The 126,853-nt window shown below is 47.7% G+C and overlaps 4 protein-coding genes, 1 long non-coding RNA gene, 1 other non-coding gene and 1 pseudogene across 26 annotated transcripts; 4 read left to right on the top strand and 3 right to left on the bottom strand.

Annotated features, from left to right (window-relative positions):
- Nucleotides 1–30,224: 30,224 nt before the first annotated feature.
- Phospho1 (phosphoethanolamine/phosphocholine phosphatase 1) lies at nt 30,225–38,074 on the top strand. Of its 10 annotated transcripts, none has more exons than XM_074045972.1 (4): nt 30,225–30,458; nt 31,760–31,814; nt 34,643–34,754; nt 36,435–38,074. In XM_074045972.1, exons 3-4 carry the CDS (start codon nt 34,710–34,712, stop codon nt 37,191–37,193), a joined length of 804 nt encoding a protein of 267 aa, XP_073902073.1. In that variant the 5' UTR covers nt 30,225–30,458; nt 31,760–31,814; nt 34,643–34,709; the 3' UTR covers nt 37,194–38,074. The 10 variants fall into 10 exon arrangements, 9 of the variants coding, with proteins under 9 accessions (XP_073902073.1, XP_073902067.1, XP_073902071.1 ...); XM_074045966.1 differs by having other exon boundaries at nt 30,320–30,458; nt 31,720–31,814; XM_074045973.1 differs by having other exon boundaries at nt 30,416–30,567.
- A 587-nt stretch (nt 38,075–38,661) lies between these two features.
- On the bottom strand, nt 38,662–47,616 carry Abi3 (ABI family member 3). 2 transcript variants are annotated; one of them, XM_020171352.2, is made up of 8 exons: nt 47,481–47,616; nt 42,902–43,069; nt 41,705–41,881; nt 40,237–40,322; nt 39,926–40,021; nt 39,585–39,721; nt 39,085–39,240; nt 38,662–38,825 (listed from the first exon to the last, which is right to left on the bottom strand). In XM_020171352.2, the coding sequence occupies exons 1-8, from the start codon at nt 47,595–47,597 to the stop codon at nt 38,662–38,664; spliced, it is 1,101 nt and encodes a 366-aa protein (XP_020026941.2). In that variant the 5' UTR covers nt 47,598–47,616. The 2 variants fall into 2 exon arrangements, with proteins under 2 accessions (XP_020026941.2, XP_073902065.1); XM_074045964.1 differs by having other exon boundaries at nt 39,585–39,718.
- A 136-nt stretch (nt 47,617–47,752) lies between these two features.
- Nucleotides 47,753–50,855, top strand: Gngt2 (G protein subunit gamma transducin 2). 9 transcript variants are annotated; one of them, XM_074045975.1, is made up of 5 exons: nt 47,789–47,926; nt 48,584–48,688; nt 49,274–49,383; nt 50,086–50,185; nt 50,626–50,855. In XM_074045975.1, exons 3-5 carry the CDS (start codon nt 49,367–49,369, stop codon nt 50,749–50,751), a joined length of 243 nt encoding a protein of 80 aa, XP_073902076.1. In that variant the 5' UTR covers nt 47,789–47,926; nt 48,584–48,688; nt 49,274–49,366; the 3' UTR covers nt 50,752–50,855. The 9 variants fall into 9 exon arrangements, with proteins under 9 accessions (XP_020026950.1, XP_073902078.1, XP_073902076.1 ...); XM_020171356.2 differs by having other exon boundaries at nt 49,172–49,379; XM_074045974.1 differs by having other exon boundaries at nt 49,172–49,383.
- Nucleotides 50,856–60,673: 9,818 nt separating this feature from the next.
- Nucleotides 60,674–60,745, bottom strand: Trnaq-uug (transfer RNA glutamine (anticodon UUG)). Its single transcript has one exon. It is a non-coding gene; the product is annotated as a tRNA-Gln (tRNA).
- A 7,832-nt stretch (nt 60,746–68,577) lies between these two features.
- Nucleotides 68,578–101,123, bottom strand: B4galnt2 (beta-1,4-N-acetyl-galactosaminyltransferase 2 (SID blood group)). Of its 3 annotated transcripts, none has more exons than XM_074045963.1 (11): nt 100,945–101,123; nt 91,205–91,405; nt 90,309–90,446; nt 85,473–85,579; nt 77,806–77,843; nt 76,701–76,881; nt 75,185–75,271; nt 73,300–73,487; nt 72,377–72,517; nt 70,136–70,301; nt 68,578–69,575 (listed from the first exon to the last, which is right to left on the bottom strand). In XM_074045963.1, exons 1-11 carry the CDS (start codon nt 100,956–100,958, stop codon nt 69,370–69,372), a joined length of 1,467 nt encoding a protein of 488 aa, XP_073902064.1. In that variant the 5' UTR covers nt 100,959–101,123; the 3' UTR covers nt 68,578–69,369. The 3 variants fall into 3 exon arrangements, with proteins under 3 accessions (XP_073902064.1, XP_073902062.1, XP_073902063.1); XM_074045961.1 differs by having other exon boundaries at nt 70,136–70,355; nt 100,945–101,120; XM_074045962.1 differs by lacking the exon at nt 100,945–101,123 and adding an exon at nt 100,754–100,881 and having other exon boundaries at nt 70,136–70,355.
- Nucleotides 82,670–83,553, top strand: LOC141414004 (ribosome biogenesis protein WDR12 pseudogene; annotated as a pseudogene).
- On the top strand, nt 100,583–121,330 carry LOC141413751 (uncharacterized). The gene is made up of 4 exons (XR_012438623.1): nt 100,583–101,284; nt 108,845–108,917; nt 112,433–112,553; nt 114,530–121,330. It is a non-coding gene; the product is annotated as an uncharacterized lncRNA (long non-coding RNA).
- Nucleotides 121,331–126,853: the final 5,523 nt, after the last annotated feature.

Here is a 126,853-nt window from a genome sequence, read left to right as displayed (position 1 = left end):
AGCACAATGAGCCTACAAAATATAGTCGGGGAGTGGCAATGATTGTAAAATGTGGTGCTTCAGATGAGGCCCCTCTTCCTACCCCATCCCTACCCTATTTACTCCTTCATTCAGTTATTCCACGTGTGTTTACTGAATGTATAATTCTGATCAAGTGACAAGGGAATTCAGCAATGAACAACTCAAACCCCTGCTCTCATAGAGCAAGATTTCCACTACAGGAAAGCCAGCCAGAAACAAGTAATTATCTAATACAATGTCAGGTGCCATGGTCCCTCGTAATATGAAGCTTGGCCTCTGAGATATACCTGTGCAAATGGGAAGATAAACTTCTTTCTTTCTTAAACCTTTCCAGCTTGCGTCCACCAGGATCCCAGTTAGGGAGTTTAGTGTATAGGAAGGAAGCTTTTATTGTTCAACCTTCCCTTTGTTTGAAAACTCTTACAATGGAACAAAGCTGATCAAATCATAGAATTACCATTTTTATTCTCTATTATCTTGTATCTCTGACTAGAGACAGATGTTAACAGAGTGTTTCTTCATCAGTACAAGCAGATACCCGCTCCTATCCCAGTATACACTAAATCCATGGCTTTCAAACTTTGACCATGTCTGTAGCAAGAAATATATTCACTAATACTTTTCTATCCAATACACATATACATGAGTTGACTTATATAAGTGAATAAAAAGTTTAAGAAAGAGATCTGTTTATGCTACACTTTGATTTTTTTTTTTGTGGGACTATGATTTGAACTAAGGGCTTCAACACTTGCAAAGCAGCTGCTCTTCCTTTTGAGCCACACCTCCAGCCCTCTCTCCCTCCCTCCCTCTTTCTGTCTTAAATGCTGATCGTGAACCACTAAATTAACTTTAAAACTCACTCATGAAGCCTCCTGGAGTTTGAAAAATCCTATTCTAAAGCAATATGTACGTGCATTATTTTGTTCACTCCCTTGGCAGCAGCAGCCTGAATTCAGTTTCATATAGAGTCAGATGGTTTTAACTGGCTTTTCCAAGTCTTAAATCTCACCTGTTTATATTTCTGACTGTGTCCAAATTCTGAGTCCCTGCACAGCCATTGCTCACTCCAGTGTCCTGGGATAGAGACCCCTCAAATTCCCCTTCTAGCCCACTGCTAGTACCACAGAAGGTAGCTACAACTACTTTTCTACAATTCAAACATGATGTATCTTTTCAAGGTCTCGTGCTAAGTTGTTATAAAGTTTATGATGAAATACTTCCTTGTGTTCACATCCTTTTGTAATGTGTCCTTGTCCCTTCCTTCACAAGGCTGGTCTTAGGACTCCTTTGACTGATAGAAGTTACAAAAATGAGGCACAAGTTCTTGAACTTGTGTGTCAAGACACTGGTGGCTTTTGCCTTTGTTCCCCTGGAACATGGCCACCAAGAAGATAAGCTCAGGCTAGACCAGCAAAGGATGGGAGGTGCATGGAGAGAGTTCCCAACTGTCCCTGCCAAGTGCCACCTATGGGGGAGGACATCTCAGACCCTCCAGCTTTGCTGACCAGACAGTTCATTGCACACTTAGGAGCCCAGGTGAGACTAGCTAGCTAAGCTGAGCTCAGATTCATGGCCAACAGAAACTACTAATTGATCATGAGAAATTAATTAGTATTTTAAGCCACTAAGATTTGGGACTGTTTGGGCTGGCAGAGTGGCTCAAGTGGTAGAGCACTTGCCTAGCAAACATGAGGCCTTGAGTTCAAACCCTGGTACTGCCAAAAATATATAAATAAATAAAATTCCCCAGTGATTCCCACCTCTCAGTACTTACACCCTTGACTTGGGCTAAACTCAGTGACTAGCTTCTGACAAATACAATATGGCAGAAGTAATGGGATGTCGCTTGCAAGATTCAGTTACAAAAATATTGGGCTAAGCATTGTGGTAAAATACCTGTAACCCTAGCTCTTGAAAGGCCAGACAGGATGATCAAGAGTTTGAGGCCAGCCTGGGCAGAATGGCAAGACCCTGTCTCTAAGTAAAATAAATAAAATTTCTTGGATGTGGTCTTTTGCTCTCCCATCACCAACTGCCATGTCATGAGGACATTTAGGCAACCTATGGAGGACATGCTGTGGAAATAAAGCCTTCCAGCAAGCTTGTGAATGAACTTGGAAGTGGATCTACTAAGGCCTGCCAACAGTCACATGAGCAAGCTTGAAAGTGGGCTTCCCAGCCGCTGCAGAGCCTGGAGATGATTCTGGGTCAGGAGCTTGATGAGAGCCCTGGAGCCAGACAGCCAGCTAAACTGAGCTCAGATTCATGCCAACAGAAGCTTACAAGGTAATGTTTGTTGCTTTAATTAAGCCACGAAGATTTAGGGGTCATTCGTTGTGCAGAAGTAGACAATAAAAAGTATAAATAAGTATCAGGTGATGAGGAAACAAGCATGCTAGTGATGCTTTGGTGTGTGCCAGGTTCTCTCCCGTGGGAGGAAGTCACCCAGCCCAGCAGCTCCAGAGTGCTGGCACCAGCAGCTGTCTGCCTTGTCCCATCTAGAAATTGCTCTCAGCAGAAGAGAGCCTCTTCTCCTCCCCAGGGACAATGCATATCTGATGACTGGTATAAAGACCAGACCTGTTGCCTTGGGTGGGAAGATTTTAAAGAGACCTCTCTCCTGAACTCCTATGAGATCACCTGTGGCCTTTGTTGTGACTATGTCACAATTCAGCCCTATGTCCCCTGCCCAGTCCTATTTCCCTTGCTCCCCAGGTTCTGGTTCTCAGTGCTGGAAAGCAGATGGGTTGCCAAAAGTGGCTGAGAAAAGCCAACCTTAAAGTAAAATTCTAGACCTGGATCATTTACTGGCCAGCTGGTAATGAAGACTCCTTCACTAGTGGTAGGTGGAAGTGATGGCACAGGAGCTCGAGTTGGAGCGAGTGTGAGACCATCACTACAGGGAACATGCAAGAGGGAGTGCCCTGGAGGTACAATGCCACAGGCTTTGGGAGCTGGGGAAGTACTAATTCTGAAGACAGTAGAATCTGAAGGCTCTTGGTGATTATTCCTGGTGCATTAGAGGAAGATAATAAAAGTCAGTGGGTATTTCGCCACAAACTAAAGGCAAATATGAAAATCGCAGGGACTTGACTTGTTTAATACCACTACATTTGGGGTGTCTGTTCTGCAGCAATAGAAAACCAAAACACATGTGGGTGTGTAGAAGTGGGCACCATAACATAGCTAAAAACGTGGGAATGGCTTCGGAATTGGGCGGGTGGGTGGAGGCTAGAAGAATGTTAAGAAGCTTGATAGGGAAAAAAGCCTAAGATTGCCTTGAACAGACCTTTAGTGAAAATACGGACACCAGGGGCTAGGGCTGGTGGGGCTGTAGCTCAATGGTTGAGCACTTGCCTGGCATGCAGAAGGCCCTGGGTTTGATTCCCAGCACTATGCAAAAAGAGAAAGGAAAAATGGACAGTAAAGATGCTGCTGGTCAGAAGAAAGTGAGACTTATAACTTCCATAAAATTTATAGAAATCCTAAATTGTCTTACAGGAAAGCCTCAACTGGGGAATGCACTTGGAACGTGAAGGAAAGGAGGCCCTTGTCATGTGGAGGGAACAAGCTGAGCGGAATTGTCCAAGCTGCTCTGTGGAAAACAGAAGTTTCCAAGAGATGAATTTCCATATTTAGTCAAGGAGATTTCCTGGGAAAAGGCTGGTTTCTTTCCACTGGTCATAGTAAAATGTAAGAGGAGAGAAATAAATTGAGGAAAGGACTGTTAAACAAAAGCAGCCAGGACTTGGTGATCTAGAAATTCTCGGCCCCCCCACTTTGCAGAAATGGCTGCCCCAAACTGCACATGGGAATTCTGAGTGTGGGGCTGTACAAAGTTGCTGAGATCTCCGAAAGAACAAAATGTCAATCACCAGAGATGAAAGGCTGCGTTCATTTCCTAGGGCTACTATAATGAAGTACCACTGACTGGGAGACTTCAACAGCAAAAATGTGTTGTCTCAGGCTGGTAGAGTGGCTCAAGTGGTAGAGTGCCTACCTAGTAAACATGAGGCTCTGACTTCAAACCCCAATGCTACCAAAACAAAAAACAAAAAAAACCCCAAGCTTTCTCATAGTTCTGGAGGCTACAGATACAAGACCAAGATGTCACAGTTGCTTGTTTGGAGCCTGAGAATCTGCTGCATGCTACTCCCCTCAGTTTGTTTGCTGGCAGTCTTTGGTGCTGCTTGGCATGTAGAAACATGACCCTGACCTTCTCCATATGGCATCCTCCCTCCTGTGCATGTCTGTGTCCAAATTGCCCCTCCCTTTTTTTGGCAGCACTGAGGTATGAACTCAAGGCCTCACACTTGCTTGGCAGGCACTCTACTGCTGGAGCCACTCCGCCAGCCCCAACTTGCCCCTTTTTAGAAGGATCCCAGTAAAGGCTGGTGGTGCAGCTCAGCGGTAGTGCACTTACCTAGTATGCCTAAAGCCCTGGGTTTGGTCCCCAGCACTGCAATGAAAACGACATGCTTCTTCTCTGACACATAAGGACCTCCAGTCATATTGCACCAAGGGCCCACTCTATTTCAGGTTACATCATCTTAACTGAGCACCTTTGCAATGACCCTGTTTTCAGTCTCGGTCTGAGGCAGGGGAGTGTGTGTGTGTGTACTTCCACATATGAATTGGGGGGCACACAATTCAACGTATTAAGGGTATTCTTAGATCATCTCAAACCATGGGGCTTCTAGAAAACTTATGAGGTATTATCCTTTACCAGAAGCCAAATATAAAGGGATTATTTTGGAAGGCTCTGTGGAAGAACCTTTTGTTTAATGGAATAAATCCCTGCAAAACCTATAGAAACTAGGTGCAGTGGTTCACATCTGTAATCCTAGCTAATTGCGAGGCGAGATTGGGAGGATCGAGGTTTGAGGTCAGCCCAGGCAAATAATTCACAACACCCCATCTCCAAAATAACCAAAGCAAAATGGACTGTGGCTAAAGCGGTAGAGCACCTGCTTTGCAACTGTGAAACCCTGAGTTCAAACCCCAATCCCATCAAAAAAAAAAAAAAAAAAAACCTAGGTAGAGCCCACAATGTTCTTGAAAAGTTTATACCAGCAGAAACACTGAACTGACAGGAATGGATTACAAAATGAAAGAATGGCCCAAATTTTTACCAGAAGGAAGCAAGTTAGTAAAACTGAGTTGCAAGGGCAGGAGGCGTGACTCAAGCGCCTGCCTAGCAAGTGTGAGGCCCTGAGTTCAAACTCCAGTTCTGCCAAAACAAATAATAAAAATAAAACTCAGTGGCAAACATATTGCTGGAGGCATGGCTCAAGTGGCTTGCCTGTCTAGTAAGCATGAAGTCCTGAGTTCAAACCCCAGTACCACCACTAAAAAAAAGGAAGGGTGAGTCAGCAGATGACTTCGAGAGCCAGGTGCAGAGTCAACAGCCATAAAAGACTACTGCCTCCCAGACCTTGGAACCTAGTGGGGTTTGTGGAACTGGGTTGGAAAACTATTTTGGAGGACTAGGGGAGTGGTTCAAGTGGTAGAGTGCTCACCTAGCAAGTGTAAGGCCCTGAGTTCAATCCCCAGTACTGCAGATCACAAAAGGAAGGAAGGGAGGAAGGGAAAGCAAGAAAGAGAAAGGAGGGAATGGAAGGGAAGAGGGAAGGAGGAAGGAGGAAGGAAGAAGGGAAGGAGGGAGGAAGGAAGGGAGGAAGACTCTTTTGGACTGGTGATATTTCCCTCTTGTTGAATTGAATATAACTCATGCCTGCCCTACCATTTGTATATGGGAACTCTTAGGGGCATAAATTATTCCTTTAATCCCATGGGTTCATAAATGGAGAGGAACTCGGGACTCTCTGTACCTGGTTTAGATGACAAAATATTGACCTTTTGCTCCTTTTTCTTTGCCTTTTTGTTACAAGCAAGTGTGGTGTTTTAAAACACGGTCTCGCTATGTATAACCCAGGCTAGCCTCAAACTTGTGATCTTCCTGTCTCAGCCTGGGTTTACAGTGCTGGGATTTCTGGCCTGAGTTACCATGTCCAGCTGAATTTTGGACTTTTGAGTTGATAATGTTTAATGAGGTTGGGGCTTTGCTTTGATGTTGTAATTGGATGAGGCGATGCCCAGTAGGCTGTACAGGTTCTGGAGGCATCTTTCCATACAGAACAATGTCCTTCAGCTCACAACTGTAGTACCAAAGGCTGCTGATTTAAGAGGAGTCCCAGATAGGAGGGCAGGTCCAGGCCATGGTGCAAGCACTGTCTCCTGGAAGACATGGTATTAGAGCTATGGTATCAGAGATGTCTTTGAAGAAACTCTGTGTAGTTTATAGAAAGCCCCAGTGGAATTGCACAGACAAATAGGGCTCTGGAACAGGTTCCTGTCACCCATGTAAGATCATTACAAGCCTTTTGTAGATCAGCGTCAGAAATCCTACTGGTCCCTAGTAAAAAATGGGACACCTGACCTTGATCATCAATGTTCTTGTGGCCAGAACTGCCCATCAGGAGTTTGATTTTGTCAGACCCACTAATTCAAAAGTCAGGTGGGTCCAGCAATGCTCTAAGATGAAAGGAGTGCATCCAGGTTAAACTTGAGCAAAAACAGAGGACATGAGTGAGAGGTACAAGTAAACTTCATACGGCCCAGACCCCATGTCACCCACCACCACCACACTGGTATCTTTCCTTCAGCTTATATGTATGGTGCCCACACAGGGAGGTAGCAAATCTGTGTGATGATCTCAAAGAAGAAGTAGATCTTGGTTCACAGATGGGTTGGCTCAGTGTGTGCAAGCTGGGAATAGACTACTGCCACAAGATGCCACTCTTAAAATGGCCTGAAAAACAGCAGTAAGGGGCAGTCTTCCCAGTGGGCAAAGCTTTGGCAGGGCACCTGGACATCTACTACATATAGGAAGAGAAAGAAGGCAAGGTAAGAATATCCCAGAGTCATGCACAGTGGCAAATGGCCTGACTGATTGGTCATGGGCATGAGAGAGAGATGGGAGTATCAGAGGTAAAGAGGCATGGTAGAGGGACGTGGATGGACCTATGGAGAGAGCATGAAGCATGAAGATCTTTGTATTGCATATTAATGACCATCAGAATGCTTCTGCCATGTAAGATGCACTGCATAACCAAGTAGACGCAATAACTGGGTCAGCTGACAGGGCCAGCCTCTGTCATCGTTTAACTTAGTGCTTATATACGGGCACATGCCCTGGGGTTTTTTTTGTTGTTGATTTGTTTTAAGACAGGGTCTCAGGGGCTGGCAGAGTGGTTCAAGTGGTACAGCACCTTCCTAGCACCAAAAAAAAAAAAAAAAAAAAAAAAGACAAGGGTCTCTGGGTATCCCAGACTGGTCTTGAAATTGCTTTGTAGCCCAAGGCTAGCCTCAAATGCACTAGCGTCCTGCCTCCACCTCATGCTATGTTTTGAATATGGTTTGAATAAATGTTGGCATTTATTCACCATATGAGATATTAAGAAGGTAGGCATTTAATCTGAAAATGGTAGTTAGAGGGAAGGCCTTTAGGATTAGATATGCTCATCAGGATAGAGCCCCATGATGAATGCTGGGGCTATACAAGAAGAGACCAGAGGACACACACATACACGTCTCTTGACATGTGATACCCTGTACTGCCTTGGGACTCTGCCAACAAGAAGCCCTCACCAGTTGCAGCCCCTTGACATTGGCTCTTCAGAATTGTGAGCCAAAACAAACCTCTTTTCTTTAGAACTTACCCAGCCTGTGGTATTGTGTTATTAGCAACAGAAAGTGCACTAAGAGAGTGCATGGATGGAGACCCTCAATGGTAGGGAAGAAGAGCTGTGACTGGGCCCAGCAGCATCTCGTTACTGCCAACAGCCTGCCAATAACAGAGACCAAGGCCACACCCCTGGTAATGCACTGTCTTCCTGAAAGAAATCAAGGCCTGAACTGAAGTTCCTTAAGAAACTGCATCAAAGATCCTACAGACTGCTTGGCTGAATAGACCAACCCAATTGTGGAGATGGAATGTTGGGGGTTGAGAGCCAAAATTTTATCTTGGGCTATCTTTTACTATTCACCTCTATCTGACCTGACATCTTTTTGATTTTTAGATAAAACACTTGGAATGTATGCTAAATTTGACACACCTGACCTTCACCAACCCTAAAGCCAAGAATGTGATGATAACATCTAAATCCTACAGATTTCCTTGCCTTGCTGTAGCCCACCTACCTGACGACCCTACCCATGTACTATAAACACATTGACTTGTGGCTTTCTTCTCGACAACTCTGAAAGTTCACGTAACCTTTTCCATGGTGGAATATATTATTCAGAGTAACCTGAATCCTGGGTCATGATCATTCATATTTGACTAGAATAAACTATTTCCTTAATTTCCTTAAATCAGACTTGGTATTTTGAGATCCACAAAGGTGATTACATTAAATCCCTTCTATTCTGGATGAGGCAACAATTCACTTTAACTGAAATTGACACCCATTCTTGGTATGGGTGTGACTTTCTAGACTGGCAATGGTTAGTTTTTTTTATGTCAGCTTGGCTAGGCTATAGTGCCCTTATTCAATCAAATGATAATTTAGGAGTGACTGTGATATTCTGTACATGTGATTAACATCTATAATCGGCTAACTTTAGGCTAGGAACATGGGTCAAGTGGTAGAGCACCTACCTAGCAGGTGTGAGGCCCTGAGTTCAAATCCAGTACTGCAAAAAAAAAAGATGTAATTCTTATAATCAGTAAGAGTAAAGAGATTATTATCAATAATTTGAATATCTCTTATCCATTCAGTTGAAAGGTCCCCTGTCCACTCCCAGGGATGCTCAAGAAAAAAAAAAAAAAATCGAGCCGGGCACTGGTAGCTCATGCTTGTAATCCTAGCTACTCAGGAAGCAGAGATTAGGAAAATCACAGTTCGAAGCCAGCCCAGGCAAATAGTCCACGAGACTCTATCTCAAAAAAACTCATCACAAAAAAGGACTGATGGAGTGGCTCAAGGTACAGGCTCTGAGTTCAAGCCTTGGAACCGCAAAAAAAAAAAAAAAGAAAAAGAAAAAAGAAAAAACTTCAAGCCAGGCTCTGGTGGCTAACACCTGTAATCCTAGTTACTTGGGAGACTGCGAGCAGGAGGATCACAGCTCGAGGCCAACCCAGGCAAATAGTTGGAGAGACCCCATATCCAGGCTCCCATATCCAGAGCAAAATGGATTAGAGGTGCGGATCAAGTGGTAGAGTACCTGCTTTGCAAACATGAAGTCCTGAGTTCAAACCCTAGTCTCTTGAAGAAGGAGAAGAAGAATTTCTGCTTACAGACAGTAGCATCAGCTCCTGCCCGGGAGTTCCAGCATGCTGGCTTCCTTTAGGGATTTGGGCCTTGCCTAGCCAGTCTCACAATTGCACAAACCAATTCCTTGCAATAACATTTCTTTATATTTATATATCCTACTGACTCTGTTTCTCTGGTAAGCCCTGACTGCATCAGATAGCATCACCATCTACCATGGTTTGAATGTATGTGTTCCGCTAAAGTTCCTAGGTTGGGGAACTGGAGGTGGAACTTAAGTTATAGAGCATCTGCTTTGCAAGTGCAAAGCAACCCCAGTCCCAGAGGTGACAGAGTGGCTTACGTAGTAAAGCACCTGCCTAGCAAGCATGAGGCCCTGAGTTAAAACCCCAGTACCACCAGAAAAAGAAAGAAAAGAAATCAAACCCCAGTCCCACCTAATAAATAAATAAAAGAGAGTCCTGTTCCCAGGTTGGGACTTAAAACCTGAGGTGATGGTTTGAAAAAGGTGGAGGGCCCTTGAGGGAGCAATTGAATCAGGAGAGCCTCACCCTCACCAGTGGATTCTTATGTGAGGGGCTGTAGAGAATGTTCTAGTGCCTTTTGACTCCCTTCCCTTTCCCATGTGAGAACACATGGCACATTCACATCAGAGGATGAAACAGCAAAGCTCCATCTTAGACGCAGACAGCAGGCTCACCAGCACCAAGTCTGCTGGTGCCTTGATCTTGGAGTTCTTAGCCTCCAGAATTGTGAGGAAATAGATGTTCTTTATAAATCACACCCCCTCACACACACCAAGATACTTCGTCACAGGATCCCCAGCTGACTAAGGCATATCTGAGGGCCTGTGTAAAGGAAGAGTATCAACAGACAGCAAACCAACCCCTCAAAATCACCTGTACCTTGGGACCTGACCACAGTACCAGAGGCCTGTGATGTGGTATTCATTTATCTTGACTGTATTTGGGGTCAGAACTCTCTGGGCTGGTAAACACTGCTGGCCACCAATGCCCAGAAAGTGTTGTTAATTGCCACAGATGGTAGCAAGTCACATTTTGTAATGTCGCCAATTGATGACAGAAATGGTAACCACAGAGTGTAGCATCTGGGGAGGGGTGAGGAAGAACAGATGAATCCAAAGATAGTCCCTGAATAGTCTCCCCAATGAGTAAACAGACAGGTGATGTTAGGACAAAGCCCCTGAAAGATGAATACAGAAACACTGTCCCACATGTGTGAAGGGAGCAGGCAAGCCCTGAAATCAGGTGTCAGAAGCCAAGGAATGTTAGGTGAGCCAGAGTAATGAGGGGTGCTTCCCTGGAGTCAAGAATATTGAACTGAGAATCGTGAACCGTCGGTATTTAGCATGTGGAAATTACTCCTCTACCTTGTTGGTTGTGAGTTTGTGAAAGTCAGTTTAGGAAGCCACAGAGCTGCTTTGACTAATTTGCTGATTTCACAGCTAGGGTTTTGCTTCCTCTCCTGCTGGGCCCAGGTGAGACGGTATTCATTAGAACCTGCCAGCAAGGCAAGGATGAGAACCCAGCAGAGTCCTTGGGAGAATGCCAGCCTGATGCAGGCCTGGAGCCATGGGACTTTTCCAAAGCAGGACTGTAAGCAGGCTGGGGTGAGTTATGTGGCTTGGGTTAGCAAATAACATCCCAGACAATCTCAGACCACAAAATAGTGCTCACTCTGGAAAGCTACAAAATTAGAACTTCAAACACCAGCTAGTTACAAATTAGTACTCTTTTATTTACCCTCACTGTCTTTCTGCCCAGGTCGCCAAAGCAAGGAGAATGAACAGAATTATGCATGTGAAATGTTTGATTTGGGTCTATGACAAGCCACACCCACCGTCTTGAGTGAAAAAACAGGAGCCTTTTCAATGGAGATGGCTTTTTCTGCCTCTTTGTGATCCAAGTTTCCCCGACCCCAGCAAAGGTCAAGGGAAGAACTGAGGACTTGAGCCCAGGAGACCAATTGCTGAGAGTCTGACACTCCACATCCTGGGGAGCCTTCTCCAGTGGGCTAAACTGAACCTCCGAAGAGCGACAGCAGAACTGTCTCAGCACCTTCCACCTCCTCTGCCTGACCCAGACTAGCCTTACTCTGGCCCTGAGCTCATTCAGCCCAAGCGCCTCCCACGTACTCAGCCAGCCCTGGGCCCTTACTTTTGTGTTCTAGACTGATAATTGGTGAACAGGCAGGCTTTAGGACATGGAACCCTAAGTTAAAACTCCATGCTATACACACCTTGGCATCTCACCCCTCCTTTCCCATCCCTGGAAAGAAATGAGCACCCTTGTCCACACTGCAAGTTCATGGCAGAGCTGAGGCTGCACCCCTCAGGAATTCATGCCTGGCTCATCCTTTCTCCTGCATGTGGATAGCTCTCTGGCTCCACTCCTTCAAAGGCGAAGGATTCTCATTTATTCTTATGTTCAGAAACTAAGCAATAACCCAAAAGAGCAATGGCTTCCAAGGTCCTTTTATGGGTGAGTCACTCTGTAATTGCACGTTGAATGCAGCCAGCATGACCTCCCAAGTTGCGTTTGTCTTGTGCTTCCTCTGAGCACTTCATGCCAAATGGCAGGGGATCAGGGAGTCTGGGAAGTCCTTTCTTCACCAGTGGGTGAGCCACACCCACAGTCAAGAAGCAAGTGTTCAGATTCACCAGGCTCTACTTCTGGTGCCTACGAATGGAGAGAGAAACAGAAACTGCCTCTCTTCTCCTTGCCTAGGAGAAATGGAACAACCAGCCCATTGAGCCCCTGGTTTCCATCAGGCTATGCCAAGACTGCAGGGATTCAAATCTTCCTTCTGTTTACCATAGTCTGTTGGCATGGGAGGTTGTCTCTTATTTCCTCCTGCTACCCACCCCCAGGTAAATCTGGTCCTGCTGATGACTGCCAGAACAAGGCCGGATAAAATGGCCTTTCCCATGCTGCTGAGCAGGTGCCCATGGAATCCCCCTCCCCAACCTTCAGGCAGCTGGGAATTTAGGACACAGCTTCCCAGTAGATCCTCTCAAGGTGATACAAAGTGACCCTATATAGAAAGAGCACCACCTTAGGAAAGGGTGCTCTTATCTTGTATCTCAACCTACCTTTCGTCCTTCAACACCCAGCTCCATCCTCAGTGATGCCCCCTCCTCTGTCACTCCTGCACTCTGCACAGAACTGTCACATCATTTATGAGTGGCAGATACCTTTGTCTCTCAGTCCATCAAGGTCCTTAAGGGAATAGAATTGTCACCATCATCTCCTCTGTCTACCCATTGCACATGGCATTCAATGTGCAAATAACAGCTACAGGATCTCCCCAGAAGAAGGAGGGCTGGGTGATTGGGAAGACTACTTCTTTAGTTAAGAGTCTGTGCTGACTCCAATCTCACTTCTAAGATTGGACCCTAATAGCAGAGAGGCACAGACACATGAAAGACCTAGAATTCCTGAGCCCTCAAATCAAGCATGCTTAACCCAAGTCCCCTGACCTAGTTGCTCTCCAGGACATAAAGAAATTATGTATGGGGGTGGGGATAATGGGACATGGCACAAGTGGTATAGCACTTGCTTAGCAGCTGCAAGGCCCTGAGTTCAAGCCCCAATACTGCAAAAAAAAAAAAAAAGAAAGAAAGAAAGAAAGAAAAGAAATTATGTATGTGCACACAGTTGTGTGAATGACTACTGTCCGATAGAAAGGATTTGGGGATAAAATGTACCTCTCTGCCTTCTGTGAGTACAGATTGTCACCTGAAGATGATCTGTGACAGTGAGCTGGGGTTTCTCTGGTAGGTAAGAAGATTGAGGGAGGCAAAGAGGATTTGTGATTGACTTGCTCAGTCACACACATGGGGAGGAGTGGAGGAACTGGAGTTCCTCCACTGGGATTCTACTTCCTCTCTGGTCACCCATCTGGCTAGGGGTTCCAATCTGCTTGCCACAGCTGGGACAACTGGCCGTTCCCCACTGGCACTGTTTGAGGCAGAGAAAGGATATAGGAAGAGCTACTTTTGATGTGGGACTTTGAAGCAAAGGATCCTCCTTGGTGTGGTTTGAAATAATGCCATAGTGTGTTTGGATAATGGCTAAATTAGCCCTCCATAAAGACTGGAAATGAAATGATGTTTAAATATAACCTTGGGGCGCACGCTCAGTGGAGATAGGAGCAAGACGGCCATTCCAGGCAGGCAGAATGGGCTTATTTTGCCAAAGAAAACACAGCAGTCACACCCAGCTTTACAAAAATCATCTGCGTTTGGAAACGATTCTAACGAGGAGGAAAGAGTGTTGCAGTCTGTGCCTTCAGCCTACACCATACACAACGGACATGTAGAATAGCAAAAAATAAAGCTTTATGTTGTAAGAAATAATCAATAAACCTGTGGAAGAGAGTTTAAGACATGTCTGTGGGTAGACTAAAAGAACTCCATCTAGAGGTACAAGCCAGTGGAAAAAAATCAAATCTGCCTCTCATCCCCACCTAAAAGCTCTTGGCACTTTTTTTTTTTTTAAGTAGATAAAAAACACAGGCTCCAAGTCGAGTGGTATTCTTGTTGACTGTGGTAGAGAGGTGTTTTTTGTGTATATGGTAGGGGGAGGGTATTTTTGTTGTTGGTCTGTTTTGGTTGTTTGAGACAGAGCCACACTTTGTAGCCCAGGCTGGCCTTGAATTCTTCGCCTCCAGCTCTCGAGTGCTGGGCCTAGAGATGTGTTTTAGGCCTAGGTAACTCACCTTTTAAAAAGAAGTTAGTGGGTCAGGCACCGGTGGTTCAGCCTGTAACCCCAGCTACTCAGGAGGCAGAAATCAGGAGGATTGCAGTTTGAAACCAGCCCTGGGGAAATAATTGGTGAGACCCTATCTTGAAAAAAACCCTTCACAAAAAAGGACTGGAGGAGTGGCTCGGTGCTCAGAGAACCTGCCTAGCAAGTATGAGGCTCTGAGTTCAAATCCCAGTGCTGCAAAAATAAATAAATAAAATAAAAATAGTACTTGCGGGAGCCAGAGGCTAGATACAGCCCACTCATTCTCCGCATCCTCTAGCATCCGCAAGGAGAGCCTTGTGATTTGACCAGGAGTACAGAGCCACCTGAAAGACACTCACAAATGTAGCCCTGATGGGTGGCTCTTAGGACTGGGTCCCCTTGAAGACACTAAATCTAATTATAGGAGATCATGAAAGTCTTCAATCACCAGCAGGGACCGAATTCTGGAGACAGGAATAAAGAAGGGTCCAAGAGAAGTGGGTCAAACCAGGTCTCTGGGCATTTCTGTCCCTTCCAGATGCCAAAGAAAGTGGCACTGTGTATGTAGTGGGTGGCACCAGGATCTGGGGCTGCCAGTCTGCAAATGGTCAAGCAAGGTTGTGAAGGTGAGCGATCCTAATACTCTGGGCCTGTGGTGACAGTTTTTATTGGAAACCTTTCATTTTTCTGGCATTTCCCTAATTTAGCCAAACCACTCTTCGCAAAAGAGCTGGATGTCCTTAGCCTCGAGGTAGATTTAATTTGAGGTGGGCAGTGGAGTGTGGGAGAAAGGGCACAGGGCTGGACAACAAAAACCATAGCCCACTGGCCATAACTTAGAGTGGGGTCTTCAAGAAGCCAGTCCCCCTGTCAGGGCCTCGGTTTCCCAACCAGAGAAACATGAAGGGTTGGTTGATCTCTAGGCAGCACCTACGGATCCACGATTGGCCCTGAAGGGGCGACAGTGTGGGAGAGGTGGCGAGATTAGCAAGCGTTTAGGATTAGCAAACTCTAGTCCTGATCGTAGGGGGACCCAGCCGAAGTCGCAGTCCCTTACCCCGCTGACTTTTGGGTCCCCAAATCACGAGTTCTCAGTAGAGCAAGTGCCTGGAGCTGATAACGGAGGTGAGGGGGGGGGGAGGTGGGGAGAGGAGAGGGGAGGGGGGAGAGAGAGAGAGAGGGAGAGAGGGGGGGGGGTCTGCGGGGACGCGGACCTCCAGGGACTCCGGGGACTCCAGGCTCCCGGCCCCGCCCCGCCACACGCGGCCCGCGCCCTGGGATCGCGTCCTGCCGGGAGGACGTCGCGCCTGGCGGGTGTGGTCCGGGATGTGGCGCCTGCCAAGGCGTGGCCGGGGCAGGGAGGGGGCCACTGCCCGCGGGACGCCTAGTCCCCGCCACCGATCAACTAACTGGCCCTTCCCGGACGTACCCGGCTTGGGAGATCGCTGGCCCACTGACAAGGAAGCTGGGGGACGCCCTCGGCGACGGGGCCCCGCGTGGGCGCAGCGCGCGGGGAGGGCGCCCATGGCAACCGCAGGCAGCGCGTGCGGTGTCGCTCGGCACGCGCGCGGCCCGGCCCCCGCCTCGCCCCCGCGTCTGAATGGCGCGGCTGTCTGGCGGATCCCCGCGTCGGCTGCCGATTGTTCCGCTCCGAGACTGGCTGGCTCTGCCGAATTCCCAGACGCCTCTGTGGTCCTGGGGGAGGTGGGGAGGAATCCGTTTTCAGGAAAAGCCAAGCACAATAACCTTACCTTGGCTCTCTCTTGATCCTCTTACGGCGTGCTGGCCTGCGGGTGTGGCGGGGGCGATGCCCCATTTTACAGATGGCAAAGCTGAGTGGAGAGAAAAAACCCAGCGGAAACGTAGGAATTCCCACCCGACCGCGGTCACGCCCTGGGACGCCCTCTCTTGTTGGGCTCAGACATCAACAGACGGGTCTCCCTCCTTTGCTGGATGCAGACCCAGGTGAGGGGCTTCTGGAACAGGAAGGACCGAAGTCCTGGATCCAATACTGGGCTCCCAGGCTTTCTTTTGCCCAGTGACTTCCCCCTTCTGGCTTCGCATTACACACTTCAGGGCACAGCGCTGGATGACAAAAACCATAGGCTCCAGTCCCTGAGGGGCCATAGCTTAAAGTCGAACCTGAGCCAGTTCCCTGCTTCGCATGCAGAACTGGAGGCTAAGAACCAATACTTCTCTTTTCTCAATAAGCCCAATTAAGAGGCACTTGAGGGCTGGAGGAATGGCTCAAGTGGTAGAGCACCTGCCTAGCAAGTATAAGGCCCTGAGTTCAAATCCCAGCACCACAAAAGTCACTTAAGGGCTGGGCATGGTATCACAAACATACCTGTAAACCCAGCTACTCAGGAGAAGGATGTAGGAAAATTGGGGTTCAGGTCAGCCTGGGTAGAGGCATGAGACCCTCAGGGCTCAAGTGGTAAGTGCCAGACCCTGAACTCAATCCCCAGTACTGCAATCAATCGAGTGTTCTAGTGTGTGGAACTTGAACAAGCCCTTTCTCCATTCTGGGCCTCAGTTTCCCCATCTATTTAAGGACCAAATTAACCCCTAAAGTGTCTGCCAGGATTCTCACAGTCATACTTTCTCTGCAGGTTCTCTGCAGGCAACAGCCTAAAATAAGGAGTTGGGCTTTATCTTTTTGCTGTATCGTAACTGTACTTGCCTCCCTAGCACCTGTGCACTTAAGTAAGCAATAAAAGGTCACTAATTTAGACTAATTTAGACTCAATATAAGGTCAGTAATGAGCCGGGCACTGGTGGCTCACGCCTGTAATCCTAGCTACTCAGGAGGCAGAGATCAGGAGGATCGAGATCCCAGTCAGCCCCAGCAAATAGTTCTCAAAACCCTATCTTGAAGAAACCTTTCACAAAAAAAAGGGCTAGTGGAGTGGCTTAAGGTGTAGGCCCTGAGTTCACCTCCCCGCCAAAAAAGCTACTAATGAAGTATAGAGCTACCTTTGCCTGAGTCTTCTCTGCCAACAAATTCTTAATGATGATCAAAAGCAAGAAGAGAAAAATAGGACTGGCAGCGTGGCTTAAGTGGTAGAGGGCCTGCTAACAAAGTACCTCTGTGTCGTGGTTGGGGAGGGGGGGTCATGGGGAAGGAGGAGTTGACTCTCACTTCCTGAAGCTAGCCAGGCAGCAGAAATATCTCAATCCAGAAGCTAGGTTTAAATTTTCTCTTGGGCTGGTTTCAAACCACAGTCCTCCTGATCTCTGTCTCCTGTGTAGCTAGGATTACAGGATTGAGCCACCAGCACCTGGCTTAGAGATTTTTTTAAAGTAATGTTTATCAAAAAGTGGTCCATCATTATCTGAGTCAAGTCACCCAGATCACAAATATTAAAGTTGAAGAAACTGCTTGGAGGAATTTGCCACTTACCCCTCTGAAGCGGGAAAATATTTCCAGACATCCCTATTTCTACATGGTTGAATTCATGCCAGGTCTAGAACCAGAGTTTCCAACACTTTGGGCTACACCAATGTTGTACAGACCTTCCTGTGTGCACATGTGCACACAGGCAGGTCCTTAACAGCAAACTCTTCCCAAATGGAACGAGACCTGTGTGTTTTATACACATGTAAAACAAATAAAGGCAGAACTTTTCCCATTGCAGTGGATCTGTTGGGAGAGGGTCTCACTGAGCCCCCATCCCACAACACACACACCTTCTTACAGCTGCTGTGCTGTGGCATCTCCTTGGAAGGCCAAGGGTAGAAAGGCCACAGTCTTATCTTAGGTAACATCTTTTTTTTTTTTTTTTTTTTTGCTGCAGTGCTTGGGTTTGAACTCAGGGCCTTCACCTTGAGCCACTCCACCAGCCCTATTTTTGTGATGGGTTTTTTTGAAATAGGATCTCGAAAACTATCCTCCTGATCTCTGTCTCCTGAGTTGCTAGGATTACAGGTGAGGACCACCGGCTTTTGGCTTTAGGTGACATCTTGGTGATAGGAATTTGGTATTTGAAAGTCAAATCCAAAACCAGAAAAGAGGAATGGGAAGTTGGGGCTGAACCTTCTCAATGTGAGCCCTGTCCCACTCTTCACCTCCAAGCCCTGGAAAGGCTGTTGTAGGGAGAAGGCTGCTCACTACTATGAGTCCTGAGGGAGAGAGGTGGCCTCTGGTTTGTTTTGTTTTATTTTTTGCAGTACTTGGGTTTTAACTCAGGGCCTCACACTTGCTGGGAAGGTGCTCTAGAACTTGAGCCATGCTGCCAGCTGATAGGTGGCCTCTGGTGAGCATTTGTTCCTGACCAACTTAAGCGTATTGCATACCTGTGGTGACCTCAGTGTGCCCTGCTCAGTTAACTCCCTAGAAGTTTAAAACCAGTCTCTGCCCTCCAGATGCTCTGTTCAGTTGTACAAGAGAACTGAAAGGAAGTGATGATGACATCAGGCTGCTGTGTGCCCACAGCCCATGAAGGGTAAAGGGAGGCGGGTGGGCAGGTAAGTGGTCTCCAGATGCACCTGCAAGAAAGTGGGAGAGGCTGTAGGAGGGGAGCAGAGTAGAGCAGAAAGGGTTGACACTGCCACTCTCCTTTGAGCACAAAGCAACAGATTGGGGTCTGAACTCGCATTCCAGCTAATGACACTGACTGGCTTGAGGCATGAGGGTTGGAGTTTAGGTTGATTTTCACAGTAAAAACTTCCATCAAACTTGCTTCTTCCTAACAAACAACTCCATCTTTCCAGTAGCTCTGGGGCTCACTCTGCTCTAAGCACACTCTGGGTCCTGACTGCTCTTGGAATACACCAATATGGCTCCCACCTCAGTCCTTGCTGTTTCTGCAGCCTGAGGCCTCTTCCCCCAGGTGTCTGCAGGGCAGACTTCCTCACTTCTTTCCCTTAGTACACTCAACACCTGATCCATGAGGCCTTCTCCGTTGCCCCTTAGTAGGTAACACCCAACGCCCTTGCAGACTTCATTTTCTCTATCTGTGCACTTCCTGTTTGCTGACTGGCCTCTCCCACTTTGGTGAGCTGAACAGCACCAGATCAAGGTGGTTCACACTAAGCATTCCTGGAATGAATGAGGAGTCAAATGACTCTTCATAGATTCCTCCCTGGGATGGAGGGCCTCTCAGGTTGGTTGTGAGCTTGGTCTCATGGACAGCGGAGATCCTGGTGCCATTCTACCTTGCTGCAAGCAGTTGTAATAGTACAATTACAAATCTCACCCAAAGGCACCAGGTGCCAGATTGAAATAGTTCCTCAGGGTGGCTGATGGGATCCTGGTAGGAGAGGAAGGCCTGGGCTTTGAAAGGGAGCATCATTAGGACTTGGGAAGTGCAGGTGGAAGGTGTGGTCCCCTGCTCTGTGCTTAGTCACTGCAGACACAGAAAGAGGGAGGGGAGGAGAGGGGAAGGTAGAAGGAGAAGGAAGAAAAGGAGGAGGAGGAGAAAAGAGAGGGGAGGGGAGAGGAAGGGAGGAGAGATCAGAGGAGAGGAAAAGTCAGAGAAGAGCAGAGGAGAGGGGAGGGGAGGAGAGGGGAGAAAGAGAAGGAAGAAGAAGAAGAGGAAGAGGAGGAGGAGAGAAGAAGAAGAAGAAGAAGAAGAAGAAGAAGAAGAAGAAGAAGAAGAAGAAGAAGAAGAAGAAGAAGAAGAAGAGAAGGAGAGAGAGAGAAGAAAGAGAGGGAAGGGGAGAGGAAGGAGAGGAGAGATCAGAGATGAGGAGAAGTCAGAGGAGAGGAGAGGAGAGGAGCAAGACCGTCTAGCAGGACCCAGTATCAGTGAAGCCCATGCCAGCTTGGTGCCCTTAACCTGTCCTTGGCTCCCCAGATGAATCAGCAAGTCCCAGTCCCACTGCAGCGTGTCTCATGGGGCAGATTAGAGGATCAAGCATGACATTAAGTAAAATATCTGGGCGGGCGGGAGGCTTGGAAACCAGTAGCAGCCTAGGGTAGGGGTCATCCCACACAGAGACCATGTCTGTGCAGAGCCCCCAGCCCAGGAGGGAGAATGGATGCTGAGAATTTAGGGGGAGTGGTTCCCCATCCTTACTGAAAATAAGCAGCAGTTGCAAAAAAAAAAAAAGACAGTTTTAAGGCAGAAATCTGCAAAGACATGAAAGCAAGGGTGCCTTGCTTGAAGCTACCCCTTGTAGGAAAATGAAACTTTCCCAAGAGGAAGCAAAGAGGGGCAACTCCCCATTTTAGAGGATGCTTTTTGGGGACACCTTAACTCCCTAGTGAACTGGAAATCACTTCATATATATATATGCAGCCTCCACTTTCTGGTGGATAAACCACCTCCGAACATATGAATCCTTGCGCATATGCAGGGTCTTGTCAGACTCTAAGGACGCCAAGAGGATCCACAATGATCTCCACTTTATCCATGAGGCAATGGGCTTGGCATGGGTAAGTCACCCAGGTTGGCCAGGCCTTCAGACTTGACACTCTTCCCCACATATCCCACTGTTGCCATGTGATTGGGACAACAACTCTGGAAAGCCAGTATGGGACAAGAGACTTTCATCTCCTGTAACACACAGGAACCTGAGACTCAGGGAGATGAAGAGCTCCAAACAGAGCCCAGACGCTGCAGTCCAACAAACCTGGCTCATGTGCTTGGTGACCCCTCCGTAGCTCTACTGGGCATGCTTTTTGCATGCTTAGTGACCTTCGGGGCAATAATTTTTATGTCCTAGGAGCTGTGCGGGTGAACAGAAGTGACTTGTGTTACACTTACAGCAGCCTGACACATGGCTGCTATTAGTCTGCCTGTCATTCCTGTTATTTTTAGAGCATCTCACACTCTTTATATGAAATATCCCCCGGGGATGAGATGGAGAGTTTCCTTTGGGGGAAGGCAAGATGTCATGTTGCCCTCATCCTAGTCCTTCTCTCTCTTACCACCCTCACCCCTTCTAGACCAGGCTGGTTTCTCCCCACACCCAGGAGCCTCCCTGCCACCTCATGGCCCCACCTTGAAGCTGCCTGGCTGCCCAGTTGCCTGGGCAGAGGGTGAATGGCATCGCCCACACCTGCCTACCATGTGGTCACCCTACTTCTGCCTGCGGCAGGGCCTGGAGCCTGGATGTAGCTGGCAGGCTGCCAGGGGCTTCCTTGGTAGGATGCCCTGCCACTCCCTGCAGGCCCCTCTATTTTGGGAGCTGTAATTTAGACAGCCGTCCCCACCCCCGTTGCTATCTGTACCAGCAGTCACCACTCCTGAGGGCCTTGCTTCCCCTAACTGTGGCCTTTCATAAACAGCTCCCAGACTGCCCTGTTATCTTGGGCACCATGGCTCTGGGAGGAGCCCCTGCCACCCTGGAGATACAAATGGCCTCTGCATCCCTGGGAGAAGCCTGCCCAGTGTGGCCAGGGGTGGGATGAAGCCTTTGCCCACAAGAACTCTGTATAGCAGCCTCAAACCTTGGCCCTGAGGTCTGCTGGACTGGATGGGTTGCAGAGAAGACAAGAGCCTGTCATTACCCCACAGCACCCTGGGGACTGGGTCAGCCTGGCTGTGTTTTCTTTAGAGGTCTGGTGTGCTTAGCCACAGGGCCATGAAGTGTGTGTGTGTGTGTGTGTGTGTGTGTGTGTGTGTGTGTGTGTTAGAATATTTCTAAAATGCAAATGTGATTGTGTCACTCACTGACTCCAAACCACTTGGTTCCCCATGATCTTTAGGGATGAAGCTCAACAGACCCTCCACTGCCTTCACCACCTTTCTCACCTCAGGACCTTTGCACAAGCTCTCCCTCCCCTCAACATTGTTCTCTTCACCTAACTCCTATTTATTATGTCTGTCTCAGCTAAAAAGCCATTTCTCATGGAACCTCCTCACATCACAGCACACACACACACACACACACACACACACACACACACACACACACCCCTCCCTGGAGACTGGGCTGGGTGTTGCTCTTGAGTTCACCAGAGGTACCATGGCCCTGCCTGTGTCCTTGTCTAACTCCCTAGCCAACTAAGAGTACTCCCGGGATGTGTGGCTCTCTTGGATAGGGGGATCCTTAGTCACTTCATGCCCTCCTTTTTCCAGGAAAGCCCAGGCTGTAGTATCTTTGTCCTCTATAAACAACTACAGTATGACCACACTGTTCGACCCTCCTAACTTGGAAAATGGAGTTGCTGTGGCCATGGCCCTGCAGGGGGAGCCCCAGGGGCTCTGAGAACGTGCTATGGAACAGACAGGCGTCCTTGGGTTGAGAAGGAGGAGGGTGGAACGGGAGCCCTAGGCTGGGAGTCACTGACATGCAGCAAACCTGCTACTGAAAGGCCACAGGCAGGATTTTATTTTGCCCTTTTCTGCCTTGATACAGAGACACACTTTGTATATTGCTTACCTCAGAGAGGGAAATGGCAAAGAAGAATGACTCCAGCCACAAGGCTTTCATCAGATTATTCTACCTGTTGTCCCCATAAATTGGAGGACCATTGAAATTTCTGTATCCAAAGTGCATCTCCTCCATTATTTCTCTCACTCTATAATGTCACTGGAATTTGTCCCAGACCTTCTGCATTTGGGGGCCGGGAAATATGGCCACTGTAGCTGCTTTCACCTCTGGAGAACATGAAAACCACCCTTGGGAATGGAGCCATGAAGCCATGAAGCCAAGGTCTAGAACCCAGGCCTTTCAAAGAGAGAACACAGGAGCAGGGACCGAGGTGGGAGAATCTCAAGTTCCAGGCCAGCCTGAGCTACATAGAAAGGCCCTGTCTCAAAACAACAAACAAGCCGGGAGCCGGTGGTTCACACGTGTAATCCTAGCTACTCAGGAGACAGCGATCAGGAGGATCATGGTTCAAAGCCAGCCCCAGGCAAATAGTTCGAGAGACCCTATCTAGAAAAAACCCATCACAAAAAAGGGCTGCCTGAGTGGCTTAAGTGGTAAGAGTGCCTGCCTAGCAAGTGTGAGACCCTGAGTTCAAATCCCAGTGCCGCCAAAAACAAACAAACAAAAAGAATAATGGAGGTTCAGCACCTCACCTTCCCATTCCTGGAGCCAGCATAATAAGGCAGCCAAAGCTGAGCCTGATGAGGACAATAAATCTGGTGACAAAATACACAAGGTGCAAACAGTCACAAGGTGCAGTCACATGATACAGCCTTGTTTCCATCTCAGGGCCTTTGTACTTGCTGTTTCCTCTGCCTTCATGGCGTGCCTTCCCTCCCCTCCCTTCCCTGTCCCTTCATTGTCCTCCCTTTTTCATTTCTTTTTACAGGGTCCATGGGCTGGGAGCATGGCTCAAATGGTAGAGCACCTGCCTTGGAAGCATGAAGCCCTGAGTTCAAAACCCAGTACCGCAAAAAAAAAAAGAAAAGAAAAAAAAAGAGAGAGATCCTCCTGCCTCAGCTTCCCATGTAGCTAGGACTGCAGGCATGAGCTGCCTCCGATTGCTGTATAGCTCCCTCCTCTCCTTCAGGTCTTTGCTCAAATGGCCCCCTCCCCACACTCCTGTCAGTCTTTCCCTGATCGCCCCCATTTAAATGGAACCTCCCTCCTTCCCTCCCTTCCATCCCATGTCCCCACTTTATTTTTCATAGTGTTCACTGCCAGCTGACTCATGAGGTTTGCCTATTTGTTCTGTTTATTGTGTACCTCCTTGCAATCCCCTGTAAGAGCCCGTCAATTTGGTTTTCTGATGAAACCCTGATTGGTTTTCTATTACTGTGTGATAAATGGGCCCCCAACTTAGCAGCTTACAGCAAGGATGTGTCACTTCCCATGGTTTGGTGTGTGCAAGCAGGAGTCCTCACCCGGTTGCAGTCACCTGAAGGCCTAACCGCAGCTGGGGTCTGCGTGAAGTTCACTCATGTGGAGGTCAGCAAGGCCCTAGTTTCTCCCTGGCCAGAAGCTCCATTCCTTCCCTTAGGGGCTGATCACACATGCCAGATACTTCCCCCAGAGCAGAGATCAAACCAGAGGGAAAGACAGCATCCAAGCCGGAACCATAGTCTTATAACTGAATGCTGGAAGGGAGATGTACCTTTGCTTCCTGGTCTGGGGGCGGGGGATTGGAGGTGGGGGAGGGAAGGAAGGGAGCAAGGGGGACTACCCAAGGATGTGGACGCCAGGAGGGGGCCTGAGGGCCTCCGGGAGGCCAGCTACCCCCATCACCAGCAGATATCTGGCACATCACAGATGCACAAGAAGTAGTTGTAGAACCTGGTACTGGTGGGTCATCCTGTTATCCTAGTTACTCAGGAGGCAGAGATCAGGAAGATCATGGTTTGAGACCAGCCCAGGCAACAAAAGCTAAACCCTATCTCAAAAATACTCAACACAAAAAAGGGCTGGTGGAGTGGCTCAAGTGATAGACCACCTGCCTACCAAGTGTGAGGCCCTGAGTTTAAAACCCAGTACCACTAAAAAAGGAAAAAAAGAAATAGTTGTAGAGAAATGAAAACAGGAATGATCTTAGCATAATGTGTAGTTTGGTCTTCAGTTCTCACGGGGATTTAACAGCCTTGACCATGGCCCCATCCCTGAAGGATCTGAAACAATCCTTTCTTCCAGCCACCCCCACCCTAACCCCCTGCGTCCTCTTATCATTCCCCCTACCTCTTTCCAGCTGTGTGACTGCAGGCAGGTTCTGAAACACCCAGGCCTACATGGGGGTAAAAAGGTATGCAGGGTGAGCATCATGGGGTTTGACACAGACAGGCCTCCTACAAAGCCACAATGCTCAGCGTTGTGTTCCTAACCCTGGAGGGGACAACCACAGTGTCTCTCTGGAGTCAAAGGTGCTTGTAGAACAGGGGTACTGAGTGCATGGGAGTGGGTGTGGATGTGCTTCTAGAGTTGCTAGCGTTTGCTCTTTCCAGAGGAGAAGGGCGGCAGTGCCTTGGACAGGTCATATGGCCCAGATACCCAGGTTTATCATGTAGGCCAGAGATGGTCACATGCTAACTCTTGGGCCTTAGTCACCCTACCAGGCAGGGGACTGATGAGCACGTGAGTTTGCCTGTTTTGTACTGCATAGCATGTGTTCCATTGGTGGCTTTTAATCTTTTTTTTTTTTTGATGGGACTGGGGTTTGAACTCAGGGCTTTGAGCTTGCAAAGCAGGTACTCTACTGCTTGAGCCACACCTTTGGTCCATTTTTTTCTGGTTATTTTTGGAGATGGGGGATGCCCAGGCTGACCTTGAACCTCGATCCTTCTGATCTCAGCCTCAAAAGTAGTGAGGGTTACAGGTGTGAGCCACTGGAGCCTGGCTCCAAAGTTTTTAATGTTTTTGTAGTGAAGAAAGTTTCTAAGAAAAATGCACATAGGTACACAGACTCTCAGAAGGACACATAGCAGGACTGGGTGTGTAGCTCAGTGACAGAGCTCAGGCTTAGCATGCACAAAGCCCCAGACTGGATCCCCAGCACCAAATGAAAACAAGATATATTGAATAAGCCCAGGCTGTTCCCAGATCCTAGATTCAAAATGCCAGGATAAGCTGGGTGTCGGTGGTTCATGCCTGTAATCCTAGCTACTCGGTAGGCTGAGATCGGAAGGATTGTAGTTTGAGGCCAGCCCAGGCAAGTAGTTCAAGAGACCCTATTTCAAAAATATCCAACACAAAAAAAGGCTGGTAGAGTGGCTCCTGGAAGGCAATGGCTGGAATAGCTGTCTGCTGAATGAATAAATGAACGAATACAAAGAACAAAAGAAGCAAACAACTTCTAAAAGGCAGAGTTTTAGAACTTTGCTGGTTGAGCAAGGTTGTATGTTTGGCTCCAGGAAATTAGTTGACTTCAAAAGACCTGCATTTTGGGGAAGCTATCGGATCTGTAGAAGGGAAGCAAGTTAGCCAGAACCACATAGTTTGTGAGTGGGCACTAGAGCCTGGAGGGCGAATTCACAGTCCGGGTTTGAAAAATGAAAATATAGAGCCTTCCCCCATGGGGAAGGGGGAGGGGGCAGACATAAGGAATGCACCAAGTGCAAGGCTTGTGTGTGTTTGAGTGAACCTGGGGACTCAGGCCAGAATACTTTGTAAATGTTTATTGTAATCCCCTCCTGGGACTTCGACCTAGCGGCTGGGCAAGTTGATGCCTAGGGAGCAGAGAAGTTTCTGCCCAACTCCTCCTGTGCCCATCCTTGCGGACCTCTACACTGGTGCTCTGGCTTGAAAATAAAGGATCTTGGGGGCTGCCTGGCCCCTGGGCAATTGGAAGAGGAGCCTCCAAGCCTCTCTCTGCTCTCTCTCTTTTCTTTTTCTTCAGTATTGGGGTTGAGCTCAAAGCCTCATATTTGCTAGGCAGGTAAGCACCTGAGCCATGGCCCCAACTCTTCTGGTCTCCATTAAGTAACAGATGCTCCTCGGTGAGATCTTGATGATCTTCTGCCCACATAGGCAAATGAGGTCCAAAGGGGAGCTGCTAGCCCGAAGGCATGCAAATTCAAAAGCAAGAATCCTGATCTCTAATCAGGCTGTTCTAGAAGCCGGAGCTCAAGGGACACTCAACCTTCTAAGTCAACAGACAGCACTGATAGGCCCAAAAGTGTGATCGGTGAAAAACTCATGCTTTTCCCCATGGCTGCACTTTTCTTTGTGCTGCTGGAGGGAACACTTCATTTTGAGCAGGCCACACTTTCTGGCATTTTGGTTAAGAATGCAGCTTTGGCCAGATGCCAGTAGCTCACACCTGTAATCCTAGCTACTCAGGAGCCAGAGACTAGGAGGAGCAATCACACTTTGCAGCCAGCCAGGGAAAATAATTCTAGAGACCCAATCTCAAAAAACACCATATCTCACACACACACGCACACACACACACACACACACACACACACACACACACGCTGGCAGAGTGGCTCAAGTGGTAAGAGCATCTGACTAGCAAGCATGAGGCCCTGAGTTCAAACCCCAGTACTGCCCAAAACCAAAAAATCCCATGCAGTTTTGGCTGGGAGTGGTAGCCACGTCTGTAATCCGAGCACCAGGAGGTACAGGGAGGATCTTAAAAAAAAAAAAAAGCCAAGTCCTGGTGGCTCATGCCTATAATCCCAGCCACTCGGGAGGCAGAGATTAGGGGTATTGCAGTTCGAAGCCAGTCCAAGCAAATAGTTGGTCAGACCCTATCTCGAAAAAACCCATCATAAAAAAAAGGCTGGTGGAGTGGCTCAAGGTGTGGCCTTGAATTCAAACCACAAAAATAAATGAACAAATAAATAAAAAATTTAAAAATACAGTTTTGCAACCAACTGCCTGGGTTCAAGTCTGGCTTCTACTACCTTTTTTTGGGGGGGGGAGGGGTGTAAGTCGGGTTTTAACTCAGGGCTTCACCCTTGCAAATCAGACACTCTACTGCTTGAGCCATGCCTCTAGTCCATTTTGCTTTGGTTATTTTGGAGATGGTGGGGTGGGGGTGGGGTCCTTGCAAACTATTTGCCTGAGCTGGCAGTAGCTAGGATCACCAGCATGAGCCCCGGGAGCCTGATTCCAGAATGCTTTCTCAACATCCCTGTATTTCTGCTTTTTCACTTGTAAAAATGGAACTACTCCACCTAGTGTCAGGGTGGTTGTGAAGAGTGTGTACCCCCACCCAGTGGTTCCCAGCAGCACTAGCACCTCCTCTGCAAGTGGAGCATGTACCCCTCCCTCTCACCCTTGCTCCTCCCACAATGACCCCACCTGGCGAACATTCTTGGATTCCTGGCCCCTTTGGCTCTAACACTGAAATCTTGGGTAAGTGACTCACTCTCTTGGTGGAGACCAGTTAGAGAGCTCATTGTCCCTGGCCACCTGAATCAGGGTTCAGCAGGGATTTGAGCAAACCATGACACCTCAGATGACTCCCACAAAGCTCTCTGCCAGTCCTAAAGTGTACCATACACGCAAGGCAAGGTCTGCAGCCTGCGTTGAGCAGAGGCCTCCACTCTCTAAGGGCTGGCTTTCGCATTCCATTTCTGTCCTGATCTTTGGGAACATGGCTGATCCTCTAACTTATTTGCTAACAATAGAGGGGAAAGTAAAAAAAGTTGGGAGGACTGTGCACTGAAATTGTTAGTACAGAATTTCTACACTTATTTCACAAAGGCTCTTTGCAGGTGACATCTGTGAGCTTTATCACCCTCACCCTCACCTTCTGGACTAGAAGGCAGAACTGGGCAGTAAAAACCCGATGCCACCAGTGGCAACAGGAAGTCATCTGCCTGTCCCTCCCCTCAACCCATCAGTGAATTTAGAAACTGGGTTGAAATTGCAGCAGAGACTCAGGATTTAAATGAAGTGCCTCCCAGCATTTGTGTGATCCTGGGCAAGTAGCTTCTTCTCTTTGCAACACAATGTCCTTATGGCAAAATGGGAATAATACCAGGACAAACCTGTTATTGTGAAGCTTATGTTTGGGAACACCAATGGAGTGACACTGTAGAGTTGGAACACAGCAGGGGACTTGTTTCATTCAACAACAAACATCTAAGGTTTACTGTGTGCCCCACACCCAGGTGGATGTACTAGGGGCTGGAGGCCACACTGATAAATAAGACAAATGTGGTTTTTGCTCCCATGTTACTTACAGGAGAGCAGGGGTAACAGACCCTGACTGAAAGTTGTGGGGTAATGGTTAAAGGCTACCAGGCTGAAATCCCAGCCCTATCATTTACCAACTTGGTGGCCCTGAACAAGTTCAGCCTGCCATGCCTTGATTTCCCCAAAATTCTCACTTATAGGATGGTGAAGATCACACGCAAAATCTATTTCCAGCACCTACTGAGTGTTCGGGCACTACACGTGGGAGCAGTGTGAAGAAAGGGGCTGCAGGCTGTGTAGCAGGCAGAGAACACAAAGAGGATGAGGAGGCCAGAGGCTGAGTGTGCTCACTGAGAGGGATGGGCATGGGGACCAAGCTGCTCCTGAAGGAGGGAGGCCCCAGGAGAGGAAGAGCAGATGCGCTGGGAACTAGGAATGGGCAAGGAGTGAAGGCAGGTGTGAGCACATGAAGGGGACACAATCATGTTTAAAGGAGCTGGGCAGATGTCCCAGTCAAGGGCTTGAAGGACAGACTGCAACAGCTCCATCAGGTTTGCAGCTAGTGTCCACTCCCCCTCTGCACACGTGGAAATATGGAAGGAGTCTTCTTTTTGTTGTTGTTGTTGTTGATGATGTTTTTTGTTGGTACAGGGGTTTTGAACTCAGGGCCTCTCCATTGCTAGGCAAGTTCTCTACCGCTTGACCCACACCCCCAGCTCAAACAGATCTCATTCAGTAATGGGCCCCCAGCCTGAGTACAGAGTGTAGAGTGACTCCTTGCTGACTCTCTTTTTCTAACACGCATCCCACCAGTCTCTATGGCCTGGCTCTCTTCCAGGAGTAGAACATGGGGCAGATTTAGAAGAACTGAAGTTAGACTAGACCTGGGGACACCTACCTTCTCCTCACCCACACACCCACTTTGTGACTCAGTGAGTCAGGTGTGTCTGGGTTTGAACGCTTGGGCAATCATGTCTCCGGAGTGTAGTGAACATTCAATCATAAATGCGGCGATCTAGCCTAGTGCTTGGTTCACAGTATGTTCTCAGAAAATAAACGTCACCTCTTTTCTAGAATCATAGTGATGTTGCACCCTTCTGCATCCTGGAGGCTCCCCCAAAAGGGGGGAAAGCAGAGGAGGAAGTGGAGTTTTTATTTACAACATCAACTGCAAAGGGGAAAACTGTTCGGTCCCCCAACTCAGGGCTTAACGGGGTGGGGAAGTGGGACAGCCCGTCCCGCGGCAATCCTGTGTCCCGTACCCTATCATCGAGGGAGAGGGTTCCGCGGTCAGGGCCGCGCGCCGTGACTCCGCCTGGAGGGCAGAGGGCACCGAGTTCGGCGCACGTGGAAGAGGAGCTGCTTTCCCAGGCTGGGTCAGCCGGCGTCTCCCACTCGACTTACGGACCAGAGCGGACCGCGCAGGCGGTGGAGGTGAGTTCTGCAGCTCGCAGGGAGCACAGCCCTGGCACTGGCCGGTGCGTGGGCAGGACTCACGTAGCTGCCCACGGCCGCGCGGAGGAGCGCGCCCTCCTCCCACGCTCCTCGAACGGGACGCCCCGCCTCCACCTCTCCCGGGTCCCCAGCGCCCAGTCCCACCTTCGCCAGCGCTCGTGGAGCCTCCGGGGCAGCCGGGAGGCGTGGCCCGCGGGCGGCCCGCCCCTTTGATGTGCGCCGGCACTACTGTGATTGGTCGGTCGCTTGTGACGTGCGGGGACTGCGGTGGGCCCCGGTGCTGCAGCAGCCGCAGCGCCAGCCGCGGCTCCGGCTCCGGCTCCGGCTCCCGGGCATTTAAAGGGGACGCGGCGGCGGCCCGGGGAGGAGGATGGAGGGCAGGTGGAAGGGACGGCCCACACGCACGTCATCCACGGTCCCTCGGGACTGGAGGGACTAGTGAGCCGGAGCCCAGAAATCCGGGGGTGGACAAGACATCGCGTCCCCCCTAATTCCCGTAAGCACCCCTTCCTCCAACCTGCGCCCAAATACCTTAGCCAGCTCCTCTCCCCACTCCTTACACTCCAAACTCAGCCAGGACAGACCTTTGCCGCTACCGCTCCCACGTGAGTCCTGGGCTTCGGGAGGTGGGGAGGACTGGGGTCCCAGTGTTGGGGTGGGGGCTCTGTGGAGTTTGAGGGCGCGCCTTCACGCGCCTGGTGTTGGGGTAGTTCCTGGAGCAGAGGAATGAGTCCCCTTCTCATTCCTATTCCAGGAACGTGGTGCCTGGGTGTCCCTCGATCCCTGACCCTGGTGATGCCAGGAAATCTGTGTCCCCTTGCTCCCCGTCACCACAAGTCCTCTCCTCTCTCGGAGCTGCTCATCTCCCCCCCCACCCCGCCGCCCGCATTAGAGCGAAGCGCCCGCCAGCTGGGGGTGTGCCAGAGTGCCTGCTTTCCAGTCACCTCTAAAAATATCTCTACCCCTACCCCACTGGCAGCTGCCACCTTCCTGCCCCTATTCAGTGAGGATCTCTGTTCAGCTTGTCCACACAGGCAGGGAAAAAGCCCAGAGGTGACTCCTAGTCCCAAGATTCCTCACTGGCACCAGGGCACAGATCATTAAGCGTGTCTCTCCCCCACCCCCAGCTAGTCAGGACAGGAGCTCACGGCCTAAGGGAGCCTCCAAGGCAAGAGAGGAAACTAGCTTGTTTTACCAAGAAGCACCAGAGACCCTTGAGCTCTAATCCTCATTCTGATGCTGTGTGACCCCCGTGATGTTAGCTTGACCTCTCTGAGTTTCTATTTCCCTGTTGTAATAGGGGGTTGGTGAACAAGGAAGGTAGTGAAGTTGGAGTTGTTGTCTGGGAGAGGAAGCAAATCCTGCTTAATTGTTGGATCTGATTTCTAATGAATGAATGATATGAGGAGACTTGTTCTTTGGCAGAGAGGGCTTGTCACTGTGACATTTCTTAACCCTTTATCCCCCATTTTCATCCTGCATGTGTCCTGTGGAAAACTCTCCCAAAACTTTCCTGGGGCCTCCACCCACTCAGTAAGAGGATTGTCAAGCTTATTGCCTATGCCAGTGAGGGACCTGTTTCCCTCCACCTCCCACAGAACTCTTCCACGCCCTTCTCACAGATTTAATTTAAAAGCATTTGTGTCAGTCAGGATGGACAGGCAGGAATCTGTGATCCCAGGTGAGACCAGGGAGGGAGGCACTAATTTTAGCTGGGACTAGAGAGAGACTCCCTGCCACCCCTCTCCCTGTTCCAGACTGCAGGAGAAGCTGAGAGATCCTGTTTCCTTCTCTCAGAGGGACTTTTGGTGTCCACAACAGGATTTGATCACTCAAGACAAAGCTCCTGGAGGTGAGTGACTTTTTAGAACAAACATTACAGGAGCTAGAGTCCAGCTGGGGACAGGTCCCTGGACTGCTGTGGCGTAGGGGTGGGGTGTTCCAGTATGGCCTTCTCAGTTTGGGATGCCTTGCTTTTGGCTCTGGAGATGAAAAGAAACAAGGGCAACCACCAAACAATAAGTGTTGAACTAATTTCCCTAAATACTATTATTAGATGAAAATTTAACTGTCTTTTATGATGAGAAATCAGAAGGTTTTTTTTTTTTTTTTTTTGTGGTACTGCATCAGCCACTGGCTTGTTGAGTATGTTTGAGACAGGGTCTCAAGAACTACTTGATCAGGGCTGGCTTCAAACTGGGATCCTCTTGAGCTCTGCCTACTGAGTAGTTATGATTACAGGCACAAGCAATCCTCACCTAGTCACCTAGTCCTTTTTTTTTTTTTTTTTTTATCTTTTGGTGGTACTGGGATTTGGACTCAGGACCTACACCTTGAACCACTGCACCAGCCCTTTTTGTGTGTGATTGGGTTTTTAGAGATAGGGTCTCATGAACTGTTTGCCCGGGTTGTCTTGGAACCCTGATCCTCCTGCTCTCTGCTTCCTGAGTAGCTAGGATTACAGGTGCGAGCCACCAGTGCCCGGCTCCTGGTCCTTTCCTATGGGATAATAATTGTTCTCAAGCTGGGCAGTGGTCCGTACCTATAATCCCATCACTTGGAAAGCAGAGGCAGGAGGATCATGAGTTTAAGGCCAGCTCAGACTACATAGTGACACCCTCCTCCAAAAAACAAACACAAGTGTGGCACCAGTGGCTTACCCCTGTAATCCTAGATACTCAGGAGGCAGAGATCAGATGTATCTAGGTTCTAAGCCAGCCTGGGGGAAACAGTTCTCAAGACCCATGGCAGAGGGGCTCAAGTAGTAGGAGCACCTGCCTAGAAAGAGCACACGAGGCCCTGAGTTCAAAGCCCAGTGGCACCAAGAAAAAAAGAAGAAAGGAAGGGAGGAAGAAACTTAGTCTCTGTGCAGCTGCTGGTGATCCCTTTATTATCTGCCCCTTCCTTCTCTGCATGCCTGACACGTGCCCGATACTTGTCTGTCTGCATTTGCTTTTCCAATAGGAGTGGCATCTCCAGACCTTTCTCCTTGACTTGCCTGGCCCTGGGGCAACAGGCTATCAGCCTGGATTTTGACTGGGATCAGCCTTCCCACCCCCACCAGCACATACCATTCTCTCGCCCCTATACCTCCCTCTTCTCTCCCACTCTCCCCTCAACTGTGTCTCTTCTCCCAACCTCTTCCCATCCTTTGCTCCCTGCCCCATTGAGCATTCCCTCGCCCCCCGCCCCCGCTCCCAGTTCCTTGATTATTTTTTTACCCCCACCCTGATCAATTTTTTCTTGGCAAAAAAACTAACCCATATCCCATCCCTATGGAAAGCATTTGATGTGTGTCAATCAGGGAGTGAGGAGGCAGGGGGCTTGTTTAGACGGACCTTGAGTCCTGCTCCTGAGATGCCCCAGATTCTGCCCTGGGGACAGTTGCTTCTCCCTGCTGCTCTTGGATGGGCAGGGGAGGGTGTCACCTTGACAAAGTCAGAGGGGGCTTACAGTATCACCCACTGTTACCAGCAGAGGGCAGCAGCCAGCCAGCCCTTGGCTCCTGTCTCCTCAGTAGCTTACCAATTTTATCCCAGTTACCAGGTCTCAACCCAGGGATGGAGGGGACCCCGGGAAGGGGAGTAGGGAGACACTGGAAGCTGTAGGTGGTGTCCTTTGTAATTGCATTAATAGGACCCAAGAGGTCAAACCTGGTCCCCAAACCCACACAGCAAAGTCTAGCAGATTTCAACCTGATTCTCCTGTCCCGTTGGCAGGACCCCTGAAAACACTAGAGAATCCCAGATCAGGACCCAAGGGTCCCAGTTCCCCAGCTGTGGCCAGGTGTTCATGAACCAGGGTGTGCTTTGTGTAAACTTGCGTCAGGCAAGTGATTTAATCTCTCTAGGCCATTCTACAGATGTTATGGGACTGATGAGCTGTGAGAATACCAGTAAAGGTAACTGATAAACTATGATATAGCCTACAGGTGTAGGGGCAATGACTAACTGGAGAAAAAAAAGCCCTGACCTTGGCCTCTGGGATCTGGTTTGAGATGTCTCTACCACTCAGTGAGTGACTTTGGACAAGTCTGGGTCTCCAGTAGTGCCATCTGAAACCTCTGTGACATGCTAGGGGGCTGTACAAGGGTACTAGCAAGGTACTTTGTGGTCTGTAAATATTGGGTCAATTTAAACACTTTTTTTTTTTTTTACAGTACTGAGGTTTGAACTCAGGGCCTACAGTCCTTTTTTGTGATGAGTTTTTTTCACGATAGGGTCTTGCAAACTATTTGCCTGGGCTGGCGTCGAACCTCAATCCTCCTGATGTCTACCTCCTGAGTAGCTATGATTACAGGGCTGAGTCACCCTTCTGGTTTTTGCTGAAACTCTGGGGTTGGCTCCTAGAGTTCAGCAGAAGAGATAGGACCAGATAGGCCTGAATGGTGGAAGCACAGCTTGCAGACTTGACACACTTTTTTTTTTTTTTTTGTGGCAGCACTCTGGTTTGAACTCAGGGCCTCCCACTTGATAGGCAGGCACTCTACTACTTGAGCCACTCCACCAGCCCCCCACCCTTTTTTTTTTTATAGTGATTTTTTTTTCGAGAGAGAGTCTCAAGAACTATTTGCCTTGGCTGGCTTCGAACCTAATCTCTGCCCCCTAAGTAGCTAGGATTACAGGCATGAGTCACCAGCGCCCGACTGGACACTCTTAAATGGACTTTTGTGGTTGTCAGGAGCTCTGGACGACTGCTGGAGGCCAACAGAGTCCCTAGAGGTGGAGCTCAGGGTGATAAACTGACAATGAGCGGGTGTTTTCCAGTTACTGGCCTCCGATGCCTGTCTAGGGTAAGTGGCTGCCTCCAGGATGAGGCCTCAGCCCCCACTTTTTCCGCTATGGGGTGGGAAGAGCCTTATCCAAACCCTTTCAGGTTTGCCCTTCCTTCCACTGGGGCTCCACTAATCCCTGGAAGCTTCCATCCAAATGCAGGGTTCTTAATACCAGGAATTCTGGGCCCCTGAGACCAGAGGATGACTCTAGGGACGATGTAGAAGGGATAGTTCTGTTAGGAAGGCAAGTAGCCAGGTTCAAATCTCAGCTCTAAAGTGAGGAGGCCATCACCATCCCAAGAATATTAGAGAGGAGTAAGGAGGAACTCAGTTTCCATTTCATGAATTGGAGTGAAAGGCTGGGGTAGGAGTGTGGGGGGAGAAAGGCAGCTGTACAAGACGTGTCAGTTTGCCCCCTTATGCACCACAGCTGGCAAGCAAAGGTGATAGGAACATGCAGCGGGGGCTCCTGCTGTCTCCATTTGCTTGCTTTTTTTTTTTTTTCTTTTGTGCCCTGATACTTCCCCATTGTCCCCATCCTCTCCCATCTTGCCAACCCCCTCAATATGACTCTGACCCAAGGTCTCACTTCCTGGATTCCCCTCCCCTCTCTGTCTTCTTGCCCAGCAGTCTGTCTCCACATTCCCCTAGCATGACTTCCTCCTAGCCCCCTCATGTCCCCACTCCCTCTGCCTTTTCAGCCACTGCTGTGCTCTTTCCTCTCCCCTACCTGTCTCCCAGGTATGCCGTGGCCTGGTGTGGGCTCCCACCTCCCCAAGCCACACTTCTTCTCCTGCTGCCTGCTTGCTTCGGACTCTGGCAGAAACCCCACCCGCTGACAAGTTCCTCCTGGGGAATTGGCAAGTGATTAGTGGTGATGAGATGTCAGCACAGGGCCCTGAAAATTCCTGAAGAAGCTGTGTGCATTCATGGCCTCCTGCCCAGTGCCACCTGGCTGGATGTAGCTCCTAAAAGAACCTCCCTGGTCTCGTGTGGTCACTGCACCTACTTGGCCATTCCAAGGGCTAAAATCTAGTTCTCTGGCCAGTGCAGAGGCCCAGGAACCTAACTCTCCAGGCCTGGCACAGAGCTTCCATCCAGGCCTGAGGACCCAGCATTCACTGTCCACATGTTTGCGTGGTGCCTTCACTGGAGCCTGGCTCCTTGTTATCTATCCACCACAGTCACACCTGCTATTGTTCCCACAAGTACCAAAAGGAGAATAAGGAGGCTGCACCAGCTGGGTGAACGGGTGGTTCCCCCTGACTCTGCTTGTTTTAGGGAGGAAGGAGGGAGTGGAGTGTTCCTGACACCCTCTTTCTGTGCACACCAACCACATGGGCAGTGTTCCAAATCAGGAACCATCCAGAGGGGTGACCCCTACAAGGCCGCTCCTCCCTCTTAAATGGACCCTAGTTAAGCCCCAGGGTCTGGGATGAGGGCAGCAGACACAGGAGCCAAGGAAGCTCTCTGGGTTTAAGAGAGCTGGGTTTAAGGTGGCAGGGGCAGGAAGGGAAGACAAGGGTAGGGTTGGCGCATCGGTTACTCCTCCTGCTTAACCAGCCTTGGGTCCTCCTCAGGTCTTGGACGTGCCAGCGCTCCTGGCCGTGGCCCGCTAACCAGCCTCTCCCTGGCCGGCTCCCGCCGCGCCTCTCGCTTGCTCCCTCCTCCTCCTGCTCCTCTCCCCCCTGCTCCCAGGACGGTGTGATGGCTGCGCAGGGGACGCCACGTTTCCTCCTGACTTTCGACTTCGATGAGACCATTGTGGACGAAAACAGCGACGATTCGATCGTGCGCGCCGCGCCCGGCCAGAGGCTGCCCGAGAGCCTGCGTGCCACCTACCGCGAGGGCTACTACAACGAGTACATGCAGCGCGTCTTCAAGTACCTGGGTGAGCAGGGCGTGCGGCCCCGGGACCTGCGCGCCGTCTACGAGGCTATCCCCCTGTCGCCGGGCATGGGCGATCTGCTGCAGTTTGTGGCCAAGCAGGGCTCCTGCTTCGAGGTTATTCTCATTTCGGATGCCAACACCTTCGGCGTGGAGAGCGTCCTGCGCGCCGCCGGCCACCACGGTCTGTTCCGTCGCATCCTCAGCAACCCGTCGGGGCCCGATGCGAGGGGACTGCTGACGCTGCGGCCGTTCCACACGCACAGCTGCGCGCGCTGCCCGGCCAACATGTGCAAGCACAAGGTACTCAGTGACTACCTGCGAGAGCGGGCCCGCGACGGTGTGCACTTCGAGCGCCTCTTCTATGTGGGCGACGGCGCCAACGACTTCTGTCCCATGGGGCTGCTGGCGGGCGGCGACGTGGCCTTCCCGCGCCGAGGGTATCCCATGCACCGTCTCATCCAGGAGGCGCAGAAGGCTGAGCCCAGCTCGTTCCGCGCCACTGTGGTGCCCTGGGAAACGGCCGCGGATGTGCGCCTCCATCTGCAACAGGTGCTGAAGTCGTGCTGAGGACCGCCGCCTGCAGGGGGCGCCCGGGGCGAACGGGCGGAGAAGGGGGCATGGGGGGGGGGATGGGAAAGACAAACCTAGTTTTACTACTCCCTATACCCTTTCGCTTTGCTATGTCCCTCCGGAGATTTCTGGAATTTCGTTCATTTGGGGCTGGGAGCAGGTTCCGAGCCGTCCCCTATCTATGCCTATCTATGCAGTTGACCCGGCTCGGATACCTCCCCATTTCCACTACAGTCAATTCTGGAGTCTGGCCCAACCGGGAGTGGCGCGCATACCTTGGAAAGCAGCAGTGTTTAAAATACCCTGTCCTCAGAATGGAGAGGAAGAGGTTCCCGGCAGATAAGAGAAGGAACATCTTCTACTGCTCTAACTGCTGCCTTGGGCTGTGTAACCTCCCCTCTCCTAGTCTTCTCTCGAAGGATCCCCAAATTTGCTTGACCGCACCCGACTCCCCGTGGAGACAGATGACGTTCTCCGCTTATAGACCCAGGTCTCCTCGAGCTTGCTTCAGCCACGGGAACTCCACCCTATTGCTGTGCTTGCTACACCTTAACTCCTTGCTCCACTCCAACCCACCAGCATCCCCAAGGGGGAAAAAAGCCAGGGAACAGTCGCGTCCTGGTGGTGGAACGAGATAACACACTGACCGCCCTCGGAATAAGACCAACCAGGGACCTCCAAGGTGTGTAATGATGTATCCTGACACCCCAGCCTCGTCTATGCAGCAAGAGACCAGGGACTTCACCAAAGTCGTCCTCCGTGTCCTCCTCCTCCCATATGGAACAGAAAGCCATGATGTTTTTAAGCAGAGCCAGGGAAACCCATGCCCCTCCTCCCTCTGGTGGTTTAGACCTATAAAGGAGGTGAAGAGGGACAAAGTGACTGAGCTCTCTTGCGCCATAGTCTGAGGGATGAGTGAGGTCTTTGCTCTCAGAGCCCCATTTAAGTGGGGGAGGTCGCCCCCACAACTTGAGGTTCCAAGACTAAACACAAGCAAGGGCTAGAGTAAGGTACAGTCAATGACTGCCTGGGACATCTGGAGTCAAGTGAATGGAAGGCTAATGAAGGCTGGGGAGGTGGAGAGAACCTGCCGCTGGTAGCATGAGGCTTAGAACGGGGAGCCTTGCCGTCCTCCCTCCCTCTCTGGCCCTCTAATCCTGCAGGGCAGTCATTGGGAGGTCATCTGGGTTTTATTCAAAGTTGGCACTTGCAGCTAGGGACCCTGCCCTACATGGAGTGGGGTCATCTGTGGACAAGGTCACCAAATTCTTTGGTCTCCAGTTCTTTCCCATCTGCAGCAGGCCTTTGGGTACCTCCTCTCTCAACCTGAGAAAGGGACAAGACAGCTCACAGCCCAAGAGGTGGACAGGCCTACTCCAGCCTTGACTGTGGAGCTGACTTTGGTCTGAGGCTCAAGAGGCCCTCTGGGCAGTGCCTGGGTCCACGCAGGGAAAGCCCTGGGCTGTCAGCAACTGGGCTCCACATAGTTTCCCGGGAAGAATCCAGACCCTTCTGAGCTGACTCCTTCGCACCAGCCGTCAGAGTAGCGGCGGGTGACGCAGATGATGGTGCCCTCAGAGAAGGAGAGCTCGTTGTCCTTCTGGCGAGTGTATGGGTACAGTGTCACCACTGCAGGGTGGGAGGAGAGGGTGCCCATGAGGTGTGCCTCCTTCTCCTCACCCCCCGCCCGGGATGCAGGGACCCAAATACTGGACTCTGGGAGTCCAATGCGGGAGAAGGCTGAAGGGGGGGAGCTTTTTCCAAGCCTTAGGGACCTTCTCCAGCTTGATTCGGAAAATGAGGGGCTGGGGGAATCGGGGAGAGAATGCCTCTGGGGTAGAGAATGGAAGTCAGGACAACAGGGCAGAAACCCTGGCAGTGGAGGTACCTTTCTCCAGGTACGCAGCAGGGGCCCAGCTGGGCTCGTCGGGTCCAAACCCTGGCGGGGGTGGGGGCAGCAGCTCCAGTTCATCTGCCTCCAGGGCCGGAGGAGGGGGCAGGTCCAGAGGAGGGGGCAGGTCCAGGGGCGGGGCCAGTTCTGCAGCTGTAAGGAAAACAGGCTGCATGTGTGGCGGAGGCTACTAGCCTCAGGACGCTGCGCTGCTTTGAGAGCAGGTCTCACGATCTAGCCATTTCATGTGACCCTCCTCCAGCGTCCACCCATCCTCAGGGTTAGGGTTAAGTGAGAAGCTTCCAGCACAGGGCCTGGTGTAACGTGGGCGCCAGGTTCTCTTAATTCACTCGCTCCGCCTCCTTTCCCACCAGTTCCGCGCACCTTGGACTGCGCGCTCCCCCGAAGCAGGCGGGGCTAGAGCCACGCCAGTGGGGGAGGGGGCTGGGGGGACGGGGGGGGCATCTGCCACGGGGAGCCTAGGAGGAGCACTTTACCCGGAGGAGGCGGGGACAGCTCCTCCAGCGGGGGAGGCGGCAGGAAGACCTCGGCGGCGGCAGCGGGCGGGAGAGGCAGGGCTGGGGGTGCTGCCTGCCCTTCTGGCTGGGGGGCTCCTCCAACAACTTCGGCGCTGCTGAAGACCAAAGCAAGCGGAATTGGGGGACATCCTCTATATTAGTCTCCCCAAATAGCACCGCCCTTCCAATCCGAAACTCTGTCCCTTAACTACCCCCAATGATCCCAAGTCTTCCCAATCCCAGTGGTCACCATAAAGGCTGGCAGGAGACCCCTCTTAAAATCCACCGCCCACCCATCCACTTGGCCTTGTAAGGCTCACCCGGCCGAGGCCAGAGAAGAGGCGGATGAGGCTGCCGAGAGTTTGCCATCAGGCACCACCGGGAGCTGCACAGGTTCGGGGATCCGAGGTGGTCTCCTGGGGAGTGTGTGGAAGAGAATAGCATGAGGAAGAGGATGGCTTCTGGCAGACCAGGCACGGGGATAAGGAGGAGGGGGGAGCAGGCAGAGGAGGAAGTTTGGCGCCGGGCGTCCAGCATGGCTTCAGGAGCAACCAGGCAGCAAGTGCTGTGGGGGAGGGAGGGAGCAGTTTCAGGATCGTGTGGGGCGGATTAGGTGAGCACGAGATCTCACCCCAGTGTGGTGGAGGTGGGTGTGGCAGGCGCCTTGATGCTCTTTCGAGACAGGGTCCCGGTTCGTGACAGCTGCGTGCTCAGGTCCTAGAGGGAGGGTGGTAGGGTTGACATCGAGGGTAGGGGGCAATCCCCACCCTCATCCCAGAGAGGAAATGGAGAAGGGGTGGACGAGAACTGGAGTGAGGGCAAGGGCACAGTAAGTTCCCATTTCTACTTTCCAGACCCCCTTCCTCTCTACCCTTGTCTCACCAGCCCGTGTCATTCATCATCACCAGGACAGTGGGGCCTCAAGTCTGCAGCAGGCCAACCCACAAATTGAAAGAAACTCGAGCACAGACGTGTCTGAGGGCCACTTCCTCTGCCACAGAAACTGAGTGGGCCCCTCGGCCTCACCCCTCCCCCAAGCCTCAGACCTGGGGGCTGGGACGCTTGGTGGTCCCTAACTTTGATCAGACCTCAACTGTAGTGTGAACTGAGGAGGTGGGTAGGGAGAGAAGATCTATCACTCTCAGAAGTCCACCTGTCATTTTTATAGACCTCTGGGAACTCATTTGCCCCAGTTAAGGGCAGAGAGGGGCAGGACCCAGGACACTTAAAGAGGGGAGTATACAAATGATAGGGGATGTCCCCAAGTAGAAGAGAGCACCCCTGTAACAGATGAGTTTCCCCCAAGAGTGGGCACATAGGGAGTGGTGTTCTACTTCACTGGAGACAAAACAAAGAGGACTTCTTGAACTAGAGCATAAAGAGTAAATGGGGGGGCATGTAGCAAAGCTGTAGACCCTGAGTTTAGTGTATGCAAGGCCCTGGGTTCCATCCACAAGTCCACCACAAACGTGTTGGACAACAGGAAGAGGTAACTGAGGGAGGCAGTGGTGGGACTGGTATTTTAAGATATCAAGGGGGGAGGGTCATTTAGGCACAGGACAGCTTTTCGACTAATCTGTGATATCCAAGCGTTGAGAAGGGAGTTGACAAAATGGGTTGGAGAGTACCTGCCTCCAAGGAGACAAGCTGAAAAGAAAGTGCCAGAGTCATGCTCTCCTCTCTCCGATGTCACTCCACAATGCGTCTGCATCCTGCCTCTGCCCACCAGCAGCAGCCCTGGGGTGACTGCTCAGTGCGCTGACCTCAAACCCCCAGACAGAGGAAGTTGCTGTTCTCAAATGGCTGGGAGCCATATTCTCATGCACGCCCTGACATCTTCCCTTTCCCCTCTTCCCCTCCACACCCAGCACCCACTGGTGGGGAGGAGGGTGGGGTGCTTAGAATCTCACTTAGCAGATCATCAGGAGTACAGGGTAAAGGGCGCCATGGAAGGGTTAGGAACTCTGGGAAGGAGGAGGGGCTCAGGTCGGTGGCAGGGTAGGAGAAGAACATGGAAGAGAACTGATGAGAGAGCCCTGGAGGGAACAGAGCCTGGAGGCAGGAGAGAGGGGGTAGTGGGGAAGAGGAGCACCCCCTACCTTGATCCCATGGCCGATGTCATCCAGGCAGCCAAAGTTGAGGGGTCTTCTGTAGTATGGTGTGAGGGAGGGTAGGCTCTCAGGAGCAATGACCTTCTGTCCAGGGGGCAGCCGCTGGACAGTGGCTAAGGTGCCAATCTCCTTTCTGGCCACCTTCTCCATATGCATGTTCACCATCTGCATGACAAGATTTGAGGGGACAGTGGGGGCAGTCTGTGTCCAATGCAGAGAACGAAGACTTTGGTGGTGAGGATGGAACCATGGGAGGCAGTGAGTTTCAGAGAAAGAGTGACTTTTGTCCCCTTGGCCACACAGCCATTGGGAAAGAGAAGCAGGGAGGATAGAACCACTTTGGAGCAACTTCCTGGTGGCAAAGAACAAGGGTTATTATTAGCTGAGCAGGATCCGGAGGAAAAGAGAAAACACAAGGTCTCTCGGGATGCTGGGAAGCCACTGAAGGGCCAGACAGGCTCAGTGGCAGAGGGGGATAACATGGAGGTGGCAGAGAATCATGGCTGGATCAGCTCTCCCCTTTGGGGGACAAATAAGTGAATGAACTTCCTCTTGGAATGTCCAGTGGAGAAGCCTACAGTGCTCAGAGGGTGGAACTCCAGTCTCCGGGGTGACAGGAAAAGACACACCCCATGCACTGACCACGTGGGTGATGCACAGCCAGACCGAATGGGTAACATGACCTGTGTGTGCTTCATGGGGCAATTCCTCAGTCAGATCCAGGAAGGAAGACGGAGGGTGTGTATGCTAGCAGGGCGGGGGCTGTGCATGGTGGTGGTGGGGCCTCCACGGCTGAAGATGGCCTTGCCAAGCAAGCACCCTGGGTGAAGGACATTTGTTAAGTCATTGCCTGTATTTCCATTCAAACAGGATCTCTTTGTTTTTCTCCTGTACTATGTAGGCGCCATGATTGGCTAACACGACTTTCAGATGTCCAGGATAGTATTCAGAGAAAGAAAAAGCACTGCTTGCAAGAACTCTCAGCATGATGGGGTAGCAAGACCCCACACACACTGAGACAAAGTGCCCAGAGACAGGGAGTCCCCAAAAGCTCAGGAGGGGCCAATGTTCTGCCCTGGATGAACAGATGAATATGGTGAAAGACAACAAGGGACTTCTGCAGAAAATATCTGGATGGGATCAAAGAGTTGGGGGCTGCTACAGGATGCCTCCCTGTCCCCTTACCTGGCCCAGTGTGCTTACACGGGCTTCCACCTGCCGCAGGGCGGCCCCCTGCAGGTCCAGCATGTGCAGAGTATGCCCAGCCAGGTTGCCCACTTGGTAGGCCACGCTGGCCAGTGCCTGGGTGGTGAAGGCCATGGTCTCCTCCAGTGCCTTCCGCTTGTCTGCGGCCTGAAATACACACAGCTTTGGTCTGAAGCTAGTACATTCCACTGGGTCCTTGGCTGTAGAAGTAGAGGGAATTGCAGGGTGGAGTGGGAGGGGATCTAGGGGGAAGGTGCCAATCCTTGTGTGTGACAGTGACCTCCAGAAGAGTGATGTTGTGGCAAGAGGGGCTCAGAGGACATTAGGAAAGCAAGGTGCAGCCTTGGGCTATTGGTGCAGTGGTATCCCTCTTCTAATAGTCAAGCTAGAGCCTTCCTGAGGACTTCAGCAATATGCCCCTTTGGCGTTTGGGGGATAAATAGTAGAAAGGAAAAAAGAAGGTAATACTGACTGAAGGAGAGATTCTTGAATCTAAAACCAAACCAGGCCTGCACCCCAGACCTTCAAATTGGAGTCGCCTAGGACTGAGGCCAGGAATCTGCCTTAATGGTTCTCCAGGTGACACTGTGCTGCTTGTTCAGCCCCAGTGACTGCAGTTTGGCATTAAGAAACTCAGATAAGAAAACCAAGGCTGAGAATGGAGTGACTTCATTCACTCATTCCCTCGAATAGCGTCTCAATATGCTGAGAATACAATCCAAACTTCTGACCACCCTCAGACAGGCCCTACCATTCTCTTCACCCTCATCCCCTACCTATGCCCCTCTTCCGTGCTCCTCTGCAGTCACATTGGCCACTGGAGTTCTGTTTCTGAACAAGCTAGATTGTTTCTACCTCTGGACCTTTGCTCTTGTGGTACTTCTTAGAATCCTTTTCATGAGTAGATTTCAGCTTCTCAGAAACACCTTCCTTCACCAACCTAAGTTTTTCCTCAACCCACCTTTCCAGTGACTTGCTATCATAGTCACCATGTGCTCTTTTTCTTTGTGGCCTATCAAACACTTACTTCTTTATTGTTAATTCTTCCCCACCTCCAAAAATAAATGTAAGTGCCATGAGAGTAGGGAGTGTGTCTGTTTTATCCTGCATCCTATCCTGGAACAGTGCCTGACACACCGAGTATACTTAATAAATCTGCATTTGTGGATTTATCGAATGGGAACCCACATACTTGCTGGGCACCTTCCTACTGCATGCCAGACACTGGCCAGGGTCACACTGCTAGTCAGTAGAGGAGAGTAGGCAGGGAGCAGATGAAGACTAAAGAGGACTTTTGTCAGCTGCTGATCAGAACATGAGGACTGGGGCAAGACTTCTCTGGTCCTTTTGTTCCCCAGGCAGCTTCCTCCTCCCAAGGGAGGTCATGAGCCTGCTGCACTGTAGGCTGTACCTTTTTTGGGGGGTGCGGGGCAAGGCCAGTGCACTTGATAGGCAAGGCTGCACCCTGGGACCTTTTGTTTGGGTCCTGGTGCCTCTCAGGACCTGTCAGTGGAGAGTAGGTCTAGAAACTCAGAACTGCATCCCGAGAGAGACCTGGAGGTCTCTGATGTAGCCTGAGCCAGAACCTTCTGGGAGGCCCACACTTGGTCCTCCCTTCTCTGCCTTTCTGTTCCAACAGCAGGAAAGTGATGTTCATTTGCATGCTGATTTACATCTCATCTGCGTGTGTAACTAAATTTGCATCTCATCAGCGTATGTCACCAAAAGCCTTGAATAGGCAAAAAAATTTGAATATATGTATCTCAACTCAGGAGGTTAAAGCAGAAAGGACAGTAGGTCTTGTTCTAGTTCAAGATCTTTCTTTAGTAAGAGAGGAAACAGGCCTCTCTTCTGGACAATTCGCTCCCCAGTGTGGCATGTGGAATTGTCAGGAAAAGTGTCTGCTTGGGCTCATCTCTGGGTGCCTCACCTTCTGAACCCTGGCTTTGGTCTTGGCCCAAAGTCATATGGAGGAACAAGGGTCTGGGATCCTTCATTGCTACGGACTTCTTGTTCTTCATGCAAATACTCTGTCTGCAAACTTGACCAAGCCTGACTGAGAACTCAGCAGCTGACCCCATTTGCCTCCTGTGCTTCCTGACACAGGCTGGGGCAGGGAGAAGAGGTGGGAACCAGGCCTTATGTAAGAACAGTTCTGAGACAAAACCCTCAGAGAGACCAGGACAGGTTGTGTGGTCTGGCTGTTAGTATTCTGTATGAAAGAAGCTGGAGTCCAGAGATTCTGACCTGGATAGGCTCAGTTTTGTCACCCTTGTGTGCCTCTCATCCTTCTGATGAATGACAACAATGGCTGCCAGTAATGATAATAGCTGCCTTCTTAAGGGACAGGTGTTGGGCTAAATGCTTGAATACATCATTCCATTTAATTCTTGTCCATTTAACTTCCTATCCAAGGAGAACCTTGCTTGCCACAGTCTTGTAGCTGGTAGGTAGCAGAGCTGGAAGTTGACTCAGGGCTTTTTTTTTTTTTTTTTGGTGGCTCTAGGTCTTGAACTCATGCTTGCTATGCAGGTGCTCTACTGCTTGAGCCACCCCACCAGCCCTTTTTAGTGATGGGTTTTTTTGAGATAGGGTCTTGAGAACTATTTGCCCAGGCTGGCTTCGAACTGTGATCCTCCTGCCTCTTGAGTAGCTAGGATTATAGGTGTGAGTCACTAGTGCCCAGCTGGACTCAGGTCTTTGTGACCTCAAATCCTGTGTGCACAGTGCATGTGCAAATGAGAAAGGATCCATCCAGAAGCACTTTGAGATGTGCAGAAGTTATAGAAAGAATGGAAGGGACTTCTTTTATCCTTGTCAATGGGAGCAGGCCTCTCAGGAGAATGGAACTGATTTGCAAACCACGTGTTAGCTCATCTCCAGGCTGGCCACTTGGCATCTGTACAGACCCAAATTATACCCAGGCTAGCATTTCCAGCTACAGGTTTAGGGAGTGGGCTCTGGAGTCAGAGTTCTGGATTTGAATCCCAGCTCTGCCACTAGCTTGGAGACCTCCGGGAAGATCACTCCCTCTTTCCAAACAACAGCTTCGAGTTGTGAAGTAGAATGATACTCACCTCACATGGGATTGGGATGGAGATAAAGTCCACAAGCGTACAGAGTACTTTGTTATCATCATTGACTCTCTGCTCTGCCATTTCCCACAGGCACTTGTTCCTTTTTATCCCCTAATCTTACTTTGCTAAAAGGTCCCAGTGCCAATTCTCACAGTTTTGTTAGTACCTATTAGAAGAATGAAGTTTTAGGAGCTGGATGTGGCGGTATATGGCTGTAATCCCAGCTACTTGAGAGACAGACACAGGAGAATCACAACCTTGAAGCCAGCCTGGACAAAGTTAGCAAGACTCTATCTCAAATAAATACGTAAATAAAAATAAGAATAAAAACAATGCTGGGGGCATAGCTTAAGTGGTAGAGTGCTTGCCCGGTAAGTGTGAGGCCCTGGTTCGATCCCTAGTACTGTAAAAAACCAAACCAAAGCAAAACATTTTGCCCAGGAGGTAACAGGTTTAGTTTCTCTCTCTCTCTCTCTCTCTCTCTCTCTCTCTCTCTCTCTCTCTCTGCCCAGTTTGAAACCCTCCATCCTCCTGCCTCTGTCTTCCAAATGCTGGGATTACAGATATACAGCACCATGCCCAGAAATAGCCTGTCATTCTTAGTGGCAAAAAAGTGAGTATAAAGTGTCTTTAAGTCACATGACCTGTCAGGGAGGCAGAAGGACGGAGAGGGAGGCTAGGGCTGATGCTTGGTTCTGCCATTTCAGAGCGGGATGACCTTGGACAAATCACTTTACCTCCTGAGCTTCTGTCTTCATATCCATAAAACAGGAAATACTAAACTTGTCTCACAAGGTAATTGTGAGATTAATGAAAGAACAGGAGTGTAGGGTCATTCAGTGCCCTACCTGTCTTTGCTTGATCCAGGAATCTATGTTCTCAGTCCAGGAACAACCACACAATTTAAACACTCTTCTACAATGCCACCCTCCTCATCTTTTACCAGCCCCCTGTCCGACCAGGGGAGCTGTAAATCTACTGCCTCTTCGCCAGATCCTTCTCTTTAGCCCAGCCTGCTTTGACTTCTCTCTGCTCTCCCTCAAATATCAATAAACCAACTCCTTTCCATTGCAGGTCCCAAATTCACTACAATACTTCAGGGTTCTTCTGAAGTCTCCCAGAGCCAGCTTGAAAATGGAGTAATGCGCCTACACTTTGGTGAAGGCAGGCCCTTTGGGTCTGTGAAGCGTGGACTCTGTGAGAGCTGAGCCTGGGGTGAGGATGAGATCAGGATGGATAGAGGGTACTGCCTGGCCAGTATTACTGAAGCTTTGATGGAGAAGGGGCTCTGCCGGCACTAGGGTAACAGGGGATCAGGGCTAAATTTGGGGGACTGGGATGAAGCCAAGCCTGGACTGGGAGAATTTCTCAGCCAAGTCCCAGAATAAGCACCTGTCACATGGCTCCCACGGCCCTGCTTGGGATTGGGCTGTACAGACCCCAAGAGCCAGGGTGTCCCTCCTGGTGCCTGCTCCACCTACCTGCACATAGTTGTTCTCGCAGTAGTCAGCCACACGCAGCAGGGCGCTGTGGTTGCCCCGCAGAGCCTCCCTGCCGGTAGGGATCTCAAACTCCTGTAGCTGCTGCAGCTCCGCCATGGCCCCCAGCCTCACCGGGCTCCCCTGGGAGCCCGCTGGTTTTGAGCCTCACCCCGCCCTTGATTGGTTGCTCTACCTTCCCTCCCTCTTACTGCTTTTGGTTTCCTCTTCTCGAGAGACCCAAACCTGCTTGCAAAGGGCAGGCATGCTCATTCCGGGATAAGAGGAAGTCAGTCCCTGCTCCCTGGGCCTGCGCTTCTCTGTCCCGTGGCCAGAGGAAGGGGGAAGCCAGGGGCCTGTTTGGGGGCCCAGCCCCCTAGGTCCCACCCTGCAGAGGAAGCCAAGGTCTGGGCGGCTGTGATTGCTCCCTGATCCTGGAAAGGAAACTGGTTGGTGGGGGGGATGGGGTGGGAGACTGAGGAGGAAGGGGCTGGCCTGTTATGGTGGGGGGTGTATTTTCCACTCATGGAAGAGGGGAGGAAAGGGCAGAGGGTGGGGGCTTCCTTGGGAAGCTTGGGGATGAGTCACAGAGAGATGGAGGAGTGGAGAGTGGATAGGCTATGGAGATCAGTGGTACAGAGGGGACTGGAGGCTGGCATTACAACAACAATGAAAAGCAGCCCCTACAGCAGCAAAAGAAATCAGAGTTAGACAGCCAGAGAAGTACTATCTGTGACAGATCAAGCACGCACGATGAAGGTCGGCTGCGTGTACTCCCTGCCAGCTGGAGGCAGGACAAAGCGAAATTGACCAATTTAATGTAAGGAACTCAGATTAGACAACAGGAAGGGCTTGAAGTTGAGACAATACCAGGGTCAAATTCCAGATTAACTGGCCGGTTTTAGGCCACGGTAGTGGACAGAACACTGAGGCCAGCTCAGGAGGCCTGGGCTGCAGTTAACACAGTAGCAGGAGGGGGCTTCGGGGATCCTGTCCTGATCTCAAATCTTTAGAGCTCACAGCTGCAAGTGGGACTTGATCCTGAAGTAAGGGATGGATTATGGGTCTCTCCTGCCCCTCTCACAGCCCAGTCTGTCATCCTACAGGTAGAGAATAAGAGGGGCCCTCACTGGCCATGTTAGACCCTTAGTGCCTGCTCCTTGAGAGGATCTCTTGTGATTGAACAGGTGTCAGCTGGAGCAGGAGCTCAGGTATTGCAAAATTGTACAGTCCTTGGGTGCTTCTGGCAAGAGCAAGAGAAAGACCAGGATGTGTAGCCTGTACTGGGAACTATAGATAAAGGAGACCCACACTCCAGGCTCAGAGGAAGCCTTAGAGGCTAAGAAGCAAGTATGTAGGCATTAGGGTGGACATGGCGCCCAGTTCTAATTGGCACAGCATAAGTGAGGGTACATTTTTGTGGAATGAGTAAGGAGCCCCTTGTAAGGTGAAATTGTTGGGATGCGATGGGGAGACACAAAGGCTTCAGGCTGAGGACGTGAGGAGCTGATCTGGGACTTGTCCCCTGGGAAAGAACAGCCTGGGGGCAGGCTCAGAGGTGGGGGAAAGTCAGGCAAGGGGAGTGTAGGGACTAGAAGAGAAATAGAAATCTGGGGGGGAGGGTCACTAAAGGAGGGGATAGGGTGTGGGAAGGTGACCTGATTCCTGCTTTTTGCTTATGGGTGGAATGTCAGCATCTCTGTGCTGGTGGCAGCGAGAGCTTGGAGGCTCAGGCAGTCACTGGGCTTAGAACTGTGAGCCTGTGATCAGCTTAGCTCAGAGATTTGGGTTTCCAGCCCATCTGCTTCATCTGAAGATTTTCGGTTGATGAGGAGCCAGGAGGCTCAAACACCGTCTTTTCTGGGTCCTGTACAAGTGACTTGGAGTGCATGCTCCTCCCTGGTAGGTGAGAGGGCTGAGGGTGCCCCGGGTGGGGACCTAGTCTTAGTATTACTTAGGTTAGGCCTTAGGCAGACCTTCCTGATAAACCTGCAGGGATCACAATAGCAATATTATTCTCAGCAATAATAAGAAATGTGTTGTATTCATCATGTGTAAGGCAATTCTGTTTTTAAAAAAATAGCTCATATGCATTACTTTCTTAGTTCTCACAGCAATGAGGGGAGATAGATACTATTGTTATACCCACGTTGCAGATGGGGAAACTAAGACAAGGAGGGTAAGTGCCTTGCCTAAGCCTACATAGCAAGGAAGCAGCAGAGGTAGAGTCTGGCCAGTGGCAGAGCCCCTGCTCTTAACACTTGGCTGTATTCTCTCCAGGCAGGCAACAAAGAAAATGTCTACCTGAGTCATTATGCAGAATAATTCCCAAAATTGTCCTCAATGAAAGAAACTCCTTTTTTCCTTCCTTCCCTGTTTCTTCCTGAGAAAGGCCCTTATCCAAGGGCAAAGATTGTGCTTGCCCTGTTCAGACACTGGGAGCTTCTCCTGAGCCTACACTTGTGATGGGGCAGGGGATGGAGGGATGGAGTGAAGATATATTGAACGAAGGGGGGCCTGAACTGAGGGACGTGCAGGGAAACAGACAGAAGTTGAGGTGTGGAGGGAACAGGAAGAACTGATGGCTGCTGAATCCTTCGGGGCCCAGGTCTCTCCAGAGCAGGATGGCCCAGGATCTTAGTGAGAAGGAGCTACTGAGGATGGAGGTGGAACAGCTGAAGAAGGAAGTGAAGAACCCGCGAGCTCCGGTGAGCAGTGCTTTCCTTCCCTCCTCTCTTCTTCTCCATCCCTTCTGTCCTGGAAAGAGGAAGCAATGGAAAGGGGAGGAGGATTAGGCCTTTCCAGGGCTGCAAAGGAGCAAAAAGTGACTCTGGGCTGGGGTGGAATGTAGAGGGAAGGTGGGGTTCCCTCTGCTTCTCTGGACACAGGAAAGAACCTTGGAGCCATGAGGAGTTCAATGTGTCCAGCTCTGTCTCCAGGCTGGGTTGGTCAAGCATTCCACAAAGGTTGGAGTCAGTGTTTGAGGGTCAGGTCAAAGACCTCTGCCCTCTTGACTGCCTGTCCCCTTTATCTCCCTTCTCTTTGACCTCCATCCTCACCCTGCCCAGAAGTCCATTTTCCTGGGACTGGTCAAGTCACAGATCCTGAGTAAAAACAAGGGCCTTGAGCAGATTTTGTGTTGTTGCAGATTTCCAAAACAGGAAAAGAAATCAAGGATTATGTGGAGGCACAAGCAGGGGCAGACCCTCTTCTCAAAGGCATCCCTGAGGACAAGAATCCGTTTAAGGAGAAAGGCACCTGTGTCATAAGCTGAGGGCCTGGCGTCAGGAGCCCTGAGCCAAAGTGTCCTGGGACACCTGGGAAGCAGTGAATACTCCCCTCCTCTTACAGCAGAAAGAGTAAAGATATGGAATGAAAGCCTTGTGAGTCTGTTCCCAGTCTTATGTTCCACTCTTTCCCTCCAGTTGGCTTCTCCACCTGCTGGGTCATGGCCAACCCCACCTAGGAACACCCCCAAGGGGCGCTTTGCTGCCTGAGCAGGTGGCACATGGGTGGCAGGGCAGGCAGAGCCTGTAATACTTGAAGCCCTAGAGGGCAGTGCTCGGAAGCATTCACTCCTCCTAGAACCTGTCTCCATTCTTCCCCAACCTCCTCTTCCCAGGTAAAAAGCATTGGGTTGGGGACTGGTATTGGAGGGCAGGTCCTTTCTCCCATCCCATGTCCTGTCCTGAGATCTCCTTCCTAGTCATCTAGATCACTCCAGATGGCCTGATGACAAAAAACAATTTGCAAAGTCAGGATTTCAGGATTGATTTAACATTGCTGAGTGTCCATTATGTACAAGGAAGAGAAGAGTCCCAAGACTAACATGGCTCCTATTTTCATGGAATTTGGCAGAGGAGACATGAAACAATTCACAACTAAGTCAATAAACACTACAACAGGGAGAGTCAAGGGCATTGTAGGAGCACATAGCAGACATTCTGGGCAATGAGCAAAGTCAAGGTGAATCCTAATAGAGGGGCATACAATGGGAAGGGGTAAAACATGAAACAGGAGAGGAAGATCTGGGTCATCTTTTTTTTTTTTTTGGTGGTATTGGGGTTTGAATGCAGAATTTTGTGCTTGCAAAACTGGTACTCTACCATTTGAGCCACACCTCCAGTCCATTTTGCTGTGGTTATTTTGGAGAAGGGGTCTCATGAACTATTTTCCTACTTGGCCTCAAGTCTCAATCCTCCTGATCTCAGCCTCCCAAGTGGCTAGGATTAGAGCCACGAACCACTGGCATTCAGCTTTGGGCCAAGTCTTGAAAGACCTTTCTGTAAGCTCAGTTAAGAACTTCCTTCATCCTAAGGACAACCAGAAGCAGAGGAAGGTATTCAAGTAACAAAAGGACAAGGTTTGTTAGTAGAAGGTTGGCTGGATCCCACTGAGGGCTGGAGATTCAATGGTAGATGAGACATCGAGACCTTGTCAGCCTGGAGTTACTGTCTGAAGAAACCACAAACAGTCATGGTGCAACATGTTCTATGCAATATTGGAGAGGTGTGTGTGGCGGGGGGGGGGGGTGTATGATGAGATCCCCAGAAGAGCTTTCTAATCCAGCTGAATGGAGGATAGGAAAGACCTCCAGAAGGAGGTGATATCTGGGGGAGCTGAGTTCTAAAGGCTTAAGCAATAAACAAAAAGAAAAATGGGAACCCTAATCAGGTTGGAGTTGAAATGTCAAGAGAAAGAGTAGGTCCTTAGGATGGATGTGCCCCTGGAGAGGTGGAGTTGGAGATGTTCAGAGCAGTCTTGCTTGCTGACCTAAGCAGCCTTTTCTGTGGGGAGTGACTTAGTGGTGTTAGAAGGAAATCCATCAACAAGATTGAAAGGGGAAAGAGCGGGGGAGACAGAGAGGCAGTTAAGAAAGTGAATGTTCCATCAGGTGAGAGGTGAGAAGGCCTGAATTAGAAAGCAGTAGCCATGGGGCTAGCAGTGTGGCTTAAGTGGTAGAGTGCCTGCTTAGCAAGTGCAAGGCCCTGAGTTCAAACCACAGTACCACACACACACACATACAAAGTGGTGGCCATAAGTTGGAGGTGGGATGATGGAGGAAGAGGTGGGTTGAAAGAGTTCTTTTGGAAATACAGTTTTCAGATCTTGACACCTCATTGAGGGCATTTTCAAAGATTATTTCCAAGATTTTATTTCAAAGATTAAATCCAAGGGGATTTACTAGATAGAACTGAAAGCAAATCTCTGAAAACCCTAACATAAATCCTGATTCTACCTATATACAGCTACAAACTCAGCCTCTCTTCCCCAGCAGGCCACAGCCCAGAGGTAAACTAAGGATAAGATCAAATGAGGTCATTGGTCAGAATCCAGGATCTCTGATTCCCACGTCACCATTCTGCAACCTGGAATAAATTCACAAATATACTCTGCTCAAGAAAAGGAAAAGAACGTGGAGGAAGAAAACATTTAATACAGTAATTCTTATTTCTAAATATGGGAGATGGTAAATATTCCACATAACTCCATCAGTAAGAAAGGAAAAAAAAGCCAGCCACTGGTAACTCATTCCTGTAATGCCAGCTACTCAGGAGGCAGAGATCAGGAGGATCGCAGTTCAAAGACAACCTGGGCAGACAGTTCATGGGACCCTATTTCAAAAAAAACATTACATAAAAGGGCTGGTGGAGTGACTCAATGTGTAGGCCCTGAGTTCAAGTCCCAGTACCGTTAAAAAAAAGGAAAAATGGGTCAGTCATGTGGCCATAGGCCATGTAGCTGTGCTACCTTCTTCTTGTTTTTTTTCCTTTTTTTGTTTGCCACCTTCTTCTGCCTACCTGGTCTGCCCAGGTTCTCCTGCCTGAGGCAGAAGCTCACTGGTTGGGGTTTTTTTTCTTTCTTTCTTTCTTTTTTTTTTTTTTGTGGTACTGGGGTTTAAAGCTGAGAAATTAATATTGGTACAATGCTACTAACTAAACTCCAGACTTAATTTGGATTTCCCCAGCCTTTTCACTGCTGCCATTTTTCTGTTCCAGAACCCGCATCACTTCTAGTGCCTTCCTTTTTTGCTGGGAAGAGCCTTTTAGTTAAAGACAGAATGCTCTAAGATACCATGGCCGTCTAGAGGCATTCCACGTGTCCATAGATGTTAGTGTTAGCAGGGACAGGACAGAGAATGCAAACCCAATTCCTGATCAGTGCCTATTCCACTGAGGACAATTCTCTGTCCCCTCCATTGACCTGCTGCCATAGCAACGTAGGAGGGATTTAGGGTTGTTGCTGTGGCTAGCTTATTGGGCAGTGCTGGCCATGAAGAAGGGAGGACTGCTCTATGGCATTCATGCTGAACTCTGTTTCTACTTCTCTGGCTGCTCAGTTTCATGAGAGCTGATCAGCCCTGTGGTCATCTGACTAAGAGTTATGTCAAGCCTCTTCTACAATGGGGCCTCTGGGAAACATTTGTGGCACAAACTCTCCTCCCCACTTTTTTTTTTTTTTTTGTGGTACTGGGGTTTGAACTTGGGGCCCCATGCTTGGTAGGCAGGGGTTCTACTACTTGAGTCATTCTGCCAGCCATTTTTTGTGTCAAGTATTTTCCAGATAGGGTTTCTTGAACTGTTTTCTGGGCTGGCTTCAAACCTCAATCCTGATTTCTGCCTCCTGAGTAGCTAGAAGTATAAGCGTGAGCCACTAGCACCTGGCTCATGGTGCAAATTTTTGTCTCTGGGCTCATCCCCAAAAAGTCCAGGCTGAACAGCTCTCCCAGAAACCCTGTTTTTAGTCCATTATTTTCCAAGTCCTTCACCATCTGGCCAGAAAATTAATGGCATCCCAGGAATCAGAGAGGAGGGAATATATTTTCTCTGCTGACTTTCAGGGCCACATGAAGAACAGCGGTTCCCAGAGAAAGGGAAAGCACTACGAATTCAGTCATGATTAGGAGCTGGACTACTAGGGAGGTAGAATGAGAATGGAGAGGAGGTAAACTGGGGATCTCCTTAGGCAGGAAAATTTCCAGGACCTAGAGACTGAATGCTGAACACAGAGGAAATTACCAAGGATGCTCCATCAGAGTTATCAAGATCCTTACTTGGATGACTAGGTGGATGGTGGGGTCACCAGGTGGGAAGTCCCCCTCCCTGTGATTCTATATGACTCTTCAGGTCATATAGAATCCCCTGCTCCTTGGTGCCACATTGAGAAGTGGTAGCTGATATTACAAAAGTGGCCAGGAGTGCTCAAGAACACTGTGTAATTGAGAGAAAGTTGCCAAGAATAGGACTTGGAGGTATACCTGCGGCTCAGGCTGGGATGAAGGAAAAAGCACTATGAAGAGGACCAAGTGCAGTGGTCACAGACTCCCAGGATGGAATCTTTAGGACTCAGAAGGACAGGAGGGGACAGTTGACTGGTTAATGTGGCCCTCAGGTCCTGCAGGCAGCAGCTCAAAATATTTCCTAGTGGCTAGGCATCCCACTCCCTTCTACCTCTTGTGCCTTCTGATGTCACCACAAGCCTGAGGAGAGGGTTGGGTTCAAGGCCTTGTCTGGGCACTTTGGTGCTTTGGGCAGAGGGTGACTTAACCCACCTCTTGTCCCACCTCTTTAGTTTCCTACCTGAGCTCGAAGCCTGGGACAGGATCATGACATTCCACACACTGGTGTGCAGAGGGGCTCCCACTGGGTTTAATGTTCCCCTGTCACCATCTCAAAATTAATAATTTTTGAATGAAGGCCCACCTATTATGTGGCTGGTCCTGTGTAGAGAGGCAGATGTCCAGCCCGATAGAGGAGAAGGATGGTTATTCAGGGGCAGGGTTCAAATTAGCCCCAAAACGGTACTGCTCCTGCTCCCCCTCCAGCACTTCTGACCGTTACAGCTGAGGTAGGGAGGAGCAGGAGAGCATGTCCCCTCGCTCCTCTGACTTCTTAGTCTCCACCAGACCAGGGAAATGGGATGAGTGGATGACTCATCGCCTGCAGCATCTGGGCCAATGCTGAGGAAACAGAAACCAGGAAGGCCAAAGGAACAAAAAGACTAATAAGAGAGCCCCTCTGAGACTTGTTTTCTGCCTTCCACCCCACCCCAAACTTCTCCCCACCTCTACTTATGCTAATTCCTAATCAGGCTGCTAATTCCCCACATTCTAAACCTCTCACAGCTCAGTTAGCGCCTTACTCCCTCTGCTAGGCCCTTGTTCAGACCCGTCAGCTTTCCCCACCCATGTGTCCACAGCCTCCTGGGAGCTTCCTCCTGCCCAAACCCTCTCCATCTGTTGCCAAGGTGTTCTCTGTGGCTCCCTTGCTTAAAATCCTTCTTAACTCTGCACTCCCTAGGAGACCAAGGCAAGAGCCCTGGGCACCTAAGGCACCAAGGACATCCAAGGTCATGCCTATGGGAGTCCTGCTCATCCTATCCGCAACCCCACGGACATTAACATGGAGCTTCTTTTAATTTCGTGCTGGGCTTGAAATACCCTTCTGTGCTCCATCTCTTCCTTTTTTTTTTTAAAAGACAGTGTCTTGCTATTTGCTATGTAGCCCAGGCTGGGTTCAGCTTCCCAATAGTTGGGATTACAGGCATGTGCTCTCATAACAGGCTCTGTTGTCTTTTCTTCGTCTAGCTATTCTGTATAGTAAGTCACCACTGAATTAAGCTTCACTGTACGCTTCCTCTGGCTTCTGGAGTCCTTGAGACTTTGTGACAGAATAAGAACTGAAAAATTAGGTGGCCCAAATTCAAGAGGGGCAAAAGGGGATGGAGTGAAAAACCCCTTCCTCCTTTTTCTCCCTCTTCATCTCTGGAGAAATCAATGTTTCAGGTTTCTACTGTAACCACCCTGGGAAAGTTTATGCAAACACAAGCCAATACGTGTATGGTTACGTGTACTGTTCTACCTTTCCCCACAAATGGTCCACTTCCATGTTATTCTGCGCTTTTGTCGGGATTTCTTTTTTCATCTTAGCTAGTTGAATTTAACTTACATTTTTTATCCACATATGCTCTGGAACCTCTGCTTTTCATTTTACACTATATTTGGGCTTTGATTTTTGGTCAAGATTTCAAGTTCTCTGAGGACTTCAATCAAGGCTTGCTTTTATTTTGTATTTCCAGCACCTCGACCAAGGTGGGTCCTGGGCCAACAGGTGTGAAAGAGACTGTGTGTGTTGTGTAACTCATAGGTTTACAGGGTGCTAGGCACTGTGGAGAGTGTTGAACACACTTTATCCCATGTACAAATGAAAAATCAAGGTGATGAATGGACAGCTTTGGGAAGGTAAGGCACAGACCCTGCTTTGCTGGTGCCAGCGTGCTGCCCTCTGCTGGTGACTATGATCAGGAACAGCATGCTACAGAAGGTGGAATTCTGGCCTACCTTTCTGAAAATGCCCCCTCCCCACTTCATGGGAATCAAAGCGTTGGAAGGGGCTCCTCAGACTGTTGTGAAGAGAGAGAGGTTTTTCCTAAAGCTACTGGGAATGGAAAGAGAAGATGAGAAGGTCAGAGAAGCTAGGAGGACAAGGATGAAAGGGTAGTAGGGAGCGCCTATGTGTTTTACCAACTGTGGGTTATGAAATCAAGTTGGTAAGTTGGGACCAGTTTTAAAAAAATAATACACATGGAAAATACCAGAGTGTCCTTTTAAATATATAAAGGTAAACATTGTTCTTAGGCTTTTTTTTAATTATTATTATTTTTGGGGGGGAGCACTCGGGCTTGAACTCAGGGCTTCATACTTGCTAGGCAAACCACTCTTACCACTTGAGTTACTCTGCCAGCCCTTTGGCTTGAACTGAGGGCCTACACCTTGATCCACACCACTAGCACTTTTTTGTGATGGGTTTCTTTTAGATAGGGTCTTGGGCTGGCTTTAAACAGCAATCCCCCTGATCTCTGCCTCCTGAGTAGCTAGGATTGTAGATATGAGCCACAGGCACTTGGCTGTGATGGATGTTTTTGAGATAGGGTCTCAAGAAGTATTTGCCTGGAGCTGGCTTCAAACTGAGATCTTCCTGATCTCTGCCTCGAGTTGCTAGGATTACAGGGGTGAGCCCCAGCTTGTTTCTGTTTTGTCTGTGTATGTGGATACTGGCTTGTGAGGTAAAATAGATTATCTTACTGAGGGTCTTGGTACCGATGAACAAAGAAGAAAATGGAGCAAACCATGGGAGAAATGATGGAAAAGCTCACGTTGAGTAAAGCCCTGAGGTGCGAGTGAGGAGTCACAGCAGAATCAAACCTGAGAAGAGAGGAGGGTACCATTCCCACCTGAGCTCAGAGATCTTCCTGCATCCACTGCTGATAGAGTTTTGAGCCTCCCTGAAGACTGCGAGGTACCAGAAGCTCAGTATTTCTCAAAGCGTGGGCTGCTGAGGACAGCTCAAATTGTTAGAAAGTTCTTCCTATTTACTGTTGAACTTCCACCCAGGAGTTCTCAGAATTCTGCCTCTTTTGCAACACAGACGAGAAACAAGTAAGCAAAAGTTAAGATGGCTACCTTGTGCCCCTTAAGTTTTGTTTCCTCCTCAAATTAGTATTTCGTCTTTTCTCCAGTATCTGAGCTTCATGATCCTGGTTGCCTTTCTAAAGGCAACCTGTCAGAAAATGCCCCCTCCCTCCTCCTTCCTCCCCTCCCCACTTCATGGGAATCATATATAAGGACTTTTTGTTTCTATTTTGCTAATTCTCACAACACCGTTATACAAAAGGCATTGTTGTTATTTTTCTAGAGATGAGGTGCAGATCATTTAAATCGCTTACCAAATGCATCCAACCAGTTAGTGTGAGGATGAAATTTATCAGTGTCCTCGTTTGACACTTAGAATTAAACCACGTCCTGTGCCTGCAAGTTTTGCTGGTTTCAAATAGATGATCTTCACTCTAAATCCCTTTTTTTTTTTTGGTGGTGGTTCTGGGGTTTGCACTCAGGGCCTCAAGCTTGCTAGGCAGGTGCTCTACCTCCTGCTCCTAAATCCCTCTTTGTTGGGCATGAATCAAGTAGTACAGCACTCGCCTAAATCCTTCTTTGTGAACAGTTTTTTCATCTCCCCCACGTTCCTCACGTGTGACTAGAGCAGAACCATGTATCTGGATAGGTAATTTTTTTTTTTAAAAGACAGGAATAGGGTCTCACCATGTAGCCCAAGCTGGCCTGGAACTCCCCATCCTCCTGTCTTTTCCTCCTGAGTGCTGGGATTACAAGTGTGTACCATCCCACCAGGCTCCTTTTTACTTTCTTATTGTGATCTTTTAATAAGTAGAACATAGACTATCACACTAACATGATGATGTATATTAAACTTGCAGAAACTTTTGTGTCTTTTTCTAAGACTTTCCTTCCTCTGAGGTCATGAGTTGTTGTCTTCCAACACTTTTATTGCTTTTCCTTCACCTTTAGGTCTATAATTCACATGGAATTTATCTTGGTTTTCTGTTTCATTAGTATGTTTGTCTATCCTTGCATTAATACTGCACTATCTTAATTCCTACAGTGTACAGTTTTGGTTTTTTTTTTTTTTTTTTTCACTACTGGGGTGTGAACTCAGGGCCTACACCTTGAACCACTCTACCAGCCCTTTTTTGAGATAGGGTCTCAAGAACTATTTGCCCAGGCTGGTTTCAAACTTCCATCCTCCTGACCTCTGCATTCTGAGTAGCTAGGATTACAGGTATGAGTCACTAGTGCCTGGTGAGAGGACTTAAAAGACCCTATTAGGATCAAAATAGCCCACCAAGGTCATGGAATGTCAGAAGATGTTTTTGAGTCACCCACCCTAATTTGGGTCAACATCAGTTTCTGAAACAATAGATCTTTTACTTAACAAAGGCCCAGGCCTGTAAACCATATCCTAGGAGTCAGGTGGACCCAATAATAGTTGATATATTGTAAATATATATTGTAAATGTATATATATTGTAAACCTAACCTATCTTCCTGAGCTAAAGGGACTTAACCTCCAAGCCCCTTCCACCTCAATAAAAATTCGTCCCAGGGTAAAAGTAATTGTTCTCATTCTCAGTCTAGAGACCACCGCTTTCAGTCTGTTGTAAGTGTATTCCTTTTCTACTAAACTTTACTGGCCTGAATTCTCTCTCCAGAGGCAATGACAGAGGTAGATAGCTCTCTGACATTATGGTAACATTTTTTGTTGACTCAACTCTCCCACCTCTCAGGGCTAGAAATATTTTTGAGGCTGGGATGGCCCACAGGCGCAGATCCATTTAAATGTTTAGGACTGTATGGGTTGGGTGGGGAGAAGGGTACTCAGGGCAGGGATGGGGAGGGAGGAGCCAAGATCCTGTTTCCATGGTATCCTCCCAAGGGGTGGGAACATGTAACCACAGTGCCAGTCACCCTGGAGGAGGATAGTAAGTGCGTCATTCGGCTCCCTCGTCACTTATCCCACAGGGATGAATGGACATTTCTCAAAAACCAGACCCTGATGCAAAGTCAGCACTCCCCGCACATAGTTTCCACCCCAATCCAGAGATACGCCCTTTTCCGTAACATGTGAAACTCGGGTTCTGGGCTGCTTAGCCCAGAGAGACGAGCTCCTGAGGGGAAGACCCTTAGAAATTCCTGGCTTCCGCTCGCGAGAAACACCCCACGGATGGTGAGAGTGGCCAGCAGAGGTACCTTGAGGGACTGGAGAGGCAATACCTTAACTAAGGAACTGTTTTCTAACTGAAAGACCATCAGTCAATACAAAATACACTGGGGTCTCTAACACGCAGACACACTCTTCTGGAACGCCAGCCGGTTAATGGCTGGTGACCAATCGGAGGCCCACGAGCGCCGTTTTCCACGCCCCTTGGCTCGGCCCGGCCACTTGCTTCGCGGCTTACAGAGCAATCACGTAGCATACTCGGCACAGTAGCCAATAGGAGAAGGAGCCCGGCAGCCATCGGGAGGAGTGGGTGGGCCTACTAGACGAGTTTACAGCAGGTGTGCCTCGCCCGGAGCACCAGCCTCGGGATTCTTCGGGTTCTTTCGGCTGCTTCCCTCCAGGGTAAAATCAGGTTCAATCTAGAATCAACACATTTATTTTTCCTCCGACTCCAGCGCGTGCGCACTGAGACTCACAGAATGTGCCTGAAATGTAAGCGTATTGAGAGAGGGAGGGACCCGTAAGCGAGGTCCCGCATGTCAAGCGGGATCCGGGTACAGCCCGAGGTGATTGCTGCCAGCGGAAGTTCCCAAAACAGGGATTATAAAACCAAAAGGTTTAGTGAGGTCCCACCGAGATTTGAACTCGGATCGCTGGATTCAAAGTCCAGAGTGCTAACCATTACACCATGGGACCTGCTGGCGGTTTTAGGCGACCGGGAGCCTTCTCAAGCCACGTGGCACTCTGGGCAGCCTTTCGAAAACTCCGATGCATGCTCGGTTGGCCCTTTTGGGCCTGGACCCTGGGCTTAGAGGCCACCAGGGTGCGCGGGAAGCAGAGCAGCAAGGGCTTCCGTATCCCTCGCGTTGCAGACATACCTGGCCCCCCGACTGTCATCTCCTTCCCGCTGCTCTTCCCGCGCTTTTGTAGGGGTCCAGGCCGGTGCCCAAGAAGTCCGGAGGACGGTACGCTAGGAGTTACGGCGATGCTGGGTCTGGCTGTGTCTGGAGAAAGCTCGTTCTAGCCCCGGACCTGGGGCACGAGGCTCGGCACGCGCAGCTTGGCTTTGCCCTTGTTTTGTTTATTTATTTACATTGGCGTCCCCTATGCAGGGGACGCTTGCCCAAGCAGGGAGGGAAGCGGACTGGCACGTGCTGGGCCAGCGGTTCAGACCCCAGACGCACCAGGGATGCGCAAAGCCAGACTGGAGAGCGCCGCACCTGGCTGCATCCGCTGACGTTCCACGTGGCTAAAGTTACCTCCTCCGGGTGCGTTTGCGTTTCCAAAGCTACTTGATGGGGTCTGCTGAAACTTGTTGGCACCCCCAAAATGTTCACGTGATGGGGCGCTCCCTTGATGAATGACTGAATGACTGCCTTTAATCGCTTAGGTTACAATCAGATCAATTTACAAAGACAGCCCGCGGCTCTGGGCTGTCTGACATTTTACTGAGCGGGTAAAACTTTTCTTCAGATGAGTCTGGCAACAGTTTGCGTGCCGTTTTTCTTGGCAGTCTCACCTTTGGGACTTTTTCTTGTTGGAATACTAAGTACCAAGATGCGTGTTCAAGGGTGTTCTCAGCTGGGTTGTTTATTATAATATACTGAAAATTGGTAAAATAAATAACGGCACTATATTATGAATGCAGTGCAAGAATTTGGGGGAATAACATACTGTGTTGTCATAAAAAGCATGCCAGCCAGAACAAACAAACCAAAAATATACTTACCAATTAGTATGTGTAATAAGATCCCGCATCTGTACAAAGAGAAAAGCTATCCACTTGTGTAACGAACACTTGCCATTTATTTGCTGTGTGACATCAGACTCACTTTCTTGAGGAACCTAACATTTGAGTGGGTCCGGGCATAGCAGGGCTGTCCCACTCTCAAGTAGATCCCACTCACTCTCCCAGTTTGGGTAGCCAGAGTGGAAGTACAGTCCTTACCTTTGTCATTTGGACCAGACTGTGGCCAGAAGCAGAGGCATTTTAAAACTTGTTCCCATGCTGGTGATGGCTGTGACACCCAATGTCCCACAGGAAAGTGGGCCAGCCATGCCATGTCTACTGAAGCACAGGTGGTGTTCTAACCAGACTGCCCATGATTCTGACCTTGGATGGATTCCTGGCTGCCTGGGTTCCTGGGTTCTTGACTATTTACATGAGTTTGTTCTTTCAGCTTCTGTCTAGTGCTATGAGCTATCTGATATCTTTCTAATAAGTCTCTTTTTTGCATAATATACAATTCTTTTTTATTGTCTCATGCAGTCAAGAACGCTGTTTGCTTAAATCTGAAAAGCTGTGTTGGTGACAGTTGTATCTGGGGAGTAGATTTATGAGGGCCTTTCTGTTTCTGTATTGCTTGAAAAGAATTTTTATAACTCTTGCATATTGTCAGTCAGAAGAAACATTAAAGATTTCACATTTTCAGAAATAAACCAATCCCCCCTTGGGCTCCTACAGTAAGTTAAGTGTGCTAGTAAGACTGGATTTGAAGGCCTGGCATCTCTGGACCTTAGCTTTCCTGCTTGCTTATTTCTTTCTTACAAGGGCTCTGTGGGTACCAACATAACTTCTCAAAAGCCACTGTAGAAATCCTGAAGGGTCAGGATTGCATCCTTTGACAGTGTATAAGACATAGTTCCTTCTATGTAGATGGTGACTCCATTGTCCTACCCCCACTTCTCCCAGCTCCCAAGCCTCCCAAATTCTTCCTTTGTACTCCTGCTACCTTCTCTCAGCTTGAAAAAATCTTTTCAGCCAAATGACACCCTCACTAAAATCCCCTCTCATCAGGTGGCTTTTGTGAGCTGGAGTTACAGTTGATTGTGTGACCAACAGGGCTCAGCTCCTCCCATCTGTCTTCCCACTCCACTTTGCTGGGCTGTGAATTCTTAGGGGGAGGCTCTAAGGCTTGCTGGTGGTCAAGTGAGGCTAGTGCCTTACCAAACCTGTCCAATGAACCACTCCTTAGGGCCTCAGGGAAACCCACAGAAAGAAACATTGCCCAGCTTAGACCTTTAATGTTACATTCAAGGGCTAGAGGCCTGGTTCAAGTGGTAGAGCCCTGAGGCCCTGAGTTCAAACTCCTGTATTGCACCCCCCCAAAAAAAAAACCCCAAAGTCACATTTATTAAATTTTTTGTGGGACTAAGATTTGAACTCAGGGCTTCCCTCTTACAAAGCAGGCACTCCATTGCTTGAGCAACACCTCCAGTCCATCCATATTTATTAATTTTTTCATAACAGAGAAGAGGAAGACAAGATGTAATCTTCCTTCCCCAGTATGACTAGCTTAACATAACATGTGTGCAAGGCATCCTAAAGAGGGCATCTCATGATAGAGAAGTCTCAGGATTAGGGAATTTAAAATATCCTCTCAAATTTCTTATAAGCCTGTAAATGGTCAGTGGATGGAATAACAGGTACAATGATGCTTTGAGTAGTTAAAATAGAAAGGGTTCGTATTCAACATCACGGCCATGTTCAGTTGGTTTCCTTGTCCAGTCTCAAGCCTCTCACAGTTGGCTCCGTGTTTGACGCACGCCGAAAATCCCTTACTTTGCCTTGGAGCATTGGTTGAGCCAGACAAGCTAACAGTGTGCCCTTGTGCTGATAAGAGGGGACACCCTGACTCCAGGCTCACCCCACCCAACCCCTACTGCCCAGCCCCCTGTTCTGGGGCTGGCACTCCATGGTACTGATGGAAAAATGTGTCCACTTTTGTTGTTGTACTGGGGTTTGAATCTTGCTAGGCAAGTGCTCTATTGCTTGAGCCATGTCTCCAGCCCTTTTCACGCTGGTTACTTTTAAGATAGGGTCTCACACTTATGCCCAGCTTGCCTGGACAACAGTCTTCCTATTTAGGCTCCCCACAGTAGCTGCAATGCTGGTCGCACACCACGGTGTCCAGTCATTGGTTGAGATGGGCTCTCACAACCTTTTGGCCCTGGCTGGCCTCAATCTTAAATCCTCTTCGTCTCTGCCTCTCAAGTAGCTAGGATTACACTTCAGTCACTAACCCTGGTGTGGCCACTTATTATTTTGTGGACAAAGTGAGAATCCACATTTTATTCTTTTCTTGAATATTCTCATTTTCTTCTTAGAAATTGTTATTTTTTTAAATTGTGAAGGTAAAACATTTCTTATAAATGTCAAAACTTCAGGGAAGGACTTTGACATGCTTTGCAGGTGAGAGCTGGAATCTTTACACATCAAGAGATAGGAGGAGCACATATACAATTATACGGATTACTCAATTATATCATGAAATTCTTTGACACTCTCCTGGTAAAATTTAAAGATAAGGGAATTAGAGTTTGTATGAGAGACTTGCTTGAAGCTGGAGCGAGAAGACTGAAGGACATACAAGAGGCTGGAACATCCAGGCAAAGGATTAAGAATGAAAAAGAGCTGGATGTGCACTTGAACCTTCTGTGAAGGCCGTTACAGATGCAGGGCTAAGTGGACGAGGTAGAGTGGAAGGCAGGGATTTCTTGGGAAATGAATGATCTTGAAACCATTGCAGGTGTCTGGACTATTACAATGTGCTTGTCCAGACTGTAGCATTATGGGAAATGATAGAAAACCCCCAGAATGTTGGCATATGTCAGGAATTTTGCACAGTCTTTAGGATGGTTCTATGAGAGACAGCTTTTAGGCCTGCACACCCTGTTTTGAGCTTTTAGTTCTGCTAACAGTGCCTCTCAAGACAAGCTTACAGGCAGCCCTATAACCTGGAGCCTTGCAGGGCTGGAAAACGTGCCTCCTTCCTCCAAGAAAAAGTTAGTGCCCGCAGAAACGGGAGGCTTCAAGGAGAATAATGTGAGCAAGAAAACACCAGCGTGCAGAATTGCAGCTTGTAGACAAGTATTGCAATGTATTAAACATTTTCTGCCCACAAAGAGGAAAAATTGGGGAAAGAACAGATTGTCAATGGTCCCTCTGTACATTGCAGAACTATTTTGGATAGCCTCAAGGCAGAAGCCATTTAGCTGAGTACAGGCCGCCCCTCTGGTTTCAAGAATGGATTTCCCAGTCTCAAAGGCTACGTCTAGACAAGGTGTCTGGAACTGAATGGAAATAGGAAACATGCAGGTTTTAAGGAACTGCCAAGGCCAGCTCATTGGAAATTCAGTTTCCTTAAAACCCTGGCTGATAGCAGCGAGTGGTCACTCCCACGGTGGCCACCTCCAGTCCCTTGAGCACCACTAACAAGAAGTGAGCAGTTAGAGCTGTATAGACTTCAGAAAGGTCAGCCTGCCGATGCCACCTGATGTGGATGTGGAAGTTGAAGGGCAAGGGAGGGGAGCGCCTCCTAGCGGGAACCTGGAGCTTCCAGCTAGGCTAACCAAGCCACCGCTCACTGCCAAGACCTGGGATTCCTACAGTTTGGATCCAGTTTCTGCTACTTGCAGGCAAAAGCATTCTCAAAGACATGCTTCTTGTGGTACCGTTATATATTTTTGGTTTGTTGAAAAACAGACATGGGCTGGTGTAGTGGCTCAAGTCTTAGAGATCTTGTCTAGCAAGTGCAAGGTCCTGAGTTCAAACCTTAGTACCACCCCTCCACCCCCCCCAAAAAAAATCAAACAAGCCTAGCATGCTTCTGTGCTGCTGTAGTCCAAGCTATTTGGGAGGCTAAGGCAGGAGGGTCTCTTGAGCCCAGGAATTTGAGGCTTTCTTGGGTAACATAGTGAGAACTTGTCTCAAAAAAAAAAAGGGCAGGAGGAGTGGCTCAAACAGTAGAGTACCTGCCTAACAAGCATGAGGCCCTGAGTTCAAACCCTACTGCCAAAAAAAAAAAAAACCTGTCTAAAACATGAAAAATATATATGTTGCAGGGCGCTGGTGGCTCACACCTGTAATCTTACTCAGGAGCAGAGATCAGGAGGATCGCAGTTCAAAGCCAGCCTGGGCAAATAGTTCTTGAGAACTGTCTCAAAAAAACCCTTCACAAAAAGGACTGGTGGAGTGACTCAAGGCGTAGGTCCTAAGTTCAAACCCCAGTGCCGCGTGCACACACACACACACACACACACACACACAACCAAGACCCTAGCCAGTCGCCAGTAAGCTTCCCCTTGTCCCTTGTGAAAGTGAGGTAGCAGTTTTCCTCTCCTGGGGGCCTGGGGAATGGAGAGAGAAGAAGCAGGGAGGCAGGTCTGAGCTCCCTCTGGAGAGCCACACAATTATTGGGATATTTATGCCCAACTTGTCCTGGAATTCAGACTTTAGCAGAAGGTACCGGGACATTCATAGTCCTAAAAGGATACTTTTCTCATGAGTATGCCCTAAGCTATTGGTTGGGTTTGAAATTCAAGGTCTGTGTGGCCATTAATATCCATGACCTGATTTTTTGCTTCCAAACACTACAGGAGAAAATCTTTTATTTATGCCTCTCTGTTTTGAAAACAGGCAGACATCGAGAATGGCTGTGTTATTTAGGACACTTTGGTTATAAGTAACAGGAACCACGAGAAATGAGAGTAAGCAAAGGAAGATTTAAAAGGGTAGAGTGTCTCACCCAGCCCCAGCAGGCTCCAGCCAGCCCAGAGAAAGGAGCACAAGCCACTGGAGTCCACATCTCAGCCGCCCCTGCTGCACACGCCGGCTTCTCATGCTGCAGAATGACCTGTGCTCCTCGGCCCATATGGTGTCCAGCGGCAGCCTGGCAGCTCCTGGGATGACATCTCAAGTCAGCCACCCACAGAGCTGGATGTGACATTTCCTAGGCTCAACTCCAATTCCAAGAAGAGACAATCTGATTGGCCACTAGGTGATCAGGAGTGCACCTCTTGTCCTAAGCATTTGAACCAGGGAGGGAAGGCATACTGTCCAATGTAGCTAACCGGTTCCTGGGAAGAGGAGTTACTGCACACCAGAGCTCCAATCTGATCATTCCTCCCTGCTGGAGCGGAGGGTTCCAGATTTGAAATAGAGGGGACACTGCCCGAATGTGCTGATGATGTGAACTACAGCCCTCATGATGGCAGTGACCAGGAGGAATTTGATTCAAGGACAGTCCCAGCAAAAAAGGTAGCAAGACCCCATCTCAACCAATAAGCCAAGCTTGGTACTGCACATTGCTAGAGAACTCCAGCTTTTACAGTTTTAAAGGTTTGTATTTTAAAAAGAATGCTATGTGGCCAGGTGCCAGTGGCTCACACCTGTAAACCTAGCTACTCAGCAGGCAGAGATCAGGAGATCTAGGTTCAAGGCCAGCCTGGATCAATAGTTCAAGAGACCCTATCTCAAAAATGCTCAACACTCAAAAGGGCTGATGGGTAGTTCAGTGATAGAATGACTACTTGCAAGCATGAGGCCCTGAGTTCAAACCCCAGTGCTATCAAAAAAAAAAAAAAAGAATGGTCTGTGATAGGAACTTTATGTGGTACAAAAAGCCTAAAATATTTATTATCTGGTCCTTTACAAAAAGTTTATGACCCTAAGAAAGCAATGCTACTCAAAGGGCCATGAATGGTAAAGTCTGTGAGCGCTGACGTGAACATGTCCCCAAGGGACATATCCCAAGACCTCCAGTGGCCTGAAAGCATGGGTAGTACCAAATCCTATTGATCCTTTTGTTGCTGTTACTGCCTTTGAGACAGGATTTTGCTACATAGCCCAAGCTGGTCTCCTGCCTCATCCTCTTAGTGCTGGGATTACAGGCATGCACCACCACACCCCACATGGAAGACTTTTATTGATTATTTATTTATTTATTTATTTTGTGGTGCTGGGGCTTGAACTCATGGCCTGTCTACACCTTGAGCCACTCCACCAGTCCTTTTTTGTGATGGGTCTCTTCGAAATAGGATCTCATGAACTATTTGCTGGGGCTGGCCTCAAACTGTGATCCTCCTGATCTCCGCCTCCTGAGTATCGAGCATTACAGGCATGAGCCACTGGCGCTGGGCTGGAAGACCTTCTTTATGAAGGAAGTTGTGTTTTCATTAACATTCTGACACATGCCCCTTGTCTCCATGGACCAGTGCTGAGCAGAAATTATGTAAAGAATTAAAAAGTAAGGTTGAACTTACTTTTTACTTTAGGGTAAATTGGAACAAATGTAAGAAATATAAAAATTAGTTTTCTCATGTTTTTTAGAAATTATTTTTCTTCTATAATATTCAGAGTTATCTATTGAAAATAAGAGACAGGCCGGGCACTGGTGGGTCATGCCTATAATCCTAGCTACTTGAGAGGCTGAGATCGGGAGGATCATGGTTTGAGGCCAGCCTGGACAAATAGTTTGTGAGACCCTATCTCGAAAATAACCAGAGCTCAAGTGGTAGAGTGTCTGCTTTGTAAGCAAGAAGTCCTGAGTTCAAATATCAATTCCAGCCCCCCCAAAAAATTGAGATAAAAATTATAATAAAATATCATTCAAGTCAAAACTTTAACACATAAAATTCAAAATTATTTGAGTAACATTACTTTAAATTTACCTTAAAAAATTAAGTACGTAAAGGCTTTATAAGAGAAAAGTGATTATAATTATAGCATTATAAAGAAAAACCTGAGGTACAATAGAAATTTAACAAGTTTATTTGAGTAGAGCACATTCCCGCAATCTGTCAGCTGGCTACTTGCAGGTAGCTGAGGTGGTTTGGTTTCTAACATAAAAATTTACCAGCAACGAACCAAGTTATGTCTCGCTTATGTCTGCAGGGGAAGCGAGATTCTGGCTGTGTTTAAGGCTCTGTTGGCTTTATTTGCTGAGGAAGTTTTCAGGCTCAGTATTGATTTTAATTGTGCTTCAATCACATTCAATACCTGGCCAATTTCATGGTCACTGCCACATGTGCTCATCGCCCTTGCCCACCAGGTGCTTTGCCCAAGCCAACAGCACCTCTGCAGTCTGAACCACTCTGCCACTCCAAGAGGCAAGGACCACAGTTATTTGTGGTTCTGAGTCCACAAGATAGAACTAAATAAAAACGTGGATACTGGTGATGGCGGAAATGTTTCTGATTATAGAATTTCCACCAAATCATCTTCAAGGACCTGGCAGCCATACTCTTGAGTGAGGACACCACCAGCATACTCATTTATGTGAGATCAGGGGAGCAAATGCTTCACAAACGAGAAGGAATCACACACATATCATTGTATTTTTTTATCAGTGATTTGATCAACTTCTAAAGCCCCTTAACCTTTGATTGGCACTTCCAGTAATTCAGCAGTATCCAGTGTCCCAGCTGGTTTGATCAACATTCATTTTGTGAGGAGTCTGCTCTGGGGAGCCCAAATCTCCAGTTCCACTGTCCAGGAGGCCCACAGCCCATCAGCCTCTCTCCTTTCCTGTGCCCAGTGTCTATGTGCTGCACTGGAGCCGGTTCTTGAAGTAGTGGAGAGCCAGCTTGTACTGGATCTCATCTTTGGTGTTGGTCCGGTATTTTCTGTAGCTCTTCTCCAGGGCAGCCAGCTCTGGGTCCCTCTCAGAAGAATGGGACTGGTGGCCTATGATCACCTGTGGGCATGAGCCCACCAGCAGGCTTCCCAGTCCATCAATAAAGAACTCTGCAAAAGACAGAGAACAGGTGAGGTGGGAGCCTCACCAGAGAGCAGGGCCCCTCCTCCAGCTCTGGGACAACAGTCATGGAGACAGGACAGTTCTACAGCCCTAACTCCAGAAACCCATCGGGGCCCATGCTGATGGGGTTTGAGGAAAGAAACAAGTTCATTTTGCAAGCAAAGGTGTGGTCAGAAGGGGTGAGTTCAGGTTTCCTCTAATCAGAACTGCAGGCTCCCTATGAAAGAACTCAGAGGAGTCAGGGAAAAGGCAGGTGCCTGTGTGGTGGTATAGGAAAGGACTTTCTGGAAAATGAGAATATTAGTCAGGGTGGCAAGAGGGAGGGAACAGAGTAGTAGGGAAAGGAAGGGAAAGAGTGTCTCAGTAGGGACAGCCCCAGGGAGTCTCAGAGCTGGAAGAGAGGTGAGGAGGGAGGCAGGAGGGACCGTGAGCTCCCTACCTAGCCTGGGGGGAAAGTGGAAGGAGACCCTCTGGGTCAGCCCTTGGGAAGGACAGGTTTCCAAGGTGACCCCAGCCTGCTCCTTTCCTCAGCCTTCCAGCATCCCACCTGTGTGAGCCACTCGTTGTAAGCGTGGATCAAAGCCCACTCTTTGGAGGCGCTCTGTGTGGGCCAGGAAAAAGTTGACAACGCCACTGGTCACCATGCAGCTGGGGAAGCCTTCCAGGTGCTGATATGCTCCTGACCTCCGGTGAATACAGTCCCCATTCTCACCCTGTTCCAGCAACAGCTTGAACTGGAACAGCTTTCCCAACACACTGCCGCCCACCTAGCCAGCAAGCACAGCATCGGTTTTCTTTTTCCTTTCTCTTTATGGTTCCCATGTGCACACAAGGCTTGGTCGTTTCTCCCCCGCCCCCACCCCCTACCACCCACTCCGCCCCTCCCGCTCCCCCCACCCCTCCCTTACCACCCACTCCGCCCCTCCCGCTCCCCCCCACCCCTCCCTTACCACCCACTCCGCCCCTCCCGCTCCCCCCACCCCCTACCACCCACTCCGCCCCTCCCGCTCCCCCCACCCCTCCCTTACCACCCACTCCGCCCCTCCCGCTCCCCCCACCCCTCCCTTACCACCCACTCCGCCCCTCCCGCTCCCCCCACCCCCTCCCTTACCACCCACTCCGCCCCTCCCGCTCCCCCCCACCCCCTCCCTTACCACCCACTCCGCCCCTCCCGCTCCCCCCCACCCCCTCCCTTACCACCCACTCCGCCCCTCCCGCTCCCCCCCACCCCCTCCCTTACCACCCACTCCGCCCCTCCCGCTCCCCCCCCAATACCCAGCAGCAACTATTTTGCCCTTATCTCTAATTTTGTTGTAGAGAGAGTATAAGCAATAATAGGAAGGAACAAGGGGTTTTGCTGGTTGAGATAAGGATAGCTATACAGGGCATTGACTCACATTGATTTCCTGTGCGTGGGTGTTACCTTCTAGGTTAATTCTTTTTGATCTAACCTTTTCTCTAGTTCCTGGTCCCCTTTTCCTATTGGCCTCAGTTGCTTTAAGGTATCTGCTTTAGTTTCTCTGCGTTAAGGGCAACAAATGCTAGCTAGTTTTTTAGGTGTCTTACCTATCCTCACACCTCCCTTGTGTGCTCTCGCTTTTATCATGTGCTCAAAGTCCAATCCCCTTGTTGTGTTTGCCCTTGATCTAGTGTCCACATATGAGGGAGAACATACGATTTTTGGTCTTTTGAGCCAGGCTAACCTCACTCAGAAGGATGTTCTCCAATTCCATCCATTTACCAGCGAATGATAACATACAGAAATGGTTTTCAACAGCACAGACTCACTATCCATCCTGCCTCTTCCAGGAAGTGTCACTGGACTGCACCTCACTGACAAGAAGAATTGTACTGTGGCAGGTTCAGTGGCTCATGTCTGTAATCCCATCTACTTCAGAGGTGGAGATCAGAAGTATCTGGGTTCGAGGCCAGCACAGGCAAAGGTTAGTGACACCCCCATCTCAATCAAGAAGTCAGACATGATGGTGCATGCTTGTGGCCCCAACTACATGGAGACTGTAGGTAGGTGGATCTCAGTCTAAGGCCAGCCGCAGGGAAAATTTCAAGACCCTGCCTGAATAATAACTAAAGTGAAAAGGGGCTGCAGTATGGCTCAAGTGCCTACCCAGTGTGAGGTCTTGAGTTCAAACCACAGTGTCACCAAAAAAAAAAGTTACACCCTTTCTGGATCTACCCTTCAAATGACCCCACCTGTATTTACATTAAAAAAATTATTGCTGGGCACTGGTGGCTCACACCTGTAATCCTAGCTACTCAGGAAGCAGAGATCAGGAGGATTGCAGTTCAAGGACATCCCCAGCAAATAGTTCAAGAGACCCTATCTCAAAAACAACCAATGCACACACACAAAGGACTGGTGGTGTGGCTCAAGTGGTAGAGTGCCTGTTTAGCAGGCATGAGGTCCTGAGTTCAAACCCTCTCCACCACCAAAAAAAAAAAAAATTGTTGACAAAGCCAGAGACAGCTCTGTTTAATCTCACATCAGTGCAGGGAGGGAACACATCATTTTAAAGGTATGACAATTGGGAATTTTTGGTGAGGTGTGATTTACTCAAAGAAAAATAAGCATAGAGGCAAAAGTCGAATTCTTGCATCTTCTGATTCCCTGTGCCATTCTCTGGACTCTGGAGCTGTGCTGAGTACTCACCTGCATCAGCCCCTCTAGCTTCCCTCTCCTTCCCTCCCTCTGCTGTTCCCTCAGACTCTCTCATCTCTTTCTCTTCTGCCACCCTTCCCCTATCACAGCAGACTGGCAATTGTCCCTTACCATGTCCAGTTCAGTTTTCTCCAGGACATCTACCAGCACCTCAATCTTGGTCTTGTTGTTGAAGAGAAAGTCATCATCCACCCAGAGAACGTACTTGGTGGTGACCTGAGAGATGGCCAGGTTCCTACCAGCAAACCAACCCTGTAAATGGCATGAGGTCAGAGCAGAGGTTGTCACTCTGGATACAAAGTAGAATCACCTGGAGAGCTTTCTCAATTCCTGTGGCCAGACTGCTCCCCAGATGAATTAAGTCAGTATGGGGGGGCGGGGATTCCAATGGACAGCCAAAGCTGAAAACTAACGGGATGAAATGGAGTCGGTGTGCAGAGAAACACGGAAAGAGACAACCACTTTCTGGATCAAACACTGAGACAAAGGCTAGAAAGCCCTGGCTCTGTGGCCTCTGTGAATTGAATGAAGTCCTTTTTCACCTGACAGAGTTTTCTGTGGTCCTCTTCTATCTCCTAGGACATGTCAAGATTGGGGGACATCTGATGTATATAATATCTATTTCCTCCTCTGTCCTTGCAGGAAAGTGGGGGAGGGCAGGCAGGAGGGAAAGAGACAGACAAATAGACAGATAGACCCTGACTTGGGCAGAATCATGAGGATAAGAAATTTCTCTGTTGTTGGATCTACACATCAAGAATCCTTGGGATGTCAGACACCTCAAGTCACTTAAAAGGAACCCTATCAATTTCCCTACCAAATATGAAGAAAGATGGAATAACCACTCCATTAATTTGGAAAAATGAGAGCAACCCAATTTCTTTCTGAAACTGGAATTAGCAAAGGGACTCAGAGAAGAGGCCCAACCCTCCCAATTCAGGACCTGCTTCCTCAGGAAGACCATGGAAACAGCCCCATCCAGGGTGGAGTCTGACAATGGGGATCCAGGTGTCCCCCAGTTGAGAGGGCCATACCTTCCCAAAGGGCATGATATAATACTCCACATATTTGTCATTAATTTCCATGGGTTTCTTGCTGTCATCAGCCACGATCACAGTCAAGTCTGGGTAAAACTCTCGAATACTCCGGAGCAGGACCATAAGCTTGTGGGGGCGGAGGAATGTCTTGGTAGCAATGGTCACCAGGTTTCTGAGCTTCCTGTCTGGACAAAAAAAAAAAAGGGTTGATGCTAGAGTTCTGTCTTACAGAGGTCTTACTGCCTTGACTTGCTTCGCTCTGGTGGGATTTTTTTTTTTTTTTGCTTGTTTGTTGTTTGCTTGTTCTGTTGCGTCTGTTGTTTTTTCTTTTTGTAGTGCTGGGATGGAACCCAGGGCCTCATGCATGCTAAGCAAGTGTTCTAGCACAAAGCTACATCCCCAGCCCTGATAGCTTCTCTAAACCACAACCTGTCAGTGTTTGTGGTCCTCCGTGCCTCTTGTACATAAGGGATGCTTAGTAAAAGTTTGTCAGCTAGACTGACAATTTTTGGACATTTTATGTTTTTTCCTTTCCTGGGGTTATTGGCTCCACTCTGCTATTTTCCTACTGTCTGAAGGCTTCATTTTTCACTTGCCTGCTAGCCCTTCCCTTGAGGTCTGCTTCTATCTCAATACTAGAAGTTGAGATGCACAAAACCTTGTCACTCAAGGGGTATAGAATGGAGGGTCACAGAGCCAAGAAGAGGAGAAAAAGTCTAGAGGACTTCCCACCCACTCTTACTGTCAGCTCCAAGTCCTTCGTGGTCTTATCCTCTGGAAATCTTCATTGGAAATAGGCCTACTTGGAGGTGAAGGCCTGAGCCAGATTGTCCCTCTTAAGGTATGTGACTTACATAAAAGATTGGAGAAAAGACAGCAGTTCCAGGAAAAAGATCCCACAATGAAAGCTGCAGCTGTTGGTCTGTGTTTGAGATTCAGCTATCATAGGTAAAGCCTAGCAGCTGACTGAGCTCATGCAGTGTGGGGTGGAGAGGATGGTTGGAATAAATGCATGCTGAAAGCCTCTGCTCATGGATGCATGCTCCGTAACCCCATAGAGAGCTACTTTGTCAGCCTGAAAGAAAAATAAGTCATTCCACAATCCCTAAAGTGCATGTTACCCCATTACTGCAGTTCCCTCGGAGTCTGATGGAGTTAGAGGAAGAGACCCTTGTGCTCAAGACCAAGCCAAATGAATCCTCCCAGGGGATGGAATCCAGGGTCTCCTGAATGCTATACAAGCACTGTACCAGAGGTGCAACCTCAGCCCCACCTGAGTCATTCTATAGGAACATTTCTAAAATAACTCAGTGTACATAAGGAGCCCAAAACCATTAAAGAACTGATATTTGGAATTGACATTTAAAAAATTTCTCCCCTTTCTTTCACTCCCACTCCTAACCTCTAAACCCATTCCCAACTTGAACCAAAAAGGAAAGTACACAAGGACCAGATAAGTTTTTAACAAATTTAAGGGACATACAATTCCTATATCATTAAAATCTACTTCAGAAAAACAGTGAAAAAAAGGAAAGCAAGTAGGTGATCTATGAGACTTGTATAATATTGACGAGGACGTAATAGGAAAATATAGTCTCAGTTTTAAATATAAATGCAAGAAGCCTTAATAAAACAGTGCCAAATTTAACTTGGCATTTCATTAAATAATGCATTTCAATCAAGATGAAAAACTGGCCAATATACACACAGTAAGTTAAATCTAACTAATAACATTAGGGAAATACATCTTAGAATGTTCTTCTTCCAAACAAAACTTGTGGTCAGGAGTTATTCTGACCAACTCTCCTCCATCTCAGAGGTGATCCCTTCTGAATTTCACCAATAGGGGGTCATTGTGGTGCCCCAAGGTCAAGAGCCTTACCTGGTCCAGGGTCATATAATTTGGGTATGACAGGATAACGGATGGTCACTGGAAACTTGGCCACTGATGACCTGGACTCCAAGCTCACTGGAGGGAGAAGAGAGAGGTCAGAGCCCAGGCAAAATCCTATCTAGATCAGATTCCACACTGCCCCCAGAAGCCTACATGATGGGGGAACACAGGTAGTAGGGGGAATCCTCCTAGGATGAGCTGAGGACCCCCAGGCCTAAGGCATCTGCTGGGCTCCTGGCTTGCTGTGCATCCCTGGGATGACCTTCTGCTTCCCTCCTGCCCCTCTCATTTCCTGCTTGTGAGAACACGCTGGGTAGAGTGTACTTGGGATCTGAGAGCCTGGATTAAGTTTGACTTGTCATGTGCTGTCTGAAACACCTTTGGTAAATCACTTCACCTTCTCCATCTACAATACCGGCCCCATTTTCCCTCACAGGGTCATTTTCTGAAGGGAAATGTTTTAGAATCAGAAGCTGGGGAGAACTATCTTTTTAGCTAGTGGTCATGACTCCTGCATCCCATGTTGCATTTCTTTTCTGTTGCTGTCCTGGGACTGCATCCTATGTAGCTGCTCAGAAGGATGTTTCTGATCCAGAAAGAGTGGCAGCAATTGTTCTCCCAGGAATTTCCAGGGTGAGGGGGCAAGGGGAGGAGAAAAGGTCATGCCCTTGGAGCTGGGAATCCTCCCCTTCCTTCTTTCCATTAGTGTCCAGGACAAGATATTGATGCACAAACTGGCTCCCTCCTCTCACAGCAGGAGACTTCAGCTTTGTGAGCTGCAGAGATGACTAACGGAATTGCTGGTGCTATGGTTTGGATGTGTCCCCAAAGGATTATGTAGTAAAGACCTGGAGTCTTCAGGAGGTGGGGCCCAGTGGGAGGTTTCAGGCCATTGCGGGTGTACCCTTGAAAGGGAATGTGGGACCCAGCTCCTTCCTTCTCTTTTGCTTCTGGGTCACGAGGTGAGGGTTTCGTTCCACCACATGCTCTCCACCAAGATGTGCTGCCTCGCTACAGGCCCAAAAGCAACGAGTCCAACCCAGCCTTGGCTGAAACCTCCAAAACTGTGGGCAAAAATAAAGCTTTCCTCTTTGTAAGCTGATTATCTCAGGTATTTGGTACAGTTGATGGGACACTGACTAACACAGACAAGAAGTTATTTTTTGTCTTCCTGCAGTGCTGGGGATCGAACCCAGGGCCTTGCACATGACAGGCAAATGTTCCATTACTGAGCTGCATCCCCAGCCCTGACAAACACAGGTGGTTTTCTCAGTGAGCACCCATCAAGAGCAGCATGATGGACTGTTCTCCTCCAGTACCTCCATGGGGTTGATGGCAACATGGGGATAGTACTAGGTGCAGTAACTGGGGTGTCTGGGGTTAGAAACAGGTGCAAGGGGAGAGCCTCAAAAGCAGGTAGGCTTCCCAGAGGAGGAAGACTCTGAAAGGCACCATGGTGTTCTCTACCTTCCTAGCATTTCATAGTTCAAAGACAGGCTCTCACCCATGTCCACCCTGTGGTGCTGGTACCCTGTGCTGGTGTACGTCACGTGCTGGAGGATGAACTTCAAAAGCTTCTGATCACTGGTCGAAATGGTCAGCTGTTTCTTCCCTCTGCCCTGCACCACGTTGTCTGGGGTGTCAGCGAGGGTGTTCAGGGTCCCCAGAGAGGCTGTCAGGGTGAGCTAGGGTGGCATTAAGTATAGTCACATTATTGTGCAAGTATCAACAACCACCACCTATCTCTAGAACTTCTTTATAATGCCCAAGTGAAACTTAAACATTTAATGATAACTCCCCAGTCCCCTGTCCCTGGTAGGAAAATGCTAAATGCAGGAAATGAAAAATATGTTCTCAGGAAACGCATGTACCCAAGATAGCCAGCAGGGGGCAAAGCACACAAGCATAAAGCATATGAGAAGCATCAGGGATGTCCCTCACAATCGTGGGTCTGCAGAAAGTTCCTCATGTAGCTGTGACACGCTCCCCATGGTTTTAACAGCCATGTCCCTACAAACATTCCTTTCTCTTGGCTTGGCTGACAGGGTATCACTTCTCAGACACTCAAGATCAAGAGATCCTCCAGCCTCAGCCTCCCAAGCCACCACCCCCGGCTCCACTGCTGCTTTTGACTTCTTTGCCAGCCTCCTCAGTCTGACTCCCAAAGGGAGTTTTTCAGGAGTTGGTTCTGCACTTTTTCTTTCTTACTGTAGCTCACCTTCCTGCTAGAGGATTCAATCTGTTCTTATGGCTTGAAATGCCATCTATTTGTGGTGATTTTTAAATGGGGAAGGAAAACGGGGCACTCAGCACCCGTGTGCTGTGGGCCTGACTCAATCAGAGTGACACAGCTAGGAGCCTGTGAATGTGTAGCAACTTCCCCCCGGCCCAGAAACAGCCACCACCACAGTGGCTGGGTGCTTTGTGTGGGCTTTGAAGTCCTTCCCTCCAGCCACTCCCATGGCTGCAAAACACAGGCACAGCCTCCCTTCTCACCTCTCCTTGGGCTCTCATGACATATCATCTAGATAGGGCTAGATGCTTGGTCAAAGCTGAGAGCAGCCACAGTTGGAGGAATGAAGTCAGGGTGCCAGGAAGGGGACTCTTACCTCATAGACTGGGGCATCTGGCCCTTCATACTGGAGACCTGGAGGACACAGGAAAAAGACAAAAAAAATGCCATCTGAGAGGACACCAAGGCTCCTTAACACTTCCCTACCTCTCTGACTCCTACACATCCTTCAAAGTCCCTCCAAGTGTCTGTCACCTCCTATCCAAAGTGTTGGCCAGCCCCCTTGCCACCGCCCAGGGCTGTCAGATGGTTCCATGGTCTTTCTCAGCCCCAACTAGTTCTAAGGCCTATGGTGCCCTTCCGCAGCCCTGGGTGCTGTGAACTCACTCAGCCCTCCCAGGTGTCTCTGCTATCAAAGGCAAGGCAGCAGTGAACCATTCTTACATGTGACACCTGGAGAAGTCACGCTCATAGAGACCGAGGGAGGTGATGGCGCTTGCAGGGGCTGGGAAAGGGGGTTACTGTTAAGTGAGTACAAAATTTTAATGGTGGGGCTGGAGTTGTAGCTCAGTAGTAGGGCACCTGCCCACCATGTTCAAGATCTGATTCCCAGCACTGGGAAGGAAGGGAGGAAGGAGGGAGGGAGGAAAAGCAAAGTTAAGTTTCAGTTAGGGATGGGTAGAGATGGATGCTGGTGACTGATGCTTGCACAATAATGTGAAGATACTTAATGCCAGTTAAAAATAGTCAAAATGGAGGCTGGGCACTGGTGCCTCACGCCTGTAATCCTAGCAACTCAGGAGGCAGAGAAGCCAGCCAGGACAAATAGTTTGTGAGATCCTATCTTGAAAAAAACCCATCACAAAAAAGGGCTGGTGGAGTGGCTCAAACCCCTGAGTTCAAACCCCAATACCACCAAAATAAATTAATAAAAAGTCTGGTGGAGTGGCTCAAGTGGTGGAATGCATGTCTAGTAAGTGCAAGACCTTGAGTTCAAACCCCATTACCACCAAAACAGCAAACAAGAAAACTCCCCTCTTCAGTGAGGTTTTACACATCCCTCTAGTTCAGCATCATATCCTTCTCAAAGCCAACGGCAACATTACCAGAAGAGACCAGAGGCATGGGCCTGTGAGTACACACGTCTCCCCCATGCAGAGCTAGTGGGATGCACTCTGGGCCATCCAGTGAACTCCTCTTGTGCTGTGGGCTCTTGGGATCTAGAGGTAAACAGTCCCCAACGGTGAGCCCCACAAAAAAGCTGCAAGTATGAACTGGGTGGCAATGATACTTGAAGTCCAGCATGTCTCCTAGAGCCAGCTGACCCCCTCCAGCTGCAACACCAAATTACCCAGACTCACACAGCAAACAGGAGGTGCCAGAGCTGTGGCTGAGCCCTCCCAGGTGGGATAAAGTGGAGGGGAAGTGGGGCCAGGCCTCAGCCCCTGCACCTGCTTAATCTGCTTACCTCCTTTCTGTGCTTGCCATCCTTCTTCTTTTTTTTTTTTTCATTTTTCTTTTATTATTCATATGTGCATACAAGGATTGGTTCATTTCTCCCCACTGCCCCCACCCCCTCCCTTACCACCCACTCCGCCCCCTCCCTCTCCCCCCCCCAATACCCAGCAGAAACTATTTTGCCCTTATTTCTAATTTTGTTGTAGAGAGAGTATAAGCAATAATAGGAAGGAACAAGAGTTTTTGCTGGTTGAGATAAGGATAGCTATACAGGGCATTGACTCACATTGATTTCCTGTGCATGTGTGTTACCTTCTAGGTTAATTCTTTTTGATCTAACCTTTTCTCTAGTTCCTGGTCCCCTTTTCCTATTGGCCTCAGTTGCTTTAAGGTATCTGCTTTAGTTTCTCTGCATTAAGGGCAACAAATGCTAGCTAGTTTTTTAGGTGTCTTACCTATCCTCACCCCTCCCTTGTGTGCTCTCGCTTTTATCATGTGCTCATAGTCCAATCCCCTTGCTGTGTTTGCCCTTGATCTAATGTCCACATATGAGGGAGAACATACGATTTTTGGTCTTTTGAGCCAGGCTAACCTCACTCAGAATGATGTTCTCCAATTCCATCCATTTACCAGCGAATGATAACATTTCGTTCTTCTTCATGGCTGCATAAAATTCCATTGTGTATAGATACCACATTTTCTTAATCCATTCGTCAGTGCTGGGGCATCTTGGCTGTTTCCATAACTTGGCTATTGTGAATAGTGCCGCAATAAACATGGATGTGCAGGTGCCTCTGGAGTAACAGTCTTTTGGGTATATCCCCAAGAGTGGTATTGCTGGATCAAATGGTAGATCGATGTCCAGCTTTTTAAGTAGCCTCCAAATTTTTTTCCAGAGTGGTTGCACTAGTCTACATTCCCACCAACAGTGTAAGAGGGTTCTTTTTTCCCCGCATCCTCGCCAACACCTGTTGTTGGTGGTGTTGCTGATGATGGCTATTCTAACAGGGGTGAGGTGGAATCTTAGCATGGTTTTAATTTGCATTTCCTTTATTGCTAGAGATGGTGAGCAATTTTTCATGTGTTTTCTGGCCATTTGAATTTCTTCTTTTGAGAAAGTTCTGTTTAGTTCACATGCCCATTTCTTTATTGGTTCATTAGTTTTGGGAGAATTTAGTTTTTTAAGTTCCCTGTATATTCTGGTTATCAGTCCTTTGTCTGATGTATAATTGGCAAATATTTTCTCCCACTCTGTGGGTGTTCTCTTCAGTTTAGAGACCATTTCTTTTGATGAACAGAAGCTTTTTAGTTTTATGAGGTCCCATTTATCTATGCTATCTCTTAGTTGCTGTGCTGCTGGGGTTTCATTGAGAAAGTTCTTACCTATACCTACTAACTCCAGAGTATTTCCTACTCTTTCTTGTATCAACTTAAGAGTTTGGGGTCTGATATTAAGATCCTTGATCCATTTTGAGTTAATCTGGTATAGGGTGATATACATGGATCTAGTTTCAGTTTTTTGCAGACTGCTAACCAGTTTTCCCAGCAGTTTTTGTTGAAGAGGCTGCTATTTCTCCATCGTATATTTTTAGCTCCTTTGTCAAAGATAAGTTGCTTATAGTTGTGTGGCTTCATATCTGGATCTTCTATTCTGTTCCACTGGTCTTCATGTCTGTTTTTGTGCCAGTACCATGCTGTTTTTATTGTTATTGCTTTGTAATATAGTTTGAAGTCAGGTATTGTGATACCTCCTGCATTGTTCTTTTGACTGAGTATTGCCTTGGCTATTCGTGGCCTCTTGTGTTTCCATATAAATTTCACAGTAGATTTTTCAATCTCTTTAATGAATGTCATTGGAATTTTGATGGGAATTGCATTAAACATGTAGATTACTTTTGGGAGTATCGACATTTTTACTATGTTGATTCTACCAATCCATGAGCATGGGAGATCTCTCCACTTTCTATAGTCTTCCTCAATCTCTTTCTTCAGAAGTGTATAGTTTTCCTTGTAGAGGTCTTTCACATCTTTTGTTAGGTTTACACCTAGGTATTTGATTTTTTTTGAGGCTATTGTAAATGGAATTGTTTTCATACATTCTTTTTCTGTTTGCTCATTGTTTGTGTATAGAAATGCTAATGATTTTTCTATGTTGATTTTATATCCTGCTACCTTGCTATAACTATTGATGATGTCTAGAAGCTTCTGAGTAGAGTTTTTTGGGTCTTTAAGGTATAGGATCATGTCGTCTGCAAATAGGGATATTTTGACAGTTTCTTTACCTATTTGTATTCCTTTTATTCCTTCTTCTTGCCTAATTGCTCTGGCTAGGAGTTCCAGTACTATGTGGAATAGGAGTGGAGATAGGGCATCCTTGTCTGGTTCCTGATTTTGGAGGGGATGGTTTCAGTTGTTCTCCGTTAAGTACAATGCTGGCTGTAGGGTTGTCATATATAGCGTTTACAATGTTGCCATCCTTCTTTTTAAGCTGACTTCACACTTACAACCTTCCTGTGAGGTAACTATATATATATATATATATTTTTTTTTTGGAGATTGAACCTAGGGCTTTGCACATGCAAGGCAAGTGCTCTACCACTCAACTGTACCCTAAAACTTGATAATGTTTTCATTAAAAAAAATATTTTCCATGGTCAGGTGTCATGGTGCACATCTGTAATCCCGGCTTCTTGGGACACAATAGGCAGGAGAATTGTGGTCCAAGGCTGGCCCTGGACAAAAAAAATAACTAAAGCAAAAAAGGCTGGGGCATGTCTCAAGTGCCTGCCTAGCCAGTGTGAGGCCTTGAGTTCAAACCCCAATACCACAAAAAAAAAATTTTTTTTTTTGTTTCCATTTGGGGCAGTTAATTTTTTTCTACTGTGGTAAAATAAACATAAAATTTACCATTTTGGTCATTTATTTATTTATTTTGGCAGTAATGAGGTTTGAACTCAGGGCTTTGCACTCATGGTCAGTCTCAGACAGTGATCCTCCTACCTCTGCCTCCTGAGTAGCTGGGTTCACAAGTGTGTACCACCTCACCTGGCTCATACTTTGAGATAGGGTCTCAATAATTTTTTGCCAGGGCTGTCCTTGAACCACCATCCTTTAATCTCTGCCTACCAAGTAGCTAGGTTTACAAGCCTGAAATATTGCATCTGGCTCATTTTGACTAATTTTTTTGGGTAGTACTGGGGTTTGAACAGATGGTCTACCACTTGAGCCACTCCACCAGCACTTCTTTGTGTTGGGTATTTTCAAGATAGGGTCTCATGAACAATTTGCCAGGGTCTGGCTTCAAACCACATCCTCCTATTGTCTACCTCCTGAGTAGCTAGGATTATAGGCATGAGCCCCTGTACCCAGCTACGCAGTGTAACTTTGAATTACCTCTTTTTGTAGTCTTAAGAAACAAGAAAAAGCTCCCGTTCTCTGACTACTAACCCATACGTTTTTGTGGACGAGTCTTGTGTGTGCTCCCCACCCTGGTGCACCTGCAGATGGGCTTCCTACAAACAAGAAACACGCAGTACGTGAACACTCCTTTCTCAGTCCCTGCACTCTATGTCACTGACCTTAGTAACATCAGTAAATTTCTGGAGGCTAAAAAGGAGTTCCACAAATATGTGGAGTTTGATTTCCTAACCAAGGGCCAGTTTCTGTGACTGCCCTTGGTCAAACTCAGTGAACTGGAGGTTGTGCGCTGAGAATACATGGAGCAGCACCCCGTGCCTGGCCAAGGCAAAGCGTGCTCCACAATGACTGGCTCAGTCCAATGAAAGGGGGCAGAGGAATGGACTTGACTCATGCTTATGATAAGACTGCTCAGATCTGGTCTTTGGAAGGAAAGCCAGTGACAATCAGAGGACATACAGACATTGGAAAAGATGTGACTTGGGTGAAAAAAGACCAAGTTGTCTGTGCTTCTGTGGGTTGGGAGAGCAGCAAAGCCAAAGTCCTACCATGGGCAGAGGTCATGCTGGAGGCGTGGATAGCTCAGGAGCTACATGTTGTAGTGGCTCCTGGGATAGGATGCTAAAGATGTGGTCTATGGGTGAAAATGATGAACTAGAGGAACCCACCAATGGTCCAAGAAAGAAACAGAAAACTCAGCAGTTGAGCCTAACAAGGACTTGCAGGGTGACCCTCTCTAGCACGCGGAAGCCATTCTTTCAGCACTGCGTGTGTCTTGGGACTGCACAATGGGAACAGGTGGTCTTAAGTCAACTTTGATGAGAAATAAAATGTTATTGTATTTCTTATTCTCCACTTGGCAAACAGTTGGCATCTGGAAGCAATCAGACTGTGGGATACTCCAACTGAAGATGGTTCTTTGGACTCACTGTTCCTTAACTTCACATATGTCACATCAGGAAAGGGATAGCTGGGCTGGAGCTGTGTCTCAAATGGTAGAGTGCCTGTATCACAAGTGTGAGGCCATGAGTTCAAACTCCAGTACCACCAAAACCAAAATCAAAAGGAAAAGGGGTGCCCTATCTGTGAACAGCAGCTGATTTTAGGTTCTTTAGAGAACACTGTCAAGTTTGGGACACCAGAAGTTGTAAAGTTCCTCTCTGATCTGGTGGCTCCTGAAGACAAGGTTCTAAGTGTAGACCAGACAGACAGGACTTCTCCTGAGTGAGGGGCACACAATACATTGTACTCCTGGGTGGCTGTTGGTGGCACATGTCGGGGCTCCCAAACTATCAAGAAGAGGAGGAGGAGGAAGGAGGATTACAATCTGAAGCTGGCCCCAGGCAAAAGTGGGAGACACTATCTGAAAAATAAATCAAAGCAAAAAGGGCTGGAGGAGTGGTTCAATTGAAAGACAGCAAGTGTGAGATCCTGAGTTCAAACCTCAGTACCACCAAACAAATTAAAAAATAGAATTGATGGAGTGGCTAAAGTGGTAAAGTACCTGCTTAGCAAGTGTGAAGTCTTGAGTTCAAACCCCAGTACCATCAAAAAATAAAATAAGCCGGGCACTGATGGCTCATGTCTGTAATCCTAGCTACTCAGGAGGCAGAGATCAGGATTGCAGTTCAAAGCCAGCCCCAGGCATATCTCAAAAAACCCTTCACAAAAAAGGGCTGGTGGAGTGGCTCAAGGTTAGACCCTGAGTTCAAACCCCAGCACTGTCAAAAATAATAAGTAAATAAATAAGTAATTATAAAAATAGCTGGGCACCTGTGGCTTATGCCTGTAATCCTAGCTATTTAGGAGGCTGAGATCAGGAGGATCACGTTTTTGTTTTGTTGGTACTGGGGTTTGAACTCACATTCTCACACTTGTTAGTTTGAGCTAGGCAGGCACTGTACCTCTTGAGCCTCTCCATCAGCACTAATTATTATTATTATTATTATTATTATTATTATTGTTATTTTTGGTGGGACTGGGATCTGAACTCAGGGCTTCACACTTGCAAACTTGCCTGCTTGAGAGCACTGAATTGCTTGAGAGTCACACCTCCAGCCCTGAAAAATTATTCCTATATATAGTTTTTTTTTTTTTTGGTGAGACTGAGGTTTGAACTCAGGGCTTCATGCTTGCAAAGCAGGCACTCTACCACTTGAGCCATACCTCCAACCCATGGTTTGAGGTCAGCCTGGGCAAACCATTCACAAGACCCCAATCTCCAAAACAGTCAGAGCAAAATGGACTGGAGGTGTGGCTCAAGTGGTAGAGAGCCTGTTTTGTAAGCACAAAGTCCTAAGTTCAAACCCCGATGCAACTGAAAAATAAAACAAAAAATAAATTGTATTCCTACAAATATCCACCTATCACTTCTCATGTGGGGACATGAAAGTAAATAATAATTTGATCTTAAAGACTCTTTCTTTCTTTCTTTCTTTCTTGGCAGGATTGAACCCAGGGCCTGCTTGAGAGACAGGCACTCTACCACTTGAGCCACACCACCAGCCTTGGACTGTGATCCTCTCATTTATCCACATGTTCTGCATAGCTGAGATGATGACAGGCATGCACCAGCACACCCAGCTTTTATTGGTTAAAGATAGCCTCGCTTTCCATGTGCCCAGGATGCTGGAGGACCTCAAAAAGCCAACTACGCCATAAAATTCTTAGAGACACACAGATTTCTGTCCTCTTCTGTGTTACCTCGGAGCCCCAGGGAGGGCTCATCTTCTAACGGAGATTTCCAGCTGTGGAGACAGGGGACTGACATTCCCTAAAATCCCACCAACCCTCTCACATTGTGCTAAGTACACAGCAGGTACCCAATGAATGTCTGTTTCCTTCGCTTCCTCTGTTGTCTGCAGCCTCTGAGGACACAGATGTACCTACCTGGGATGAGGATTGTGTGATAGGGCATCACCTCTACTCCATGGACTGGGTACCCGAAGGGGAGGTTGGGCTGAGCCAGCAGGGGTGGTGGGTGGGGCAGTCCTTCTCTGCAAGAGATGGCAAAGTGAGCCTCTGCCCTGAGTGCACAGACCCTTCCCCTGCCCATGTTGAGAAGTCAAAGTCACTGTCAGCAAGAAACGATAAAAGGTCAGGCACTGGCTCACGCCTCCTAGCTACTTGGGAGGCTGAGATTGGGAAGACTGCAGTTTGAGGCCAGCCCGAGCAAATAGTTCAAGAGACCCCCATCTCCAAAATAACCAGAGCAAGATGAACTGAAGGTGTGGCTAAAGTGGTAGAGCACCTGCCTTGCAAGTATGAAGCCCTGAGTTCAAACCCCAGTCCCACCAGGGGGATAAAAAAGGAGGGGCTGGTGGATGGTGGAGTGACTCATAGTTCAAGTGGTAAGAATGCCCGCCTAGCAAGCATGAGGTCCTGAGTTCAAATCCCAAAGTCACCAAAAAAAAAAAAAGAATAAATGAAATGGTCAGACAATAAAGGCCAGCTGACCAAAGTCACAACTGAACTTCCTGGTAGCCAAGGTATAAAGCCATTGTTATTCAATACACTGTCACCCACAGGAAGAAAAACTGGTCCATTCCTGAAGGGCCTAATACTAAACTAAAAAAGAAACTATATCACAAGAAACTTTGTAGGGAGAAGGTTCATGCATCAATATTTGTAGAGCAAACCCAGTCTTTATTTTGTTGTCGTTAACCTTTAATCAAGGGCAATCCAGGGAGATGGATTCTTTAAGGAAGTAAGGTAACATAGTTGAACTGGAGCTCTAGTGATCCAGACACACCACTTAAATTACCTTGGAAAATGATCGGACAACCATAGCAAATATTTGTGGGAATATGAGAAAAGTCAAAAATTTTAAATGAAGCCAGGCACCGGTGGATTACACCTGTAATCCTAGTTACTCAGGAGGCAGAGATCAGGAGGCTAATGATTTAAGGCCAGACCAGGCAAATAGTTCTTGAGACCCTATCTTGCAAATGGGCTGGTGGAGTGGTTCAAGTGGTAAGACTGCCTTCCTTGCAAGCATGAGGCCCTGAGTTCAAACTCCAGTACTGCCAAAAGAAAGGTTTTTTTAAAATGGAAAAGATGACAAACAGGCAATGAACAGAAAAAGCAATACAAATAGCAATAAACATGCTTGGCTTTGATATCAAATTAGGGAAATGTGAATTTAAAAATAATGAGGAAAAAAAAAGAAAAAGAAAAAAAAAATAACGAGACCTGGGGATGTAGCTCAGTGGTACAGCATGCTGGGGCTTGGGATTTGACCCCCAGCACTGCAAATAAGTAAGTAAATAAATAAATAATTTTCTCATTAAAGTTTTTCTCATTTGTTTTGCTTGTGGCACTAGGGATTGAACCCAGGACCTCATGCATGCTAGGTAAGCACTCCACCCCTAAGTACTATATTTCCAGCCCTCATTAAATGTTTTAAATTTGGTGGTAAGGCTGGTGGAGTGGCTTAAGTGGTAGAGCAACAGCCTAGCAAGTGTGAGGCCCTGAGTTCAAACCCAAGTACCACCAAAAAAACAAAACAAAACAAAAAAGGCAAAAAAAAAATAGCTAAAGTGATAATAAAATTTGATGATGAAAGTGCAGGCTAGGTAGGGGGCATAAGGTTCTATGCTTACTAACGCTATGTGCAAGTGTGAATTAATACAAGCACTCTAGAGGACAATCTGGAGTAGCCATTAAAAGTAAAAAAAAAAAATCAGGATTTTAAAGAGGAAAAGAAGTCATAAGGTGTGAGCTAGCAGGTCAGATGCTAAGTACAAGGAGAAATGCTTGCATGTGTAAAGGATAAAATAAAGGTGTTTATTTTGATGTATGTCTTTTTTTTTTTTTGGTGATTCTGAAGTTTGAACTCAGGACCTCATGCTTGCTAGGCAAGCATTCTGTCACTTAAGCCATGCTTCTAGCCCCAACAGCACCATTTGTCTTAATGAAAAAACAAAAGAATATAAATATAACCGTATAGTAATATAAGTAATGTAAGTGTAAGGAAGCTTTTTGGAGGGGAGGGTGTAGGACTGGGGTTTGAACTCAGGTCTTTTTGCTTACAAAGTCACACCTCCAGTCCATTTTTCTCTATTTATTTTTGGAGATGGAAATCTCTCAAACTATCTGAACAGATCTTGAATCTCAATCCTCCCAGTCTCAGCCTTCCAAGAACCTAGGATTACAGGCATGAGACACTGGCACCCAGCATAATGAAATTTTTTATACAATCTAAATACCATCAATAGGAAAGTGGCTTAATAAAATGTATATGTTAATATTCATAGCTATACAGCACTTACAAGGAATGAGTAAGATGTATACTTAATTGTTTACTTTTCCTTTGGTGGTACTGAGGGTTAAACTAAGGGCCTGTGCTTGCTTAGGTAGGCATTCTACCACTTGAGCCCTAGTTCCAGCCCTTCCTAACTCTTTAAAACATGCCACTGGGGTGGGGATGCAGCTCAGTGGCAGAGCACTTGCTTAGCATGCATGAGGCCCCGAGTTTGATCCCTAGCACCACAATCAGTCAATAAATTATGTCCTCCTAAGATTATGTATCTTGTAACGAGAACATGGTAGTAGCACTCAAAGCTCATCACCTCTTGAACACTTCACAATAATCCCTGTTTCTGAGGTGATTTCCATCTACTCTTGCTGACGGTAGAGATGTCATATAATGGTGACCTACTAGGTGTCTCTTCCTAACTCCATGTTCGGTGACATCCTGGTGGTCACTTGAGATCAGCTATGGTGAAAACTGGCAGACATCACAAACCACAGTGCCCCTGCCTCCAGGCACAACACTCACACAACATCCACTCAACGCATCCTCACTGGTGGGAGGTCCAGTACACAGGTCATTATTACTGGGCTCTGTTGGCTTTTGTTCATACCTTTCTTGCCTGGTATAACCCAAGAGCAAGGAACATTTCCCAGAGGAAGGAGGGGCAGGTGAAGATGTGGCCAGAAACTTGGAATCCATTCCTTCTGGTAACTTCTGCCTACAGTCACTGCTTCTGTCCTCTGACCCCTCCCCATCTTTTACTCCCTCCAACTCTGCAAACCTATTTCCCTGACCACCTCCTCCTACTATGTGCCTCCTGAAATTTGCATATCATGCCTGATTTCTTTCTCCATCAGTCCCCACAGTACCCAGGGCAGAGACAAAAGCCATCTTCTTCCATAAACATGTCCTCTGTGCCTCCCCTCACACCATTCATTTGTTTGACACACATTTCTGGAGCCTTTCTTTGTGTCAGTCACTGTGCCGGGTGCTTTGAGTGTCTGGTTACAGAAAACTCTCTGAACGGTGACAGAGAGTAACCAGGACAGCAGATGGTCCTGACAGAGGGCAGCATGAGAAGCCAGGTTCTGCTTGGGCTGGGAGCTTATTGCAATGATTTCTGGTCACCTATATACTTTTCTTATCTCCTCGACTGTCCTGCAATCTCACTGAGCATGGGATGATCACAATGAAGGTGATGATACATATTTGTCAGGACAACTACAAAGCTGACACAGTTTTAAGCCCTTTCCATCTAGCAAGTCATTATCATTTCACATAGGAGGTGAAGTAGCTTGCCCAAGTCATCTAGCAGAAGGTGGAGGCTGCAGGACCTGGATTCAGGACTTGCCTCTCAAACAGCCAGGTGTGCCAGGTTCAAATCCATGGCAGAGTCACCTGCACATTCCACTGGTGTGAGGCTTTCAACACTCCCTTCCTATTGGCACCCACATCTCTCTCCCATGGAGACCTCCATCTGTACATACCTTTGAGAGTCATGGCTCACTCCACAGTGCAAACCCAAGGGATCTGACTCACTGTTTCCCTTACTTTTCACTCATGACTCAGGCTCAAGCAGTGGAGTACTGAGGCAGTGACTTCGGGACAGTGTATGCAGATGACATGGGTACCAGATGGCTCTGGGCCTGTCCGAAACTTCAGAGCCCCCTTGGTTCTTGTCCAGTTTCCCAGCCTGGCCAACCTACTACCTGTGGATTCAGTGAAGCTCCAGGGTCCTTCCAACATATTCGCTTTTGATAATGGCAAACCAGCGTAAGGCCACACCACCCTGAACGCGCCAGATCTCCTCTGATAGAAGCGAACCAGAATCCATTTCCTCCTTCAACTAATAATCTTGGCTGAAACACCCTGAGTGTTTACACCCCTTGTAACTAAAAAGGAACAGTTCCAGTCATTGTGATGCACTCTGGTAAGGATGGAGCAGGGAGGATCACAAATTCAAGGTCAGTCTGGGCTACACTTAAACAAAGTGATATACTTCTTGCACCTGGCAGCTGGATAGTATGTCCTCAACATACAAATGAAAAAATAGCGGAACTTAATGAACAGTGCAAAGTCACCTCCCGTCATGGCCTGTCACGCATGGAGGCTATGCCACCAATATCACACTAACTAGTTTCTAGTTTCAACTATCATCTTTTTTTTTTGGCCATACTGAGGTTTGAACTCGGCCTCAAGCTTGCTAGGCAGATGTTCTACCACTTGAGCCAAGTCCCAGTCCTTCTTTTTTTGTTGCTATGAAACATTTTATGCATGCAAAGTTCTATAACTTCATTTGAGGACTATAATCTCAATTGCCTGTCCTGGTTTATCCCCAGTAATTCCTCCCCAAAGCCTCTGAAGAGGAGGAGGTCCTGCCTTTTTTCTTAGGACACCTCACTTCCTCAGGACATAGAGAGAGGGCGTTTGCTCTCCCTGGGGACCCGAGAACCCCCATGGGCCTGCAGTACCTCCTTTGAAAGTGTTCAAACTCAGCCTGTCTTCTCGCGTTCACCGCTGGGAGGTCACTCTTGGGGTAAGCACTCTGAAAGTCATATCTTCCTTGCTGTTGGGTGGCGTCACACGTGCACTGATTTTTAGGGAAGAGCCTGAAACAAGCAAAAGAACTGTAAACATGGATTGGGAGTGTGGACTGCTGGGCAAGGCTAATCCAGTGTGTCATTCACCCTGAAAATGTCCTTTCCCATACACTCAGGTGTCCTAATTGGGTTGAGACTCTGGAATCCCCCTGCCATTGCCCCTCACAGAGACATAGGGAGGGAGGGGGAGAAAAAGAGGAGAAGGGCTAAATATTCCCTCTCACTCTTTCTCTCTCTCTCTCTCTTTTTTTTTTTTTTTTTTTTTGGTGGGGCTGGGGAATAAACTCAGGGCTTCGTGCTTGCAAAGTAGGCACTCTGCCACTTGAGCCATACCTCCAGTCCATTTTGGTCTTGTTATTTCATAGATAGGGTCTCTTGAACTATTTGGCCAGGCTGGCCTTGAACCATGATCCTCCCAATCTCAGCCTCCCAAGTAGCTAGGATTATAGGTGTGAGCCATCAGTGCTGACTTCCCCCTCTTGACAGTCCACTGGAATGTCAGTGGAATCCTGGCCCCGCTAAAAAAGAAGGGCAGAAGACAGGAAGTCAGCATCTTCCCTGAGGTCTTGATCACAAGGGATTTTGCAGGGTACTATAGAGAACAGAGACCGTGCCCATTGGCCAGACCCCTTTCTGTTTCTTCACCTGGGTGGGAATCTGTACAGCTTTAGGAAGGCAGAGAACTTTCTGCAAAAGGGCACGGGTGGGGCCTAGGTCACCACAGGACGAGCAAGGACTGTGGTGAGAGCGAGCGCTCTGTGTCTCACCAGATCCCGCTGTAGCTAAAGAGGTCCCTGAGATGCTCCTCTGGGAGAAGTTTCAGCATCGGGGCATTCCCAGCTGGCTGAGGAAGCTCTGGCTTGAAGGTGCTGAACTCTGCTTGGATGGACACACTTCTGAACATAAATAAAATAATGGCAAGTGCTAAGATCAAGACAGCCATCTTGAGAAGCCACAGGAATGTGAACCTGGCAAAGACACAAACAAACAAAGGCTGTTAAAATCTTTTTTCTTGATTCCAAAATAAGTGGCTTGGTTATGAGGTGTGTATGACAATAGTGCAGTAAGTACCGTGGGGGTTGAGGAGAATGTAAGTTAAACCTGTATCTTATCCCAATCACCAGAATTAATTTCTGATAAAGAGAGAAGAAAAGATTTAAGTTGCAGCTAAGGTACTATGAAAACCACAAATGAAAGGATGGGCAAACACTTCCCCAAAAAATTATTTTAAGAAAATGTCAGTTTAGTTGAATTTTAGGGGAAAAAGCATTAAACTGGGCTGGAGGTGTGGCTCAAGGGGTAGAGCACCTGCCTAGCAAGCGAGAGTGAGGCCTTGAGTTCAAACCCCAGAGCCGCCAAAAAAAGAAAAAAAAGCATTAAACTGAATTTTAAAGAAACTATTTCTAATGATCACACACATGACTTACCAGATATAGCAATCATGAACTGTAAATGAAAAAATAGTGGAACTTACTACACATGGGGGAGGGGAGAGAAGTACTCAGTGTTGCCTTTTACTAATGATCCATTGAACCATCGCAAAGGGGCAGAGTGAAAACACTTTTGGGTGAAGTGGCAGCATGTGTTGTTTTGCTTCAACCAGTAGGGAGATAAGGTGTCAGGGATTAAAGAAAAAATTTCTGGCTGGCGGAATGGATCAAGTGGTAGAGTGCCTGTTTCAGAAGCATAAGGCCCTGAGTTCAAACCCTAGACTGACAAAAAAAAAGAAAAAAAACTGCCCTGAGTTCAAATTCCTGCCACATGTGGAAACACGTCTTTAATGTCTCCAGACCAAAAAGGCTTACAGCTAATGCTTACGTTTTGGTGTGTAACTTAATAGGGAGAGCCTGAGAAAGAAAGGGAGGGCTCAGTTAAATAATTTTAGTAAACTATAGCTGCCTCATGCAGAACACGTAGAATATGCCCTTTATATAGTAAATATTTTTAAAGATAGTGATACTTTGTTACTATAGCTAAAACAAATTTAAACCATAAAATTTCTAAACTTTTTTTTTGTACCTGGGTTTGAACTCAGGGCCTCACACTTGCTAGGCAGGTGCTCTACCACTTGAGTCACTCTGCCAGCCCTGTTTTGAGTATTTTCGAGATAGGGTCTCTTGAACTTTTTACCCAGACTGGCTTTAATCCTAGATCCTCCTGATCTCTGCCTCCTGAGTAGCTGGGATGATAGGTGTGAGGCACTGTCACTGGGCTTGTTTTTTTTTTTTTTTTTTGTGACTGGTCTTATTATGTAGCCCAGGCTGGACTTGAACTCATGATCCTCTTGCCTCAGCCTCCCAAGTGCTGGAATAACAGGTGTGCACTTCTCCACACAGGGCCACCCTATAATTTTAAAAATACCCATTGGAAGTTGTCTACCACCATCGTTTATTTTGTTTGATGGGTAAATTCCTTCCTTTTCCTTTCAACCCTCTTTTTTTTTTGCAGTGACGGGGATTGAACTCAGGACCCCATGCTTACCAGGCAAGTGCTCTACCACTGAGCCACATCTCCAACTCTTACTGGGGATTGAATTTAAGGCCTGGGCAAGCACTCCACCACCTGAGTCACACTCCAGTTTTTTCCACCCTCTCCTGGAGGAAAAGAAGCCCCAACTTTCTAGTAATGAACTGAGTAGCTACTCTAAGACATTGTATGTCTTGTGATCTGTACTCCTTAATATTCAGACACGTGATCATCTGAGCAGTTAAAGGATCACCACAGGTGGATAGAAGGCAAATAAACTCCTGGACTCGTGGCCTGTTACCCTTAGACTAGAGGCATGGTATGTGATTTTTTTTCCTACTCCCACCCCATGCATGGTCTTGCAGGGGCTGCTTAAGTACTTGTAATCCTTTGAGCTCAACACTTAGCCTGTCCCAGCAAACCAATAAAAGCTCGTCTCTGTCTCTGTTCCTAGAGCAGCCTGTCTCCTCTGGGGATGGTGCAGACTCCTTCCTGCTCCAGAGCTGAGTCCCCAGTGACAACCTTGTAAGGACTGGGGGCATCAAGTGTAGAGGACTGGGGGACTCAAGTGTAGAGAACCTACCCAGAAAGTGCAAGGCCACAGTCCAAATCCCAGTACTGCCAAAAAAAAAGTCTTGCCCAAGGTCCCACACATTTGGGTGGGTCATATCTTCTCAGTGCCAAGGGCCCAGCCTGTGGTGATGTTTTGTTTTACTATGTAATTAACAAAAGTGTGAGGTGCTTTGGTACTAGTTCGATCATATTTTTATACTGTCTGGGATGGTGTGGCTATAGTTCCTCCTAAGAAATTTTATTGGGTTATTATACCATTACCCATGTACATTTAAAGAAGAATATAGTCATACCAGAAATTAAATACCTCAAGTTGTTAATTGCAGTCAACACTAAGGATTAGGAAAATGAAAAGGAATTTTTCAATCAATATATTCCTATACTCTCTCTTTTCCTTTTTTTTTTTTCAGTGATCAAACATTAATTCTGTCATTTAACAAATGACAAAGTTTAACTCATCACAAAAAAGGGCTGGTAGAGTAGCTGAAGTGGTAGAGCACCTGCCCAGCAAGTGTGACGCCCTGAGTTCAACCCCAGTACCACAAAAAAAAAAAAAAGAAGAAAATTCAGATGTATTAGAAATATATAACAAAGATAGTGAAAATTGTCCATAAAATTTCTATGTATACTCAAGTATTTCTTGGCTTTGGTTTGTTCCATGTACTTATTTGTTTATTCTTTAATCAATACCATGCTTTTTATCACTGTATCTTTTAAGTAATTTTGTTCTTTAATAGCAGTACAACCTAAGACAGGCACCAGTGGCTCATGTCTATAATCCCAGCTACTTGAGAGGCTAAGATTGGGAGGATCAAGGTTTGAGGTCAACCTGGACAGACTGTTGTTGAGATCCCATCTCCAAAATAACCAGAGCAAAATGGACCGGAGGTGTGGCTCAAGTGGTAGAACATTAAGTCAAGTGTGAAGTCCTGAGTTCAAACCTTAGTCCCATGAAAAAACAACAACAACAAAAACAAATAGCAGCACAGCCTGAAAGTCCAGCCATCCATCCCTCTCATTGGTAATATTTTCCTGGTTATTCTCATGTGTTACTATCAGAGTTATTTCACAAATGACAAAATCCTGTTGGAGTTTCATCCATGTAGTTAGTATTTTGAATGTATAGACTAATATAGGGTAAATTTGCATCTCTATATTTTGAACCTCGATCCTCTGATCTCTGCCTCTTGAGTAGCTAGGATTACAGGCATTAAGTCACTGGCACCTGGCTGAATTTTTCTAAAATGGTACTTAGTACAAATAGGTATGTTTAAACTAATCAAGAAGAAGAAGAAACCAAGATCTTTAGTTCATTAGTCAAATTCTTGGACTTCTGATTTACCAAATCTGGTTCCAGCAGGGACAGCACTTTCTGATAGTCATCAACAGGAACTGTTGTGATTGATTACTAATAAATATCCAATTTTTATCAGATTTTTATAAATGTTCTACATTGTTAGAACTGCACTGCTATGTGCTTCAGTCAGGATTGGCTAAAGTAATTAAAATTGCATGTGTCCATCACTCTGGTGACCAATGGCTCACACCTGTAAACCTAGTTACTTGGGAGGCTGAGATACGGAGGATTGAGGTTAAAGTTCAGCCCAGGCAAATAGTTCGAAAGACCTCATTTCCAAAGTAACCAAAGCAAAATGGATAGGAAGTGTGGCTCAAGAGGTAGAGCTCCTGCTTTGTGAGCGCAAAGCCCTGTGTTCAAACCTCAGATCCACAAAAAAGAAAAAAAGAAACAAAAGAAAGATTACAGGCTAGTGGCTCATACCTGTAATCCTAGCTACTCAGGAGGCAGAGATCAGGAGGATTGCAGTTCCAAGCCAGCCCAAGCAAATAGTTCATGAGACCCTATAAAATCCCATCACAAAAATAGGGCTGGTGGAGTGACTCAAGGTATAGGCCCTGAGTTCAAACTTCAGCACCATAAAAAGAAAAAAAAATTCCACAAGAAGAATAAGAAGTTAGAAGAAGGTCCACAATGAATCATAAAGCCAATATCAAAATAAGGAAATGAAACAGCCATCCATGTCCTCCATTGGCATTGTGTGTCCCTTCAGGCCAGATGAGGTAGGGCTGCTTAACTTCAAGCAGTCCTGCCCCATGGACTGAGTTTGTCCTGGGACTGAGCAGACACTGGAAGGCAGCTGGAGCCTGACTATGTGGACAGTGCTTCCTTTTGTTCCTGCCCAGGACAGTCATATTAATGTCATCCTGTCTCTGTGCACACAACACAAACCAGTTAGCCAATATTTTCCTTCTGCTTCAGTAAGTATTCATTTCTGAGTACTTGATATTTATTTTGACAGCACAGAAACACCTGTAATGGGAGAGACTGAAATATAACTATGCATCAAAACTTTTTTTTTTTTGTGGCACTGGGCTTTGAACTCAGGACCTCATGCTTGCTAGGCAGGTGTTCTTACTGCTTACACCACCTTGCCAGCCCTTTTTTGTGATGAGTATTTTCAAGATAGGGTCTCACAAACTATGTGCCCAGTGCTGGTTTTGAACCATGATCATCCTGATCTCTGTCTCCTGAGTAGCTAGGATTATAGACATGAGCCACCGGTGTCCTGCAAAACTTAAAAAAAAAAAATTTACATAGTAAAAAGCAATTCTGAGCCAGATGTGGTGGTACACACCCATAATCCCAGCTATTTACACCTGCAATTCCAGCTACTTAGGAGGTAGAGACAGGAAGATCAAAATTTGAGGTCAGACCAGGCAAAAGGTTAAGCAAGACGCTATCTCAAAAACAAACTGATACAGTAAAAAGACTGGGGCAAATGGTCGACCACTTGCTGGAGTACCTTAGTTTGATCCGAGTACTGTAAAAAAAAAAACAAAAAACTGAAGTAAAAGTGGTAATATTGGATGATTGAAATTATTCCTAAGGAATGTGAGAGTAGAGCTGAGATGTAGCTCAGTGGTAGAGCACTTGCCTAGCATGTGCAAGGGCCTGGGCTTGATCCCTAGCACGAGAGAGAGAGAGAGAGAGAGAGAGAGAGAGAGAGAGAGAGAGAGAAAGGAAGGAAGAAAGGAAGGAAGGGAGGGAGGGAGGGAACATTTAACCATCCTAATTTACTAATGAAAAAAACTAATGATAAAATCGAGATATTAACCAATAAATGAGCATGAACTATGGAGAAATGATTGAACCAAGAGTAAGTATAAATAGTAGCTGAACACACAGAAAAACATTTGTCTTCAACTTGTAAGTTTGAAATATTTAAATTAAAAATAACTTTGAAGTAGCATTTATGCTTATTAAATTAATAACCACAAAGGTTTGGTGAGATAGTGGGCAAAAATGTTCCAAATACACGGCGTTTGGATATTTTAGTCAGGAATTTTTGGCTGAAAGTAACAAAAGCCCATTCAAATCATACATATTTTTAATATCATTATCTAATAATTATTGTTTCACCATACTAGGCGCACAAATAATGTCACCTTTATTTTCAACTAAATTAAAATTGACCATCACTTTTTTGCTAGAAAGTCCAATAATTGTCTCTTGGAACTTCCGACACCAACAAAAACGACCATCTAGCACCCATCACAGCAACGTAGGCAATGAGGATGGATCTACCCACCGATGGCAGCCAGACCAGCTGGAGCACAGGCCAAACCAAACACGGGACACACACACACACACACATCTGTTTGAAGGTGTGTCAGAGGGTTACCAAGATAGTGTGGGGGGGGAGAAGATGCAAAAGTCCTACATTAGCCAGTTCCCAAGGTGGCTCCCAAAGGTCTCTGCACCCAGATGGTCACGCCTTTGTGGAACCCTTTCCACACTGTCTTTGGTGATCAACACGTACTTAACGTATCATTTCTGATACTAGCGAATAAAAGACATTATCTTGGTGGCATTCTTAGATGATTTGCTCAGGGGATGGCAGCTGTGCTGCCAGTTGCTGTGGAGACCCAGCAGAGGAGGAAGTACAGTCTCCAGCAAAAAAAAGAAAGAAAAGAAACAAAGGCTCTTTCAAGTCTTTAATAATTTCTACGTGCAAAGCGTGCAAAGCGTTTTTTGTTTTTGCTGTACTGGGTTTTGAACTCGGGGCCTACACCTTGAGCCGCTCTGCCAGCCCTTTTTGTGGTTAGCATTTTGGAGATAGGGTCTCTCGAACTATTTGCCTGGGCTGGTTTCCAACCAATACTTCTGATCTCTGCCTCCTGAGTAGCTAGGATTACAGATGTGAGTCACTGGCGCAGGACTGCAAAGGGTCTTGAGTCCAAAAATGATTGGGAAATGCTGATTTAAGTTCCAATTGCTTTCTGTTAAGTTTTAACAATATACATGAGCTCCAAATGAGCACATCTTATGATTTATCCTTTAATAAAAATTCCACTCGACAAAGAAGTTAATCTGAAGAACTCATGGTCAGGCAGCTGGGTCCCAAGCACCCATATGGCTCTTAGCTACATGGTTTCCTTCTTAAAATAAGCTTGAAACTCCAGTAACATGCAGGAGTTATAACATGCAGGACTATTCAAGTTGCTGTAGAGCACAGTTTCTTGTTTTGTGTTGTGGTTTGGTTTGGTCTCACTATTTAGTGCAAATTGACCTCAAACTCATTCCCAACTGTCGGGATTACAATAACGCACTAACATGTGGGACTAGAGCGGAGTTTTCCTCTCTAATCCTTGTGGTTACTTCTCTGTGGAAGCAAATGCAAAACAAGCATTAGCAGCACAATGCTTTTAAAGACAAAGAATCCAAGCTTTGATTACAACAATTCTGTCATCCAATGAGTTTTTAATTAGTGCTTAACATTTAAAATAACATGAGACAGGAGGATTGCAAGGTTGAGAGCAGCCTGAGCTCCATAGAGAGTATGAGACCCCAGACTAGGCTACATAGCAAGACCCTGTCTCAAGTAAAAAAAAAAAAATCAAACAAACAAAAATTAAGATAGCAAAATAGAGCCAACTGTCAGGTGTGATGTTTTTGTTTTGGGGGGCTGGGATGGTAGCTCAGTAGATGAGCACACAAGACCCTTGGGTCCATCCGTAGCACCATGAAAATAAAAACTTGCTTGGAAAGTGTCATATTTTCTTTGTTAACTATGAATTAATCATTTTACTTCACTAACCTTTCCTTTTGTGTTTGTTTGCTAGTCTGGGGCACGAACCCAGGGTCTCATGCAGACTAGGCAAGCTAACCTCAGCCTTCATTAATCATTTTAATTCATACATAAAATATTTCACCCAATCTGAAAATCTTTTAAAAAGTGTGATTTTTCTGAAATTATCTAGTTGCAAAAAAAAAGTGTGATTTATTTTTAGTTGTTAATTGTCTTAAAACGAAAAAAGGACAGGAGAAAATAGTAATCACTACTGCTTATTTCATTACTATTACAAACACAATTCTGTCCCAGAGAGGAGAGGGGTGTGAAAACTACAGGTAAAGCAGTACTCAGAGAGAAGTGTATGGCTACCTTGAAGTTAATCTGAGGAGCTCATTAAGGAATGTGGGGCGGGGTGGGTAGGGGAGGACATGGCTGGAATGAAAGTTAGTCAGGAAGAACTGAGGTCATCCATACTGAGTCACTGCTGGCCAAGACGCCAAGGGCAGATGTATTCCCAGTACTTAGAACAGAGCCCGACACATAGTAGGATCATCCAGCATTTGTTAAGTATCACTAGTAAAGTGTCCCAAACAATCAAAAACCATAGCCTCAATTAGCTGAACTCCAACCGGCTCCTTCCTCTTTGATCCTTGGACAACCTCCTTCCTCCTTCAGTCCCCCCCCTCAGATTCCCCACCCCCACTGTGAAGTGGAGATAACAGCTGTATTTTGTTCAAACGGTGCTGCTAGGAACAGGGCTGGAACAATCCAGAACCCAGCCCTACACCATAAATAAATGCTCCACAGGGGAATGAGATGAGATGAATTTCACAATCAATTAAAACGTACTGAGTTTAGCCACGGTATTAGGACCATCTCCTAGGTTGAGACACTCTTACAGGTACAAAGTGAGAAACCCAAAGAAATGTTGACTCCCCAAAAATCACACAAGCCAGCAGCCAGTAGTGGAAATAAATATAAGAAGATCAAATGATATGGATTAAAACCACAAATCTTGACGTTCACAGGTTCAGCTGTTCATAGGCAAAGGAAAAATCATTTGCCAAGAATCTGCCATCTTTAAATTCACTGGTCTCATTTAGATTGAGTCTTGTAACCTGAGCCCCACTTCCTCCTTCTTACTCATTAAGGGCGGAGCATGGTGAATGTTGGGGGGAAGGGAACGTCGGAAGGAACCCCTGAGCCCGGGACAAGAATAGAAATGAGGTCTGCCTTCCCTCCTTCCCTCATCTTCTGGTCAAGGCACGCATCTTTTCAATGCTTGTAAAATGTCATCCGAGGCATATGCTTTTGTAATTTCACAACATGACTTCTTGATTGTCCTAGAGGTTTTTTTGTTTGCTTGCTTATTATTTGCGGGGATTGAACCCAAGACCTACCATATGCTAGACACGCACTCTACTTTCCATCCGCCTCCACCCCTCTCCCTCTCCTCCTCCTCTTCCTCCTCCTCCTGGGGATTGAACTCAGCGCCTTGCTTTTACTGTTTTAGCCAGAGCTGGCCTCAAACGGTGACGATCCTCCTGCATTATCCTCCCAACCTCCGACCCCCTTTAAAAAAAAATATTCTTCAGACACGGTCTTGCTAATTTGCCTTCAAGTCTCCCCTTGAAGTCCCCATTTTCCTGCCTCAGCCTCCCTGGTAGCTGGCATTACAGCTGCGCGCCACCACACCTAGCTTTTACAGTTTTGAAAATTGCCAAGAAAATAAACTTTGGGGATTAAAAAAAAAAAAGCACAGAACGCATTTCTGATCTCTCTTCGTAGTTTGTAAAAATTAATTTTACATTTCCAAATCTATTTTTCTCCGTCGATTATTATAACAGAGGCGCGCCGGACTCCGGGGCAGACAGATGCTCTCTGCCTTGTCGCTGGGTCCCTGCTCTTGAAAAACAACTTTCTGAAATCCCAGGTCCAGAGCTGGATGCTTTGGAAAGGTGTGGAAGGGACTAGGGCGCAGCCCCGCCCGGGCCCGAGCATGCAGGGACCGCATCCCGCTGGTGGCTGCCGAGTCCCCAGCACAGGAAGGCGGCCCCACCCCAGGCCAGCGCCTCTGGATTCCAAGCCCCGCGCCCTGCGCCTCCAAGGCCGAATCCCCCCCTCCCACCTCCCCACGACACATTCCCCGTCACGCCAGGCCACCCCCAAGTCGAATTTTCTTACGGAAAAAACCCAGTTCCCTGTGTCTGCGGACGCAGCGCTTGAGACAGAGCCGGGGCGTCCACAGCGTCTGCACGCGCGGTCCCCAGTCGCTGCTGCCACCCACGCGGGGACAGCTTGGACTCATTTGTTCCCTGGGTCTTGTCCGCTCCTTCCGGAGACCGCGCGCCCCCTTTCCTCTCGGAGACACTCACTCTCTGGAGGTCATCCTGAATCCCACCGCTCGCGGACAGCAGGGGCTTTGTAGAACCAGGCGACCACTCCGCCGACTGCCCCTCGCAGGTGCGGACCCAGGCAAGTTGTCCCCAAGTCGGGCAGGTGGAGGAAGCTGCTAGGGTTCACGGCGGTGCCCGCCCACATCCTCCTCCCCCTGCAAGCGGCTAGTGCTGGTGCGTCCCAACATTATTGTCGCTGTCGCTGGGGTCAGTTTCATTGGACTTTCCGGGGCACAGACCTGCCAGAGACCCACGCCTCAGAGAACCGCAGAAGGTAACTACGGGAGCCACTGCCCTCCCTGCTCATGGTACCTGCTAGGTAAGTGGTGGGCTCGGCCCCAAAAGCTTTGTTTACGTTGTGTCCTTTATTCGTTACAACAGTGCTAAAGAGTGAGTGGAGTTATTAGCCCCACTTTTCAGACGAGGAAACTGAGGCAAGGCGAGGGTAACCAGGTAGTAAGTGGAGGAGCTGGAATTAGAACCCAATCTGGGTGACCCTGAAGCGGACAACTCGAATATTTTAGTCCCTGAGTCTCAGAGTTAAGTAAACAAGACGTCTCCCTTTGTCCCCATTCCGGCTGGCCTCCCCCACCTGGGTGGCCCATGTGGATAGCACAGGTGTCTCTGCTGGAGACCGTGGGATTCTGCATTTTACCCAAACCTCGGGATGGAATGAAGCTGGGCGAGGCCGGGCGAGGCTGGGCAGGGAGCATGATTCTGTTCCCCTCTGTCCCCAACCAGGAAAGAGCGGTATCACTTCTCTTCTGGCTCCCGGGTCACCCTAGCCGGCCGCTGGAGCCAGCGCTCTCTTGGTGCGGTTTACCCCGGCGGCAATTCGGCCCCGCCCGCGCTTCTCTCTCGACTTCTCCTGAGCTCCCCGCCGCCTCTTCTCTATCTTGGACCTCTTTTCCCTTCTCCACTGGTCATCCGGCTTCTTTCTCCGGTTTACAGACAAATGCAATTCCAGAGCCCACTTCCAGTCTCCCTTCCCCGAAAAAGTCCACGCAACCACCCACCTCTCGGCCTCGTTCACAGCTCACCCTTGAGATTCCCCAAATTCTGCCTTTGCCCTGCCTCCACCCTCCACTTCACTCTACCTTCCACGGCGACTTTTCCCGGGGAGGAAAGCTGGAGTGTAGTCTCATCCTCCAACAGGAACCTCCTGCGGCCCTGTAATGCCTGCGTGCCGAAAATGAGTTGAGAATTTCGGATGAAATTAATATTTAGGGGGCCCCTTACATAAGCTAGGCAGGGTTCGAGGTTCCAGAGACTCATCCTGTGTGCGATTGTACAGTATTTTGCTCTGATTCAGCTAAGTTGGAAGCATAAGGTTTTTTTCAAGTAGAGGTAAAGGCTATGGACAATGAACGGTTTCCATGTATACACAGCATGTATGTACCTTGCTGTGTCCCCAAAAGGACATAAGATACATAAAACCTAAGGAAGTTGTAAATAAAAGAGAAAAACGGCAATCAATAATTTAACCAAGTTTGGAAAAAAACATTTATAATAAAAGGCAACCTTGGTTCCTCTGAATTCCAAACTGCTTTTCAGCAGAAAAGAAACCTCCCGGGCTTGGTGGTGGTGCATGATTGTCTGTAATCCCAGCACTCTGGAAGACTGAGGCAGGAGGATCCCTAGTTGGAGGTCAGTTTGGGCTTCATAGTGAGACTCTGTAAATAGCCTGTCTTAAAAAAAAAAAAAGGCACTGGCTGGAAGGGGAATCCACAAGTAGCAATTGCAGATAAGTATTTTCCACCTCTGAACAGGAAGAAGGATGTTATATATCTCCCCCACCCCATGCTGGGGATCCAAAGGACCGAGGTCCTTGTTCATGCTAGGCAAATACTGTCCCACCCGGCTTCATCCCCATTCTTCTCTTTGACAAGACCCATCAGCAACGTGCAGTATTGACGGTGTGTGAGTAGTAGGTAAAGACGTTGGTATGAAGCCTGTTGCTTACAAAGCGCTTATGTTCTTACTCAGCCCTCCTAATCACACTGCGGGGAAGACTGAGCCTGTGAGAGATCGTATGGCATGCTCAGGCTTTTGTGGCCAGTGAAGGAGCCAGGATTTGCATCCACAAGTTCTGTTTCTAAAACCAGTGCTGTGTGCCTGACCCCCTTCTCAGCACTTACTAAATAGCAAAGCTCTTTGCCCCATCAGCTTCTCTGGTGACCCTGAAGGGGGAAAGAGGTTAATTCATGAATTCCTGATTTCCACCTCACTGCAGTGCTGCCACCTGTGATTGGTTCCAAGGGTATCATCGAAACTCTAATCTCCAATTTGTCTGACAGTAGATGATAAGACCCCCATTCAGGGAAATCCTGTCCCATACTCAGAAGAAATGCTGCCCAGAGAAGCCAAGAAGAATCTGAGCAGACTGGCTCACTGGGTTTTCCCCCCAGTCTACTGGTGTTGGTATATAATGAAGTCTTCATAAAAACCCAAAAGGGTAGCCAGATGTGGTGGCACAGGACTTTCATCTCAGTACTCAGGAAACTGAGGCGGGAGGATTGAGGCCAGTGTGGGCTACATGTGGAAACTCTGTCTCTCTTTCCCCCAAAAAAGAGAGCGTCTGGAGAGCTTCTAGTAGCTGGACACAGAGGAAGCTGGAGGGTGGCTGTGGGAAAAGGATGTGGAAGCTGCACACCCCTGTACCCACACCTCCCACAACACTCGGTTCATCTGTATCCTCTGTATTATCCTTTATTATAAACCAGTAAACATGTCACTCTGGGTTCTCAAGCCGCTCAAGCAAATTGCTCAAAGCCAAGAGGGGGCTGTGGGAACCCCACTTTATAGCCAACCCTCAGTGGCACAGGTAAAATAGCCCAGAGCTTGCAACTAGCATCTGAAGGAGGGCAGGATGGGTTCTTGGGGACTGAGCTCCCAACTTGTCAGAACTGCATGGGATGTCCCTGCTGCCAATTTGCTTGCTGACAGAAGTCTTCTTTGTTAACCACGTGGGTGCAGAGAGAAAATATTTTAGCTTCCCAACACACGTTTGGGGTCAGCAAAATGGAATTTGCTTTATCAGTCCTCATTCACAGAAACGTATTTTGGGGCTGGGTGCTGGTGGCTCATGCCTGTAATCCTACCTACTCTGGAGGCAGAAATCAGGAGCCAGACTGGAGAGACCCTATCTTGAAAAAAAACCCATCACAAAAAAGTGCTGGTGGAGTGGCCTAAGGTGTAAGCCCTGAGTTCAAACCCCAGTACCAAAAACAAAAGTTACTAATGGGATTGAGAGATGGGAGTTGGATCACTGAGTACATAAGGAAATTCAAATTAGTAGAAAAAGTGAAACACACAACCTCTTCCTGGTTGTTGTTATCTGTAATAACCCGAATGAAAGAGTGGTAAGTCTGGCTCTGAGGCTAGACCAAGCTCAGATGTTATCTGTCTGAGCTCAGGCCAAATCTTCAAAGAGAAAAATATACAGGAACAACAGAAAGTGTCTCTAAGACTTTTGGTAAGGGAGGGGCAGAACCAGGGAAGTTCTGAAACTGGAGGGTGTCGTGTGAAGGAATTGCTATAGGTCGGAGGTGGGTTTCAGTGGTTTCCTGAGGGCAGGTTGCGAAAGTGCACTTTGAGAGTCATTCATTTCTCAGCAGGGTCTCAGATTTTGAATGCTGTGGAGTATGTTTGGGCTGATACAGGACCTCAACTCGATGTGGAACTACTACTGGAGTCCTTAGGCCAGAGGCTCAATTCTGGGAGGGTGCCAACAAATTGGGTCCAGCCACTTGCCCTGGAAATAAAAAAGAAAATAAGGTGGAAAGTCAGCAAGGGAACTTTGATCGGTGCAGCTATAGGAGGAAGACAAAGAGCCAGAGCTTGCTTAGTTCTGACCGCAGGAATATTGACGTGAGCTCCCAGATTATATAGAGAAAGAACAAAAACCGGCAAGAAACATAGTTACTCAGTCTTGGTCAAACTGTGGCCTGGTTGATCATTATCTCAGGATTGGTCAGGTGGGGCCTTGTCAGGGGAAGAAAGTCATTGCTGCCTTGGGGGACAAGCGTGTAGATTTCACTCTTGTTACAAGATGTTTATCCACCATACCTGTTGTTCCTGGAATTCAAGGTGACTTGTGAAAGGGAATAACTCAGTACACTGGAGACAGAAATGAGAAATTTTTATCTTGCTTTTTTGTTCCCCCTGGACATTTGCAGGCCCAAGTGAAGAGTCAGTGCTTTTGGCAAAAGCAGCCTGAGGGAATTGCCAGCCTGGTGACCACTGTAAAGTCTGCGTGCCCTGAGAGGGCAACAGTCCAATGCCTCTATAAATGCCAAGTGGAACGCCCCAGATGAAGCGGCTGACAGGCTCTGTGTGTGAGCCGTGTGGGACTGGCTTCTCGGAGCCCATGGACATGTTCTCACACGGTTCTGGGAAATACTGGGTTGAGGGAGCCCTTTCTTCACTGGCTCCCCTTGTAACTTCGCTCCTGTCAATCAAGCTGCAGCCAGAAAAACTTATCAATTGCTCTCAGCCTTCCCTCATGGGTCTTGTAGGTGCTTATAAAAATGTTAGGTTAATTAAGGAGAGAATGAAGAAAGGCTAGGGGAGAGTCACGGGGCTCACCCAAGAAGGTGGAAATTTCTATCCAGTTATGTAGAAATAATATAAATCTGATAGTGTAAGCTACAAAAGTAACTTAAAAAGCTACCTTTGCTGAGAAACCCTGACTCCTTACTTGGGCCCATGAATTAACGAAGACAGCATAAAAGCCAAGCACCTAACCCTCCAATATGCACCTGTGTCCTTTGCTCTTATCCATTGTCTCCTGCAGTCATTTCGGAATCCAGGAAGGACTGGGCTGCCTTCCAGGCATTAATGATTCTTTTTGCAACAAGGTTCCACCGGACCAATGCTGATACACTGATCTGTGACTGCCACCTGCCACCTCTGACCACTGAAACATAGCTGTGAATGGGATTGTTTAACTATGCATGGTCCTCACTCCCTACCTCCCTCAAGTCTTCCTTTGTTTTTTTTTTTTTTTTTTTTTTTTTTTTAGTGGCACTGGGGTTTGAACTTGAGCCCTCAAGCTTGCTAGGCAGGTGCTCTTATCGCTTGAGCCACTCCACCAGCCCTTTTTTTGTGATGGGTTATTTTTGAGATAGGGTTTCAAGAACTGTTTGCCTGGGCTGGCTTTGAACCATGATCCTCCTGATCTCTGCCTCCTGAGTAGCTGGGACTATAGGCGTGAGCTACCAGCACCCAGCTTATTTCTATTTTTTATCTTGGCAGTGCTGGGGATCAAACCTAGGACCTTATTCATACATGGCAAACACTCTCCCACTGAGCCATATCCCCAGTCCTTTCCCTAACCAATATAGAGGCCACAACTCTTCTCCTTGCTGACTGTCCTCCAGTCCCAAAGCTTTCCTCAAGTATATCTCTCATTGTGTCTCCCAGTGTAGGTTCAGAGTAAATAACTTAGGCCTTTCTTCCTTGCGTTTACATTACGACACTCTGGTTTCCGTAGCCTAGGCAGACAGGTAAGACATGGTCCACACCGTGGACCATTATGATATGAGGATATGTCCTCCTTATAGAGCCCACTCCTTTTATCACAGGTAAACCAGGAAGGACAAGAAAGATGAAATGGGAAGGGCAAAAAGGACCAAATGCACAGGCAGAGGCCTTCCCACACCCAGGTAGTCTCTACGCAATTACCAGAACATTTGGGGAGGACCACAGTGGAAAACACCTGATTTCACCCCACCCTATTAGATAAAACCCAAAGCCCTCACAGCTTCAGGGCAATCGGTCTTTATCTGAACTGCCAGGTGCACCGCTGGAGGTATACTTGTGCTTTGCTAATAAATCACTTTACTGTCTTTCTACTCCTGGTTCTTTTGCCAAACCTGGGGCAGCATCCTAATCTTACACACTGAATTCAAGAGCTGAGGACCATCCAAAACACCCAGTACACTGGTAACAGTTTTAGATCCATTTTTTTCCCAACTGCTGTCTTACCTTTCTGTGTCACCTTACTGCTGGTAGTTTTCAGAACTTTGGTCAAGGACATGGTTCTTTTTCTGGCTTTTTCATTTGGATGTTCCCCGTGGGTGGCTCTGTGGAATGACTAACCCTGAGGTGTGATTTAGGAACTCAGATTCCTTCTGTCTTACAAACTATCCTCAAGGTTTGTTTTTTTTTTTTTTGCAATACTGGAGTACTGCCTCAGGCAGGTGTTCTACCATTAGAGCCACTAAACCAGCCCTTTTTTTGTGTGTTGGGTATTCTTGAGATACAGTCTTGCTCTTTGGTCAGGCTAGCCTTGAGCCTTGATCCTCCAGATATCTGCCTCCTGACTAACTAGGATTATAGGCTTGAGTTACCAGTGCCTGGCATGCCCTTTAAAATTAATACACAATTGAAGGCAGCTCATGGAAAGACAAGCAAGATTACTAACCTCAGTGTCCCAGAGGTGACACACTTAACCACCACTCTGGACCACAGCTGGTCACTAGGCCACTTAGCCCATTAAGTATGCAGTCCCCAGCTGGACACCAATGGCTTAGTGCCTGTAATCCCAATGCTGTTGGCTGATGATCAGAAGACTTCCAGATTCTTTCTGTTCCAAGGGAAGACTCTATCACAGGACCCATGGGTGTAAATGGAGTTTATTAAAAGTTTGGGAAGGGAAATACAAAAGGGAGCATAGTGGGGCTCAGATGGAATCTGGAGACAGAGAGAGTGTGCTTTTTCTCTAGGTGCTTTTAAAATTTACAATAATCTATGGAAAGGTGATTCCCATCCAATAATCAATGTGTGGGAAGGGGCATGGGTGGTTCCCTGCCAGGTGAGGGTGGACCCTGAGCCAAAGCATGGTTAATCTGAGATATAATATTTTTCTGTGAGTTCTGAACTTTCCCTAATTTTAGCCTGCCTCACTAGCTGCTCAGGAGTCAGAGATCAGGAGGATGGTGGTTCAAAGCCAGCCCTGGCAAATAGTTCAGGAAACCCTACCTCAAAAAATCCTAACACAAAAAAGGGCTGGTGAAGTGGCTCAAGGTGTAGGCCCTGAGTTCAAACTGTAGTACTCCAAAAAAAAAAAATGCAGTCCCAGTATAACAGGTACTTAAATTTCTTTTGCTAAAAAGCACTGACTCCATTTGTTGCCCTTAACACAGAGAAACTAAAGCAGATACCTTAAAAGCAACTGAGGCCAATAGGAAAAGGGGATCAGGAACTAGAGAAAAGGTGAGATCAAAAAGAATTAACCTAGAAGGTAACACACACGCACAGGAAATCAATGTGAGTCAACTCCCTGTATAGCTTCCTTATCTCAACCAGAAAAAACCCTTGGTCCTTCCTATTATTGCTTATACTCTCTCTTCAACAAAATTAGAGATAAGGGCAAAATAGTTTCTGCTGGGTATTGAGGGGGTGGGGAGGAGAGGGAGGGGGCGGAGTGGGTGGTAAGGGAGGGGGTGGGAGCAGAGGGGAGAAATGACCCAAGCCTTGTATGCACATATGAATAATAAAACAATAAAAAAAAAAGCACTGACGCCTTACATGGGCCCACCAATTAACTAAAAGCAGGGGAAAAGCTTGGCATCCCTGCCTCCATTTTGTAGCTGTCTTTATTCTAAGCCAATCACTACAATCATCTTGGGTTCCAAGGACAGGTCTGATTGATGACATCTTTAGACAAGGGACAAAAACTACTCCTAAGAAACAGCAGAGACCTGCAGGACAGACCAGAGCCAGGCAACAATGACTTGTTTATCCTGATCAGTGATGACAGTGATAACTTCCCTGGAAATCCTCCCCAAACAAGGACTGAGATGGTGATCCACTGAACACACCTGTAAGCAGGACTGTTTAATCAGTCCACAATTCTTTGTCTTTAAACCTACAGCTCAGATCTGTACCCCAAGATGGCTGAAGATGAACCTAAGTGCTATTTGCTATAGCATGCTGGTGTCACATAGGTAAACCTTTCTCTGCTCTTCATATCTCCATGTATGTGTGTGTGTGTGTGCGTGTGTGTATATAGGGACTGTAAGAGGTACTCACACTGCTTTTGCTGAAAAGCACTGACACCTTCTTAGGCCCATGGATTAACTAATAGCAGGAAAAAAGCATGGCATCCCTGCCTCCATTTTGTATTTGTCTTTGCTCTGAACCATTCTCTCTGCAATCACCTTGCAACCACCTTGGAATCAAGGAAGGACAGGAATGGTTCATAACTTCTCCATGACAAGGGACAGAAACTACCCCCAACAATACACCCTCCCCAGATAACAACTCAGGAACCTCTCCCTGAACAAGGACTGAAAAAATGACCAACCAGACCACCACCTGTGACTGGGACTATTAAACTATGCATACATTTGGACCCTGCCCCCAGTTCTTTGTCCACTTAAACTGTTACAGCACAGGTTCCAGTCTGTGATCAGAAGACTTCCAAATTCTTTGTTTGGCATGGAAGAATCCAAGGCAGGGCACATGGGTGTAATACAAAAGGGAGCATAGTGGGCCCAGGTGGAATCAGCAGGCAGAGAGAATGGGCATCTCTTCTCCAGGTGCTTTTAAAACTTACATTAACTTATGGGAAGGGAGGAACCAGGTGATTCCCATCCAATAAGCAATGAGTGAGTAGGGGCATGGGTGGTTCCTGGGCCAGGTGAGGGTGGTCCCTGATCCAGTGCATGGTCAATCTGAAATGGAATATTTTTCTATGCATCCTGAACTTTCCCTAATTTTAGCCTGCCTCAAAACCTATAGCTCATGTCTGTACCCCAAAGATGGCTGAGTGCTTACTCTGCCCCTTCCCACTGCATGTTCTGAGATGTGTAATAAACCTCTTTTCTCTACCTTCACCATGCTTCTTTATTTGGTGTTTAGAGTGAGTGGGTAGACCTGGCATGTGGAATCCCAGGAGTTTGGGCCTTGAGTCTAAAATTCTGGTTTTAGGGCAAATGGTTGGACCTGACACATGGAGTTCCAGAAGTTTGAGCCTAGGGCTTAAAAACTGGTTTTATCAGAGTGGGCTTCTGATTCCTAGCAACGAGTCACAGTGGGTGTTAGTGGAATGCCAGTCCCCTGGCCTCAATGCCAACTCACAAACAACAAAAGCAGGGTTTTGAGGAAAACAAACTAAGAGGAGGACAGGGAGAGTCAACCTCTCAAAGCTCTGTTGTCCCACTTCTAAGAGAAAATGTCTGCTGTTTAAAGGGGACTTCAGGGGACTCAGTTTGAGTATGTGACAAAATGTATGTCCCAGAATGGGTGCTAGTCTTGGTTCTCCAGGCCTCTAGCACCACATCTCCAAAGCTGTATGCCTTGGCTGACAGGTTTACCTGTCTGGTGGTCAGAGAGAGATAGGGTGTAGAAGACTGCCTGGTTTAATTGAAGAGTAAAGGACGTCAACTTTGGGCTCTACAGCATGTAGACAAAGAGGAAAAAATGTCAGTTTGATTAACAATCAGAGTAAACTGGCCTGCGTGTAAGCTAGCAACACCAAATTTTTTTCTGTTTTGTAGTCCTGTTACATTTTCCCCACTGTCAATTTATTCCTTCTATTTCTATGGAGAAGATGGGTTGCAATCATCTGTTTCCTGCCTTTAGTTAATTCCTGGGCCCAAGTAAGGAGCCAGTGCTCCCCAGAAAAAACAGCTTTTAAGCATCCATTACAAGGGCTCATTCTGGAAGGGGACCCGTCTTATCTGTGGACAGTTAGCCTTCTTTTCTATAAGAATACTAGCTAGTTATTAATATGATGATGATTTTTTTTCAGTCTGAATTTGAACTCAATCCCTCATGTTTGCACAGTAGGTGCTCTACTGTTTGAGTCACACTTCTAGTCCATTTTTGCTTTGGTTATTTTGGAGATGGGGGGGTCTCATAAACTATTTGCCCAGGCTGGCCTTGAACCATGATCCTGCTGATCCAGCCCCTCAAGTGGCTAGGATTACAGGTGTGAACCACCTGTAGTCTAGCTAGCATTTTGTATTTTCTTGAGCTCATCTAGGTGCACTTAAATGGACATTTATGGAATGCCTAGTTTAAAATAATTTCTTGCATGTGTGCAGAGGTGACTATGAACATCTTGAGGATTATCCTTTTTTTTTTTTCTTTCATGGTACTGAGGTTTAATCTCAGGCCTCATGCTTGCTAGGCTCTACCACTTGAGCCACCCCACCAGCCCTTTAGGATGATTCTTATTATCGAACTGTTAGGGGAATTGGCAAGGCTCTAGGGAGGAGGTCTCCAAATGGGGGAGGTCTCTCCCTGGCCCTTGGGTACCAAGTTTATGATGCTATCATAAAAAAAGAATTTTAGAACACATCATGGTTCTAAAAGAACCAAGAAGGTTTATTAGTAAAGCAAAACAAAGAGAGAGATACAGTACACAAAACAGACATCAGATGTGCAGATGTGCAGGAACATCTGATAACAGTTAGAATTGAGGCAGGCTAGGGCTGGCAGAGTGGCCCTGCCTAGTAAGGGTGAGCCCTGAGTTCAAACTCCAGTGCCTGAGGAAAAAAAAAATTCTTTCTAAATTCACCCCCAAACAAAAAAACCTAAACAACTGAGATTGAGGCAAGATAAAATTAGGGAAAGTTTGGGATGCATAGAAAAATATTCCATTTCAGATTGACCATGCACTGGATCAGGGACCACCCTCACCTGGCCTGGGAACCACCCATGCCCCTACCCACTCATTGATTATTGCATGGAAACCACCTGGTTCCTCCCTTCCCATAGGTTAGCATAAGTTTTAAAATCACCAGGAGAAGAGATGCACACTCTCCCTGCCTGCTGATTCCATCTGGGCCCACCATGCTCCCTTTTGTATTTCCCTTCCCTAACTTTTAGTAAACTCCATTTACACCCATGTGGCCTGCCATGGATTCTTCCCCACAGACACAAAGAATTTGGGAGTCTTCTGATCACAGACTTCACCCCATTGCAAACGTGGCAAAGCCAGCCAAGAGAAAGGATAAGCCTCCAGACTCTATTTCCACTCTTTTCTTCTCTTCCCTCTATTTCTCTGAAACCATAGCCAAGGGAATGGGCTGAGCTCTGCCCTTAGGAAATTCAGCTGGGAGACACTGGACCCATTGGTGTCCACCTGACACATGGCGCTTGCTTGGAGACCCAAGTGTTGGGTCTGAGGACATAAATGATAGATGAGTGAGTATCCCTGCACACTGAAGAGGAGATACATGGCCTCATCCATCTGCCACAGGGCTGATAAAGAATGCTCTCAAGAAAACAGACTAGCTCATGGAAGAGAGCCTTCACTTGTGAATCCACGGCCAGTGGGAAAAAACCCACCTAACCCTTACTCTAACCCGGAGTAAAAGCATCCATAAAAAAGCCCCAGCCTTCACCTGAGCAGGGAGCCACCAGTTTCCAGTTTCCAATGAACTGCTCTAGCTGTAGCCTTTCCTTTCTCTCTAATAAATCCTACTTTGTGTACTGGCCTTGTCTCAATCAGCTGCCTCACCAGCCAGTTCTCTGGCCTATGAAGGCAAGAACCCTCAACACCAGCCCACAACATTTCACACTGGCAAGTAACATTTCTGGCGACCACGAAGGGACATCTCTCCTGGACCAAGGTCAGTATGACTGAGCACCAAGCCAGCAGGAGTTTGCCTAATGTGCGGCCATGAGCCTCTGGTGCCCTGCTGGATACTCCTTCTGGGGGAAAACCCCTGGTGAGGACTATCCAAAAGCAGACTTCCCTGTGCCACTTCCCCTGTCTCTCTCTCTCTGTTCCTGTCTTCCTGAGGGACTTTCCCATCATGGTTTTGGACCAATAGCTCCTAGCCAACTTTGGCCTCATGGCGATTCTGGCTCAGGAGGTGCTTTATGCTCCCTCCCTGCAAGCCAAGACCAAGCCCAGGGTTGATTCGGGTACGCCTTAAGCTACATTGGAGGAGACCTGTTTGGTTCTGGCACCTGACGATCTTCTTTTTTTCTCACCTGTCAATACCCCCTTCTTCAGGAGGCAGCAACCTGAGAATGCAGATTTTGTGTGGCTGACAGTGTTCCAATACCACTTAGTGGGAGTGACCTGAAAGCACACCTAATTGTTAATCCCTCAAGCGTGCATCCTCTCTGTTACCCCTCCCTCACCTAGGATGTCAGGTCACTCCTTCTGTCCCTGCCAAAAGCAGTGGATATACTTTACTCACACATTCCTTCCCCAGTCCTGCTGCCTTGTCATTCATCTCTGGCTGCCTTCCCCTCCCTGTGTTTACTGGGACCCTGGCCTCAAATGGAAAACTCGTGCCATAGTTTGTTATGATTTTCTTGAGTTACTCCCACACCTACTTTGTCATGCCCCTTGGTCCACACCAGCGTTAAATTGGCTGCCGGGCACCGGCAGAGGTGAAGGAGCCTCACGAAACCACAGCTTGGCGGGCAGACCCAGCGGGGATGAGGACTGACACGGGCCTCCATCCCCCAAGCATTGCCCCAGCTGCAGCTAAGACAATCCATGAGAAGATCCTGGCTGGTGTCCAGAGCCACTGACACCGCTGCCAGCTGCGCAGAGGCAGCTGTGACCCACCACCACTTCCCCAAAAAGAGATGAGAAGGGAAATAAGCATGCACGTGAGTGTTCAGAAGGAGGAGCTGCAGGCCACTGGGGCAGACCCAGCAGGGTTGAGGACCAACACAGGCTTCCTGCCATGCCACATACACACCCTAACCCCACCCCCACAAGGGGAGGAGGGAAAGGCAGCACATACATGGGGACACCAGCCCATCCCACCAGACTCCTTGGGCACAGCAGTGATGCCTGCCACAGTTAAGGAAATCCATAAAAAGGGCCCAGAGCACATCCAAAGCTGCCAGCCATACATGGTGTTGACTTCGACCCACTTCCACTCTCCCAAAAGGGATGAGAGGAAAAATAAATGTGTGCAGGCATGTGAACACAGAAGGAGGAGTGACAGGCTGCAGGGGCGGTCCTGGGCAGACAGGATCACTTGTCCTGGGTGTGGGGGGGGGGCAGTGGCACCTTGGCCAAGCCCCACATCCAGTCCCACTTCACACCTGAGCCTGACCGACCCAGCCCTTGGAGCCAATTCTTATCTCAAAATTATGGTCCCCAAGAAGAACTAATGTAACCTTCCGGGAACAGCCAAAAATGGGCATTGCTCTGGACTTCTCATTTAAAACTTCTGGACTTCTCATTTAAAACTTCTCACACTTTCGACCTCATCATAAAAAAGTTTCCTCCAAATATTGACACTAGTCATCCCTTTGTGGCACTGTGATTGCACTGGGACTCCCTCTGAGTGCCCTTCTCTAACTTTACAGGCACTTCTCCAGGTGATGCATCCCTTTGTTAAAGAGGCTGCCTGCTTTTGGTAATAAAAGGCTAAAAAGCAGGATCCTGAAGTTTTTCTCACTGCGTCAGTAAGAGTGGCCTAGTCCAACCAGTCACTGCATTTCCTTCAGTCCTGGCCATGGATGGCAGAAGGAAATCATGAGACAGGGATGCCTGCTCTTGTCATGTCAATCTCCAGTTGGGACACAGACAAGAGGGGAACTGATCCAGTTTTTGTTGTCGTTCTTCTTCTAGATGGGACCTGCCTCTTCCAGTCTTCCAGCCTCAGTACCCAAGTGGTCTCTGCTGGGCTGTCTGCTGAAACATTGGAAGGACCTTGACCCTAATAATCTCAAGAAGAAAACCTCTCATCTTTCTTTGTACTGAGGCCTGGACTCCATATCCCTTGGGTGACCAAGAGAAGTGGCCTTCAGAGGGCTCCTTAAATTATAATACCATACTCCAATTAGACCTTTTCTGTAAAAGGGAGGAAAAGTGGACTGAGGTCTCCTATATACAGCTTTTCTTTTATCTCCAGGACCACCCAGAATGGCTCCATAGTTGCTATCTGGATACTCAAACACTGGCTGTTCTTTGTAAGCCACAGGATAAACATGGGGGAGGAGGACTAAAAAAGCCCCTTATCAGTGACAAGGCCCCCATCCCTACTGCTCCTTCTACTACTCCACACTCTGCCTCACCTTCTAAGCCACCCCAAAATTTGGAACCTCCTAATATATGTTCCCCCTTCAACAAGCAGTTATCAGACTTAAGGGAGATTACAAAGGATCTGGGTAGCTATACTGATGCCCCAAACCAATATATCCAGGCCTTTATTTCTGTGATCCACACCTGTAAATTGGCATGGAAGGATATCATGCTTCTCCTGAACCAGACTCTTTCCTCATTAGGAAAGCAACGGGTCCTAGTGCAGATCACTGAGGTTGGAGCCAGTGTCCATCTACAACAAGCCCCAATACCTGTGTCACCTGGAAATGAGGAAATAAATATGCCCATACCCATGGGGGCACAGAAAGTCCCCTTGGCAGATCCATATTGGGATCAAAATGATAAGAGGGGTGAATGGCATTGACACCACTTCACCTATCTTATAGGGAAAGGGCTAAAATGGGCCAAAGTTAAACCTCTAAACTATTCCCAGGTGACTGTAGTACAACAGGGTCCTGATGAAAACCCCCTTACCTTTCTACAGCGCCTTAAGGATTCTGTCCGAAAGCATACCACAGTGGACCCAGAGTCACAGGTGGGAGAGGTTTTCCTCAAAGATAAATTTCTAATCCAGTCAGCCCCAGATATTCATAAAAAACTCCAAAAGTCTGTGGCTGAAGGAGAAAAATCATTGGACCAACTAGTGCAACTACCCATGTCTGTACACTATGACTGGGGCCTCACTAAAAAGAGAGAAAAGGATTAAAAAAATCTCAGGGAGTGCCCCACCCAATGGGGGGCCTACATCCTGAGCTTGCTACCATTGTGGACAGGAGTGGCACTTCTGCAGAGAATGCCCAAAAGGGGGACAGCCCAGAAGACAGCTCCGTCCCCCACTGGAACCTTGCCCTCTCTGTAAAGGTAACCTCTGGAGGTCTAAGTGCCCCCATCTCCAGGTGGAAGGTGGGGTGCCACCTGCTATGGATTGATGGGTCCTGGGACTACCTGTCCAGGCTCCACTTCTTAGCCTCAGGTAGCCATAGTAGTAGAGAAGTGAAAGGTCATCTTCCTCCTAGACAGTGGAGCCTGTTTCTCTGTCTTACCATTCTTTCCTGGTCCCTGGTCCAATAATGAGATTATCATTTGGGGCATATCTTGCCATCCCCTAGAGTGCTATTTTATTCGGCCTCTGGACTGCTCTTGGGAGACCCCTCCACTTCTGTCAGTCTTTTCTCATAGTCCCTGAGATTCCAGTGCCCCTGCTGGGGTGGGATTTACTGTCTCAACTAAAGGATCAATTTCTACTCCCCCCCACTGGAGACTATCTCTGTTGCTCCCTTCTTCAGTAACAATTAGATCCCACAGTGTGGACTGATGGAATGACTGTAGGGCGAGCCAAAACAGCCCTCCCAATTCAAATAAAACTCAAAGATCCCTCACAGTTTCCACATCAAAAACAGTACCCCCTCAAGCCTGAGGGATCTTACCTATCATAAATCCCTTAAAAAAACAAGAGCTGCTTATCAGTTGCTCCAGCCCCTACCATACCCCAATTCTTGCTATCCACAAGGGATCAAACAAATGGAGATTGGTTCAAGACCTCCAGCTCATTAATGAAGCAGTCATTCCCCTCCACCCAATTGTTCCCAATCCCTATACTCTATTGGCTCAAAAACCCAATATTACTCTGTACTAGATTTAAAGGATGTTTTCCTTTGCATCCTGACAGCCTCTGTTTGCCTTTGAAGACCCCCACCAGCCCTTCACAACAACTAACTTGGACAGTGTTGCCACAAGGGTTTAGAGACAGCCCACATCTTTTTGGACAGGTCCTAACCGGAGACTTGCTAGATGGGCAGTACCCAGAAGCCACCCTTCTTCAATGTGTTGATGACTTAATTCTGTGCAGAGCCACAGAGCCCCTCATCTCAATGGCGACTGAGTCCCTTCTAAACTTTCTGGCCTCCCGGGGATACAAAGTCTCCAGGGAAAAGGCTCAACTATGCCTCCCTCAGGTCACCTACTTAGGCATGATCTTAAAGGGACAGACTTCTCCCTGAGTCACCAGCGAATCGAACCAATCCTCTGTTACCCACTATCCCAGACCATAAACAGCTTAGAGCTTTCTTGGGAGTTAAAGGATTTTGCAGAATCTGGATCCCTAAATATGCAGCCCTTGCCAGGCCCCTATACCAGCTCCTAAAAGATGCTTAGTGAGGCTCTCAATCCCTCTTAGAATGGGACCCCAAGAACACAAAAGCTTTTCAGGCCCTCAAATGGTCACTCCAAACAGCCCCATCATTGAGCTTACCCACCCAAGACCGCTTCCAACTATATGTCTATGAGAAGGGGGGAAGCCCTAGGAGTACTAACCCAGCTCCGAGGGCCAACTCCATAGCTAGTGGGATATCTAAGCAAACAATTAGACAGTGTGTCTAAAGGGTGGCCTGGTTGCTAAGGGCCCTAGCGGCAACCTGCCTCTTGATTCCAGAGGCCCAAAAATTAATTCTTGGTCCTTAACCATATATACTCCACATGATCGAGGAGGGCTTCTAACAGCTAAAGGAGGACTATGGTTATTGGACAACAGGCTACTTAAATATCAGGCCCAATTGTTAGAATGTCCAGATGTGAGCCTTCAGGTGTGCTCTGCCCTAAATCCAGCATTGCTCCTCCCCACTGAAGGGGACCCACTCATACATTCCTGTGAGGAGGTGCTAGCCAAATGTTATTTGACTAGGCCTGACCTCCTTGACCAGCCACTCCCAGACCCAGATCTCACTCTCTTCATGGATGGAAGTTCACTTGTCCAGGAGGGAACTAGATGAGCAGGGGTGGCTGTGGTCTTTCTCACTGAGACTCTATGGGCAGAACCTCTGCCTACTTCCAATAGTGCCCAACTGGCTGAGCTGACAGCTCTCACCAAGGCATTACAACTATCTGAGGGAAAAACTGCCAGGATCTATACAGACTGTAAGTATGCTTTTTTGGTCCTCCATGCCCATGCAGCTCTTTAGAAAGAGCGAGGATTGTTAACTACTGAAGGATCCCTTCTCAAACATTCTAGGGAAATCTTAAACCTCTTAAAAGCAGTTTTTCTTCCAAAGCAAATAGTGGTAATTCATTGCCCTGGACATAAAGGTCAGAGGATCAGGTTGCTGAGGGAAATCAGAACTGATGTGGTAGCACAGGAAGCCTTATGTTCAGGTTCCTCTGTTGTGGGAACAGTCCCTCCTTCCTTCTGAACGCCCCCAATACTCGCCTACTGAACATTCACAGGCTTCAAAGAGAGGTATTGCTTAGATCATAGAGGATGGTGGATAACCACTGAGGGCAAATTATTTCTCCCAGAGTAGCCAATGGAAAGTCCTAAAAACCCTACATCAGACCTATCACCTAGGGGTTCATAAGACACTCTTCCTTGGCAGGGCAGTTATTCAAGGGATTAAAACTCAGAGATACTCTGCAGGATACTATTAGAGGATGTGAAATCTGTCCATGTAACAACCCCTGCAACACTGCCCTGCCTATCCTGGAACTCAGAGGTGGGGGACATATCCAGGGGAGGATTGGCAGCTTGACTTCACCTACCTGCCTGGGGCCCAACCTCTAGATTGCTCCTGGTTCTGGCAGATACCTTTACTGGGTGAGTTGGAGTATTCCCTTGCTCCTCTGAAAAGGCCTGGGAGGTAATTAAGGCTTAATTAGTGAGATTATCCCTAGATTTGGACTCCCCTGGACTCTCCAAAGTGACAATGGGCTGGCCTTCCAAGCCAAAGTTACTCAGGGGGTCTCTAAGGCTTTGGGAATGAAATGTCATCTCCACTGTGTCTGGACACCCCAGTCCTTAGGTAAGGTTGAGTGGGCCAATGGACTACTCAAGAGATACCTGTCTAAATTGGCTCAAGAAACTCACCTCCCCTGGCAAAAATTATTACCTCTAGCCTTAATCTGACTTAGAAAAACCCCAAATAAGATAGGCCTTACTCCCTTTGAAGCCTTATATGGGAGACCCTTTCTCCAAAAAGATTTAATTTTAGACCCCAAAGTAACAAACTTAGTCTCTCATATCACTCAACTAGCCAAGTTTCAGCAGGTCCTCTCTCAAGTAGGGAGAGAGAAGTCCTAAGGTCTCTCCCCAGCTGCCTTTTGTCCTGAAAATCTAGTCCTTATCACACTTCCCCATGACCCCTGGGTCTCTCTGAAGCCCTTTGGGAAGAGCCATAGCTGGTCTTGTTATTTGCCCCTCGAGGAGTTAAGGTCACTGGGCTAGACTCCTGGATTCATATCTCCTGAGCCAAACACTGAACACTAGAGCCTGACACATTCACCATAGAACCACACCCTGCTCCACCAGCCTACTCCTGTGAGCCAGTGGAAGACCTCAAATATCTTTTCAGAAGAAACACCTCGAACACATAACTTATGTCTTCACTTTCTCCCTTTTTGTGTGCTGTTTATATTCTGGTCCCCTTTATTCTGAGTGTCAGTTTGTGGGCAGCTTCTCCCCCTGAGTGGATATGGCCCCAGAGAATAGCCTTAAGTGGTGGGTATCTCACCCTGTGTACCCTGCTCTTTGTGCTCTCCTCCCTCTTATAGTCTGCGCCTTGGCTGCAGATCCCCCTTTCTGCCCCAATGATTGCAGTTACTATAACACTGTGCACTGATTGCCTGGTTGTTCCAACAGCAACTTTCAGTGTTTAAAAAATGGACAACTATATGGAAAGGCCTTAGGCACAGTCTTTGTCAGCATGTATGTCCCACCCAATCCCTTGGGAGAGCACGCCAGTAGGTCTGTTGGCCACAGGAGGGGACAAATGGAGAAAATAAAAAAAAACAAAAGAGGTTATAAAAACAAAAGTTGAAATACTGGCTGACATGTCACATGAGGATCATGTAAACTATGTATGATGGAGGCTACCATTTCCCACTCCCCCTCCCAGAATAAAAAAAGAACCCGCAGCCTCAGCCACTCATGGATCTAGAGCCCCAGCTGTACAGGTTACTCAACACTGCCCATCATTTTTTAAACTGTACAAACCCCACTTTGGCTGAGGTTTGCTGGCTTTGTCTTTCTCCAAGCCTCCCACAGGTATTGGCAACTCCCATGGACTCACTTGAGGCCTCACCAGGTAATAAATTAAACCCTCCCTTAATAAGACCTAATATTACCAATATTAAACTAACCCATCCTGCTCCCCAATGCCTCCAAAGTTTGCAGAGGTCAATTCCACCAGGGGAAATCTCCAAGAACCTTTGCATTAATACCACACAGTCAACAAATGACATTCAGTGTTTGTTTTTTCCTGGAACTTATTTTGGTTGCAGAACTGCTGCCTACATTTGCCTACTCCTGGCTGGAAGGGAATCTGTAATTAAGTCTCTGCTAACCCCACAAATTGATGTTGTCACTGGTAACCAGTCTCTTCCTATTCTTCTAGTGGCCTACACTCAATCAAAGAGAGCCATCCAAATCATTCCCCTACTGATAGTGATGGGGATCATGGCTGGAATAGGTACCGGCATTGGGGGCATCTCCTCCTCAGTCTATACCTGTCAAAAGCTGTCAACAGAATTTACTAATGACATAGAACAGGTCACACAGTCCTTAGAGGCTTTACAAGATGAGGTAAATTCACTCGTGTCAGTAGTACTTCAAAATAGATGTGCCCTTGACCTGTTAACTGCTGAAAAGAGTGGAACATGTCTTTTCCTAAATGAGGAATGTTGCTTTTATACTAACAAATCTGGGGTGCTCAGAGACATGGCCAGACAATTAAGAGAATGCATTACAAAAAGGAGACAAGAGCTAGCCAATTTGTGTTCCTTCTGGAACAACATATGGAACTGGGCTCCTTGGGAACTACCTCTGGCTAGCACCCCTTTTAAGCTCCTTCTAATACTCCTATTGGGCATTGTATAATAAATGATCCCTCCAGATTCATATCTCAACAGGTCCAATGGATCAAATTCCAGCTCTTAGTCAAGGAAGCCTACACATGAGCCCTCCATCCAGTTCTATCAGGGGCCTCTGGAGACTGCCTGGGTCAACCCGAGACAAGTACCACCTCACCTACCCCTCATTACCCCATTGCCAGCATGAAGCAGCTAGATGAGTCATCACCCCTCTCCCTAACAGCAGTTGGGTACTTGTCTCAGAGGAGGGACTTGTTGGGTCTGGGAACCTAAGAGACAGATGAGTGAGTGTCCCATCCCCCATGCAGAGCACTATGAGCCTTGCACCCTGATAAGGAGTTATAAATCTTCATTCTTGCACACTGAGGAGGAGATATATGATGTCATAAATCTGCTACAGGGCTGATAAACAGAATGCTCTCAAGGTTGTTTCCCCCCATAAGGGGCAAATAGACCAGCTCATTGAAGAGAGTCCACTGGTTTCTGGGCACTGCTGCACTGCTCTACCTGTAGCCTTTCCTTTCTCTCTAATAAATCCTACTTTGTGTACTGGCCTTGGCTTACAAGTCAATCAGCTGCCTCACAAGACAGTTCTCTGGCCTGTGAAGGCAAGAACCCTCAACACCAGCCCACAACATTTCACACCACACATAAGACAAGGGTCACATTCTGAAGGTGGGTGGCCCACAGGACCAAAAGCATGTGGCTCACGTGGCTTGGGGTTCACAGAGAACATTCATGTTGAGATTCCCACATCCCATAGTTTCCCTGGTTTCCCTCTGGGGCATACTGCCTTAAAATTATAATGCCCTTTTCCCTTCTCTCCCCCTTTTCCCTTAATCATTCCTCCCTCCTCACAGTCCAGTGGCATCTCTTCCAAAGTTTATTAGGAAAAGAATATGCTTTCAACAGAGTGGTGGTCCCATCTCCTAGTCTTGTACTGAAGAGTTGGGGGAATATATGTGGTCAAAGGTAATGGATCTGGGTGGCAGAGGTGGCTGTTAAAATAGGAAGGGTTCATTCTGGCCCATGGGGTGATTTCCTGGATTTGCATCACTGTCATGTTAAGAGAGACATTGAATAATCTACTAGTTCCTTCTGTAATTGATAGAGAATTTCTGTTTGAAATTCCTAATCTTTACTCTTGGGTCTTTGTTTTGTTAAATTCACTTGTGAAAACCTCCCTGCTCCAGACATAGATGACATTTAAGATGTGAATTACTCTTGTGTAGAGAATGATTTAAACTTTAGGGTAGTGACTAACTTTAGAGCATCCTGTGATAGCCTCTGGGCTCTAACTACCTGATCTTAAATAGAGATTAGTGGAGTTGAGAAGTTGAATTAAAATGATTTCTTCCTGTGTTCTTCTTGTGGCCACCACTTATACATGGAGACATTCACTGATGGCCTTTAGGGCAAGCCAGGTCTGAAGGACCTACAACTGAGATTTCCTTAATGTAAGAGGGATGCCTTGAGGATCTTGGAAAACTCTCACTCTCTCAAAGGGCAATTTTTCTCCTTCCCTTTCCCTCTGTTGTGGTAGGAAGGCAGGGAGGGGAAAGGGAGATAATGAGAGATAATGAGTGCAACAGTGAAACAAAAAAAACTGGATTTGAGGAATGTCACATAGCACCTGGTGTGAGACCAGAGAAGGGTCACTCACCACAGAGGTTAAAATAGCCAACAAAATCATATGTGACCATGTACAGGACAAGCTGTACCCCCCATTTCTGTAACTGCTCTAAATAGTATATAAGGAAAGCCCTCTTTGTTCTTGGGGCTCAGCCTTTGGACTTGAGTCTGCTGAGTTACTGCTGGCCTGCTTAATAAACTTGGTTCCCAAAAGCTTTGGTGCCCCATGTCTCTGAGCCATCCTACAACATTTCTGGGCTCTTGTCTGGGATTTGGAGCAGTGTTTTCATTTCCTCCTTGCCAGCTCAGCATCCCTGGCCCACTGGCAGTGCTGCCCCTGCCAGGCTCCACCAGATGTATTGATCCAGTGGGGAGGGAGCCTCTCTCCCAGCAAGCCAAGGAGGTGAGTTTCAGTCACATGAAGGAACCTAGAAAGGCTCAGGAGCCAACTTGGGAGCTTTGCTTATCAGAACTGGTAAGAACCCAGATTCAAACTCAGTCTTGCCTCAGGAGGCAGAAGGGGAGTCTGATCAACTCCCAGAGACAGAGACACCTAAGTAACCACCTTTTGGGGTGAAACCGTGTCTCTTATGTTCAGGGAGTGGGGTGGAAGTACTGTGCTGTGTGAGACTGTGTGAAAGTATGAGCCTGAGATGCAGCCCAGCAGAGAAGTGAATGCAGAGTACCAGTCTGCAGGTCTGTGGTGAACTCATATGGTCCAGGGTGAACCCTAACAAGGCCTCCAGTCTGGGATTTATACAGACTCACTACAGCTAAGAGATTCCTAAATCCCCATGAGGGGAGTGGCCTCACCTCTCCATCTTGAGGGGCGACAGACTAAGCAAGTGGTGTTGTTTTCCCCTGTGTGCCAGAGAGGAGGACCCCTTACCTCCTCTCCACAACCTTCAACCCTGCCATTTCTGTCTCTGTCTTGATGTCTGGTAATGGGAGGAATGGGAGGAAGTCAGAGTAAGAACACCCCCTTAGGATGCATGATTAAGAATTTTAAGAAGGAGTTTAATAGAGATTATGGAGTCAAGCTGACTCCTGGAGAATTTAAGACCTTCTGTGAAATATACTGGCCTGATTTTTATGTAGGATGGACCTCAGAGGGGTCATTTGATAAGGTCATAGTCAATAGAGTTTTTGAAATGGTCATAGGGGAGCCTGGACACCCAGATCAGTTTCCTTTTATTGACTGCTGGCAAGATGCAGTCCTCAGCTTACCCACATGGCTAAAGCCCCACCTAGAGAAAGCATGTAGGGTCATGGTAGCCAGGGTGGGAACAGCTTCCAAGTGCAGGGGAAAATATAAAAAGCCAGAGAAACCCATGTTAATGAGGGACCCCACCCAGTTATGTGTTACTGTATCCCCTCCTTCACAGAAAAGCCTTAGGCTCTGATTGATCTAATGCAGTCCATAATCCAAACTCATAAGCCCACCTGGACAGACTGCCAACAGCTTCTTCTGATTCAAAATAAAATCTTGAAAAGCATGAAGTAAGACATGAGTTCCTTTACCTTCCTGATTGCCATATGGCCTTGATGGGCAGAAACTGGTTGTGCAAACTAAGGGCACAGATAACTTTTGACTCTGATAGCATGGCAGCCTTAAATCTGAGAAGGCCTGGGGCCAAGATTCTAACTCTCATGGCTGCACAGGAGGAGGAATGGTGACTCTAAGTGTCTGAGAAAGAGATTCCTGAGATGCCTGAGCTTCCCTTTAAGATTCCAGGAATATGAGCTAAGGACAACACACATACACACACACACCCAGACTGGCTCAGAACATAACTTCAGTGGTGGTAGAATTAAAGCCAGTAGCTATTCCTGTTAGCCAGAGGCAATACTACATTCCTCACAAGGTCCAAATTGAGGTCCAAAAGCATCTTGACAGAATCCTAAAGTATGGGATCCTTTGGCCTTATCAGTTTCCCTAAAACACTCCTTACTGCCTGTCCAAAAACAGAGACTAAAGACTTTGGGCCAGTCCAGGACCTCCATGCAGTCAACTCAGCATCTGTCACTTTTCACCCCATGGTCCCAAACCCATACATGCTTCTGGGCCTTATCCCAGCTGAGGCAAAGTTCTTTACCTGCCTGGACCTTAATAATGCATTTTTCTGCATCCACCTGGCCTCACAGAGCCAACTCATCTTTGCTTTCTAATAGAAAAGTCCTAGTACTGGAGAGAAGGGACAATTGGCTTGGACTTGTTTGCCACAAGGCTTCATAAACTCTCCCACTATCTTTGGGACTGCCCTGGAGTCCAACCTAAAGACTTTCTTGGCTGACCAGCATGGCTGAACACTCCTCCAGTATGTAGATGACCTTCTGTTGCCTGGACCAACTCAGGAGGATTGTATGGAAGGAACTCGCCTCCTTCTCTCCCTTTTGCGGAAGGCAGGATATAAAGTTTCCTGAAAGAAAGCTCAGATTTGCCAGGATACTGTCAAACACCTCCAGTTTCACTTGTCACAAGGACAGTGTATACTGGGCCCTGAGAGGAAACAGGCCATCTATTCCATTCCAGCCCCCAAGACCTGCCGACAGATTAGAAAATTTCTAAGAGCTGCAGGTTTCTGCCTAATCTGGTCCCCAATTACTCTCTCTTGGCAAAGCCCTTTATGAAGCCACAAAGTGGGGATAATGGGAACACATGGTATGGGGAGAAGAGCAAGAAAAGGCCTTAAAAGAAATTAAGAGGGCACTCACAAATGTCCCTGTTCTGAGCCTGTCTTATGTGATGAAGCCCTTCTTCCTACAAGTACATGAGAGACTGGGGAGAGCCATGGGAGTCTTGACCCAGCTGCTAGGTTCCTGGCACTACCTGGTGGCCTATTTAGCAAAGCAACTTGATGTGGCTTCCCAAGGCTTGCCACCCTGCCTGCATGCCTGTCAGCCACTGCCATCCTGGTGGCTGAAGCAGACAAACTTACTTTGGGACGAGGACTCAGTCTGAGTTCCCCACTCTGTTTTGAAATATAGACAAAAAATTCTGGAATTGCTAGAAGCTGTATGGGCCCATAAGTGAGTAGCAGTCATGCACTGCCAAGGGTACCAGAAGGGAGAGACAACAACTGTTTGGGGAAACTGAAAAGCTGATAAGGAAGCCAAGTGACCAGCCCTCACAGGAGGATAAACCTCAGCCTCACTGACAGCTGCCTTGTTCCCATGCCCTTTATCTGAATGTGACCCATGGTATACTTCACAAGAATAAGCTGGGTTTGAGAATAAAGGAGGAAGTTTCTTGCCAGGTGGGTGGTGAAAATATTGCCAATAGCTGACTCTGGTTCCCACATTTGTCAAGCAGTTTTGTTGTGGGAATCTCAAGCTGAGTTACGGGACACTGAGAGTTTAGCGCAGGAACCAACGTTTTATTGTGCCAGCATCAACCCAGCAGACTGGTGCCCAAAGGCTGAGCCCTGAGAACAAAGAGGTCTCCCCTTATATACCCTTGCAAGCAGGTTACAGACGCAAAAAAAAGCAAAGCTCAACCCACTTGTGGCTGCATTTGACTTCATTGGCTATTTCATTTTTCCAGTGCTATATGACCTTCTTCATGTTTTAATTCTTTAAGTTTTATTTCTCTGCTTTGCCATCCCTTCCCCCTGCCTCATTATCAGAACACAGCCTGCCTGTTTCTTTTCTGGCCCTCCTCCCTGCTACATCATTCCCCCCCTTTGATGCTCGGACATGACTAGGGTCAAAGAGCATCATCTTGATTTAGAGGTATGTATTTTCATAGCATCATTACATGTGTGGCTACGTGTGGCTGTTTTGTTATATATATATATAGTGGCCTCCATAATGGTCCTGAAAGACTGCAATACCAGGGGAACCAGGTAGGGTAATATTAAGCATGTTTTCAGGATAAGGCCTATTGCCCCTATCAGGGTTTTGAAAACATCTAAGGCAAAGAACCATCCTCCAAACAGGTCATTGGGAGTCCATCTTCCCCAAGTCTGGATGGGGACATGGGAAAGCTTTTTCATTTTATCTGTGATTTTTTTAACAACTTTTTTTTTATCATTAATCTGTAAGCTGCGGTTGTTCAGGTTAAATTTTTCACAAACTCCTCCCTCAGAAGCAAGCAAATAGTCTAAAGCCAAATGGTTTTGATAGATGGTGTTGTGCATCTTAGTGCTTTGTTTTGCCAGCAAATTGAGAGCTCTTTTGAGGTTTTAGTTATAATTTCAGTAACAGCCTACAGCCTGATGCAGCATATATATAGGGGTATGAGAGTCCCAAGACCTATCTTTGTCCCAAGTGGCAGGATCATAGTACTGGATGATTCACTCAGGAGGCCATTTGTCATCTTTTTAATTGTCAATGTGTAAGGCACCCCATTTTGTCTATTCA

Source organism: Castor canadensis, chromosome 11 (assembly GCF_047511655.1).
Source record: "Castor canadensis chromosome 11, mCasCan1.hap1v2, whole genome shotgun sequence".
NCBI lineage: Eukaryota > Metazoa > Chordata > Mammalia > Rodentia > Castoridae > Castor > Castor canadensis.
Note: the sequence above shows the minus strand (reverse complement) of the source record. Positions and strands in the feature narration are given on the sequence as shown.

Bases quoted from the DNA above. Each gene is read 5' to 3' on its own strand.
- Phospho1 (XM_074045972.1), top strand. From the start codon at position 34,710: ATGAGCGGGTGTTTTCCAGTTACTGGCCTCCGATGCCTGTCTAGG. The intron at 34,755-36,434 runs GTAAGTGGCTGC...CCCTGCTCCCAG, and splicing joins GCCTCCGATGCCTGTCTAGG to GACGGTGTGATGGCTGCGCA.
- Abi3 (XM_020171352.2), bottom strand. From the start codon at position 47,597: ATGGCGGAGCTGCAGCAGCTACAGGAGTTTGAGATCCCTACCGGCAGG. The intron at 40,323-41,704 runs GTAGGGGGTGCT...CCCTCCCTCTAG, and splicing joins ACATCGGCCATGGGATCAAG to GACCTGAGCACGCAGCTGTC. The intron at 38,826-39,084 runs GTACCTCCACTG...CCCACCCTGCAG, and splicing joins TGCTGCGTACCTGGAGAAAG to TGGTGACACTGTACCCATAC.
- Gngt2 (XM_074045977.1), top strand. The intron at 50,186-50,625 runs GTGAGCAGTGCT...GTGTTGTTGCAG, and splicing joins TGAAGAACCCGCGAGCTCCG to ATTTCCAAAACAGGAAAAGA.
- B4galnt2 (XM_074045961.1), bottom strand. The intron at 72,518-73,299 runs GTATGGCCCTCT...TGCCATTTACAG, and splicing joins ATATCATGCCCTTTGGGAAG to GGTTGGTTTGCTGGTAGGAA. The intron at 70,356-72,376 runs GTAAGGGACAAT...CTTGCTGGCTAG, and splicing joins AGAAAACTGAACTGGACATG to GTGGGCGGCAGTGTGTTGGG.